We start from the raw sequence: 138,057 nt of genomic DNA on the forward strand, positions 1-138,057 counted from the left end.
TTGTGTAATCTTCTCAATGAAGATTATACATTTATAAAGTTAGCAGGAGAGAACGGCAGAAATCAACCTCAAGAAGAGAAATCTGAGGTGAAATAGGACATGGAAGAGGCCACCCGCCTTGCTCATACCTTCAGCTGTCAGCGTGGCCTCAGTCTCTGCACACCAGCATCATCGGGCTTCAGCTTCAGAATCTTGAGCTCTGCTGAATGCTTATCCCTCTTGATCTTGTACTTCTCAGAGGGCTCGATGGGTGGGTGGCACTTGAACCATTTCACAACCTTTGCAGAAGGCCTGAAGTCACAGGACAGGATGACAGAATGACGTTCCAAAACTGTCTTGTCCTCCAACTTCCTGGTGATTTGTATATGGTAATCTGCAAAGCAGGGGTGGAAGAGAAGAAAGGATGAGGACAAGTGGAAGAAGAGGAAAGTATCTTGCGTCTATTCCATTCCAATTAATTTCATGTTCACAATGGTTCTTTGAACCACTCCAAAGATAAAACAAATGATTGTCTATAGGGAATGCCATTGACTACATTTCTATAAAGTAATACTGTATATTATCTACCAAATGCATGGTCCAGCTCTTGTCCTGTGCCTATTAAATTGCTCCCAGTTGAGGCTTTTATTCAAATAAGAGTGAGCTGAACATTTAACAAGTACTTTAGGATGTGAATGAAGACTCTTACACTGGGGACAACAGCAGATAAAAAGCCTGGAATTTTCTTTCAGATGAAATCAATGACACACTGCATCAAATTTAGGTGCTACCAAACTTAAACTTGTCTAGTTCAGAAATACAATTAATTTCACCTGATTTGACTTCTTTGCTATAGCCAGGGACAAAACGTCAGCTCTGTAGATCTGAACAGTAAGCACATCACAACTATACAAACAGATCTTTTACTGAGATGCAGCTGTCTCATTTAGTGTCCAACGACTTTGAACTGGAAATGGAGCAGACCCTCCAGACACACACACAATATTTCAAAGACCCCAGTGAAGGAAGACTGTACGTTAATTAATTCTTCATCTTCATGATGTAAACCAAGCCAGGATACGCTACCTCTGACGAGCAGATTGGCTGTGGATTTGGATTTGCCAATTGAGAACTGAATGGTGCCTGTCATATCAGTGGTGGTTTTCGGTATGGTCAGCCGGTGGATGGTGCCTTCTTGCTGCATAATCAAGTTTCTTCCAGCCTGTAAGACTTCCCAAGTAGATACCACTTGGGAGGTTTCACAGAAGGAATGGATATCTCGCATTCAAATTTGGTTTCTTCAGGCTCAGTCACATCCTTGTCACACAGCTCCTTTACTAGATGAATGGATTGCTCTTAAAGAAGGAAGGAACAAAAGAAATCAGAGATTTAGAAGGAATGTAAAAAACCCTTACATTATCACCTACTTACTCACATCAGCATTACTGCACGTGAACACTACACCTATCAGCTCAAAATGCCTTAAAACATCATTGGAAAAATAACTGAAAGAAAGGAATGTTGAAAAGAAGTCCGACAATAAGACTGACAACCTGAAGAGAGCCCAGATCTTCTGATTCCCAGTCCAACATCCATATCAAACCATGACCTTCCCATCCCAATATCAAAGTCCTCACATTACGAACTGGAAAAGAGGTTCAATGAAACACGGACATTGATAATTACTTTGGTAAAATATAGTAACTTAGCTCTGAGCAAACCCACACCTACACTTGGCTTCCTCGAGCAAAGAGCTCTGAGGCACATGGCCAGGCTGAGCATCATCCATCTGGTTTCACAGCATCACTGCCTGTTCTCTCATGTCAATGAAACCATCCATTCCCCCACATCCACATCCCCACCAAAGCAGAATCTAAACATGGCTTCTACAAGGACTGACCGAATGCGGCCGCCGTCACCTTCAAAGTACCTGATACAGAAGGATCACACTCACTGTCAGACAAAACCTCTTTGGAGAGGTGAAGTGACTGACCTGTTCACCCTCACTTTGGAAAGAACTGCACTCATTTCCTACCTGCTCCTGGCAGTGTGGGATGGTGGGATAGCATCACACTTCCCACACTAAGCTTCCCACCTGTCACTTGTTCCACCCTAACCTCAGTCCCAAAACGAAAGGGGAACTCCCTTCTGAACCTTCTTCACTTCATTTCAGATGTCCTTTCTGCTTCATCTCCAACCCACACCCCCTCAGGAGAAAGATCCCCCTCTTACACCCTACCATCTTGCCGCATTCTGATGTTGTCATCAGCCTTCAGCTTGTTGTCCTCTTTGTACCACTGGCTCTGAACCTCATCGTGTGAAATCTCACAGACAAAAGATGCACTCCCATATTCATTCACTTCCACATCTTCCAGTTATTCTAAACCATCATCAATTCCTGAGTCATTTCTCTCTTAAACACAGTCAATGCATTACTGCCCTTGAACATAAAGACAGACTAGCTAAAACTGAACTCCCTGCAAACAGTTTTCATGGAAACCAGAATGTCATTTATTCTAAAACCTTTCAAGCAAAATTAAGGGTAGAAGAACAATAGAACTGAATGAATCTTTAAGGTCATTTAGTTCCAATCCCCCTGCTATCGGCAGGGACACCTCCCTCCAGACCAACTCTTCTCCTCAGGGTCAAGGCTACTCTCAAATCATTCTCCTCTAAGCCTGTGCCTGTGCTTGGCATTGCCCTGACCCAGGTGCAGAGCCTTGTACTTGGCCACACTCAAGTTCATGAGGCTGCCAAGGGCCCACCTCTCCAGCCTGTCCAGGTCCCTCTGAGTAGCATCCCTTCCCTCTAGCACATCAACAGCACCGCTCAGCTTGGTGTCATCTGCAGACTTGCTGAGGGTGCATTTGATTCCACTGTCCATGTTGCCTACAAAAATGTTAAATAACACTGGTCCCAACACCACCCTCCACCTGGACACTGAGCTATTGACTGCAACTCTCTGAGTGTGACCATCCAGACAGTTCCCTATCCTGCAACTGGTCCATCCATCAAAACCATTTTTCTCCACTTTGGTGACCAGGATGTCATGCAGGACGGGATCAAATGCTCTGCACAAGTCCAAGTAGATGATGTCAGTTGCTCTCCCATTATCCACTGATGCTGTTACTCCATCATGAAAGGCCACCAAGCTTGTCAGGCCTGGCTTGACCTTGATGAAGCCATATTGGTTACCACCAATCACCTCATCTTTATTTTCCAAACTATGCCAAGGAGAACTAGACGGAACTCTACAATGTCGTGTCACTACAAACCTGTCTGAACCATTGGCTTCTCTGCATGCTCATCACTAGTCTCTCCTTAGCTTGTGTGCCCACAATGTATGGGGAATGTCAGCCACAAATCTTACCTAGGGGACATCTGTACTTCAAAATCCCTTGAACATCACACAATCCCTTTTAACTTTCCAGGTCTGCACTTACTTATGTCAGAATCAGCTCATATTTCTGTGCTACTGTTTCCCTTTCCTTCTGAAGGGCTTGGATACAACTTGGATTAACCTCAGGAGCAGAGTTCCTGCATAAAACAGCCAGTACTGAAACAGCAACCCAACCTGGCTGCAGACTGAGAGAGAAAATGAGAGTTCACCAAAGTCATGGGACAGGACAGATGTTCATGTTCATGCTAACACTGAACCCAAGTGGCCACATGAGGACAGCATCTAGTAGGAAATCAGATAAAAGCATCCTTTCAGACGTCCCTTTGGAAGGTGGCATCTACCAGGGCACAGCAGACCCGTGTGTTCAGTAACCAGTCTGATGCTTCAGAGCCAGCTGATGAGCTACAGACTGGGGTTTAACCAGTGCAACACACGGAGGGAAAATCTGTCATAAGCATAAAGAAAAAAGAGAAAGGTATCCAAAATGACTAACCAAGAAATGCCCAAACTGCCCATGAAGCATTTCTTCCTGTGGTACAAAACACCACAAGAGGATTTATTTGCTCTTTCAGTTAAATATACCATGAACCTTTAGGGTAACTGACGTCTTGTCTTCGGCTGCTTTGCACGAGTATGTTCCCTGATCTTCATATTCACACTTGTGAAAAATGAGGCTTCTCTTATTTCCCTGGGAAGAAATGCCCACTTTTTTACTTTGACGCAGCTCCTTCCATTCCTAGAAGGGAAAATACCAAGTCAGATCTACACGAGTCCTTCCATCTCTGCACTGAGCATAGGCAGCCTTCAGATCTATGCTTAATTCACCCACTCCCCTAGAATTAATGGAATTGTGCTTACTGGAACATATGCTGAAGCTTAAGCACAGTGCAGTGTTTTCAACATGTAGGAATGGCTATAGAACATGCATAAATTCTGGCTGACCTATGACAGCTTAAAGCACTGTGGAAAACTGTTAACAAGCCCGTTTGGACATCACCTTGAATAAATGATGTTATCCCCAAGTAAGGGAAGGAACAGCTGAGCACTGCGGAGGTACACAAAGTGCCAGAGCAAATTCTCACACTGTCAGGTGCAAAGAAAACTCAGATTTCACCCTAAAAGCCAGATCACAACAAGGCTACAAAATCCTGGCTGAGAATTTCTGTGTTAGAGTTGAAGCTCAAGACTCTACACCAACCAACAATATTTTGTGCAGCAAGACCTCAGGAGTTCACAAGAAACACAAAACAAACTTTCATTTCAACTTGATAAATGAACTCAGGACATAATAACAAAGAGTGCTGATCTGGGCAAGTAAAAGAGCATAAAGAAAAGAGAGCAGTGCAAAAGCTATCAGGCAAAAGCTTAAACTCTCATCCCTTGGAAGTGAAATTAAAGGCTCTCATTCATTTCCAGACAAGTCAGAAAGGAAAACACCATTACATGCCATACCTTGAACCACTTGATGTCCACGTTGGGCCTGGACAGCTCACACTCAAATGTGACCTTGTCCTTTTGTATGATGCTAATGTCTGCCAATGGTTTGCTGATTTACAAATGCAGTTCTGAGAAGGAGAAAGAAGGATGTGGATTTAGTTGGGAATGAGGTCTCTAGGAGCATCTGGCATAAGGAATAATGAAAGGCAGTGCCTACTCTCTATGCTTACTAGAACTTGTCATTAACAACAAAAAAACCTATTGTTTTGAGCACATTATCATTACTTGTGCTAGGGACAATAATGTTACAACAATCCTCTTGATATATCAGGGATACTCTGGTGGCAATGGCCCAGTGCAAAACATTCTTATATGCATTATTGACATAATTGCCAATAGAATATTGGCATAACTGCCAATAGAAGTGATAAGTGCACATTTTGGGACACAGAGCAGAATTTTGTGACAACTCTCAGTCCGGAATATGTTGATGAAGAAGATGTCCTAACAGTGCATGCCAGTGATTTGACAAACCCTGCTCTATATGACACAGTTCGTCTTCAATTTTTGGGAACTTTGATTCCCAGTTGGCTCTTAGGAAAAAAAAAAAAAAAAAAAAAAGCCACCCAAACAACCTAGTCCTCCCTCATCTCACCCTTCTCATCCAGCTGCTGCCTCACAGAAGGGGTAAAATAAAAACTCTCCTGTACTAGCAGAGAGATTTGCAACGGAGTAACTCAAATAAGGATGGGAGACTGAAGGTGCTGGGGAAGACATCCAGGCTTTAGCTACAGGGCATGCATGCAGAATCACAATACAAAGGCCAGTCAGAGAAATCTGAACTTCATGAGAATTAATGGGGTTGTTTCTACATGCCCACCATATCTGCCAGTGTAAAACCTTCCAGTGAAAAAAAGGAAAGCTACATATAGGTGGGGAGAATTGTTGGTGAAATTATTTGTGATATTTCTGCTAAGAATATGCCCAAAATCCTGGAGCAAGACTTCAAGTTAAGCAACTCAGTCTGTGTAAGTAGACTTACAGAAAGGAACCATAAAGCATGTGGAAGGAACTGTAAAGTTAATCCACAGCTAAAACAGAGTAGAGACGAATTGCAGGAGCTTGTTTACTTTGCACAAGTGTGAGCTTTAACCACTGCTGAGCTCCTAGTACAAAAGTCTGAACCAATGCAACAAACCAACCCGTCCATGCTGTACGAAAGAATGTACTGACACCACCAGAACACAAAATTCTATGGCTGAAAATACGCGCAAAAATCATCCAGCCCTTCTCCATTGCTCCAGGACATGCTCAGCTCTTTGTGCCCCAGATATTTCACTAACCTTTTCTGAAACCCACAGTGAAGGCTTCAAAGCCCCTCCAAATAACTAATCCAGTCATCCAACCATTAAAGGCTTTTTTGTTGTATAACTCAAAACCAGCTATCATGTTATGTATGAGCACCTTCAAAGAGCCAACAGAGTCAATGATTTTATTGGAAGCTTCAGATTTTATGACTTGCAGTAAGTGATCACCATAACTCACACTCACATCCCCTGCCTGTAGAGGAGATCCTCCTTGCATCTACAAAGATGCAAGAAGAAAAGAGGCAAAGAAGGGGTAAAAAAAAATCCCATCTCACATTTGGGATTTTTAATTCCAGCCTTGAAGGCTGATTTGCCCACTTAACAGCTGTGCTCTTCAGAAGCAGTTGTTCCACAGTTATTTAGAGAGAAAGACAAGTTTTGTACTTGGTTGTTAACACAGAGAACAGCATAAACACACAAATGAACTCAACTTTGCAGTGTTGTAATGGCTGATGAGGGAAGCCAAGGATCCTTCCACACTGTCAGCCTTCATTTCCAGAGACATACCTTTGGGGGTGATGGTAATGCTGCTCTTGTCATCTCTGGACTCACAGAAGTACTCTCCCTCATCCTCAGCCCGGATCCCTGTTATTGTCAGGGTTCTTCTGACCCCTTCCTCATCAATCTGGAAACGTTTGCTGGGTTTGATCTCAACTGCATTCCTGCACTACACCACCTTCCCTTTGACATGGCTCACTTCCTCTTCCTCTAAGCCACATAAACAGCTGCTTAGTGCTCCCAAAGCGAATGCTCACCAGTTGTTTCCAACTTGAAGGTCATCTTCTGGCCAGCAGCCTCGCAGATGTATTCTCCAGCACCTTTCTTCTCCAGCTGCTCCACAACCAGACGCCGTGTTTTGCCCACAGATTCCATTCTGAACTTTCTGGAGGAGGCAAGCAGTCTTCCATCCTTGTACCATTTTACTCCAGTTGGATCCTGTGCTACTTCACAGCTGAGGGAGGCACTTGCTGCCAGGGCAGCACTCACCTCTTTCTGCACCTTCTCCTGGTTTATAAACACAGGTTTTGGCTCTGAGGGAAGAAAAGAGAAAGTATTGACTGAGGGACTGAAATGAGACCATCTTGCAGGTCTGTATGTACAGCTTGGAACAGGTTTAGGTTACCACTTGTGCCCAAACTAATAGCCTTCACTAGAGAATATCAGCTCTTCTGTTGAAACTAAGTGTCAAATCTAGGCAAGAAAGAACCTAGGAACTGAAGGAACCAAGAGGGTCCTTGAACACCAGTCCCATGGTTGCAAGTCACTATGCAAACATATTGAACCCAAAAGAACATCTGTCCTGCAGGCAGCCAAAACCTGAGTTCCTTTAACTTAAGACCCACTGTGAAACATCAAAACATATAAACATGTGATAGTCAAACCACTGGCTGCCTTTTCATGACCCAGAACAGTACTCCTGGCTTCCTGAACAGACTCCTCATGGCCTCTACCATTGCCACAACTGTGACTGTCAAAGGCACAAAGGAAATATGCTCACCAACGCAGTCCTTAGTTCTTTGTGTGTGATTTGCAGATATCTATTTTACTTTGAGCTCTGGGAATAGTCAGCTCTACCAGGTCTCTTACTGGGAGTAGCAGACTCACCTATCCAGATGCAGCCTCCAACATAAAGGCATAGTAAAAAGGCAGTGTACTACTAGGAGAAGTTCCTGCTTCTCCTGCCATGAAAGGCTGCACGTACAACATGCACTCCAGCCTCACTGCACATACTTATCTTAGTCAAATGTTTCGGTGAACAAGAATTACAGTTTGGGATCTCAGGCACAGGAGAGATTTGAATAATATCTTGAATATTGCTTCCATTGTACATAAATCAGTAATTATTATTCTACAGACAGACTGAAACAGGTCTTTGTGCCATACTAAAACCAAATACTTTCTACAAACCCAGGCAATCAAGTCTAGGGAAAAAACCTCAGAACAGACTACTGCAACTGGATCACTGTATAATAGAAACTAGATTTTACTTTACTGTTCTCTGCTGTATTTCAGACAACACCTGTCTCACCTGTGACATGAATCTTGAAGGTGAGTTTCTGGCCAGCAGCCTCGCAGCTGTACTCCCCTGCATCTTTCTTCTCCACCTGGCTCACCACCAGCCGATGCTGTTTGCCCTCTGACTCCACCCTGAACTTCTTGTTCCAGGTGATCAGTTTCCCCTCCTTGTACCACTTCACCTCCGTCTTCTCCTGGGCCACCTCACAGCTCAGCGTGGCATTTCCTGTTGGTGCAGCCTTCACCTCGTTTTGTACCTTCTGCTTGTTGATAAAGGCATCCTCTGCTTCTGGAACTGGAAAAACATTGGGTAAAACAGACATTAGATATGAACAGCTTGTGACTGGAAGACATTAAAATTTGCTTCTATGTTGTACTGTGCAATTTCCTGCAGCAACACTGCTTCACAGTGTTTATCACACATTATAATGCATCCTCAGCACAGTCCTTATGGTCATCCCATCCCTCTCGGTAGTCTTTACTATCAGCTGGGACTCCTAATTTTCAGATTTCTTCTAATGAAGACAATGACAGATCTTCATCTGTGTGTCTTTTTGATATTGCTCCACTCTATGCTGGAGATCAGCCAAATACAGCTCAATTAGGAAGACCTCAAAATCAGGAAACCATAGAAAATTAAGAGCAGAAAACCATCTTTTGACTCTACCCTATGGCAATGATATAGCCCTTAATATGGTGAATACTTGGCCTACATTAGATTTTGTAGCTCCGTTTTATGCATAAAGCATGGTTTTCCACTCTCAGCAACCTCTGATTCTTCAGAGAACTGGCTGAGGTCATCTCCTCTTAATACCTAACACATATAGAAGAAAGTGTTTAAAGCCCACCTTACCCTTTGTGACAACAAATGGAGTTAGCATCAGAAAGACATCAAGTGTAATTGGTTAGGCATACACACTTCAGTTAAGGTGGTTCAGTTAATCACCTTGCTAAGTGGTGTCGATTGATACATCGAATCTTTAATTGATTACTTTAATGACTGTTTTATCTGATTCTTTTTTTACCAACAACTGGTTGCTGAGAGCTTTCATGCTAGTTCCTATTTGAGGCGTGGGAGAACAGATAAACCCTAAATAAATGGGCTTCCACTTCTATTAAATGGTTTGCCCTACAAAAGGCTGTAGAAGTGCAGAATATTTCTGACGCACTTACATCATGGATTTCTCTAGTGCTAGCCAGCTTCTAACAGCAGCCCAATTTTGAAGAAGCTTCCTATGCTTGTTTGGGTCCCAGGAAAGATCCCAGGGTCCTGATGTTGATACCAAGACAGAGGCTCCAAGGATGAATGCAGGACTAGCAGGTGTGAGGGGGACTGACATTGTCTTTTATTTGCAGTGGAGACATGGAAGACCACTCATTCAGATCATTCGTGCAAGCATATTCAGGCATACCCAGCTCAGGTGACCGGGAAGGCTCCTGCTCCCCAGCAGTCATGGCAAACCCTTCCAGGACCTGTCCCCTATCTCCTTCCTCCCCGCTGTCACTCTGTGAAGCCTTCTGCTGCCATCCCTTTCCCTTCCTTCATGACTTTCTCCTCTGCATGCTGTCTGAATTCTGAGTGGCAGCAGCTGCCCAGGAGGGTAAGTTCAGCTCAAGTTGCTGTGCTGCTGACCGTTGCAGTACGTGCAATCCCAGGATTCACACCACAGCTCTACCACCAGCACTGCAGTCCACTGAAGGCCAGGGAGCAGGGCAGCAAGCCAATGCAAGAATGCAGTTGATACACTCTACATTTGATCTCCCTGCTTGTATTGACTGTAGAAGCATCATTCTCTCCGCCCATCTCCAACAGCCCCTGTTTTGACTGATGGTTTTCAGGGGAGCTTCAAGTTGGATGTTAAGAAAAACTTCTTCTGAAGAGGAATGGTGATGTGGTGGCACAGCTTTGCAGGGAGCTGGTGGGGTCACCATCCCTGGAAGTGTTCAATAACCATGGAGATGTGGCACTGAGGGACGTGGGCAGTGTGCATGGTGGGATGGGTTGAGGCTGGATGTGGGGATCTTTGTGGTCTTTTCCAACTACAATGATTTGATGAAGATCAGAAGGCTTGCTTATTAGCAAGACAACAAACATGGCCTAGACCAACCAGGTGATGCAAAACTTCTCACAAATGCAATGGAGCTTTGGCCCACTTCAAGTAAGGATTTCAGCGTGCACCACAAATACTGAGAGAATGAGATGGCAGAATCAGCCCTTTTTACTCTAGTTTTCTATAGGTTTCCAAGGTGTGCAGCACTTGTTTCTTTTAAGCAAGAAGGTCTAATCTGCATCCCATAATGCTCAACACTGAGCACCTAACATTCACGATGTCCTTAAAATGGGATTGTTCTGTGCTACCAGTGGAACCCTGGGGTAGAGGAACCCTGAAAATCTTTCTGAGTGCAATGGGAAGAGGATTAATTAAGACTCAGAAAGCCATTGCACTTTGGGAGAAGCTAGTAAGATGAGGATTTCTGTAGTGAAAGAGCCAGCCACTCCAAGAGTACTCATAATCCCTCCTGACTTTCACACCACATCATTTTGCAGTGAGGGCTGGACTGGCACGTCATGTTACAGTGGTACACATGAGAAATACAGCAACGGTAGCTAGGCAAGCACTCTCCACGTATGGCAGAGGAGGAGGTATTACATTACCCTGTGCAGCCATGAGGTCATCCGGTCTGAAAGAGAACAGAAAACCTTTGGTTTCTGAGGCAAACAGCTAATAATAGCCCTCAGCTAGTAAAATTCAAGTGTAAAAGCACTACATTTCTGGGTTTTCCCCCTACACCTCTGCAATAAGACGAGGGCTGGCTTTGGCTGCTGAGGATTAACTTGGTTGATTCCAGTTGTTGCCATAATCTTTCTGTCATCATTTATATTTCATTTTCTCTGACAGATACCTCCCAAATCTATCCTTTCTGTAATCCACTCTTTGCTGAAACTGCCAATTTCCTGAGCCAAAAGCATGAGCTACACAACTCACGGAACAGATCCAAAGGCCACAGAATCACATCCACGTGGTGTGGGAACAGTGAGAGCTGATAGTTTAGAGTCTACACCACAGGCAGCAGCAAAACTGTCTACTACAGGAGCAGAGATATATTGCACACCAGGGACTGAAGGAGCAGAATGCCCCAAGACGGAGAGAGCAAAGACTGCAACCTTTACAAGGGAACAGAACGCAAGCTATGCCCTGCAAGGACACCAGGTCTGTGTGAGCAGAAAGGCAGTAGACTCCCAGTACAGTTGCTCCTCCACAGAGCTGATCAAATGCCAAACCTTGACCAGGATTAAGCTCCAATGTGTTCACTGCCATAAGAAAGAAGAGGAGAAAACAGATTCCCTGTCCTGATCAGCTCAGAATACAAGACGAGAACTGTAAAGTTAACAGAGAACAAGTTGACTTATGAGCAAAAACCAGTAGAGTGCAGCTACAAATAAAACAGAAGACAAACCCTCGTCATCAGCCAGCTCACTAATGGTCACTCAGAATGCAGCTGATGTGCCCATGGCTATCTGGAGTCTAAGTTAAAATTTACCGGATCTTGTGCAAAATATACTGACACCAGAGCAATCTCTACTGCAGCTGGAGTGAAAGATCTACCTCCGTGCTAAACTCTCAGACTAATGAGAAACGTACAATTAGAAAGGTATCAATGGATTCACGACTGATCATTACATTTACAGAACATGGAACAAATGGTCGTCAACGTGGGATTCAACAAGCCAAAGGCAAGTGCAATGCCTCTGACTAAAGGTTCTTAGGACACTGACAACCAAACCTTCTCAGTGCAGCCACAGTAGAGATCTGTAAATAGTACTGTTGAAATATCAAGTGCCAGAGCAGTGTTGCACATTGTACAAATCACAGTTGGACATCCATGGACAGCTGATGATAAAAGTAGTCCTAGGGGAAGAGATAGATAAAACATTGTTAAAAACAAATAATCATTTTAGCTGCACGTTTGTAAGCATTTCTTGTCTTCCTCGCCAAAACAATTTCATGGCAGAATCAAGAGGACACGTTCACACAGACATTTCCACAGCCAGACTATGGAAATATGGAATAATCAAAGAATATCAACCAAAATGTGTTTCCTACCAGTTACATCAATATTGAAGGTGAGTCTTCTCCTGGGCCACCTCGCAGCTCAGCATGGCATTTTGAGTCAGTACAGCCTTCACCTCCTTTTGTACCTTGTCCTTGTTTGTAAACACGTCTTCTTTCTCTGCAGGGACATCACAACAGTCACACCGTTTTGCTGTAGTCTGTGGCAGAGCTTACTCCAGTTCCCTGTTTTCACTATACTTGCCCTTGACAGGGAGCATCATGATGCCTCATTAAGACAGGTAAATGCTTTCCCCTCTATTTTGCCTTGGGAAATGATAGGCATATCATATCATATCATATCATATCATATCATATCATATCATATCATATCATATCATACCATATCATACCATATCATATCATATCATATTACATCATATCGCAAAGCTAAACATTTTGCAGTCTGATAGCAGATTTGGACATGAGATTTAGAACACCTGCATGCACTGCTGAACCTCCTCCCTTCTCTTTTTTCCTTCTGATGTCTTTCTACATTTCCAGTAAATCAGAAGGGAACAGCCCTCTAGAACAGGTTGCCCAAGGAGACTGTGGATGCTCCATCCCTGCAGGCATTCAAGGCCAGGCTGGATGTGGTTCTGGGCAGCCTGGGCTGCTGCTTGGCAACCCTGCACATAGGAAGGAGAGGGTTGGAACTGGATGAGCACTGTGGGCCTTTGCAACCCAGGCCATTTATCAGTCTGATTATTGGCATTTTCCACCTCATTGTGTCATTCAAATTTTGTAACCAGATCTCTTCAAACACCTCCCCTTTTCTCACTCCTTGCATGCCCGGTGTGCTCTTGCACTGTAACCCTGCAGACACCAGCTGACTACAAGAGCTGCACAAGTTACCCTCCTTGCCTATGGTTTGTTGCAGTAGTTCATTCCTGGATGGAAAAGCACATGTAGAAAAGTGTTGCTATGACACTAGATGACAAAGAAAGTCCTATAGCCAAAATGTTTTGCACCAGAGAGGCTGTCAGTTGATCCTCCAAACGCAAGACACACCAAATGAAGCGTTCCTTTATCTCTGGGATTCCAAGCATTTTCTCACCTCTGACTTTCACTTGGAATGTTGCTTTGTCATCTTTTGTTACACAGCTGTAGCTCCCATGGTCTTTCAGGGTCACATTTTTGACCATGAGCTTGCGGTGCGTCCCCTGGGAGATGATGGTTGTCCTCTGGTCCTGCTTCACCTCTGTTTGATCTTTCTTCCATACAACAGCTCCGCTTGCAGCTGACACCTCACACACCAGCTCCAGGTCTTCAGAAGGACTGACTGATATTTCTGGAGTCGTTTTGGGCTTGTTGACAACATTAATGGCTTCATCTGAAGAAAAAAAGAGAAAGTGGTTTACATCCTGACTCAGGCTTATTCAGCACAGCATGAAGATACAGTTAGAACTGATTGTAATGTCTCTGCTCATTACATTTGGGTGATTGAGTTTCACCTCTGGAGGTACTCACATACAAACGTGTGCTTGATTCTCCTGTGTAAGGAAAGAGTAAGTTCTATGCAGACAGTTCTTATTTCTTCTAATCAATTCTGTATTCTGCACATGTTCTTCTGAAGCTAAAATGAAGGCAGCTAAGTAATGTGTTTTCAATACATGAACAAACCTATTCAACACCTTGTGTCTAAGCTAACAAGCAGCGTTTGAGGAGCACATCAGTATTTCATGCCCTTCATTCCATCCAGACACAACCTGCCTGAGGAGCAAGCTGATGGCTGTCAGCTACAGGCAGACCTAGCTTAGTATTGCATTTCTTATAGCAACAACTGTTGCTTTCAGTCACTGAATATACCAAGGCCAATTGCTATGCCAGGCACATTTATGGCATCAGTGAACAAATAATGAGTTAAAAATTGTAATAGACAGGAGTCATCTATTCTTTTAAAACTAGGTGACCTAAGAAGAACAGTCCCACTAGAGTCAAGCTGTTAAGAACTAATAGCATCAATCAATATCACATAGAAAGATTACAGCGAAAGGTTTTCAGTAGAGCTTCAGTTCATAAATGAAAACTGGGTTATGGAAAAGAGGCTCAAGATAGAAAACAGAAAACAGATCTTAACGCCAGGTTCTGTGAATGCAGCCAGCTGAATTTCACAGATATTGAATTTCAATGACAATTTCTTGTGTTATTTAACCCACCAGCTCCACCCTGAACAGGAACATGTCAGTGACAAGCATTACTCCTCCAGGCTTGACCTGACAGTGCTTTACTTGCACTATGAGCTAATGGCTGTGCTTACAGCACCTCAGGGAGACACCTCAGAGATCACAACGTCCTTCGGGTACAGCAGGAGACACTCAACTCTCCAAATGTGGAGTTTAATTTGTCAAAAGAGGAGACTGGATTCCCATGCTAAGAACCTAGGACCATTTCAGTCATAGGTTTAAAGATGATGTAAGTGCTGAGGCAATTCATGAACTAGAAGAATGAAGCCCAGATGTCAGGGCTCAAGTCGTGACTCCAGCCCCAGCTGCAGCTAAGGCTGTCTTGAATTCATCACAACACAGTTACATTATTTGCTCATACTGTGGATTTGCATAGGGACAACAGGAAGGTCAGAACTGCTTCAACAGAGCTATGCAATCTTTGTGCTAAATACTGTAAACCCACAGGGTTGGACAAATTAAATGAATTAAGTCTGAAGTGCTTTACATGGATTGTGATCCCATGTTTGCCTCACAAACTTACCTGAGACTTTCCAATCAAAAATCAGAGTGTCATCTCCAATTCTGCAGATGTATGTTCCCTCGTCTTCTTTCGTTACACCTGAAGCCACAAGCTTATGCAGTTTCCCTTTATCTTCCGTTGTGAATTTCTTACTGGTCGTGATTTCTTTGCCATTTTTGTACAACTTCACCATGACACTGGCTTCAGAGGTCTCAGAAACAAATTCAGCTTGTTTTCCAGCAACGGCCCTGATAACTCCTCCAGTTGTCTCTTTGTTTATGAAGTCTGCCAGTGCTGAAACAAAATATGGACACACAAAATATGTATGATGGTAAAGAACTGCAGGGACATTGCTGACCATGAGGCATTCATTTATCATAAAACCAAACGTACACGTTTAATCCCAGTTCTAATTGCTGGATTCTAATTCAGAAGCTGGCAAATTGGCAGCTTTTATAAACCACGTACCAGATTACCTTATATCCACAAGTTTAAGGACATACACTGTACAGGGGACGGAGGCAAAAGAAGAAGCCGAAGGCTTCAAGAAAATGTTTAAAATAGGAAAACTGAGGAAAGAATTGGAACAAGCAAACTAGAAGGAAATCAATGGAGGGGGTATCTATTACTGCATTGTAACCCCCTGGCAAACAAAATGAGCCTAAAAGATGGAGATATCACTTAGGACTGAAAAGAAAATCACAATTCCTTTATGGAAATTAATTGGAGCGCAAAAGTTAGATGAGGAAACTGGCCCCTATTAACACACAGTGGAATAATTGACTTCAAAGATTCAAAATCTCACCACTTTCTTAGCCAAAAGTTTAAGCCTAAGGCCACGGTCCTATTTTACTCTGGGCAATGGAGTTTGTTTTCCAACTTCTTGTTAACATATCATTTCAAAACAGCGCACACAACTGAGTTGGGTCTGTTGAGACAGCGCAGTCAGAGCTGCTAAAATCAAAGTCTGGATTATGCATGCATTTGTTCTGCAGTTCCAAGAACACGCATGTATAATACAAATTCAACAACATTCTACAGCACGCCTGTCTTTTAGGAGCTCGAGAGCCAGCTGATGGACACTGGGATGCCTGAGATCCTGTCAATACATTTAACTCCATCCTATCATACAGTCAAATTTCATTCATTTTTTCAGCAACTGTCTCTTATCATTGTAGTTCCCTCACCACTGCTGGATGTGAGCCCAGCCACACAAAAGCAGCTGCTGGTTTTCATTGCAGATACTGCAGGAAGGAGGAACAGCCTCCGGACTGGACCAGCTGAGCGTGGCCCTATCAGGATTTGCTCCAAAGGTCTTATTACCAGTAGTGCTTCCTGCTGAAATACATGGGGGTCCTCCTTTGATTCCAACCCCAACCCACCTCACCATGCCCCCTGATAACATCCATCAGGGCCACATCTCCACAGTTCCTGAACACCTCCAGGGATCCCACCACCTCCCTGGGTAGCCTGTGCCAGTTAATTCTGAGGGCAGACCTGCCAGTATGAAATATTATGCTAACGTGACAAAGAGGGAGAAGAAAAGCAAAATTAAGACTAGCTGACAAGCCTTGGCAGGAAGTTCTGCTCTCCATCAATTTAGTCCTGTTATTCAATTCTGTTTGGAGCTGTCTCCATGCCTCTCTGGAGTTTGTTCATTGAGAAGAAGCAATTAAGTAAGCTCTCCAATGCCAAAGTGCATACACTACTCTAGGGCTTTGTTGTTTCTCCATGGATCAACAAGGGTGACAAGCCAGCAGAATATGATGAAGAGCCTCATTCATATTCAGTGTAAAAAAAAAAAAAAAAAAGGCAATTGTTGCTGGGAAGAAGGTGCATTTGCATTTGTGTCATCTGCAGAGGGTACTGCAGAAATGGAAAGTCTTCCACTGGAGCAAACAAAGGGCTCTCATTTATTGCAATCAAGGCCCAGCGTGTGGATCTCAGAGATCAGACCTACACCCTGCAGCAAAACAGAGACCTGCGTGGGAAAGTTCAGTTTCTCTCTACATCTGTGTCAGAAAAAGCCCACCATGGAATGACAGCTAAGGAAACATCCCTGTGACTCTTCACAGGTCTCTTCTACATTTGGGATCACTGCTACAAAAGAGCTGTTGACATCATCTCTCGTGGCCACCCAGAGAGAAGAGCAGGAAGGCTGGGATGCTCTTTTTCCTATCTTTCCCTTCATTTCCTCTATATCTTAGGGACGAATCACAGGACAGAACACAGAAATCAAATGGCTCTACAAAGCAGATTGGCCAGTTCAAGTCAAAACAGCCACTGAAAACACCCCAGATGCTGTCTGACAACAGCTGGACTGTCCGGGAGTCAGGTGAATGCAGTCTGCTGGCCCTGGGCAGGAAGAGGACAGCCCAGACTGTCACATACCTTTCACTGAAAGCTGATAGAGCATTTTATCCCCCTCACAGATGCACTGACAACTTCCAGCATCATCCATTGAGACGCTGTGAATTTTCAGGGTGTGCTTCTTCCCCACAATGTGCAGTTCATATTTTTCACTGGCCTTGAGCTCCTTCCCATCCTTCATCCACTCCACAGTAGCGCCTGTGTCTGAAAGCTCAGCCTGCAATTTGGCTTCCTCACGCAGCCGAGCGGAGATCTTTTCTAGATCTTTGCTCTTATTGCTAAATCTCACTGCAGCACCTGTCAGGAGCAAAGGCCTTGTTATTTCAATTTAGATCAGGCTAACGTGGTCAATGTTTGCTGCAACATCTCTGAAAAAGTATCACCTTCTGTTCCTACACTCATCATTGTGTCACTGCTGAGCAATTCAAGATATTTCATTTGCTCTTCTTGCCGGATTTACTAAGTAAAAATCAACCAAACATCTCCTTCTACTGATCAATAATGCTCTAAACATGCTTCTGCAGAGGTTTCCACCCAATGACAAACAGCTCCTCCCATAATGAATGTTTATTTGTTCTACTTGGTCATGCAAAGCTGATTGATAGAGATATTATTGGCATGATTTCTCCCCTACTTCTAAACTATTCCAGTGCAATCAGAAAGGCTGTCTGAACCTGGAGCTGAAAGTACTGCTCTATGGTGATGCAGTGGTAAACCTGCTGACTGAATGCACTGGCCAGTAGCTGTGAACTGCAGACATTCATCAGCTGGCATGAAGCAATCTGGTTCAGATACCAAGCAGCTGGGTAGACTGGCTTACCCTACACTCAGTGCTATCATGTTTAGGTCATTACCAGGACTCATGTCAGTCCATGGGATGCAATTTCAGGTATTTGGTACAGTCAGTGAATGCCTGCAGCCCCAGTTCTAATCATCAGATCACAGCAACTATGCCTTGACTGTAAGAGGAAAGGAGAAGGATCAAAGCAAATACCTCTCACTTTCATCTTGGTGCTGACATCAACATTTTCGGCAACAAATTTCACTTCTGCTCCATCATCGTTCTTGGTGACGTTCTTTATCATTAGGCTGTGAGTAGTTTGGGTTCTCTTGATGATGCAGGTCTCGCTTTCCTGTAAGACTTTACCATTGATGTACCAACTGCCGCAACACGTTGTTGTAAGGTCAATAGTAAACATGGCATTCCTTCCAGGTACAGCTTCACCAGTTGTTAGTGGGGATTTCACAGCCAGGACTGGTTCTGAGGAAGAACAACATGGATGTCTTAATGCTCTTTAGATGCAAGTCTGGGATCTCATTTAGAGATGGAAGATTAAATCACAGGGACATTTCTACTTCTCCCTTTGCATGAGTGCTGGAAGAAGCACTTCTATGCTTCAAATCTGTTACAGAAAGTTCTGCCTCTTGCACATGTGAGATATCAAAAGATAAGGATATTCATGTCTCTGATTAAATCATAGGTACATTTCTACTTCTCCCCACAACCCCTAAATCCCTCAGAGCCCCCTAGAGCTCCTAGTCCTCCTATGGCCCACCACAGCCCCATATCCCCCCTAGATTCCCCCTCAACTCCCTTTACAGCCCCTGCACAGCTCTATAGAACAGTCTTACAGAACTACCTCTAGTAGAAGCAATCTCCACACAGAGATCCTTTCCCAGTGGCACTCAGCCCTTCAGTGGGGTCTAAGAGAGCTGCAGCCAGACTCAAACACAACTGCTCACACAGCTCAGCTGCCTTCACCTGTGCTCCTGACGCTGACACATTGCAGCCCCACATCCCCCTCTGCCCCCCCACAGCCCCACACCCCCCTGTCCTCCCCGCACTCCCCATCAGCCCATCCCACCTCAGTGCTGCCTCTGTCTCTTCTCTCCTCTCCCCGTCCCAGCGCCGGCCTCCCCCGGCCTCCCATTGGGCAGCGGCAGCTCCGCCGGCTCCGATTGGCTGAGCCGCAGTGCGCGGGAGTGGCCGTTGTGGGGGGGGCAGAGGGGGATGTGGGGCTGCAATGTGTCAGCGTCAGGAGCACAGGTGAAGGCAGCTGAGCTGTGTGAGGATATGGGCAGGTATGGGGCTTGAAGGGGTGGTGTATGGAGAGATAGAGGGTTGTGGGGGCCTTAGGGTGATATGGGGCTACTGGGGGCTGTCGGGGACTGTGGGGAGGAATATGAAGTTGTAGCAGATTGTGGGGGTGTAGGTGTGGTATATATATGTACATCTATGGGAATATACATATGAAAAAGATAGATCCATGCGTGTTCTGGGCTGCACTGAAAAAGGGGTGGCCAGCAGGAGAGGGAGGTGATTGTCCCCTCCTGCTCAGCTCTTGTGAGGCCATATTTGCAGCACTGTGTCCAGGCCTGGGAAGGATGTGGAGCTGTTGGGGTGGGTCCAAAGGAGGGCCACTGTGATGATCAGACAGAAATTTGGGTGAAGCTGCCTGATTTTATGAAGCTATTCCCATTATTTTCTTGGTGCTGTGTTTCCCAAATGAGTGGTTTCTGGCTGTGCTGCAGCACCAGTCTGCATGTGAACATCAACTCTATTCACCATCTGGGAAGATCACGACTTCCCTTCTCCCACCAGCACCACTGAATTACAGTTACTCTAAGGAATCCTTAAAGAAGGGTTTATAGCTGTCATGTTATCTGAAGTGCTTGGGGCATTCTGATGCTATTAAGCTCTATGTATTAACAAGTTCAAAAAGAAAAGGTAGGCATCTGATTGTTGTGCCAGTTTCTAAGTTATTTGGAAAGCTGTACCACCCAACCACTCCTTCTGTTTGATGGAGGTGACAAAGCTCAGTTTAATTTCTGACTGCTGTTTAAATTCTGGAGCTCAAGCTGGTTCCTGGAGCAGAAAAAGCTCGGAAGCTGTCCCTCCTACAAGCAGGCACCTCTGAGCAAAATATGACATCTCAATTTCTGATGGTAAGGTCAGGAGATCTGATTCCAGCGTCTAGCTTTTGGCTTCATGCTGTGTTAGTGGGACCTTTGGCATCCAGCACTGACTAACAGCAACTGACAGGCTGGTAACAGTGCACATCAAAGCAGTTATGTGTCAGGATGGGTCAGGAAAATTGTATGGCATTGAGATTTCCTGTCTTTGCTCTCTGCAGATCTAACTAGCTGCTGGAAGAATCCTGTACGCCATGTTCACACCATTTTCAATGAGCTGGATGAGTCTGTTGTTGGCATTTTAATGCAATTGACCAGGCAGGCAATATGTATGGAGTATTTGGCTCTCTCTACAGTAATGAATATTTCAGTGTCTTCAACGTGTGGCTCATTGCTTCCATTTCAGGCTGCCCAGAGAAGCTGTGGATGCCTGTCCTTGGTGTTGAAGGCGAGGTTGGATGGGTGATGGGCAGCCTGAGCTGGTTAGTGGGCAGCCAGCCCATGGCAGGGTGTTTAGAACTGGATGATCTTGAAGGTTTCTTCCAACCCAAGCCCTCCCGTGATCCTATGATTCTGTGATTTCATTCAGGTTTATTGAGATGAGATGAGTTCTCCTAAATGCGCTGTTCTCCATATGATTATAATTGGAGTCTTAAATTATAATTGGGTGACATAAAGCAGACACCATACCTTCTGATGGCCAAAATGAAATGAAATCAATCCTTTACTGTGTCAGTAGTCTGTAACTAGAGCCCATCAGGTAATTCCCAGCCTCCTGCCTGTATCAGTGGCTGCATACAGTGAAAAAGTCTGATGGGAATTTAACCTCTAAAATGTTCAGAAGCAACCAGAGGGTGAATATATTCCCTATGCAAATACCTGCAGGAATAAGCTTGTCATGTATGTCCTCAGGTAGCACAGTAGTTAATGGTGGGACTCAGTAGGTCATGCTGAAAGTTGAGTCTGCTGATCTTGAAGGTCTTTTCCAGCCTACATGACCTTATGCTAATATTTCTGTATTTATTTCTGTTCAGCTCCCAGAAAACCTCCCACCCAGCCCCCAGCTGACCCCGTGGTGAAAAATAAAACAGAAACCTCAGTGACGCTGGCATGGTCCCCTCCGAAGATGCACCTCCCCATTCCAATCGATGGCTACATTGTGGAACCCAATAAACTAACTGGCTTCACCTGGGTGAGGTGCCACGAGTCTCATGTCCCCGTCCCAGAGTTCACGGTGAGCAATCTGTCTGAAGAGGCTGATGATCAGTTCCGAGTGTCTGCAGTCAATGCGCATGGACAGAGCCCGTCTCTGGAATTCCCAGGGAGCGTGCACCTTGGTAAGCACAAAAGCCCCAATGGAAATGGGTCAGTGTGTGCTGAGCAGCTGTGTTGGTTCCCTAAAGTTGTTTTCTTTGACTTGAAGGATAGTAGTGCATTAACACACCAAAGACTTTCCCTTATTCCTAGTTCTCCTATCTCCTATCAACCTCCAGCTACCACTAAAGTGATACAAGTTATGTTTCTGTGACAGAGACATGAATATTATTATCTTTTGATATCTCACATGTGCAAGAGGCAGAACTTTCTGTAACAGATTTGAAGCATAGAAGTGCTTATTCCAGCACTCATGCAAAGGGAGAAGTAGAAATGTACCTATGATTTAATCTTCCATCTCTAAATGAGATCCCAGACTTGCATCTAAAGAGCATTAAGACATCCATGTTGTTCTTCCTCAGAACCAGTCCTGGCTGTGAAATCCCCACTAACAACTGGTGAAGCTGTACCTGGAAGGAATGCCATGTTTACTATTGACCTTACAACAACGTGTTGCGGCAGTTGGTACATCAATGGTAAAGTCTTACAGGAAAGCGAGACCTGTATCATCAAGAGAACCCAAACTACTCACAGCCTAATGATAAAGAACGTCACCAAGAACGATGATGGAGCAGAAGTGAAATTTGTTGCCAAAAATGTTGATGTCAGCACCAAGATGAGAGTGAGAGGTGTTGCTTTGATCCTTCTCCTTTCCTCTTCCATTCAAGGCATAGTTGCTGTGATCTGATGATTAGAACTGGGGCTGCAGGCATTCACTGCCTGTACCAAATACCTGAAATTGCATCCCATGGACTGACGTGAGTCCTGGTAATGACCTAAACATGATAGCACTGAGTGTAGGGTAAGCCAATCTACCCAGCTGCTTGGTATCTGAACCAGATTGCTTCATGCCAGCTGATGAATGTCTGCAGTTCACAGCTATCGGCCAGTGCATTCGGTCACCAGGTTTACCACTGCATCACCATAGAGCAGTACTTTCAGCTCCAGGTTCAGACAGCCTTTCTGATTGCACTGGAATAGTTTAGAAGTAGGGAAGCAATCATTCCAATAATATCAATCAGCGTTGCATGACCAAATATAACAAATAAACATTCGTGATGGGAGGAGCTGTTTGTCACTGGGTGGAAACCTCTGCAGAAAAATGTTTAGAGCATTCTTAATCAGTAGAAGGAGATGTTTGGTTGATTTTCACTTAGTAAATCTGGCAAGAAGACCAAATTAAATATCTTGAATTGCTCAGCACTGACATGTAGAAGAGACCTGTGACGAGTCACAGGGATGTTTACTTAGCTGTCATTCCATGGTGGGCTTTTTCTTACACAGATGTAGGGAGAAACTGAACTTTCCCACGCAGGTCTCTGTTTTGCTGCAGGGTGTAGGTCTGATCTCTGAGATCCACACGCTGGGCCTTGATTGCAATAAACGAGAGCCCTTTGTTTGCTCCAGTGGAAGACATTCCATTTCTGCAGTACCCTCTGCAGATGACACAAATGCAAATGCACCTTCTTCCCAGCAACATTTGCCTTGTTCTTTTTTACACTGAGTATGCATGAGGCTCTTCATCATATTCTTCTGGCTTGTCACCCTTGTTGATCCATGGAGAAACAACAAAGCCCTAGAGTAGTGTATGCACTTTGGCATTGGAGAGCTTACTTAATTGCTTCTTCTCAATGAACAAACTCCAGAGAGGCATGGAGACAGCTCCAAACAGAATTGAATAACGGGACTAAATTGATGGAGAGCAGAACTTCCTGCCAAGGCTTGTCAGCTAGTCTTAATTTTGCTTTTCTTCTCTCTCTTTGTCACGATAGCATAATATTTCATACTGGCAGGTCTGCCCACAGAATTAACTGGCACAGGCTGCCCAGGGAGGTGGTGGGATCCCTGGAGGTGTTGAGGAACTGTGGAGATGTGGCCCTGATGGATGTTATCAGGGGGCATGGTGGGGTGGGTTGGGGTTGGAATCAAAGGAGGACCCCCATGTATTTCAGCAGGAAGCACTACTGGTAATAAGACCTTTGGAGCAAATCCTGGTAGGGCCACGCTCAGCTGGTCCAGTCCGGAGGCTGTTCCTCCTTCCTGCAGTATCTGCAGTGAAAACCAGCAGCTGCGTTTGTGTGGCTGGGCTCACATCCAGCAGTGGTGAGGGGACTACAATGATAAGAGACAGTTGCTGAAAAAATGAATGAAATTTGACTGTATGATAGTATGGAGTTAAATCTATTGACAGGATCTCAGGCATCCCAGTGTCCATCAGCTGGCTCTCGAGCTCCTAAAAGACAGGCGTGCTGTAGAATGTTGTTGAATTTGTATTATCCATGCGTGTTCTTGGAACTGCAGAACAAATGCATGCATAATCCAGACTTTGATTTTAGCAGCTCTGACTGCGCTGTCTCAACAGACCCAACTCAGTTGTGTGCGCTGTTTTGAAATGATATGTTAACAAGAAGCTGGAAAGCAAACTCCATTACCCAGAGTAAAATAGGACTGTGGCCTTAGGCTTAAACTTTTGGCTAAGACAGTGGTGAGATTTTGAATCTTTGAAGTCAATTATTCCACTGTGTGTTAATAGGGGCCAGTTTCCTCATCTAACTTTTGAGCTCCAATTAATTTCCATAAAGGAATTGTGTTTTTCTTTTCAGTCCTAATTGACTCCATCTATTAGGCTTGATTTGTTTGCAATGTCATGGTGAAGCGGTACAAAAATGGCAAAGAAATCACGACCAGTAAGAAATTCAAAATGGAAGATAAAGGGAAAGTGCGTAAGCTTGTGGCTTCAGCTGTAACGAAAGAAGACAAGGGAACATGCTTCTGCAAAATTGGAGATGACACTCTGATTTTTGATTGGAAAGTCTCAGGTAAGTTTGTGAGGCAAACATGGGATCGCAATCCATGCAAAGCACTTCAGACTTAATTCATTTTATATGTCCAACCCTGTGGGTTTCCAGTATTTAGGACAAAGATTGCATAGCTCTATTGAAGCAATTCTGACCTTACTGTTGTCCCTGTGCAAATCCACAGTATGAGCAAATAATGTAACTGTGTTGTGATGAATTCAAGACAGCCTTATCTCCAGCTGGGGCTGGAGTCATGACTTGAGCCCTGACATCTGGGCTTCATTCTTCTAGTTCATGAATTGCCTCAGCACTTACATCATCTTTAAACCTATGACTGAAATGGTCCTAAGTTCTTAGCATGGGAATCCTGTCTCCTCTTTTGACAAATTAAACTCCACATTTGGAGTGTTGAGTGTTTCCTGCTGTACCCGAACGATGTTGTGATCTCCGAGGTGTCTCCCTGAGGTGCTGTAAGCACAGCCATTAGCTCATAGTGCAAGTAAAGCACTGTCCGGTCAAGCCTGGAGGAGTAATGCTTGTCACTGACCTGTTCCACTTCAGGGTGGAGCTGGAGGGTAAAATAACACAAGAAATTGTCATTGAAATTCAATATCTGTGAAATTCAGCTGGCTGCATTCACAGAACCTGGCGTTAAGATCTGTTTTCTGGTTTATTTCTTGATCCTGTTATCCATAACCCAGTCCTCATTTATGAACTGAAGCTCTACTGAAACCTTTCACTGTGTATGTTCATGCTGCAGTGCAGCGCTTGTGACCTTTAACAGCACATTCATGTTCCTCTAATCACAGGATCCTTAAGGTTGATTGAGACCCTCTAGTCCAACTGCTCACCCATCTCCACCATGATGCTCACCATCAGCTGGCTAAAAACTCAGCAGAGATGATAGATCAAGCACAATACTGGATTTGGGATGGCTAGAGATTCCTAAGATATTGAAGGATTGCTTGCAGGTGGTGTTGGCTCAGGTATTCACCCTGCATCCCACCTCCCATTCTGTTTGGTTGAGAATCATGCATTCTGCAATTTCACTTTGTAATTCAAAGACCCTGGCTTTATCTGTTGAAAAACTGATCTAAAACAAGCCGAGAAGACTCCGTTGGAACTGGTTGATGCAGAACAAAGGCATCCCCAAAGGACAAGTTGCACTGTTTGATGAACATTATTGGATGAGAGCTAAGCTAAGATTTAAAAAGTTCTGGGGCTGTCTCTGAGCATCAAATCCAGAGGAAGCCTGCATGATTCCCTGAGAATGGATACCTCCTACTTTGGTGTAGGGTGAAGGGAACACTAGCAGTAACTCCTATCACAAAATGTCACATGGCTCAGACAAAAAAGCCATCAAGAGGGCTTAATTAGGAGCACCAAATGCTCACAAGTTGGTCTTAGGGCAGGGAAGTAATCTATCTATGTGATACTGATTGATGCTATTAGTTCTAAACAGCTTGACTCTAGAGGGACCGTTCTTCTTTGGTCACCTAGTTTTAAAAGAATAGATGGCTCCTGTCTATTACAATTTTTAACTCATTATTTGTTCACTGATGCCATAAATGTGCCTGGCATAGCAATTGGCCTTGGTATATTCAGTGACTGAAAGCAACAGTTGTTGCTATAAGAAATGCAATACTAAGCTAGGTCTGCCTGTAGCTGACAGCCATCAGCTTGCTCCTCAGGCAGGTTCTGTCTGGATGGAATGAAGGGCATGAAATACTGATGTGCTCATCAAACGCTGCTTGTTAGCTTAGAGACAAGGTGTTGAATAGGTTTGTTCATGTATTGCAAACACGTTACTTAGCTGCCTTCATTTTAGCTTCAGAAGAACATGTGCAGAATACAGAATTGATTAAAAGAAATAAGAACTGTCTGCATAGAACTTACTCTTTCCTTACACAGGAGAATCAAGCAGACGTTTGTATGTGAGTACCTCCAGAGGTGAAACTCAATCACCCAAATGTAATGAGCAGAGACATTACAATCAGTTCTAACTGTATCTTAATGCTGTACTGAAGAAGCCTGAGTCAGGATGTAAACCACTTTCTCTTTTTTTCTTCAGATGAAGCCATTGATTTTGTCAACAAGCCCAAAACGACTCCAGAAATATCAGTCAGTCCTTCTGAAGACCTGGAGCTGGTGTGTGAGGTGTCAGCTGCAAGCGGAGCTGTCGTATGGAAGAAAGATCAAACAGAGGTGAAGCAGGACCAGAGGACAAGCATCATCTCCCAGGGGATACACCGCAAGCTCATGGTCAAAAATGTGACCCTGAAAGACCAAGGGAGCTACAGCTGTGAAACAAAAGATGACAAAGCAACATTCCAAGTGAAAGTCAGAGGTGAGAAAATGCTTGGAATCCCAGAGAGAAAGGAACGCTTCATTTTGTGTGTCTTGCATTTGTAGGATCAACTTGCCGCCCCTCTGGTGCAAAACATTTTGGTCAACTAGTGTCATATCAACATTTTTCTACATGTGCTTTTCCATCCAGGAATGAATTCCTGCAACAAACCATAGGCAAGGAGGGTAACTTGTGCAGCTCTTGTAGTCAGCTGGTGTCTGCAGGGTTACAGTGCAAGAGCACACCAGGCATTCAAGGAGTGAGAAAAGGGGAGGTGTTTGAAGAGATCTGGTTACAAAATTTGAATGACACAATGAGGTGGAGAATGCCAATAATCAGACTCATAAATGACCTGGGTTGCAAAGGCCCACAGTGCTCATCCAGTTCCAGCCCCCTCCTATGTGCAGAGTTGCCAAGCAGCAGCCCAGGCTGCCCAGAACCACATCCAGCCTGGCCTTGAATGCCTGCAGGGATGGAGCATCCACAGTCTCCTTGGGCAGCCTGTTCTAGAGGGCCGTTCCCTTCTGATTTACTGGAAATGTAGAGAGACATGAGCAGAAAAAAAGAGAAGGGAGGAGGTTCAGCAGTGCATGCAGGTGTTTTAAATCTCATGTCCAAATCTGCTATTAGACTGCAAAATGTTTAGTTTTATGATATGATATGGTATGATACGATATGGTATGATATGATATGGTATGATATGATATGATATGATATGATATGATATGATATGATATGATATGATATGCCTATCATTTCCCAAGGTGAGTCTACAAACAAGGACAAGGTAGACAAGGAGGTGAAGGCTGTACTGACGCTGAGCTGCGAGGAAGCCCAGGAGAAGGTGGAGGTGAAGTGGTACAAGGAGGGGAAACTGATCACCTGGAGCAAGAAGTTCAACGCTGAGTCAGAGGGCAAACAGCGTCGGCTGGTGGTGAGCCAGGTGTAGAAGAAAGATGCAGGGGAGTACAGCTGCGAGGCTGCTGGCCAGAAACTCACCTTCAAGATTCATGTAACAGGTGAGAGAGATGTTTCTCATCACAGAATGGCCCATGAGTCCCACTTGGTTTCCAGTTATACCTGAAGTTCTCTAAAGATCCCTGCTGGCGTCCAGCTGCTGTGTTAGAAAGGGAAGGCTCTCCTAAGAGTGCCGTGTAGATTTCCCAGCCTCATGAAGACATCTTGGATGCACAGAGCATGTCGAATTGCCCAAGATGCCTGAATGTGGGGAACTGGATTATGGTCAGTTGTAGTCAGTATAGTCTGAGGAGTGAGCTGCCACCATCTGCTGTAGGGTGAGGTGAGTCACCCACTGCCTTCCACTGAAGGTCACCACTCAGCACAGCACAGCTTCAAATCCCTCAGTCTCATTGGGAAACTGAAGCTTGAATGTTTTCCTATGGGAACCAAGATCAACCCTAACTCTCAGGTGGCTGAAGTTAAGTGCAGTTAACTTGTTTCATGATGTCGTATTGTTTACTACTGAGAATTAGCTGTGGCCTCTGAGTTTCAGTATCTAAACCTTATTTACAATATTGAGGATTTGGTAAAGAAGTGAGATTGGTTTGTAGGTATTCAGTGAAAGAAGTACTCCTGTTGACAGGGACAGAAATGAACACCTTATCAGGAGTCATATCAATATTGCATGAGTACATTGTTCTGTGTAAATGACATTTCAGTTTTGAATAAGAAATATGTAAATCAGCACTGCTTTTCTAGAGTGTAATTCGTAACACCTGTATGTCACTGAGCACAACATGCTTATATTTGGTGTTTGCTTTGGCTTCCAAATTTTGATGAATGTAATCATATTGACCCCCTCTAAAAATAGTTTTTTTAGGAACAATTTAAGCAAAGCTCCAAGAACCACAGAGAAATTATGTTAAAACTGATCTCAAGTGGTGCATATAATGCATCCTTCTCTGCTGCATTAGTAGATTCCCATCTGCTTATGGGGGGAGATTGCAAGGATTTAAATAAGGTTTAAATAAGGAAAATATTTACTCACAAACCTTAATTTTTTCAAACTATTGAATGTAAGAAGAATATTTAATGATATGAATGTGAAGGATATTTAAAGATATGAAGAATATATTTAGCATAGTAATGGACGATGAAGTGTTGGGTCACTGGTAATTAATAGAGAGAACGTATTTAATCTGGATCATGTTTAGTATGAATGAGACCATTCCAAAATTACAAACATACATGAAGTTGTCACAAGCAGCATTTTGTGTTTGGTTTTGAACACATTGGACAGCGTGAATGTAGCTGTGCATCCTAAATGCTCTCCCAATCTGCAGAAGCAGAAGATGCTTTCATCAACAAGCAGAAGGTGCAGAAGGAGGTGAAGGGTGCACCAACAGAAAATGCCACGCGGAGCTGCGAGGTGGCCCAGGAGAAGATGGAGGTGAAGTGGGACAAGGAGGGGAAACTGATCACCTGGAGCAAGAAGTTCAAGGCTGAGTCAGAGGGCAAACAGCGTCGGCTGGTGGTGAGCCAGGTGGAGAAGAAAGATGCAGGGGAGTACAGCTGCGAGGCTGCTGGCCAGAAACTCACCTTCAAAGTCGATGTAACAGGTGAGAAAGGGTACTTTTTGACCTTTCTATTTCTAGAATAATTTCTCGAATATTTATAAAAATGATTATTCTTTTATAAGAATATTTCCTATTGGGTGTCATATTTTTGTAAACCATGACTGGTATTGTTCAGGTCTGCTGGGAAAATGGAGAAAATAGTTCTGAATATATTTCACTTTGTATCTCCTCCATAAAGCTTTAGAAAGTCCTTAGGACAGGCAGCTCCATCCTTTAAAAACTGGCAGAGTTTCCCATTGCTGTGGGAGCAGATCCATACACAGGAAGGTTGTACTTGTGCCTGTCTATCCCCACACACTGGTACAACTGGAGAACTGTGAAGTGCAGCTGATTCTAGGAATGATTTAGAAGAGGGGCATCGTGGTGAGCATTTGGGTGTCAGCCCAATGTCTGATCACTTTTTATTCATCTTGGAAGGTCTTGTCTCATGCTATGGGGAAGATATAACTGAAAGGTTTTCTGTAGATTAATGTTTCTGGGGCATCAAGTAGTTGGCAGCAAGGGGAAGAAAGTGGTGTGGCGAGTCATCCAAGATTCATTGCCATGTTGTGGCTCCAGAGTAGGAAAAACACTTTTGTTTTCTGACCTACTCTGCCTCCCAAGTGACCTGACTAATGTGCCTCCAGGACGATGAGGATATTCCACCATTTGGATGCAGTAGAGGGTTTTTAGAGTTAGGGTACTATGGTTAGGCTGTGGTAGGAATTGATGATCTTCAAGGTCTTTTCCAACCTGGGTAATTCTATGATTCTAATAATGTGAGATAAGCTTAGCTCTTCTCAGGATGGGATGGGAAATAGTGACAAAGTCCTGAACATGGAGTCCTGGTCCGTCATTCTTTGCAGTGAACAGAATGATCCAGTGCTGACAACAGAGGCAGCTACTGGGATCGAAAGAAATGAATGCTATGTGTCTCTGATGCAGCACGGTACATTTCCTGACGCTAAAATTTGTCAGTTTGCACTCAGCTTCAACCAAAATATTTCCTCCTTTGCAGCGAAGTGACTTTAAGAACCCCTCAGGTGATCTCCTACCTTGCTGCACAGAGATAGTTGCTTTGTCACAAAGAGATTACTAAAAGCTTCTTTAGGAAACAAAGCTTCATCAAACAGACAAGCAAATGAAAATCACCCTCCATGGCACAGTTTGCATGTTATCCCAGCAGATTTAGGTGTGTTCTGCCAGGTCAAAGAGATGGTTTTCCATTGTTCCTGTAAGGTGGAAGGGCAGTGGGCACATTCCTATCTTGGACATGAATTATTTTCCCTTCTAAGAGCCAGAAGTGGTATTTACAAACAAGGAGAAGGTGCAGGAGGAGGTGAAGGCTACACCAACAGAAAATGCCACACTGAGCTGCGAGGTGGCCCAGGAGAAGATGGAGGTGAAGTGGTACAAGGAGGGGAAACTGATCACCTGGAGCAAGAAGTTCAAGGCTGAGTCAGAGGGCAAACAGCGTCGGCTGGTGGTGAGCCAGGTGGAGAAGAAAGATGCAGGGGAGTACAGCTGCGAGGCTGCTGGCCAGAAACTCACCTTCAAGATTCATGTCACAGGTGAGACAGGTGTTATCTGAAATACAGCAGAGAACAGTAAAGTAAAATCTAGTTTCTATTATACAGTGATCCAGTTGCAGTAGTCTGTGCTGAGGTTTTTTCTCTAGACTTGATTGGCTGGCTTTGTAGAAAGTATTTGGTTTTAGTATGGCACAAAGACCTGTTTCAGTCTGTCTGTAGAATAATAATTACTGATATATGTACAATGGAAGCAATATTCAAGGTATTATTCAAATCTCTCCTGTGCCTGAGATCCCAAACTGTAATTCCTGTTCACCGAAACATTTGACTGAGATAAGTATGTGCAGTGAGGCTGGAGTGCATGTTGTACGTGCAGGCTTTCATGGTAGGAGAAGCAGGAACTTCTCCTAGTAGTACACTGCCTTTTTCCTATGCCTTTATGTTGGAGGCTGCATCTGGATAGGTGAGTCTGCTACTCCCAGTAAGAGACCTGGTAGAGCTGACTATTCCCAGAGCTCAAAGTAAAATAGATATCTGCAAATCACACACAAAGAAGAAAGGACTGCGTTGGTGAGCATATTTCCTTTGTGCCTTTGACAGTCACAGTTGTGGCAATGGTAGAGGCCATGAGGAGTCTGTTCAGGAAGCCAGGAGTACTGTTCTGGGTCATGAAAAGGCAGCCAGTGGTTTGACTATCACATGTTTATATGTTTTGATGTTTCACAGTGGGTCTTAAGTTAAAGGAACTCAGGTTTTGGCTGCCTGCAGGACAGATGTTCTTTTGGGTTCAATATGTTTGCATAGTGACTTGCAACCATGGGACTGGTGTTCAAGGACCCTCTTGGTTCCTTCTTGGTTCCTAGTTTCTTTCTTGCCTAGATTTGACACTGTGTTTCAACAGAAGAGCTGATATTCTCTAGTGAAGGCTATTAGTTTGGGCACAAGTGGTAACCCAAAGCAGTTCCAAGCTGTACATACAGACCTGTAAGATGGTCTCATTTCAGTCCCTCAGTCAATACTTTTTCTTTTCTTCCCTCAGAGCCAAAACCTGTGTTTATAAACCAGGAGCAGGTGCAGAAAGAGGTGAGTGCTGCCCTGGCAGCAAGTGCCTCCCTCAGCTGTGAAGTAGCACAGGATCCAAGCGAAGTAAAATGGTACAAGGATGGAAGACTTCTTGCCTCCTCCAGAACGTTCAGAATGGAATCTGTGGGCAAAACATGGCGTCTGGTTGTGGAGCAGCTGGAGAAGAAAGATGCTGGAGAATACATCTGCGAGGCTGCTGGCCAGAAGATGACCTTCAAGTTGGAAACAACTGGTGAGCATTCGCTTTGGGAGCACTAAGCAGCTGTTTATGTGGCTTAGAGAAAGAGGAAGTGAGCCATGCCGAAGGGAAGGTGGTGTGGTGCAGGAATGCAGTTGAGATCAAACCCAGCAAACGTTTCCAGATTGACGAGGAAGGGGTCAGAAGAACTCTGGCAATAAGAGGGATCTGGACTGAGGATGAGGGAGAGTACTTCTGTGAGTCCAGAGATGACAAGAGCAGCATTACCATCACCCCCAAAGGTATGTCTCTGGAAATGAAGGCTGACAGTGTGGAAGGATCCTTGGCTTCCCTCATCAGCCATTACAACACTGCAAAGCTGAGTTTATTTGTGTGTTTATGCTGTTCTCTGTGTTAACAACCAAGTACAAAACTTGTCTTTCTCTCTAAATAACTGTTGAACAGCTGCTTCTGAAGAGCACAGCAGTTAAGTGGGCAAATCAGCCTTCAAGTCTGGAATTAAGCATCCCAAATGTGAGATGGGAGTTTTTTTATTCCTTCTTTGTCTCTTTTCTTCTTGCTTCTTTGTAGATGCAAGGAGGATCTCCTCTACAGGCAGGAGATGTGAGTGTGAGTTATGGTGATCACTTACTGCGAGTCATAAAATCTGATGCTTCCAATAAAATCATTGACTCTGTTGGCTCTTTGAAGGTGCTCATACATAAAGGAGCTCATACACTTAGGGACACATCTTTTATGTGCTCCTAAGTGGTTTCTTCTTGTCCATCATCTCACAGGGTGGTGAAATTTGTTGGTTCAGACTTTTGTACTAGGAGCTCAGCAGTGGTTAAAGCTCACACTTGTGCAAAGTAAACAAGCTCCTGCAATTCGTCTCTACTCTGTTTTAGCTGTGGATTAGCTTGACAGTTCCCTTCCATAAGCTTTATGGTTTCCTTCTGTAAGTCTACGTACACAGATTGAGTTGCTTAACTTGAAGTCTTGCTCCAGGATTTTGGGCATATTATTAGCAAAAAATATCACAAATAATTTCGCCAACAATTCTCCCCACCTATATGTAGCTTTCCTTTTTTTCACTGGAAGGATTTACACTGGCAGATAGGGTGGGCATGTAGAAACAACCCCATTAATTGTCATGAAGCTCTTATTTTTCTGACTGGCCTTTGTTTTGTGATTCTGCATGCATGCCCTGTAGCTAAAGCCTGGATGTCTTCCCCAACACCTTCAGTCTCCCATCCTTACTTCAGTTACTCCATTGCAAATCTCTCTGCTAGTACAAGAGAGTGTTTATTTTACCCCTGACTTTTAACTGAGTTAGTTCCATTAAGTGGCTGAAGCCCTAAGTGATCCAAGAATGAAAATTGCAATCAAAATTAGCGTCACTCAGAAGGACAAGGTCACATTTGAGTGTGAGCTGTCCAGGCCCAAGGTGGACGTCAAGTGGTTCAAGGTATGGCATGTAATGGTATTTTCCTTTCTGACTTCTCTGGAAATGAATGAGAGCCTTTAATTTCACTTCCAAGGGATGCAAGTCTGAGCTTTTGCTTGATAGCTTTTGCACTGCTCTCTTTTCTTTATGCTCTTTTACTTGCCCAGATCAGCACTCTTTGTTATTATGTCCTGAGTTCATTTATCAAGTTGAAATGGAAGTTTGTTTTGTGTTTCTTGTGAACTCCTGAGGTCTTGCTGCACAAAATATTGTTGGTTGGAGTACAGTCTTGAGCTTCAACTCTAACACAGAAATTCTCAGCCAGGATTTTGTAGCCTTGTTGTGATCTGGGTTTTAGGGTGAAATCTCAGTTTTCTTTGCACCTGACAGTGTGAGAATTTGCTCTGGCACTTTGTGTACCTCCCCGGTGCTCAGCTGTTCCTTCCCTTACTTGGGGATAACGTCATTTATTCAAGGTGATGTCCAAACGAGCTTGTTAACAGTCCTCCGCAGTGCTTTAAGCTGTCATAGGTCAGCCAGAATTTATGCATGTTCTATAGCCATTCCTACATGTTGAAAACACTGCACTGTGCTTAAGCTTCAGCATATGTTCCAGTAAGCACAGTTCCATTAATTCTAGGGGAGTGGGTGAATTAAGCATAGATCTAAAGGCTCCCTTTGCTCAGTGCAGAGATGGAAGGACTAATGGAGATCGGACTTGACATTTTCCCTTCTAGGATGGGAAGGAGCTCCATCAAAGTAAAAAAGTGGGCATTACTTCCCAGGGAAATAAGAGAAGTCTCATTATTCACAAGTGGTGAACTCTCATTTTCTCTCTCAGTCTGCAACCACGTTGGGTTGCTGTTTCAGTACTGGCTGTTTTATGCAGGAACTCTGCTCCTGAGGTTAATCCAACTTCTATCCAGGCCCTTCAGAAGGAAAGGGAAATAGCAGCACAGAACTATGGTCTGATCTGACATAAATAAGTGCAGACGTGGAGAGTTAAAAGGGATTGTGTGTTGTTCAAGGGATTTTGAAGCAAAAATGTCCTCTAGGTAAGATTTGAGGCTGACATTCCCCATACATTGTGGGCACACAAGCTAAGGAGAGACTAGTGATGAGCATGCAGAGAAGCCAATGGTTCAGACAGGTTTGTAGTTTGGAAAATAAAGATGAGGTGATTGGTGGTAACCAATATGGCTTCATCAAGGTCAAGCCATGGCTGACAAACTTGGTGGCCTTTCATGATTGAGTAACAGCATTGGTGGATAATGGGAGAGCAACTGACATCATCTACTTGGACTTGTGCAGAGCATTTGATCCCGTCCTGCATGACATCCTGGTCACCAAAGTGGAGAAAAATGGTTTTGATGGATGGACCAGTTGCAGGATAGGGAACTGTCTGGATGGTCACACTCAGAGAGTTGCAGTCAATAGCTCAGTGTCCAGGTGGAGGGTGGTGTTGGGACCAGTGTTCTTTAACATTTTTGTAGGCAACGTGGACAGTGGAATCAAATGCAGCTTCAGCAAGTTTGCAGATGACACCATCTGCAAGCATTTGGAGGTAACCAGCTGCAGTGAAGTGAGCAATTTCAGTGCCTATTTCTGATGGTGGCAATGAGTTGAGAAGTCACACTTAATTGACGGTGCCTGTTTCCATTCTGACAAAGGCTGTAGTTGCAGCTGACTTCCCGAGGCTGCCATACGTGGTGGTGACGCAGCCTTGGGCTTCTTGGGGATTTGCATGACTCCCACCTTTCCTTTCTGTGTCTTGCAGGTCAGCTGGTGCTGGAAGCGGCCGGTATCTGAGCAGGAATGAAGGTGAGTGCAGGAGCAGCTGCTGAGGGGAGGAAGGAAGTCCATGCTAATGAGCTCTGAAGCATCTGCGGGTACAGTACCAGAATAGGCAGCAGTGATGCAGGGAGCTCCCCAGCAGGAAGCTGTCTGATCCAAATGCTTGCTGAGAGTTTGGAAGCCCAAACCCTTATGGTCTCTGTAAGGGTGGCTAATATAAAGACGTTAACCAAGATGGTGGTAAATAGTCAAAGGTTGTTAGCAAAGGAAAACTCACCAATGTCGATGTTTTGACCAGAAAGCTGAGGCAGTCTCAACTGGGGAGCAGTCACCAAGAGATGCTGCCTCAGTGGTGGTCAGCCCTTAAATGAGGTCTCAGAGGAGGTGGAGTCGAGATCCACCCCTTCTGTGAGCACAGCTCCATTACTCTCACCTGTGCTCCCGCAGCTGACCCAACACTTGCCTCAGCTGATTAATCAGAGGTTCAAGCTGTGATTTCCCATACAGTCTCTAAGCTGAAGGCAGCATCTCCTTGATCTGATGGTGGTGTGCCTGAGTGAGGGAGTGATCCAAGCTGGATGCAGAAGAGTCATCTTAATTTCTCTGCTATTTTACTTCAGATGACACCTATTGGGTGTTGGTTTCTTAAAATTTGGATCTAGGAGGTGGCCTCTTCCTTTGCTTCTGGTGAAAGCACAGTAGTGCAGCAGGAGTAGAAGACAAAGAGGTTTTCTTTGTGACAGGAACACCGATTATTTGATTCAAATGTGGAACAGTGATGAAGATGGTTAGGAACAGATACACCTCAAAGACATGCTTGATCACATAAGGAATGAGCATGTGATCCAAGACAGTCAGTGTGGCTTTAGCAGGGGAAGGCCATGCCTAACTAATCAGGTGGTCTTCTATGATGGAGTGATGGCATTTGTGGACAAAAGGAAGGAAACTGATGTCATTGACCTGGACTTGAGTGAGATCTTTGACATGGCCCTCCACCACATCCTTATCTCTAAACTGGAGGGATGTGGATTTGACAGGTGGACCACCTGGTGGATAAGGGATTGGTTGAAAGGCCACAGACAGAGGGTGGTGATTCATGGTTCGATGTCCAGGTGAAGGCTGATAACAAGTGGTGTCATCCAGGAGTCTGTCTTGGGACCAGTGCTTTTTTACATGGTTATCAGTGACACCATCGATGCAATGGAGTGCACCCTCTGCTGTTTGCTGAGTGGTGCGGCTGATGCAGTGGAAGGAAGGGATGCCATTCAGAGGGAGCTCAACCGAGAGGTTGGCCTAGGTGAATCTAATGAGGTGGAACACAGCAAAGTGCAAGGTTTTGCACTTGGGCTGGAGGAATCCCAGGCATTTCTACAGCCTGGGAGGAGCAGTCCTTAAGAGAAGCCCCGCAGAGAAGGACCTGGGGGTCCTGGTGGATGAAAAACAGAACGTGAGCCATCAGCGTGCTCTTGCAGCTCAGAGAGCAAATGGTCCCCTGGGCTCCATCAGAAGAGGGGATGGCCAGCAGGGACAGGGAGGTGATTGATCTTCATGATCCTTGAGGTCCCTTCCAACCCGGGCCATTCTATGATTCTGTGATTACACTCGCTGTCAGAAATAACGGCAGCTGTACAGAAGCTGGATATATTTTGGGACAGTTCTTGTAACCAGCTGATTTTAAGACCTTGCCCAAGTCGTGAGTCTTAATTGCATGTCAGAAGAAAGCTGGGAAAGTGGTTATTGCTCATTCTTTCTCATTTGCTGATTCTTTCTTTAGTGTTCCTTTTCCAAAGGAGATTCTGGTGATGGAAGCAGTTGAAGAAAGAACCAAAGCAGCTCTTGCCAAGAGTGCTTGAAGTCCCTGTGGAGAGAAGCAAAGAACTTAGGCTTCCTCTGGGATGCTCCCCACCATGTCTCAGGAAGGAGACCAACTGCTGTTCCACTTTCTGCTCTGTGTGTGGAAAGGTACGTCTGTGTTTCTTCTGCTTGTTTTTTCTTTCTTTTTCTGGCTTTGAAGGAGAAGGGGTAGAGCAAGGGGAGACCCACTGGTCATTTGTCACCTCAAGAGCAGGATGGATTCTGCATTGACTGTGAAAAACCTGGGCTAGTAGCATGGGCATGTTTCAGGCTGGACTCTTCTTTTGCTGCTTGGTTTCCTTTTGGTTACAGGGAGACAGCTGTCTAAAGGTGTGTTTTCAAACCCACTCTCCAAAACCACGTTTCATTGTTGCAGGTGGTTCAGTGTGCTCTTGCAGTGCAGATGCTGTAGTTTGGTGTAGAATCTGAATGGTTTCTGTTCCTAGGGCAGGACTGGGAGGAGGTAGTGAGAAGAGAATTCAATGCCTGAGGTGTATCTTAGTGAGAAATGTTGGCATGAGGTGCTGAAAGTCTTGAGCTGTCAAAGGCCAGTGAGGCTCAGACTCCTTAACCTGCTGGAGCAGGGTGGAAGCAAGGAGTGGGCACTGCCGTCCCACAGGCTGCACTTGGTTCTGGTCTGCCAGGTCTGTGCTGGCCTGGATTTCTTCTGAGAAGTTTGTTGGAGCTGCTTGGAGTAGTGAAGGGTGGGGAAGAAGTGCTGCTCAAGAGCTAAGGCTCTGCTTGATCATTTTGGATGGATTTAACCATGGTATCTGAAGACATAGTTTCCATCAGAATGATCCCAGCATTGTGCAAGTGTCTCAGCTGAAGCCCCTGAGCAGATGTGTGAGAGCACCCTCCTACTCCAGCTGAGCCATAGGAAAGCTGACTATGCCCAGTAATTACAGCTTCTGCAGATTGAATGTGCTTCCAAGTGTTTTCCTTAGTGATCAATCATGTCCCAGCACTGTGATATTCCATCTCTGGCACAATCTGGAGCATCTCTGCAATCCTTGGTTGCCCATTCCCACCAGCATTTCTTCCTTTCTCTCTTTAGAATCAGTGTGGTGCAGTTCCCTGTGTTTGTGAGCAGCAGCCAGCAGGCTGCAAGAGATCCAATGGCAGATTTCAGCACACAGAGGGATGTGATGGGGACAGACTGTACTTACCGCCATGCAGAAGGGAGTTTTTACTGTCCTCTATCAAGAAGTATGAAAGAATAGAGTTTGAATGTTACTTGTGAGCAGGTGCTGTGCTGTAGGGGATGTCAGGTAACCATTAATTTGGGGGTGCAGGAAGGAGCAGTGAAAGTGATGTATTAGTTTGTGTTTTGACTGTTGGAGTGCAGTTCCATTTTTGGGAGCAAAACTATGGGCTAAGATGGAAAACAGAAGGGAGAAGGCTGATACCTGGATCGTGGGCTGAGCTTTGGTGACTGCAGCCATTTGCAGTCGAAGTTTTGCACAGTGGGGCTCAGAATGGGAGCTGATGATGAATGGGAGCTGCTCAAGGGACAGACTTCCACGTACAAGTTCCAGTGCCTCAATGACTTTCTTGTAGCGAGGAGCCCAAAACTGAACATAAGACTTGAGGCGCAGCCTCCCCAGTGTTGAGTCCAAAGGGATGATTACCTCTCTGCTCCTGCTGGCCACACTATTTCTGATACAGGCCAGGATGCCGTTGGCCTTCTTGGCCACCTGGGCACACTGTTGGCTCATGTTCAGCATCAACCAACAGCCCCAGGTCCATTTCCTCTGCACAGTCCTGCAGCCACTCAGCCCCAAGCCTATAGCGCTGCATTAGGTTATTGTGGCCAAAGTGCAGGACCTGGCACTTGGCCTGGGTGTACCACATCCCATTCACCTCAGCCCAGTGAGGTTGATCCAGCTTATCTAGATCCCTCTGAAGGGGCCTCCCTTCCCTCAGGCAGGTTGACACCAGCTCCCAGAAAAAAGACAAAAAGAGAAGAAAGCAGAAATGAAGAAGGCTTCTCTGAGAGCTGCCCCTGCACCTGCAGAGGTGAGTCCTTGTTATGGACAGACACAGCTCTTGTTGTCAGGGCCTCCATCTGTCAGACATGAATGAGACTGTAAAATCCTGAGGGAAGTGGCGTCCTGTTTCTGCACTTGCTTTGTTTCTTTGCAGTGTTTGAAGTGTTACACAAAATGAAGGATAAATCTCTAAAGCAGGTGGTCGGGATGCTGGCATGATGATGTTACTTATGTAATTAGTGCTATTATTTTGTAGTATGTTAATAGTTTGCTAATAAACAAAAAACAAGGGGGGGTTGGAGGGGTCGGTAACAGAGGAAGGGGTTCTGGTAACAGAGGATGCTGAGAAGGCGGAAATACTGTATGCTTTCTTTGCTTCTGTCTTTAGTGAAAAGGCATTCCCTGAGGAATCCCAGAACCTGGAGGTTAATGAGAGAGTCTGGGGAATGGGAGATTTCCCTTTAGTCAGGGAAGAGGTGGTCCGTGAGTGCCTAGGAAACATTAATGTCCATAAATCCATGGGACCTGATGGGGTGCATCCACGGGTGCTGAGAGAGCTGGTGGAGGTCATTGCTGAGCCGCTCTCTGTAGTCATTCAGAGGCCTTGGATACTGGGGAGGTGTCTGAAGACTGGAGGACGGCCAGTGTCACTCCGGTCTTTAAAAAATGGCAAGAAGGAGGACCCAGGTAACTATAGGCCAGTCAGCCTCACCTTTATCCCAGGGAAGGTGATGGAACAGCTTGTGCTGGATGCCATCTCCAGAGAACTGGGAGTAAAGCAGGTTATCAGGAGTACTCAGCATGGGTTCACCAAGGGGAGGTCGTGCTTGACCAACCTGGTGGCCTTTTATGAAGATGTCACTGGCTGGGTGGATAGGGGGAGAGTGGCAGATGTAGTCTACCTTGATTTCAGAAAGGCTTTTGATATTGTCCCCCATGACATCCTTATAACAAAGCTGAGGAAGCATGGAATAGATGAGTGTACAGTGAATTGGGTCAAGAACTGTCTGACTGGCAGAGTGCAGAGGGTTGTCGTTGGCGGTGCTGAGAGGGGATTTGATCCAGGTTTATAAATACCTGAGGTGTGGGGGCCATAGTGGCACGGCTGGTCTCTTTTCAGTAGTGTGTGGGGACAGGACTAGGGGTAATGGGGTGAAACTTGTGCATAGGAAGTTCCACATGAATGTGCACTATAACTTCTTTATGGTGAGGGTGACGGAGCACTGGAACAGGCTGCCCAGGGAGGTGGTGGAGTCTCCTTCTCTGGAGATATTCAAGACCCGCCTGAACACCTACCTGTGCAACGTGGTGTAGGGAGCCTGCATTGGCACGGGGGTTGGACTCGATGATCTCTAGAGGTCCCTTCCAACCCCTACAATTCTGTGATTCTGTTGGATTGTGGGAATTCAAGAAAGAATATTCTGAGCAAAAGCTGTGGAGTGAGATAAATGGCATGAGAAAGCAAAGCTGATAACCAAGGAGGGCTCCAGAAGAGAAAACGAAGTCCAATAGGGCATATTTAGAGACAGGTGAAGAACCCTTGATGTCACTGAGGAGTACTAGGGTGCTCTGGAATGTCTCTTGGGCTCCCTACAGCACACATACTTGCTCTGGGGCATGTCTGGATGTCTGTAGAGCTAATTGCGGGGCCCTGAGAGACCTCTGGGGCACATTAGGTGGCACTGGCTTCCATGTAAGTGTTCCCAGGTTCCCAGAAGTCAACAGGGAAGCCTTTGGAGACCCCTTGGGAAGACTCAGTGGGGCCCTAGAGTGATGTAGCAGCTTGTGTTGGTTGCATCTGCTTGGCAGGGAAGCGATTTCCCTGGTGGGAGCTGACTGAATGGGAGGTGATTTCCATGGTTTAATTAATTACCTGGATTATAATTAAATAACACTGTTCAGCGTTCAATCAAGATTATATTTTTCCAAAGTACTTCAGTCGTGCATCTGTAGCAGCTTTGCTAAAATATATCAAGTTTATTCAAAATTCCAGTGATGCTCCTAAAGCACTTGAAGTGCATTTGAGGGGGGGAGTGACAAAACAGCTCTGAGAGAATCATCATCAAATCAGAACATGGGAACGGTAACTAATAGCAGAGATTCTGAAAAGAATATTTAAATTTTCAAATTACATTTTTCTGAAGTTGTATTTCACCAAGTTTCATCAATGTGCACACTGAAAAGCTGACTTGCTATGTTTCTTTTTATAAAAAAGCATGTGTTACAATTGAGAAAAGAAGGTATAGCATGGAACATTCTCCAAGTAAAGTGCAAAAAACATTTCTTCACAGTTCCAATTAATGTCTTATGTTTTGTTCAGACTCACTAAATGATGTATTTCAGGGTACATCACATGGGAATATAAGAAGACTATTCAGAGCAGGAGCTGCAGAGCAAGATGAACGGCATGAGAAGGTAAGGCCGGGAACCAAGGACACAGCTTTTGTGTCACTCAGCCACCTGTGCCAGAGGTCAGGATTTCAGCAGGGATTTCTGCAGACGTTCCTTGAACACCCCCAGGGTGGGTGACTCCACCACCTCCCTGGGCAGTCCATTCCAGTGCCTGGCCACCCTTTATGAAGTAATATTTCCTAATGTCCAGCCTGAACCTCTCCTGCCGCAGCTTGAAACCATTCCCTCTAGTTCTATCAATAATGACACGAGAGAAGAGGCCGACCTCCAGCTCAATGCAACCTCCCTTCAGGAAGTTATAGAGAGCAATGAGGTCTCCCCTGAGCCACCTCTTCTCCAGGCTGGACATTCCCATCTCCTGCAGCCTCTCCTCATATGGCCTCATTGTGCTCCAGACCCCTCACCAGCTTTGTTGTCCTTCTTTGAACACGTTCCAATGCCTCAGTGTCTTTTTTGCAGTGAGGGGCCACAAACTGGAAACAGAATTCGAGTTGTGGCCTCACCAGTGCTGGGTACAGGGGGACAGTCACCTCTCTGCTCCTGCTGGCGTCACTGTTTCTGATGCAAAATGTAGGTAAGTGTCACATGTGTGACATCCTTTTTGATAGAGTTCTGTGACTGGAGTTCAATGGATTTGAGAGCTGACTTGAAGCCTGTGGGCATCACCCAGGAGTTGGGGTGAGAGGATGAGGCGTAGGAACAGGAACCTCTTTGGTCGTTATTAACTCCCAACTTTTTGGTCAGGAATCTCTGTGTGTTTCTTTATCATGTAAAGAACAGAGTCATTGTGCAGCCTGTGAATGAATTGATTCACGCCTGCTGATTGGTGCTGTTCTCTACAGGGAGCTGCAATGGAAATGGGCACTTGTGGTCCACTGTCCAGCCCCCTCCCGTGTTGGATTTTCTGGGCTTTGAGACACGTCTTCCAGATGCACTTTGTGTTATTTCTGATGTGTTGACCTGTTGAGCTCCAGCCCCAAATGAGGATTCAAGTACTACCACCGCAGTCCATTGGGACTGTAGTATTTCTTGCTAAACAGAATTCGTGTGCACCCTTGTCTTTCGTCTGCACAAAGGATCTTGTAATCATCTCTGTCTGTGTTTCTTTTAGACCCAGAGATGGAGCAGAGTGGAACACAGACTTGGGTGGATCTTCATTCAGGAGCAGGGACACGTCATGCTCATCTGAGGTGTCTGGCTGACAACAAGAGCAGAGAGGTAAGTTTCATAGGGTCGCGTGCACATTTTATTTTATTTTTAATTCATGATGCATAGAGGCGTTCCCCAGACAAAGTGAGCATTTCTCAACTGGACTTTCTAGAAATGAGCTAGGCAGTGAAAATGGGTTTGAAGCATTCCTAAGAGCCCCGCAAGAGAATGCTGAGGGTTAATCTGGCACCCTCCTTTGGAAACGTCCGTTGTCTGTCAGCTCTTCAGCTGTGCCCTAACACCTCCCATTGCGCTGCCACACCAGGATAGAATTCCAAGCCCACACTGAGTCCTGGAATGTTGTGGTGCCGTGTTGGAATCAGATGTGACCACGTGGTCTTGGCTCCCCGCCTTGTGGGGGGTCATGGTGGACCAGGCTGTTGGCCGTTGGTGATGTCATAAGCGGCTGGAATGAGGGGAGGAGCGGTGCGTTCTGTGTTCCTTTGTGGGTGAGCTAGTGGTCGGAGTGGTTGGTTGTCTTGTGTTCTTGTGCCTTTTGTGCCGTTAGTTAGTTAGTGTTGTTAGTTAGTTAGTGTTGTTAGTTAGTTAGTATTGTTAGTTAGTTAGTGTTGTTAGTTAGTTAGTATTGTTAGTTAGTTAGTGTTGTTAGTTAGTGTTGTTAGTTAGTGTCGTTAGTTAGTTAGAGTCGTTAGTTAGTGCCGTTAGTTAGTTAGTTAGTTAGTTAGTTAGTTAGTTAGTTAGTTAGTGACTTTATTGCCTTTTTCTTCACACCGTCGTGTGCAGCAGCTTGTAGGTAAGCTGAGCTGGTGTGGGATGGATGGGTGGGCAGTGAGGTGTTGAGAACTGCTGGCTGTCGGAGCTCACAGCACCGTATTGCTTACTCTTGACCATCAGACGTAATTTTCCCCTGGTACACACGTTCCAAAGGGGGTATCAGTAAAGTTGGCACCTGTCCCGTGCTTCTTCCATTGTCTTTGCTCAGTAGTGGAAGCATTGTAAAGTTGCTGGGCGGACAGGCATCACGTAGCCTGAGACTCAGCATGTCTTGCAGCAAGTGGGTGGGAAGGTTGTGCTGTGTGTGTTATTCCATGGCTGTCTTAGCCCTGCTCACTGACCTGCTCTTTCTCTCTCCTCTCCTCACCCTCCGCCCACTGCCTCGGTGCAGCTTTAGCTCTCATTCCATCCGAGCAAAGCGACAAGGAACTGCTGCAGATAGCTTGAGGTGATCTCACTGCCAGGTACGTGCCATGATTTGTCCCCCCACATGGTTTTCCGCAGGGTATGCGCGGGTAGCTCTGAAGAAGTCTGTCCATACTGTGCTGTGTGAATAGAGAAAACAGAAGTGTGTTTCTGCTCTGTTCCAGAGTCTTCACACTTGCTGTGATGGGCGTCGCGTGCAGTGGGATCAGCCGTGAGCCTGAGGTGGCGGCGACGGAGGTACAGTATGAAGCTCTGTCTGGTCTTTGTTCCCTGTGTTGAGCCATTAGAAGGAGCTGCAGATGTACTCTCCTGCAGGAAAGAATGGGCCAAAAAGGGCCTGGCCAGCTGTCTGCGCCAGTGCCATTGCTGATTAGTCTGGGTAGAGAGAGATGCATCTTTGCATGGCCTGGCAATGCACGCCAAAAAGGGAAATAACTGTGATGAGACGTGCAGCTCCTTCTGAAGTGCTCCTGATAAGGACGGAGCGCATTTGCTGCAGCTTTCTCTGCAGATGTGCTCCTCACCTTGAAATCCTCCTGGTTTGTCCTCAGCTCCTGACCACGGTCTGTGCTTTGTTTTGCAGGCTGATAACATGCGGAAGCCGCAGCTGGTACGTGCTATGTCATCTTTAAACGTACCAGCGATTGCGGCGGCCCATGTTATTAGGAGCCACGTCGCCCAGGGGCCAGATGAGCTCTCCCTTGAGGTAAGCAGTTCCAGGCGTTCTTTGTTGTCATACATGGGAGAGTAGTGTAGGGTGTGAACGCCTCAGGAATAGTCTCAGACACCTTCAGAATATCTCCCTTGCTGTCAAGCTTGAGGATATTCTGCAGCACAGAATTAGGCAGTTATTTGAGCTGTGATTTCCTGCCAGCTGTGCTGAAGCTGGGATTGATGTTTCAATCTCTTGCAGGTTGGAGACATGGTGAGCATTATTGCAATGCCACCAAAGGAGCTGAGCCCCTGGTGGAGAGGCAAGCGTGGCTTTGAGGTAGGCACATGTTTGTGACTAGAGAGCACAACTTGAGTAGAGTCGGGAATCTCAGGTTGGAGCTGCTCTGCCTGCACAGGATGGCTGCTGGATGCAAACAGTTGCCCTGTGTTGGTGTCAGAGGACCTTCCCTTTGGCTCTGGGCTTGCGCTAATGCCCACCTGTCTTTTTGATTTTATTACAGGTTGGGCTTTTCCCTGGTGAGTGCGTGGAACTCATCAGTGGAAAAGTTCCCGATTCCCTAATCAACTCATTGCCAGAGCCAGGTACGTATGTTACATTTGATAAGTGGGTTAGTAAAATGGGATCAAAATGTGGGTTTCAGGGGATTTGTTAATACCCAAGTACAGCAATCTCAGCAAGAGGACTGCATTAAGCTCCTTGGGCACCTCCAGGGATAGGGAAAATATGTTCTTGCGCGTCCTTGTTGGGAATGCTCTTCCCGATGTTACATGCTTTGTCGAGTGCATTATGTTTGGCCTCGTCCAACCGAGCCAAGCCTGAAATTGAAATGAACTGGTTTCTTTGATTTGTTGTGCAGTGCCAAGGAGACGGGGCAAGTTCCTCCCCTTCCTTCGCTCCCTGGTGAAGGCCCGTCCCAGGAGAGCGACGGAGCCGGAGCCGAAGAAGGAAGGGGTGTTTGGCTGTGACCTGGGGGAGCACCTTCTGCGCTCTGGCCGTGATGGTAAGGAACAGCCCATTCCTGAGATCTTGCTCCATTGGGCAAGTTGAGCTAACCGCTGGCTCTTGTTCTGTAGTCCCCCAGGTCCTGCAGAGCTGTGCTCAGTTCATAGAGCATCATGGCGTGGTGCGGGGGATATACCGCCTCTCTGGCGTCATGTCTAAGATCCAGCAACTACGGTAAGAGTGCTGCGACTGACACAACTGTCAGTAGGGGCACGTGCCATGCTGCGGGCGTTCAGAGGAACCCCTTCCTTTTCTTGACCGTATTTTCTGTGGCTTTGGACTTGTTTTCGTCTTTCTCAAAGCCCTCTACCCAATTCTGTGTCTTTCTCTGCAGCCATGAATTCGATACGGAGCAGGTGCCAGAGCTCAGCGTCCAAGACATTCACAGCGTGAGCTCCCTGTGTAAGATGTATTTCAGGGAGCTCCCAAACCCGCTGCTGACTGACCAGCTGTATGACAAGTTCTTGGTAAGCACAGGGCAATGTCTTGGAAATGATACATACCTGTTCCCTGGGAATCCTGGCCAGTGGTTGCAGCAGTGCCCCAGCTCTGAGGTCTTCTTTCTGTTAGCCCCATAAGGCATGTCTTTGCCACATCCTGCCTCTCACTGATGGCACTTGTGGTGGTGCCGAGAGGTGCTTATTTAAGCTATTCACAATGGTTGTGAGAATTCCCTTTCCTTTGCTGTTCCCCAGCTATTGGTAGAATGGGGTTAATAGCAAAGTGGACTTGGAGAGGAATGCCTGCTGCGAGGAGCTACACTGAGCAATCAGGCAGTAAAGCCCCCAGAGCTTGCACTACTTGGCCTTGATGGCACAGGCTGCGTGCTGCTGTGTTCCCCTGATGCCTCTTGGAAGGCATCGAGTCTGCCTCGGTGCTGACCACCAGCGCGCTGTCCCCATAATTCCCAAACCTGTGGCAGCTCTCCAGCCTGACTGGTGTCTGAATCCCTTCCTGCCTTTTTCCAGGACGCTGCCGGTGCTGCAGAGGAGGAGCGCGTGCAGAGAATGAAAGATGCCATCCAGCAGCTGCCCGCTCCTCACTACAGGTCAGTGCTGCCCTCGGTCTGCTGAGCTCAGCCCTGCTGCCTTTCAGAGGGCGATGATGCGATTCCAGGTGTTGTCTCACACCTGCAACATCATGCCTGTGCACGCTGCAGCGGCTGAAGGCTGCATTGGGTCAATTGATTGGGTCAGTTCCTTGGCACGGGGGCACGGTTGGTGCAGCCGATGGCTGCGGCTGTGCTTTGTGGGGCTTGGTGCTGCAGCGTGGTGGCACGGGGAACATTTTATCTACTTCATATTCAGGGTGGTAGCAATGACAACAACCAGCATGAAGTGATGTTTGTTTTGTGCACTGCAACACGGCTTGCTTTTTGGTGCTGAACATGTGCCTCTCTTGTTTTCCAGGACGCTGCAGTACTTGATGACACACCTGGAATCTCTGGCCAGGAACTGCTCCGTGACCAACATGGATGCTAAGAACTTAGCAATTGTGTGGGCTCCAAACCTCTTAAGGTAAACTTCTTTCTCCATTTCAACATGATGCTTAGTTCTGCTCTCCCCCAACCCCAGGGGACAGTTTCTACTCACTTGTTTATCTGGGATCAGCCAGGAGAATTTCGTCAGTGGCATTGCTGATTGCCCACTGTGGAAGTCTCCGGAGCTCAACTTGACAGTTTTTCTCTGCAAAAGCTCAGACATGGGGAAATGACTTTGGGGAAATGACTTATATGATCTGCCTTTTCTTCAGATCCCAGCAGAGCCCGTCTGCCTGCGCCAGTGAAGCTGCCTGTAAGGAGCTGCAGACACAGTCGACTGTAGTCGAGTTCATCATCAGCCACGCAGATGTCCTCTTCTGCTCCACACCAGCTGTGGGAGAGGGTGAGTGTCTTCCCGCATTAGCTTAATCTGACACTTTGATGTAATCCAGGCCTTCTCCAAGACCTTTGCAAATGCTTTTGCTGTCGAGGAGACAGCAGACTTCTGGGGTTAGATTAGAATATGGCGCCCCATTTCTGGATCCTGAGAGTGTCCAAACCCAAACCTTACATGGAGAAAACTGTCACTGCTGTTAAGATGTTTTGTAAGGAGGTGAAGCTTGATTGAAATGTGGCAACAAAGATTTCTGAGATTCCTGCCCCCTAGTGTTTCTAGGCATTTTTGTTTGCCTGTTATGATACAGAGAGCTGCTCTTAATTATGACTGTGTCCTCTGCCACATGCATACCTGTGAGCACAGAGTTATTTTGATCTCCTCTTCTTTGAGTCGCTTGGATATGCAAGTCTGAGAGAAATGCAGAACTGGGATGGCAGTGCTGTTGCTTTCGGATCCTCAATCTTACCTGTGGTTTTCTCTTGCAGGGCACAGTTCTCTGGATCGACCCAAGTCTGTGTGGGTGTCTCCTCCACCCACAAAGCTGCTCACACTGCAGGAGGCACAGGCTCAGAGAAGCAGCCAGAGCAGCTCTCCTGCAGTGACACAGAGCAGCAACGTCGAGGTGGAGGAGGACCCCACAGCTGCTCAAGGGAGATTCCACACCATCATTGATTTTCCATCTGAAAGGTAAAAAGGACTTCCCTTTCCAGCCCCTGTTTTGATTGGTTGGGTGGGTCTTATTGGTTTATTTTTAGTCCATTATAAGTGAGCCTGCCAGCTCCTGTCCTGTCTGGCTGTGGAGACTTTGCTCATGTGCTCCGCATCTTGCTCGACATGGTTGAGAGGAATTTAGCTAGCAGGACGTCAGGACTGAGCAGATTTCAGCAGAAAGCAGGCAGTGCCAGGAGGAGGGAACTATAGGGGCAACAAACGGGCAACAATTGGCAAGGGCTCGGAGCAGCTCTTTCTTCAACCTGCACAACAACTGACAGCATGCTCTGTTTTCTCACCAGACCGAGGGTTCCCAGCAAGACAAAGGAGTCACCAGCTGGCAGTTGGTGTTCATGCTTTTGCCTGCGCAGACCATCCACTGTGGCTGAACACCAACTGCAGAGCAGTGCCAGGGAGCCCTCCGAAGCCGAAGTCGTGGTCCTGGCAGGTAAGGGTGCAAATCCAACTTTCAAAACACTGCTTGTCAGCAACACAGGTAGAATTCATGCTTTCAGTGGGCTTGTACCTTTTTCTGGCGTTCAAGCCCATGCCTGACATCTTCAGTTGACCCCTGTCTTTCCCAAATGAGTCTCTTGTCAACACAAGAGCTGGACCTGCATGAGTATCACTTTCAAGACAGTGACACTGTTGCCAGAAGCCTATTTGCTTCTGCCCACCACCACTACATAGCCAAATGTCAAGAACCTGTTTCATGATTCATCTTGTGAACGTTCGACACTAACCGTGTGCATCTACTCCTTCCTAGGTGACTCCAGCCCTTGTGTAACCCCAAGACACAGCGCATATGATGATGCAGCATCCTGTGCTTCCATCAATATAGAGCTCATGGGAAGCACAGGATGCTGCAGTTCAAAGGACAACATTGCATGTGAGTGCAGCAATAGAGAGAAGAATGTCCTCCACGTTCAAGCCATAATTAATGCAATCCCTGATGAAGCTCCTGACCTGAGCCTGCCAGACACTACAGGCACTAGCCTAAATTGTAACCCAGTGGCCTTCGAGGACAGACTAGCACAAGCACAGCCCGAATGCCCTGACAGCAGCAATACCATGCAGGCTCAGGTCAGCATCACCGACGAGAAGCCGAGCATCTCGGAGGAGGGCGTAGAATCAGGCCACCAGTCCCAGGCTCCTGGTAACAGCACGGGCTCTGAGCAGCTCTCATGAGACATAAGAGGATGAGTCCCACTGTTCCAGCAGACCTCACACGCCCTCCTTTGTCCCATTGAATAAAGGCACACTCGTGCTCAATCAACACTTTGGCTGCATTCCTAGTCTTCATTCACAGAGATTGGGATGAGTGCAAGAAACATCAAGGCAGCTCAGCTTACAACGCTCTGGCTGTGGGGTGTGTGTGGCCGAGCTCTGGGTGTGTTCCCAATTTCCCTGACAGCACCTGTGAGCTGTCCCTGCAGATCATCTCCAGCCCTGCCATCATCGCACTGCGGCAGGAGGAGCTCACCCTGACCAACATCAGGCAGTGCTGCCTGCCTCTCTCACTCTCTAGACCAAGTGTAACTACACTGTCGTGGAGACAAATGCTTTCTGTCACATCCTCCATTCCCTGCAGACATTCACTGGTAGGCGGCTCTTGCAGAAGAAGATTCAAGCAGCAGAACCTTTTGCTCAGCTACAGCACACGAATGCTACAAAAGCAGGAACAACCCTCAAGCTCTGGGTCTGTTTGTCTTGCAAAGGCATGAACCGACTGCGTTTGATGGTACCCCCCATCCTTGATTTCCTTCCCTGCTTCTTGTCTGATGGCACTGCTGAGCCAGGAACAAGCTGCCCAGTGTGGCAGAGCATGGTGCAGAGCTGTGCTGGGACCTCCTCCCCTTCCTCTGCTGCAGATCAGTGCCCCACACGTGCCATCGGGATGCTCTGGCACGGGATGTGCCTCCAACCCAAAGCTCCTTCCCACCTCCCAAGGAAAAGCAAAGCAACCCAAGCATCTCCAGCAAAGCTGCCCAGCAGACAGCAGGGAATGCAAACAGCTTCTGGCTGCTCCCCTGCACTCCTGTCCTAAGTAAGAGACCCCACGAGGAATGGCTGGGAAATCAGTGCATGACACGAGAGTGTGCACAGCACTGCGCAAAGCAGTGAGGTTCCACAAGTTTGTGTGTGTGTGTATCTCTGCTGTTAAGAAAGAATGGGAAGACTGCTTTACTGATTCCAAGAGAATTACCTATCCTCAAATGATTTTTCCTGGCCAAAGTTAGAGCCTCTCACAGGTAATCGAGACCAACAGGCTGTTGTTGCACAATCAACAGGCACAATCTAGATGATCAGCTGAGGAAAATAAAGCATCATGTCAAGGGAACTAGATAAGTGAGCAGCTTGAGATCTGCACATTTATGGGATACTCGTGGTCTTAGACAATATTTGCTTAGTGAGGTCACACAGAATGAAAAAAAAAAATCTAATGAATGAAAACATACACAGGAGAAGAAGCCTCTGAGGCTTCTGAAGTGTTATGACCAGGAGACATAAACTCTGTTAAAGCAAACATTTCTCTCTCTTTTTCGTGTTCTTCCAGAGAGGCCTTGATTACCACCTGAACACATGCTGTGGAAGCCCAGCTTATGCAGCACCAGAGCTAATCCAGGGCAAAGCGTCTATTGGCTCAGAGGGATGTAGAGCGGTGTTTGTTTTCCCCTCTTTCCCTTCCCTCTCCACAGAGCATTTCAAGGCAGTGGAGCTCAGGTAGGCTCTCTTGGTTTCCCTTCTGAATTCTGCTAGGTTGCATTGCTTGGTAGCTCTCAGAAACTTGTCTGCAGCAAGGTTTCCATGTAGTTCTATGCATATACTATTCACAATGGTACCCTTCAAAAAGTACTCCAGGTCAGCTTTTGATTTTTTATATTTAATTATTTTTATTATTTTTAAAATCCTGATTATTTTTTTATTTGATGAGCTGAATAATGCATGTGTCCGAAGTCCTGATAATTGTTTTTGACTTCTTGGTGGCAAAGAAAATTAGTTTCTTCTCTGAGAAGCTGAACAAGTGAGGTTAACTGACAAAACCAGGGAATGTAAAGACCTCCAAGAGTAATCGTTTTCTCTATACTGGACCATAAAATAAACTCATTTTCCACCACTGGAAGAGTTGTGTGACTGTCTTGAGGCCAGAAAGGTTCCTCATCTAAAATTTACTTAATTATTACTCTTTCTGTATTAACAGAAATATTACAAAGCCTGTCAGCTGACCCGAGGACTGAAGGTTGCTATGGGCTTGTCCTCTTAGCTTACTCTCACAACATCTCCTCTTTCTCCATTCTGTGTTCATCACTTTTGGAATGCTCTTTCCAGTGCGTTGGGTATTTTACACAATCTGTTCGTGCTGATATCTTAGCTTGTTGTCTGTCAATAAACAAAATATATAGTGTTAGGAAATAGGTGTGCCGTTCCTGTAGAAGACCTTTGTCTTTGATTTGCAGGAGCTTGCTTATTTCTGAGTCCATCAAGAGTAGTTTACGTTATTCCAAGGTTACAGGGAAGTCACTGGCAGAAATGAGCCTAATCCCCTTATCGGATCAAAGAAAAACACCAACATTAGATTTAAAAAGAAAATAAAAAGGTGCAATTTTTTATGCTTTTTTTCTCAGTTATTTCTGAAAATAATTTCGTACTGCATGAATGCCTTCTACAAATTTGGTACCATATTTGTGCAGTTTGTTTCTTGTATGTAACAAATCTAATTGAGGGTTTGGGAAGCTATTGATATTTCTTTAATAACATTCATTTGCATTCAAATATATTTGGAGGGGAAAATAATTTAACCTTGTATTTTGCAATACAGTGGCCTAATAACACTAAGATATACATGCAAAAATATTTTGAGTTAGATATAATGATTCATTTATTTTTTGGCCTCTAGTAACTTTTCTATTTCAAAATCAATGGAATTTCTTTTTTCCTTATCTCTTGTGATAATACTTCCTTTTTTCTACCTCACTGGTAAAATTCTTGTACAAGTCATGGTTATTTCTTCTGAACCTGTATACTGCAGCTTCTTCCTCCGCTCTGATGAAGGTTACTCTATGCATGATAACGCAGACATAGATGCAGATTTCCAGAGTGTGAACACACATTTTTAATCTCAAAACACATTTTCATTCCAGTGGGTGGTACAAAGAATGCAGGGAAGAAAAGTGACACTCATCACTTCTTTGTTGCTTACAGAGTTCTCAAAGGTAGTCCCGAGTGGGTAAGATAGACAACCTGATTAGTTTTCTTTTCACAAAGACTGTCTAATATTCTTTTAGTGTAAGTCAAGTACTTCATCACTAGATGGCAATGTTGTATGAGACTTCGGACTGTGTTTCCAGAAGGAATTAGTGAGACCTGTGGAAGGAGGTGGTGCAATTTGTTCACAAGAAGGAGCAGCCATTTTTGACAAAATTCTTTTATCTCCTTTGAAGTACCTACAGTGGGGGGTCAGAAACGATAATTTTATTCTTTGTCAAGTACAGAGAAAGACTGGAAGAAAGTTCTTAGGAAATTCAGCACATGCAGAAAAATTAAGCACACCTTTCTTGAAGAGATGTATGTTCACACTTCTCTGTCCTTTTTGCAACTCCTTTATTATTTATTATAAAATAGTTAATGCTCAAAGACATTTGCTAAGTTAAATCAGCTGTAGGCAAGATTTTTGCCAGTTGGGATTTCTCAGTCCAAAACAAACAAACAAACAAATAAATAAATGAAAGTGAGAAAACAGATACTATTTAAGTGATCACCAAAGCTCTGAAATTATAACTTTTACTGATCTTAAGACATCAGCTGATTATATCTTTTATGGGCTTGCATAATTTAAAAAAGTTATTTTACTTTGTCTTGAAGTTTCTTGGCAATTTAATTCTACATGCATAGAATTTTTTTCCAGCTTGCATGGATTATTTTTGAACAGAAGTAGTGTCAGGAAACAATTTGCACTGAAAAATCATTTGAAATTTCTGCCACTTCAATCTACTTGTGTTATCAATTATGCATTATCAGCACAAATGACCTAAGGAGTACTAGTGTGTTCCACAGTGTGTCCATAATACTGAGTATGATGTTAAGATTACAGTAAAATAGCTTACTTCTAAATCTGAATATTAGGGATCTAAGTGGCAGAAATAGGTGAGAACATACTTCATCCAAACCAAAGGCAAAGTCTTACTGTGAAAGCAATTCTAAAGCTCAGTTTTCATGGTGAGAAACATGATTTAATACAGGTACACTTAGTTAAACAGTGCCCACAAAAACACAAAACGTTTCCTTGCATTTCTGATATCTTTTCTCCATGTGCACCCCACAGGTGAAGCTGAAGTAGTCGTAGCATCAGTAAATTGGATGTGGTCTTGTCCTAGTGAGTTCATTCTTGCCTGAGGTGCCCATGCTAGATGACTTCTTGCCTTTGGTACCTCTTTAAACTTACAGTTAATTCTGTCCAACATTTTCCTGTACTGACTCCAGAGGTGCTACCAGTTATGTGTTTGTCTGTACCTCTGAACTTCATCGTAATAATTACAGCAAACTGTAAGATAAGGTTAAATGAAAATTGTCCAGAAACCAGAGAATTACAGTCAGTTCTGAGTGGTTATCTTGCTTTGTACTTCCCAAGTATAGCTTTTCAGACGAGTGCTGTTAGTTCTGTGTTCTGGTTTCAGCTGTTGATAGCACAGTGATATTTTTGTTAATGCTAAGTGTTGGGAGAGCTCTTGGGACCAAGCCAGTCTTCTTACAGGGGAAGAGCTGCTGCCTTTACAGTACAGGGCAGGGGTTAGGGTAGAGCCAAGACAGCTGGCCTCAATTAAGCAGGGAGTTATTTGATACTACATGACAGCATGCAGAAGGCTATAAATCTGTGGAGGAGTTCACTGGGAAGTGCTTGGTGGATGGTAAGACTTTGCATCACCAATGGGGTGTTGGTCTGCAAAAAGTTATATCGTTAACTGGGTGCTGGTCAGTGGATGGTGAGTAATTGTACAGTTGGTTTGTGTGTATATATATATATATGTATGTATATATATATATTCATGTGTATATATAAATTTTAGTTTCCATTCTCCTTTTCTGACTTAGTAAATAGTTTCAGCTTTCTCTCTCAAGCCACTTGCAGGGGAGTAAGTGAATGGCTGCCTGGCTAGGCTGAGTCATGACAGTCCTTTTGGGGCTGGAGGGGTTGAGATCTGGTCAGAATGTGTTAAAAGTAAATTGCTATAAGAGTTGTATTAGTTTAATAGTTACTGGTCACAATGTTACATTTTTCATTTTCAGAGATCAGTCAGAGCTCTTTCATGGAAACCTGTTATTTGATACCTTACTCACTATATCTATGATCCCTGCTGCATTATGTATTATTTCTGAGATAAATTAAGGTTATCATTTTTCTGCATGGTATAACACTGACCATGAAGCTAGTCTGGTGTTAGTATTTAGTATTGCAGTCATCTTCAGGCTTGAGGAATCTTGTAGCAGGGTGTGGGAGTGATGAACAGGAGTGTTCAAGCCAGTACACTAATGTTTCTATGCCTACTAAATGTGTTTCAGAATTTGCATAAGATTAAACAACTATTAACAAATCTCTTCTAGGAATCTGCCCTGTAGCTAGATATTTATGAGTGGCAAGGAGTTTGAGATGGTATAGGCAGGCACCTAGAACAAAATCCTGAGAAACTAGTAAAATATTTGGAAAATGTATGCTGCCACTCTGGCATTTCTAGAGAGACACGAATCATTGCAACATGCCTATGCCTACAGAGCCATGTTCAACAGTTCAACACTAGTCAGCACCCTGAAGGGAAAACTGAGTGGTGTGGTTGACTTACAAGAGCAAAGGGATCCCATCCAGTAGGACACAGGCAGGCTTAAAAGGTGAGCCATGCCAACCTCGTGAGATTCAGGTGTGGAGCCCTCAGTACAAAAAAGATATGGAGATTTTGGAAAGGGTCCAGAGGAGGGCCACGAAGATGATCAGGGGGCTGGAGCACCTCCCCTATGAGGACAGGCTGAGGGAGTTGGGTTTGCTCAGCCTGGAGAAGAGAAGGTTGCGGGGTGACCTCATTGCAGCCTTTCAGTACCTGAAGGGAACTTACTCCCAGGAGGGGAGTAAACTCTTCGAAAGGGCTGACAATAGCAGGACTAGGGGAAATGGTTTTAAGTTGAAGGAGGGAAGATTTAGGTTGGATGTTAGGGGAAAGTTCTTTACTAGAAGAGTGGTTAGGTCCTGGAACAGGCTGCCCAGTGAGGTTGTGGATGCCCCGTCCTTGGAGGTGTTAAAGACCAGGTTGGACAGGGCCCTGGGCAATCTGATCTAGTAAATGTGTATGTTTGGTGGCCCTGCTAGGCAGGGGGGTTGGAACTACATGATCCTTGAGGTCCCTTCCAACCTGGATAATTCTGTGATTCTGTGATTCTGTGATTCAACAAGACCAATTAGGAAGTCCTGCACATGAGCTGGGGGCAATCCCAAAGATGTAGGTTGGATGGTGAATGGCTTGAAATCAGCCCTGAGAAGGAGGATTTAGGAATGCTGGTGGATAAAAGACTCAACACGACCATCAGTGTGTACTTGCAGCCCAGAAGATCAATGATATGCCATACCTGGCTTGCATCAAAGAAGTGTGGCCAGCAGGTCAAGGGAGGTGATTCTGCCCCTCTGCTCTGCTCTTGTGAGACACCACCTGGGATACTTGCGGGTTCTCAACAAAAGGACACTAAGGTGTTGGAGCAGGTGCTGAGGAGGGCTGCAGAGAGGGTAAGAGGGCTGGAACACCATCCCTAAGAGGATAGGCTTAGATAGTTGGGGATCTTGAGCCTGGGGAAGAGATATCTCAGGGGGAATCTTCCAGCACCTGATGGGGATCTAAAGGAAAGATGGGAAGGGACTTTTTTAAATGGAACTCTTCCATTCAAGGGACTTCCTTACAAGATGGATATGGTCTCAGCTGAAAGATCTTTCCTTCCTTTGCCCCCCAAATTCTGTAGAGTACATGCCATTCTCTCTTAGTTCTGTTTGTATGTCTCTGGCAGAAGACAATTTGAGAGTGTGTTTAATAAGAAATTGTGGAATGAGGAAAGAATATTTGCACCTACTTAATTTGATAAATAATTACGGGGGGAGAAAGAGTAATACTTTAAGACTGAGTTATAATGACTTCATGTTTATTTTAATACCAATGCAGTCAACTTCTGTCATGAACCTTGCTGTTTTGTAATTTTTCAAAATAGATAAGACCAATTTTGTTCTGTACTTTGTGTAAGGTCCAGAAGAACATCAAAATTCAGTTTTGGTACATGTCATCACTCTGTGCATTACAAGAGATGCCTCCTACACCTTTTTATGCTTTGTCAATGACACAACTGATTATTCTTTTTTGCTCCATGCAGATAGTCTTGCCAATGCCAGTCATGAATCATAGAATCACTATGTTGGAAAGGACCTACAAGATCTTCTAAGTCCAACCATCCTGCCGTTACTGATGCTACCACAAAGAATGAAGGCGAGCAACATCCAGATTCTTTCAGTAGAGAAACAAGTAAACAGATTAACTAGTAATCCAGAAGAACAAAATGCTTTTGTTTTTAAAAAATAACAGATCTTTTATATGTTCAGGTAATATTTTGCTCTGGGGAGAAGGAATATGGTACAAAGGATAAAATGTATAATAACTCACCAGGCTTCTAAAAATGCCCTTTTAAAACTAGAACACAGGTTTGATAATACACATATGAGCTGAATTTTGCCTCAGAAGTCCTCCTGTACAGCCTTGGAAAAATGTTTACTTTCCTACCATCTGTAACACCTGTTAATGCTTGTTTTTGAGGCTGAGCTGACTTCAAGAATTTTTTATTTTTATTTATTTATTTATTTATTTATTTATTTATTTATTGAGAAAAGCAAGCCTATCGGCTTTAGAAAGAAAGAAACTGGTGTAGGTAGAAGCACACCATGAGAATCTAAAAATAGGTAAACAGAGTTGAAAATAGCCAAACACAAGATCTAGCTGAACAGTGCAGTGTGCTATGTGATCCTGCTCTAGGGTAGGAAACAACAAACATAAACACTGATTATCAGCACTAGTAACATTATCTGTATGGACACATATAATTAAGACCACATTGTGCAAGGTGCTGCACAATAAAATGTCATGAAAATGATAACAGTATGAAACATATGAAACAGTATGAAAGAGAGCGTATAAACAGGAGGGGGAATGACTGTGTATGAGGGTGGATAGTGATAGGACAAGGGGGAATGGTTTTAAACTGAGACAGGGGAGGTTTAGGTTGGATCTTAGGAAGATGTTTTTCGCTCAGAGGGTGGTGACGCACTGGAACAGGTTGCCCAAGGAGGCTGTGGATGCCCCATCCCTGCAGGCATTCAAGGCCAGGCTGGATGTGGCTCTGGGCAGCCTGGTCTGGTGGCTGGCGACCCTGCACATAGCAGGGGGTTGGAACTGGATGATCTTTGAGATCCTTTTCAACCCAGGCCATTCTATGGCTGTACAGTTCCATACTGGAACAAATATAAAATGCTAACTATGTAAAACATGGAGTCAAACCTGTGTGATTTGTCCAGACCAGGAGGTGATATGGCAGGCAATATGTATGGAGTATTTGGCTCTCTTTACAGTCATGAATATTTGAGTATCTTCAACATGTGGCTCATTGCTTCCATTCCAGGCTGCCCAGAGAAGCTGTGGATGCCTGTCCTTGGTGTTGAAGGCAAGGTTGGATGGGTGATGGGCAGCCTGAGCTGGTTAGTGGGCAGCCAGCCCATGGCAGGGTGTTTAGAACTGGATGATCTTGAAGGTTTCATCCAACCCAAGCCCTCCCGTGATCCTATGATTCTGTGATTTCATTCAGGTTTATTAAGATGAGATGAGTTCTCCTGAATGTGCTGTTCTCAATATGATTGTAATTGGAGTCTTAAATTATAATTGGGTGACTTAAACCAGACATCAATCTTTCTGATGGCCAAAATGAAATGAACTCAATCCTTTACTGTGTCAGTAGTCTGTAACTAGAGCCCATCAGGTAATTCCCAGCCTCCAGCCTGTATCAGTGGCTGCACACAGTGAAAAGGTCTGATGGGATTTTAACCTCTAAAATGTTCCAAAGCAACCAGAGGGTGAATATATTCACTATGCAAATACCTGCAGGAATAAGCTTGTCATGTATGTCCTCAGGTACCACAGTAGTTAATGGTGGGACTCAGTAGGTCATGCTGAAAGTTGAGTCTGCTGATCGTGAAGGTCTTTTCCAGTCCAAATGACCTTATGCTAATATTTCTGTATTTCTTTCTGTTCAGCTGCCAGAAAACCTCCCACCCAGCCCCCAGCTGACCCCGTGGTGAAAAATAAAACAGAAACCTCAGTGACGCTGGCATGGTCCCCTCCGAAGATGCACTGCCCCATTCCAATCGATGGCTACATTGTGGAATGCAAGAAACTAACTGGCTTCACCTGGGTGAGGTGCCACGAGTCTCATGTCCCCGTCCCAGAGTTCACGGTGAGCAATCTGTCTGAAGAGGCTGATGATCAGTTCCGAGTGTCTGCAGTCAATGCGCATGGACAGAGCCCGTCTCTGGAATTCCCAGGGAGCGTGCACCTTGGTAAGCACAAAAACCCCAATGGAAATGGGTCAGTGAGTGCTGAGCAGCTGTGTTGGTTCCCTCAAGATGTTTTCTTTGACTTTAAGGATAGTAGTGCATTAACACACCAAAGGCTTTCCTTTATTCCTAGTTCTCCTATCTCCTATCAGCCTCCAGCTACCACGAATGTGATACAAGTTCTGTTTCTGTGACAGAGACATGAATATTATTATCTTTTGATATCTCACGTGTACCAGAGGCAGAAGTTTCTGTAACAGATTTGAAGCATAGAAGTGCTTCTTCCAGCACTCATGCAAAGGGAGAAGTAAAAATGTCCCTATGATTTAATCTTCCATCTCTAAATGAGATACCAGACTTGCATCTCAAGAGCATTAAGACATACATGTTGTTCTTCCTCAGAACCAGTCCTGGCTGTGAAATCCCCCCTAACAACTGGTGAAGCTGTTCCTGGAGGGGATGCCATGTTTACTATTGACCTTACAACAATGTGTTGCGGCACTTGGTACCTCAGTGGTAAAGTCTTACAGGAAAGCGAGACCTGCATCATCAAGAGAACCCAAACTACTCACAGCCTAATCATAAAGAACGTCACCAAGAACGATGATGGAGCAGAAGTGAAATTTGTTGCCAAAAATGTTGATGTCAGCAGCAAGATGAGAGTGAGAGGTATTTGCTTTGATCCTTCTCCTTTCCTCTTACAGTCAAGGCATAGTTGCTGTGATCTGATGATTAGAACTGGGGCTGCAGGCATTCACTGACTGTACCAAATACCTGAAATTGCATCCCATGGACTGACGTGAGTCCTGGTAATGACCTAAACATGATAGCACTGAGTGTAGGGTAAGCCAGTCTACCCAGCTGCTTGGTATCTGAACCAGATTGCTTCATGCCAGCTGATGAATGTCTGCAGTTCACAGCTATTGGCCAGTGCATTCAGTCACCAGGTTTACCACTGCATCACCATAGAGCAGTACTTTCAGCTCCAGGTTCAGACAGCCTTTCTGATTGCATTGAAATAGTTTAGAAGTAGGTGAGCAATCATGCCAATAATATCTCTATCAATCAGCTTTGCATGACAAAATAGAACAAATAAACATTCATTATGGGAGGAGCTGTTTGTCATTGGGTGGAAACCTCTGCAGAAGCATGTTTAGAGCATTCTTAATCAGTAGAAGGAGATGTTTGGTTGAATTTTACTTAGTAAATCCGGCAAGAAGACCAAATGAAATATCTTGAATTGCTCAGCACTGACACAATGATGAGTGCAGGAACAGAAGGTGATACTTTTTCAGAGATGTTGCAGCAAACATTGACCACGTTAGCCTGATATCAATTGAAATAACGAGGCCTTTGCTCCTGACAGGTGCTGCAGTGAGATTTACCAATAAGAGCAAAGATGTAGAAAAGATCTCCGCTCGGCTGCGTGAGGAAGCCAAACTGCAGGCTGAGCTTTCAGACACAGGCGCTACTGTGGAGTGGATGAAGGATGGGAAGGAGCTCAAGGCCAGTGAAAAATATGAATTGCAAAATGTGGGGAAGAAGCACACCCTGAAAATTCACAGCGTCTCAATGGATGATGCTGGAAGTTGTCAGTGCATCTGTGAGGGGGATAAAATGCTCTATCAGCTTTCAGTGAAAGGTATGTGACAGTCTGGGCTGTCCTCTTCCTGCCCAGGGCCAGCAGACTGCATTCACCTGACTCCCCGACAGTCCAGCTGTTGTCAGACAGCATCTGGGGTGTTTTCAGTGGCTGTTTTGACTTGAACTGGCCAATCTGCTTTGTAGAGCCATTTGATTTCTGTGTTCTGTCCTGTGATTCGTCCATAAGATATAGAGGAAATCAAGGGAAAGATAGGAAAAAGAGCATCCCAGCCTTCCTGCTCTTCTCTCAGGGTGGCCACGAGACATGATGTAAACAGCTCTTTTGTAGCAGTGATCCCAAATGTAGAAGAGACCTGTGAAGAGTCACAGGGATGTTCACTTAGCTGTCATTCCATGGTGGGCTTTTTCTGACACAGATGTAGAGAGAAACTGAACTTTCCCACGCAGGGAAAGTCTGTTTTGCTGCAGGGTGTAGGTCTGATCTCTGAGATCCACACGCTGGGCCTTGATTGCAATAAATGAGAGCCCTTTGTTTGCTCCAGTGGAAGACTTTCCATTTCTGCAGTACCCTCTGCAGATGACACAAATGCAAATGCACCTTCTTCCCAGCAACAGTTGCCTTTTTTTCTTTTACACTGAGTATGCATGAGGCTCTTCATCATATTCTGCTGGCTTGTCTCCCTTGTTGATCCATGGAGAAACAACAAAGCCCTAGAGTAGTGTATGCACTTTGGCATTGGAGAGCTTACTTAATTGCTTCTTCTCAAAGAACAAACTCCAGAGAGGCATGGAGACAGCTCCAAAGAGAACTGAATAATGGGACTAAATTGATGGAGAGCAGAACTTCCTGCCAAGGCTTGTCAGCTAGTCTGAATTTTGCTTTTCTTCTCTCTGTTTGTCATGTTAGCATAATATTTCATACTGGCAGGTCTGCCCCCAGAATTAACTGGCACAGGCTGCCCAGGGAGGTGGTGGGATCCCTGAAGATGTTCAGGAACTGTGGAGATGTGGCCCTGATGGATTTTACCAGGGGGCATGTTGCACTGTTTGATGAACATTATTGCATGAGAGCTAAGCTAAGATTTTAAAAGTTCTGGGGCTGTCTCTGAGCATCAAATCCAGAGGAAGCCTGCATGATTCCCTGAGAATGGATACCTCCTACTTTGGTGTAGGGTGAAGGGAACACTAGCAGTAACTCCTATCACAAAATGTCACATGGCTCAGACAAAAAAGCCATCAAGAGGGCTTAATTAGGAGCACCTAATGGTCACAGGCAGCACCTGTCTTAGGGCAGGGAAGTTATCTATCTATGTGTTATTGATTGATGCTATTAGTTCTTAACAGCTTGACTCTAGAGGGACTGTTCTTCTTTGGTCACCTAGTTTTAAAAGAATAGATGGCTCCTGTCTATTACAATTTTTAATGCATTATTTGTTCACTGATGCCATAAATGTGCCTGGCATAGCAATTGGCCTTGGTATATTCAGTGACTGAAAGCAACAGTTGTTGCTCTAAGAAATGCAATACTAAGCTAGGTCTGCCTGTAGCTGACAGCCATCAGCTTGCTCCTCAGGCAGGTTGTGTCTGGATGGAATGAAGGGCATGAAATACTGATGTGCTCATCAAACGCTGCTTGTTAGCTTAGAGACAAGGTGTTGAATAGGTTTGTTCATGCATTGCAAACACGTTACTTAGCTGCCTTCATTTTAGCTTCAGAAGAACATGTGCAGAATACTGAATTGATTAGAAGAAATAAGAACTGTCTGCATAGAACTTACTCTTTCCTTACACAGGAGAATCAAACAGACGTTTGTATGTGAGTACCTCCAGAGGTGAAACTCAATCACCCAAATGTAATGAGCATAGACATTACAATCAGTTCTAACTGTATCTTCATGCTGTGCTGAATAAGCCTGAGTCAGGATGTAAACCACTTTCTCTTTTTCTCTTCAGATGAATCCATTAATTTTGTCAACAAGCCCAAAACGACTCCAGAAATATCCATCAGTCCTTCTGAAGACCTGGAGCTGGTGTGTGAGGTGTCAGCTGCAAGTGAAGCTGTCGTATGGAAGAAAGATCAAACAGAGGTGAAGCAGGACCAGAGGACAACCATCATCTCCCAGGGGACGCAGCGCAAGCTCATGGTCAAAAATGTGACCCTGAAAGACCAAGGGAGCTACAGCTGTGAAACAAAAGATGACAAAGCAACATTCCAAGTGAAAGTCAGAGGTGAGAAAATGCTTGGAATCCCAGAGATAAAGGAACGATTCATTTGGTATGTCTTGCATTTGGAGGATCAACTGACAGCCTCTCTGGTGCAAAACATTTTGGCTATAGGACTTTCTTTGTCATCTAGTGTCATAGCAACACTTTTCTACATGTGCTTTTCCATCCAGGAATGAATTACTGCAACAAACCATAGGCAAGGAGGGTAACTTGTGCAGCTCTTGTAGTCAGCTGGTGTCTGCAGGGTTACAGTGCAAGCGCACACCGGGCATGCAAGGAGTGAGAAAAGGGGAGGTGTTTGAAGAGATCTGGTTACAAAATTTGAAGGACACAATGAGGTGGAAAATGCCAATAATCAGACTCATAAATGGCCTGGGTTGCAAAGGCCCACAGTGCTCATCCAGTTCCAACCCCCTTCTTCCCATGTGCAGGGTTGCCAAGCAGCAGCCCAGGCTGCCCAGAACCACATCCAGCCTGGCCTTGAATGCCTGCAGGGATGGAGCATCCACAGTCTCCTTGGGCAACCTGTTCTAGAGGGCCGTTCCCTTCTGATTTACTGGAAATGTAGAGAGATATGAGAAGAAAAAAAGAGAAGGGAGGAGGTTCAGCAGTGCATGCAGGTGTTCTAAATCTCATGTCCAAATCTGCTATCAGACTGCGAAATGTTTAGCTTTGTGATATGATGTAATATGATATGAAATGATATGATATGATATGATATGATATGATATGCCTATCATTTCCCAAGGCAAAATAGAAGGGAAGGTATTTTCCTTTCTTAATGAGGCATCACGATGCTCCCTGTGAAGGGCAAGTATAGTGAAAACAGGGAACTGGAGTAAGCTCTGCCACAGACTACAGCAAAACGGTGTGACTGTTGTGATGTCCCTGCAGAGAAAGAAGACGTGTTTACAAACAAGGACAAGGTAGACAAGGAGGTGAAGGCTGCACCAACAGAAAATGCCACGCTGAGCTGCGAGGTGGCCCAGAAGAAGACGGAGGTGAAGTGGTACAAGGAGGGGAAACTGATCACCTGGAGCAAGAAGTTCAAGGTGGAGTCAGAGGGCAAACAGCGTTGGCTGGTGGTGAGCCAGGTGGAGAAGAAAGATGCAGGGGAGTACAGCTGCGAGGCTGCTGGCCAGAAACTCACCTTCAAGATTCATGTCACAGGTAAGACAGGTGTTGTCTGAAATACAGCAGAGAACAGTCAAGTAAAATCTAGTTTCTATTATACAGTGATCCAGTTGCAGTAGTCTGTGCTGAGGATTTTTCCGTATACTTGATTGCCTGGGTTTGTAGAAAGTATTTGGTTTTAGTATGGCACAAAGACCTGTTTCAGTCTGTCTGTAGAATAATAATTACTGATATATGTACAATGGAAGCAATATTCAAGATATTATTCAAATCTCTCCTGTGCCTGAGATCCCAAACTGTAATTCTTGTTCACGGAAACATTTGACTAAGATAAGTATGTGCAGTGAGGCTGGAGTGCATGTTGTAGGTGCAGCCTTTCATGGCAGGAGAAGCAGGAACTTCTCCTAGTAGTACACTGCCTTTTTACTATGCCTTTATGTTGGAGGCTGCATCTGGATAGGTGAGTCTGCTACTCACAGTAAGAGACCTGGTAGAGCTGATTATTCCCAGAGCTCAAAGTAAAATAGATATCTGCAAATCACACACAAAGAAGAAAGGACTGCTTTGGTGAGCATATTTCCTTTGTGCCTTTCACAGTCACAGTTGTGGCAATGGTAGATGCCATGAGGAGTCTGTTCAGGAAGCCAGGAGTACTGTTCTGGGTCATGAAAAGGCAGCCAGTGGTTTGACTATCACATGTTTATGTGTTTTGATGTTTCACAGTGGGTCTTAAGTAAAAGGAACTCAGGTTTTGGTTGCCTGCAGGACAGATGTTCTTTTGGGTTCAATATGTTTGCATAGTGACTTGCAACCATGGGACTGGTGTTCAAGGACCCTCTTGGTTCCTTCAGTTCCTAGGTTCTTTCTTGCCTAGATTTGACACTTTGTTTCAACAGAAGAGCTGATATTCTCTGGTGAAGGCTATTAGTTTGGGCACAAGTGGTAACCTAAACCTGTTCCAACCTGTATATAAAGACCTGCAAGATGCTCACATGTCAGTCCCTCAGTCAATACTTTTTCTTTTCTTCCTTCAGAGCCAAAACCTGTGTTTATAAACCAGGAGCAGGTGCAGAAAGAGGTGAGTGCTGCCCTGACAGCAAGTGCCTGCCTCAGCTGTGAAGTAGCACAGGATCCAACTGGAGTAAAATGGTACAAGGATGGAAGACTGCTTGCCTCCTCCAGAAAGTTCAGAATGGAATCTGTGGGCAAAACACGGCGTCTGGTTGTGGAGCAGCTGGAGAAGAATGATGCTGGAGAATACATCTGCGAGGCTGCTGGCCAGAAGATGACCTTCAAGTTGGAAACAACTGGTGAGATGGGAATTTTTTTATTCCTTCTTTGCATCTTTGTAGATGCAAGGAGGATCTCCTCTACAGGCAGGAGATGTGAGTGTGAGTTATGGTGATCACTTACTGCGAGTCATAAAATCTGATGCTTCCAATAAAATCATGGACTCTGTTGGCTCTTTGAAGGTGCTCAAACTTAAAGGAGCTCATACACTTAGGGACACATCTTTTATGTGCTGCTAAGTGTTTTCTTCTTCTCCATCATCTCACAGGGTGGTGAAATTTGTTACGCGTCTCAACCACGTGGCTTCTGAAGAAGGCAAAGAGGCTGTGTTCAAGTGCACTGTTTCTCCTAGTGATGCTGTGGTCCCCTGGTTCAGGAATGGCGTCAAGATTGAAGCCAGTAAGAAACTCGTGATCTCACAGTAGGACACCAACCACAGCCTCACCATCACCGATCTGACACTGGAAGATGCAGCTGAAATCTCTGCCAGTGCTGAGGGCGTAGAAAGCACAGCCAATCTCAGAGTCCGAGGTAAGGGGCTGTAATGCCCCATTGATAGGCTGTCACTGGTGCTGTGGTTTGTGGGTTTCACATGTTGCCTTTCCTCTGATTATGGTGACGATATGGAATTTTGCTTCCTTAAATAGGGTTCCCCTGAATGCACTGGGACTGGAACCACTGTTTATATTCTTTCTAAAAAAACTGTTTGGTGGATTCACTGTGTTCTTACTGTTATTTTTTCTCACTGATCAGAGGCCTCAGTCTCATTCAAGAAGAAACTGGAGCCTAAAACTGTTGAAGAGAGAGAGACACAGTGACCCTGGAGGTAGAGCTGACCAAGCCTGCAGAAGTCAAGTGGATGAGGAACAGCATTGTATTGAAGGCCAGTGAAAAAACAGAGATCAAAGCTGAGGGAACAAAGTATATCTTGATAGTTAAGGACATCTCCTTTGCAGACAGGGACTTTTACTGCTGCGAGAGTCCTGACGACAAGAGCCAAGCCAAGATCAATATGGAAAGCAAGTGGAATGATTGCAAGGTCTGTAAAGACACTGGATGTGATTTGAACTTGGTTTCAGGTCTTCTCTATGATCACAGTGGCTACTGCCAGCCCTACTTGCCATGGGGGCAGGGAGACACAGCCCTGGGCTTGGACACCATTGTAATGCTTGAAAGAAGGTGAAAGAGAGGGCAGTCTTACCACTAACCCTCTTTATAATCTTTATAAGCAGTCAGAGCTAAAAGAAAAAATAAAAATAAAAACACAAGAGTGCATCTATCTATGGATGCTTTCCTTTCAAGTAAGCTAACGGTGTCTCAGCTGTAGCCCTGTACTTCTGTCCTATTTCCTGCATCCTTTTGTCATGTTTGCTACGGAATGGACAAGGACAGAATTGAAGGTCTATCTGATTTTTGTCTACAAAGCCCCTGCCACCAATTGCTGCTGTGTAGGTCATCAACAGGTACTGAAAGGCTTGATAGCAGGCTTTGAGTACATAAAAGGCTCTTAGAAAGTGGAAGCAAACAATCTGTTCTCTGTGCAGAAATAATAGACCTAAATTGCAATGATAAAGATGCAAGTTATACAACAAAAAAGCTTTTTAATGGTTGGATGACTGGATAAGTCATTTGGAGGGGCTTTGAAGCCTTCACTGTGGGTTTCAGGAAAGGTTAGTGAAATATCTGGGGCACAAAGAGCTGAGCATGTCCTGGAGCAATGGAGAAGGGCTGGATGATTTTTGCGGGTATTTTCAGCCATAGAATTTTGTGTTCTGGTGGTGTCAGTACATTCTTTTGTGCAACATGGACGGGTTGGTTTGTTGCATTGGTTCAGACTTTTGTACTAGGAGCTCAGCAGTGGTTAAAGCTCACACTTCTGCAAAGTAAACAAGCTCCTGCAATTCGTCTCTACTCTGTTTTAGCTGTGGATTAGCTTGACAGTTCCCTTCCATAAGCTTTATGGTTCCCTTCTGTAAGTCTACTTACACAGACTGAGTTGCTTAACTTGAAGTCTTGCTCCAGGATTTTGAGCATATTATTAGCAAAAATATCACAAATAATTTCACCAACATTTCTCCCCACCTATATGTAGCTTTCTTTTTTTTCACTGGAAGGGTTTACACTGGCAGATAGGGTGGGCATGTAGAAACAACCCCATTAATTCTGACAAAGCTCTGATTTCTCTGACTGGCCTTTGTTTTGTGATTCAGCGTGCATGCCCTGTAGCTAAAGCCTGGATGTCTTCCCCAACACCTTCAGTCTCCCATCCTTACTTAAGTTACTTCATTGCAAATCTCTCTGCTAGTCCAAGAGAGTTTTTATTTTACCCCTTTTGTGAGGCAGCAGCTGGATGGGAAGGGTGAGATGAGTGAAGACTAGGTTGGTTGGGTGGCTTTTTTTTTCTCAAACGTCCCTTCCAACCTAAACCTTTGTCTGATTCCTTTGATGATTCTATTTCTCAGCTGCTTGTGTGAGATCTCCAACCTGTCCCCGTTGTCTTTCAGTGCGGCAGATGAAGCTGGTGAAAGGTCTGCAGCCCCTGGAATTCCCTGAGAAGGGAACTGTCACCTTTTCGGTGGAGGTGTCCCATGAGGATGTGGAAGGGACTTGGCAGAAGGACGGCGTGCGGCTGAAGCCTGCACCAAATATCACGATGGGTGTCCAGGGGAAGAAACATTCCTTGACACTTTCTTCTCTGAGCCTTGAAGGTGCAGGACTCATTTCCTTTAAAGCAGAAGGCATGAATTCATCGGGGAGGCTCACTGTGACAGGTATTGGTTGGTGCAAGGTGTGCTTATCTGCTCCTGTCCCAGATTACTTGAACAGCAGAACCAGCTTTCCTTCCAGCTGCAAAGAATGTTTTGCACTGGGCCATTGCCACCAGAGTATCCCTGAAATATCAAGAGGATTGTTGTAACATTGTTGTCCCTAGCACAAGTAATGATAATGTGCTCAAAACAATAGGTTTTTTTGTTGTTAATGACAAGTTCTAGTAAGCATGGAGAGTAGGCACTGCCTTTCATTATTCCTTATGCCAGATGCCCCTAGAGACCTCATTCCCAACTAAATCCACATCCTTCTTTCTCCTTCTCAGAACTGCCTGTGAAAATCAGCAAACCATTGGCAGACATTAGCGTCACTCAGAAGGACAAGGTCACATTTGAGTGTGAGCTGTCCAGGCCCAACGTGGACATCAAGTGGTTCAAGGTATGGCATGTAATGGTATTTTCCTTTCTGACTTCTCTGGAAATGAATGAGAGCCTTTAATTTCACTTCCAAGGGATGCGAGTCTGAGCTTTTGCTTGATAGCTTTTGCACTGCTCCCTTTTCTTTATGCTCTTTTGCTTGCCCAGATCAGCACTCTTTGTTATTATGTCCTGAGTTCATTTATCAAGTTGAAATGAAAGTTTGTTTTGTGTTTCTTGTGAACTCCTGAGGTCTTGCTGCACAAAATATTGTTGGTTGGAGTACAGTACATTGCTGAGCTTCAACTCTAACACAGAAATTCTCAGCCAGGATTTTGTAGCCTTGTTGTGAACTGGGTTTTAGGGTGAAATCTGAGTTTTCTTTGCACCTGACAGTGTGAGAATTTGCTCTGGCACTTTGTGTACCTCCCCGGTGCTCAGCTGTTCCTTCCCTTACTTGGGGATAACGTCATTTATTCAAGGTGATGTCCAAACGGGCTTGTTGACAGTTTTCCACAGTGCTTTAAGCTGTCATAGGTCAGCCAGAATTTATGCATGTTCTATAGCCATTCCTACATGTTGAAAACACTGCACTGTGCTTAAGCTTCAGCATATGTTCCAGTAAGCACAGTTCCATTAATTCTAGGGAAGCGGGTGAATTAAGCATAGATCTGAAGGCTGCCTATGCTCAGTGCAGAGATGGAAGGACTAATGGAGATCTGACTTGGTATTTTCCCTTCTAGGAATGGAAGGCGCTGCGTCAAAGTAAAAAAGTGGGCATTTCTTCCCAGGGAAATAAGAGAAGCCTCATTTTTCACAAGTGTGAATATGAAGATCAGGGAACATACTCGTGCAAAGCAGACGAAGACAAGACGTCAGTTACCCTAAAGATTCATGGTATATTTAACTGAAAGAGCAAATAAATCCTCTTGTGGTGTTTTGTACCACAGGAAGAAATGCTTCATGGGCAGTTTGGGCATTTCTTGGTTAGTCATTTTGGATACCTTTCTCTTTTTTCTTTATGCTTATGACAGATTTTCCCTCCGTGTGTTGCACTAGTTAAACCCCAGTTTGTAGCTCATCACGGGGCTCTGATGTATCAGACTGGTTACTGAACACACGGGTCTGCTGTGCCCTGGTAGATGCCACCTTCCAAAGGGACGTCTGAAAGGATGCTTTTTTCTGATTTCCTACTAGATGCTGTCCTCATGTGGCCACTTGGGTTCAGTGTTAGCATGAACATGAACATCTGTCCTGTCCCATGAGTTTGGTGAACTCTCATTTTCTCTCTCAGACTGCAGCCAGGTTGGGTTGCTGTTTCAGTACTGGCTGTTTTATGCAGGAACTCTGCTCCTGAGGTTAATCCAAGTTGTATCCAAGCCCTTCAGAAGGAAAGGGAAACAGTAGCACAGAAATATGGTCTGATTCTGACATAAGTAAGTGCAGACCTGGAGAGTTAAAAGGGATTGTGTGATGTTCAAGGGATTTTGAAGAAAAGATGTCCCCTAAGTAAGATTTGTTGCTGACATTCCCCATACATTGTGGGCACACAAGCTAAGGAGAGACTAGTGATGAGCATGCAGAGAAGCCAATGGTTCAGACAGGTTTGTAGTGACACGACATTGTAGAGTTCTGTCTAGTTCTCCTTGGCATAGTTTGGAAAATAAAGATGAGGTGATTGGTGGTAACCAATATGGCTTCATCAAGGTCAAGCCATGCCTGACAAACTTGGTGGCCTTTCATGATGGAGTAACAGCATCAGTGGATAATGGGAGAGCAACTGACATCATCTACTTGGACTTGTGCAGAGCATTTGATCCCGTCCTGCATGACATCCTGGTCACCAAAGTGGAGAAAAATGGTTTTGATGGATGGACCAGTTGCAGGATAGGGAACTGTCTGGATGGTCACACTCAGAGAGTTGCAGTCAATAGCTGAGTGTCCAGGTGGAGGGTGGTGTTGTTACCAGTGTTCTTTAACATTTTTGTAGGCAACATGGCCAGTGGAATCAAATGCAGCCTCAGCAAGTTTGCAGATGACGCCAAGCTGAGCGGTGCTGTTGATGTGCTAGAGGGAAGGGATGCTACCCAGAGGGACCTGGACAGGCTGGAGAGGTGGGCCCTTGGCAGCCTCATGAACTTGAGTGTGGCCAAGTACAAGGCCCTGCACCTGGGTCAGGGCAATGCCAAGCACAGGTACAGGCTTAGAGGAGAATGATTTGAGAGAAGCCTTGACCCTGAGGAGAAGAGTTTGTCTGGAGGGAGGTGTCCCTGCCTATAGCAGTGGGATTGGAACTAAATGACCTTAAAGATTCATTCAATTCTATTGTTTTTCTACCCTTAATTTTGCTTGAAAGGTTTTAGAATAAATGAGATTCTGGTTTCCATGAAAACTGTTTGCAGGGAGCTCCATTGTAGCTAGTAAGTCTATGTTTAAGTTCAAGGGCAATAATGCATTTACTGTGTTGAAGACAGAAATGACGCAGGAATGGATGATGGTTTAGAATAAAACAAAATCCTACTTATTTTCTATGCAAATATGTGTAAGGAAAAGATGCTTGACTCATTTCTGGAAATACCCTGACAAATATATCTCTACTGTTTCACAGCTGGAGATATCAAGATTGTTAAACCACTGGAAGATGTGGAAGTGAATGAATATGGGAGTGCATCTTTTGTCTGTGAGATTTCACACGATGAGGTTCAGAGCCAGTGGTACAAAGAGGACAACAAGCTGAAGGCTGATGACAACATCAGAATGCAACAAGATGGTAGGGTGTAAGAGGGGGATCTTTCTCCTGAGTGGGTGGTGGGTTGGAGATCAAGCAGAAAGGACATCTGAAATGAAGTGAAGAGGGTTCAGAAGGGAGTTCCCCTTTTGTTTTGGGACTGAGGTTAGGGTGGAACAAGTGACATGGTGGGAAGCTTAGTGTGGGAAGTGTGATGCTATCCCACCATCCCACACTGCCAGGAGCAGGTAGGAAATGAATGCAGTTCTTTCCAAAGTGGGGGTGAACAGGGCAGTCAGTTCACCTCTCCAAAGAGGTTTTGTCTGACAGTGAGTGTGATCCTTCTGTATCAGGTACTTTGAAGGTGACGGTGGCCGCATTTGTTTAGTCCTTGTAGAAGCCATGTTTAGATTCCGCTTTGGTGGGGATGTGGATGTAAGGGAATGGGTGGTTTAATTGACATGAGAGAACAGGTACTGATGCTGTGAAACCAGATGGATGATGCTCAGCCTGGCCATGTGCCTCAGAGCTCTTTGCTCAAGGAAGCCAAGTGTAGTTGTGGGTTTGCTCTCAAGAGCACAGTTTGGTAGGAATGAGTTGGCAGTTGGACTAGATGACCTTATTGGTCTTTTCCAGCCTTAGTGACTCTGTGGTTCTCTGCTTCAGGAAAGACCTGCTCTCTGACTTACACACGTGTCCAAGTCAAGGATGCAGCAGAATTAAAATCTGTATCAGAAAAGGCAGAATCTCGTGCCCATCTTACAGTTAAAGGTAATTGTGCTTCTGATGACGATTTTGCTTAAATTACCTTATGTTATAAACCAGCTAACATCCTTTGCTCGAATGTCAAGGAAGTTAAACACCACCAGGACCTTTCACAGAAATAAAAACTCCTACCTACCTGCCTTTCTGCCCACAAAATATCCAGCTTGTCTTTTGGGATTTACTTTTGCTAAGTAAAACAGATTATTTTCCTAGGAAGTTGATTTTCTACCTTTAGACTTCAGATTTGTGTTTGAACGTTGAGGGATAAAAAATATAGCTTGACTTCTTCTTCACTTTCTCTTGCTGTTCGAAAAGAGCACAGTTTTTTTTTTTTGTTTGTTTGTTTTTTTAAAATACAATGTTAGGGTATATATATGATGTTAAGTGTGATAAAGAAAAGGGAGACATTTGAGTTAGCACAGTGCTCAAGAGTTCAGTCCCCAGCTTTGCCACTGTTATAATTATAAGGGCAAGAACATCCTAGAAGATGAATTTCTACTAAGTTGAGTCATTACATTTGAGCTACAGAGACCTTTACTAGGTGAAAACTTGTTTTTACGAGCTAAGTTGCTGTATTTAATCAAAGTAATTATGAATGTCCGTGTTTCACTGATGCTCTATTCCATCTTGTAATGTGAGGAGTTTGATATCGGGATGGGAAGGTCATGGTTTGATTTGGATGTTGGACTGGGAATCAGAAGATCTGGGCTCTCTTCAGGTTGTCAGTCTTACTGTCTGACTTCATAACAACATTCCTTTCTATTCTTTGTTTAATGATGTTTTAAGGCATTTTGAGCTGATAGGTGTAGTGTTCATGTGCAGTAATGCTGACGTGAGTAAGTAGGGTGATAATGTAAGGGTTTTTTACATTCCTTCTAAATCTCTGCTTTCTCTTGTTCCATCCTTCTTAAAGAGCAATCCATTAGTCTAGTAAAGGAGCTGTGTGATGAAGATGTGACTGAGCTTGAAGAAGCCAAATTTGAATGCGAGATATCCATTCCTTCTGTGAAACCTCCCAAGTGGTGTCTACGTGGGGAAGTCTTACAGGCTGGCAGAAACTTGATTATGCAGCAAGAAGGCACCATCCACCGGCTGACCATACCGAAAACCACCACTGATATGACAGGCACCATTCAGTTCTCAATTGGCAAATCCAAATCCACAGCCAATCTGCTCGTCAGAGGTAACATATCCTGGCTTGGTTTACATCATGAAGATGGAGAATTAATTAATGTCCAGTCTTCCTTCACTGGGGTCTTTGAAATATTGTGTGTGTGTCTGGAGGGTCTGCTCCATTTCCAGTTCAAAGTCGTTGGACACTAAATGAGACAGCTGCATCTCAGTAAAAGATCTGCTTGTATATTTGTGCTTACTATTCAGATCTACAGAGCTGAGGTTTTGTCCTTAGCTATAGCAAAGAAGTCAAATCAGGTGGAATTAATTGTATTTCTGAACTAGACAAGTTGAAGTTTGGTAGCACCTAAATTTGATGCAGTTTGTCATTGTCATTGATTTCATCTGAAAGAAACTTCCAGGCTTTTTATCTGCTGTTGTCCCCAGCGTAAGAGTCTCCATTCACATCCTAAAGTACTTGTTATATTTTCAACTCACTCTTACTTGAATAAAAGCCTCAACTGGGAGCAATTTAATAAGCACAGAACAAGAGCTGGACCTTGCATTTGGTAGATAATATACAGTATTACTTTATAGAAATGTAGTCAATGGCATTCCCTATAGACAATCATTTGTTTTATCTTTAGAGTGGTTCAAAGAACCATTGTGAACATGACATTAATTGGAATGGAATAGACGCAAGACACTTTCCTCTTCTTCCAATTGTCCTCATCCTTTCTTCTGAATGGTTCCTGAATGGCAACCTCCTTTACACCAACAATTACAATGACATCAAGAATGTTGGCAATTGCTGCACACTGACAATGAAGCAGGTTAAGCCTGAGGATGCTGGCACAGTGACAGTGAAGTCAGACAAGGTGTCAGAAAGCGCGTGCCTGAAGGTGATAGGTGGGTCTGATCACAGCCCTCCTGGATGTAAGAGATGCTAAGGAGCTCCAGTTCATTCTATTGTGCAGCAATCCTGCTTCTAAAGCTCACCTCTCTGGGGTGACAAATCATCAGGGGCTTTCTTCCAGTGGAAGGTTCCATTGCAGCAGATATCAACGAAGGAGGATGGTTTTGGTGTCCTGCCAAAGCATTCCATTGCTTTTTATCATCATTTTACTTAACACAAGGAGAGTTACAAGAGCAATTTCTTTTACTGCTTCAGTAACATGCAGTGTCAGTTCTGTTGTCTCCAAGGATTTATGACTGCAGGGAGAGATCATTCAGAGTGTGTGTTTTGCCTCTGGAATGACTAATGACCAGGCTGTGAGCAACCCAATCTAGCTGTGAATGTCCCTGTTTATTGCAGGGGAGCTGGGCTAGATGGCCTTTAAGGGTCTGTTCCAATTCTAAGGATACTTTGATTCTAATCTGCTCTCCCCAGCAATTAAGCTCTTTTACTCTATGCACTCAGAGTTTGAAGTTTTTCCTCTTTCTCCTTTCTTTTGCATTTGGTGGATGTTTTTTTTCCCAGTATAAACACCTGATGTGTGAAATAGAAGATAGATAAAGGGAGTCAATAAAACAGGAAAATCAAAAGTGTTTAGCAGCTTATCCTCTTAATACTGAGCTCTGCTGTATGAGCTCTGCTCCATGTGAGGGCGATGCCAGCTCTCCAGCTTTAGAAGAGCTGCATCCCAATTACTTCATATGCTATCAGTCCCACCCATGGCAATGCAGGCTGTCCCTCCTGTTCCCTGTATTCTCTTACTGATTAGTTCAGAATTCCATAAAGCATATTCAGTCAACAGACATGAAACCGCTTTAGGTTCTACATTGGTGTCGTCAGTACTGGTAAAGATTTATTGATCCCTCTTTAAAAATCTGAAAGCAACTGGAAATGTCTCAACTTTTGTATCACGTTGTTCTGTTTTGCCTGTTTAATTGCAGAGAAGCCTGCTGTCTTCATGAAGTGTTTGAATGATGTTTTTTATGAGGAGCGGGGTGCGACTAAATTGGAATGCGAAGTCTCTAAAGAGAAGGTCAAACCAATGTGGAAAAAGGACGGTGTTGTGCTCACTTCTGGCAACAAGTATGAGCTGGTACAGTCTGGGAAGACCCTATGTCCCCTTATCCATGACCTCGAGAAGTCAGATGCAGGATTCTATACCCGTGATATTGGCACAGATGTTGCCAAGTCAAAGGTCGGCGTTCAGGGTAAGTACTGTGGAAAGTAAAGGAGTGCTGAAAGCACATTCAGTGTGGTCACTATGTCTTACACCTATTCCCCGATGAGCTTTAATAGTTTCTACAATAGAACTGTATTTCTGCAATTTAGCACAGTGATGTCTGCAGAATTCCCATTGCTTTTGATGTAAATGTATCTCCTTTTGCCATGAAAATCACCAAACACATCAAGAATGTCCTGGAAATGTTTCCTTTCTAAACATCCCTAAAATGGAGAAATGGTTTGAACACCAGTAGGGGTAGGATGGTAACAAATGAGCTAATAGAAACATTTAATTTCTTGTCATAGGCAAAACCCTTTTTCTCACGCAGCATCCTAGAGTTGTCCTCTCTGTTAGGTTTTTCCCTCTGTAGCTCATTGAATCTTCATTGTGCTCCATGGACTGAGCTGCTCGCCTTGTAGTTCTTCCAGAGCAAAGCCAAGAGATTCACGTCTCTTTTTTTTTATAGCTTTCTGGTAATTCTGAGTGGAGAATGTCTTAGAGAATACATCAGTGAGGAACGCAGCCATGATCTGCAAATCCTGAGTTAAAACACCAGTACTGCTACTCACATCAATCACAAATGCCTTTTCTCCATATAAACCTCATACTAACCCATCTCTTATCTTCCAGAGCTGAATATTGGCATTACCAAATGGCTGAAAAACACTGAAATCCCGGAGGGAGAAGATTGCACTTTTGAATGCATTCTGTCCCATGAAAGCATTGATGAGTTCATGTGGACACTGAATGGAAGCAGAGTGGAAAGTGGTGGACGATTTAAAGCTTTTAACGTGGGTTGGTAAGAGACTCTCCTTATCAAAAGTGTGACTCCTACTGACGCTGGGGAAGTCGATTTTACTGCCCGTGGTCTAACCTCCAAAGCCTCTCTGTCTGTGAAAGGTAATGAGATGGGAGAGATTCTTAGATCTGATTCCTTCAGCTGTCTTCTGATAAGATTGTCGTGAGAGCTAACTCATAATATGGTTAAAGTGAATAGCAACCTTCTACTTGAACCTTGAAGCACTGAGAATTTCTCTTAAAAATAAGTAAGAGGAGGAACCATTTTACACAAATGTGAGAACTACCCAAAGCACTGGGGTAGTGTTGGAAATGGGCATCTCACTACACCTTGTTCCATTACCAGTAAATCAGGAATGATCTGTTGAGGGAACGGTGGGAGCAAATATCCTCTAAGTATAAGCTGAAGGGATGGCCTTCACATCATCTAGCTGTACAACAAATTCCTATCTAGAACATGTGCATCTGAGAGCATCATCTGAGGCTCCCAGGGTGATCAGTGGAGAGAAGGAAGAGGCAGTTTTCAGACATGGTTCATCATCCTCAATGGGGTAGATTTAAGAGAGAATTAATGGTGCCTGGAATTCTATTGTCTGTACTTTGCAGATTACTGCTGGCTGTAGGATGGCCTCTGTTGCAAGTGCCTCTCTAACTTATCTCCAGCATGTAGATGCGTGTATTTTGAGAGAGGCATCCTACCCTAAGTGTATGTTACTCAAAAAGCATGTTTTCTTTCAGAAAAACCTACTGAGGTAACAAAACAGCTGGAGGATAAGACAGCAGTAGCAGCTGTGAGCTGTCGAAACCTGATGTGAACATGATGTGGTACAAGGATGGCAAAGCAATCAGAAATAGCCAGAAGTACGACTTGCAGCAGGAGGGAACTGGGGCCATTCTGATCATCCATGACTCTACTGCCAAGGATAGCTGGGAGTACACCTGTGAGACAGAGGACTCTGAAACAAAAGCCAGGGTCACTGTGCAAGGTGAGTTGAAAAGCACACTGGGGATGGCATGTAGAGAAGTCGAGGTAAATATCTGCAGCCTGTGGGTGGTGTTTTTCTCTTCTGTTTCCTTGAGCGGGATCAATTCTTAGTTTTCAGAAAATATGATGGATTAAAATCTTTTCCTTAAAATAATCTGGAAACTGAATGATTCTCCAGTGTGATGTGGATCTGGGCAGCCTGGTCTGGTGGTTGGTGGCCCCTTGGCAGGGGGTTTGAAACTAGATGATCTTTGAGGTCCTTTTCAACCCAGGTCACTCTATGATTCTGTGATCATTCTATGAATCTATGATCTTGGGTCTAATTGAGCCAAGAAAAGATGGCAATCTGAATTAGTCTGTATTGAATATGTGTAATCAAAACTATATGCAGTTGATCAGATGAGATCCTACCAGCGCATGTATAATGGTATGAAACTTTCCAGATATCTTCTGGAATGATCAAGCCTATGTAAATGGGTGGACTCTGTGGTCTTCTTGGACTCTTTTCATCTCTATGTGATGTTCTAGAAGTGAGGGCAAAGGAGATTCAGGACACCTCTGTATGCTTGGGACTTGTTGTGGTAACAAATCCCTTTGTCCTACACCCTCATTCCCCTTTTTTCCTTCCAGAAAATGCTAATTATTAAGGAACTTTCAGATCTGCAAATTGAAGAACGTGGAACTGCAGTTTTTACATGTCAGAGCGAGAAAGGCTCATCCTCTGTCATATGGAGGAAAGGCATTGCTGAGCTCAGGCCTGGCAGGAAATACGAGATGGCACAGAAAGGACGAGACCTGCAGCTGACCATAAGAAATCTGGAGAAAAGTGACAGTGACGTGTACACCTGTGACATTGGTGATGCCCAGTCCAGAGCCAAGCTGGTTGTACAAGGTATGTGTGAGAGCCATGTGACTGCGCATCCTGTTTCTCCACTACCAAGACATTATCCTGGTAGAATTTGTACATTTATGGCAGGTCTTTGGGGCTGCAGCTGTCTGGCCTGAATAGCGGTTCACGAGCCATGCACAGAGCGAGCTGCATGGAAAGGGAAAGAACTACCAGCTAGAGCAGTGCCATTGAGAAGTTTATGTATCATTTAAAAACCAAAAATGCTGATGTACGGTGAGGCTGGTGACCCAGAAATCAGTGTGAACTTTCTATCTCTGACCTTTCTGAGTTAAAAATAGTTCTCTAAAGTTCTAGGCAAAAATTCCCTGATGCTGCATTCTGGGTAGTTGTCACGGTTTAAACAAAAATCTACCTGTGTCCGTGACAGGGGGGGCTGCAGGCAAGCGAGGTGCTAGAAGGAGCTGAACCTCTGTCCCAACTACTTCAGAAGCAGCCCGAACCCCCTCATACACGGCTAAGATCTCCTTCTCAGTTGGAGTGTAGCGCTCCTCAGACCCTTTATATGCTCGACTCCAAAATCCCAGGGGTCGGCCTTGGGTCTCTCCTGAGGCTCTTTGCCACAAACTCCAAGTGGGACCTTTCTCTCCAGCAGCAGTGTAGAGCATGTTCTTTACATCCTGTCCCATCCGTACTGGCCCCAAGGCCACGGTACGGGCTATCTCTTGTTTTATCTGCTCAAAAGCCTGCTGCTGCTCAGGACCCCATGAGAAATTATTCTTCTTCCGTGTTACCTGATAGAGGGGGCTCACTATGTGGCTGTAGTTTGGGACATGCATTCTCCAAAAGCCCACTACTCCCAGAAAAGATTGGGTCTCTGTCTTGTTGGTGGGTGGAGACATAGCAGTGATTTTGTCAATCACATCTGCTGGGATGTGTCGATGCCCATCTTGCCGTTTTACACCTAAGAACTGGATTTCCTGGGCAGGCCCCTTCACCTTGCTGCGCTTAATGGCAAAACCAGCTTGCAAAAGAATTTGGATTACCTGTTTTACTTTCTTGAGAACCTCTGCTGCTGTATGGCTCCACACGACAATATCATCAATATACTGCAAGTGTTCAGGAACATTACCCTGTTCCAAGACAGCTTGGATCAACCAATGGAAATGGTTGGGCTGCGCTTCCACCCTTGAGGTAAACGGTTCTAGGTATACTGAACAGCTCTCCAGGTAAAAGCAAACTGTGGCCTACATTTTGCAGCCAATGGGATGGAAAATTAGGCATTAGCAATGTCAATGGTGGCATACCACCTAGCTTCTTTTGACTCCAGTTCATACTGGAGTTCTATCATATCTGGTACAGCAGCACTCAGTGGAGGTGTGACTTCATTCAGGCCACGGTAATCCAGTGTCAGCCTCCATTCTTCACTGGCTTTACGCACTGGCCATATGGGGCTGTTAAAAGGTGAGTGAGTTTTGCTAATCATTCCCTGATTCTCTAATTGGCCATAGCTTGTGAATGGGGAGCAATGAGTCCCTATTGGTGCAGTACTGCCATCTGTGAACCACTTTGGTGGCAATTGGTACCACTTGGTCTTTTACCTGGAGCAACCCCACAGCAGAAGAATCATCTGACAGACCAGGTAAAGCTGACAGCTGCTTAACACCGTTTGTGTAAACAGGATCTATCCCAAAGACCCATTGATACCCCTTGGGATCCTTAAAATATCCCCATCCTAAGGTAATCGATACCCAAAATACATGGAGCCTCTGGACCAGTCACAATAGGGTATTTTTGCCAGTTTTTACCAGTGAGGCTTATTTTGGCCTCCAACATAGTCAATTCTTGGGAACCCCCAGTCACTCCATGGATATCTATTGGTTGTGTCCCTTGGTGACTTGAGGGCATTAAGGTGCATTGTGCAGCAGTGTCCACAAGGCTTTATATTTCTGTGATTGTGATGTGCCAGGCCACCTAATCCGCACAGTCCAGTATACTCTATTGTCCCTTTCCCTGCCCTGGCTGGGGTCAGGGCCACTCTATTTCACTCGTGCCTGAAGTGCAGAAGTGGATGAATTACACCACTTCTTCATATCCTCCCCATGATTACACAGGAAATACAACAAAACAACACGCATGGTCTTATTAGTAGTCATAGTCATTTGCTTGAATACAAGGACGTCTCTTTTTTATGGTTGAGATTTTCGATGATATGGGTCGGGAGGAACTCAGGTTGTTTAGCTTTCTCAATTGGCGATCGTGGGAATCCTGGTCTCCATCATCTGGTACCACCGTGGAATCATCTACATCAGGCACAAGTGAAAGAATTACAATGCAAAACAGCCACCAAGGTGAACACTTCCAAAAGGGGGAAAGTTCCAGTTGCTGCAAGCCACCGAGATAACCAGTAAAGGGGCTGGGAACCAAGGACAGATCTTTTGTGTCACTCACCCACCTGTGCCACCTACAATGAAGTAGATGTCATTTTGCTGGAGTCCATCAATACCATGTCCATCATTTCCCAAAAGCGAAAGAATATGGAAGTAACCACCTGCAGAAAAATGAGCAATTTCATTGCCTATTTCTGATGGTGTCAATGAGTTCAGAGGTCACACTTAATTGCCGGTGCCTGTTTCCATTCTGACAAAGGCTGTAGTTGCAGCTGACTTCCCGAGGCTGCCATACGTGGTGGTGACGCAGCCTTGAGGTGTGCGTTTGCATGACTCCCACCTTTCCTTTCTGTGTCTTGCAGGTCAGCTGGTGCTGGAAGCGGCTGGTATCTGAGTAGGAATGAAGGTGAGTGCAGGAGCAGCTGCTGAGGGGAGGAAGGAAGTCCATGCTAATGAGCTCTGAAGCATCTGCGGGTCCAGTACCAGAGGAGGCAGCAGTGATGCTGGAGGGCACGTGGTGAGTGCGTGGATATGGTGGCACAAACGTGTGCGTGTGCTGAGGAGTTGGGTTGCACACAGGTGCACACAAAGGGGTGTTTGTGGAAGATGTAGGCATGTACGTGTAACCAGGAATGGTTTGCACATGTCTGTGAATGGAATGGAGGGCACACAATGGGGTGCGTGCATGGGGGTGTGCAAAGCAGGCAGGGTGGCACACGGGTGTGCGTGTGCACATGGATAGGGGATGGCTGGGGTTGCAGGTTGACCTGTGCTGAGGTGAGTGGGGGCTCACGGTGTTGCTCAGTGGTAAATTTGTTCACACTGAGTGCTAACAGGAAACTCGCACACCCTTTTTGTTTCAGCTGTGCCAGCGCTGTGATCCCTTGCTGCTGGGATGGGGTGTTGGAAGGATGGTGTGCGTGCTGAGCTCCCATCTCTTGCTGGAATCAAGTGTAGAGCAAAAGGGATGTTTGGGCCAGGTGACTGCAAGAAGGCTGGCTGCTTTGGATGGTGGCAGCTGATGGAAACAGGTGCTCTGGGGACCGTTCAGCTTTTAACAGAAGTCAGGGGTCATGCAGCAAGAGCGACTAGGTTCTCAAATGGCTTCAGACGTGCACACCGAGTACGTCTGCCCTGCCGTGCCATCTCTGCTTCCTTTATGCAGGCATTGTTATGACCACGTGTTGGGCCTGTTTGCTTGTAGAAGGAGGAATGTTAGGTGCAGTTCTCACTGAGAACTTCTGCTAGGATTTCTGTGTAATTTGAATCATGAGTGTTAGCAGAGTGAGTTGAAGGAGGGCCCCGGAAGCAAATTTGGTGCTCTTGAAGCACTGTGAGATGAGAAGGTGGGAGGTAACACGTGCTGGCAGGTGTGGAAACAACTTTGGGATTGAGGTGTGGAGGAAAGGGAAGGGAAGGGAAAACGGAAAGGGAAAGGGAAAGGAAAAGGAAAAGGAAAAGTGATGACAAAGCAGATGGCAAAGAGCTTCCTGGGGAGGCTTGGTGCTTGCTTGGGGTTGGATCTGATCAACTTCTTGTTTGCTGGTGTCCATCTGGTGTTTGTGGAGTAGTTTTCATCCCAGGGTCTGTCTGGTAGGACTGGGGCTTGGGCCAGGCCAGGGCGAATCCAGTGTGCTTTGCTCTCGTTCTTAGTGCTTGTTTTTGCTCAGGAGGGCAGGTGGCAATCCTCACGGAGCAAGGCCTGCAAATGGGGTTTCTGGAGGAAGGTCCTGCAGGCCTGTGTGTTTCTTTATCATGTAAGGAACAGAGTCATTGTGCAGCTTGTGAATGAATTGAGTCACGCCTGCTGATTGGTGCTGTTCTCTACAGGGTGCTGCAATGGAAATGGACACTTGTGGTCCGCTGTCCAGCCCCCTCCCGTGTTGGATTTTCTGGGCTTTGGGACACGTCTTCCAGATGCACTTTGTGTTATTTCTGATGTGTTGACCTGTTGAGCTCCAGCCCCAAATGAGGATTCAAGTACTACCACAGCAGTCCATTGGGACTGTAGTATTTCTTTCTAAACAGAATTCGTGTGCACCCTTGTCTTTCGTCTGCACAAAGGATCTTGTAATCATCTCTGTCTGTGTTTCTTTTAGACCCAGAGATGGAGCAGAGAGGAACACAGACTTGGGTGGATCTTCATTCAGGAGCAGGGACACGTCATGCTCATCTGAGGTGTCTGGCTGACAGCAAGAGCAGAGAGGTAAGTTTCATAGGGTCGCGTGCCCATTTTATTTTATTTTTCATTCATGATGCATAGAGGCGTTCCCCAGACAAAGTGAGCATTTCTCAACTGGACTTTCTAGAAATGAGCTAGGCAGTGAAAATGGGTTTGAAGCATTCCTAAGAGCCCCGCAAGAGAATGCTGAGAGTTAATCTGGCACCCTCCTTTGGAAACGTCCGTTGTCTGTCAGCTCTTCAGCTGTGCCCTAACACCTCCCATTGCGCTGCCACACCAGGATAGAATTCCAAGCCCACACTGAGTCCTGGAATGTTGTGGTGCCGTGTTGGAATCAGATGTGACCACGTGGTCTTGGCTCCCCGCCTTGTGGGGGGTCATGGTGGACCAGGCTGTTGGCCGTTGGTGATGTCATAAGCGTCTGGAATGAGGGGAGGAGCGGTGCGTTCTGTGTTCCTTTGTGGGTGAGCTAGTGGTCGGAGTGGTTGGTTGTCTTGTTGTTCGTGTGCCTTTAGTGCTGTTAGTTAGTTAGTTCTGTTTGTTAGTTAGTTCTGTTTGTTAGTTAGTTCTGTTTGTTTGTTAGTTAGTGACTTTAGTTAGTTAGTGACTTTAGTTAGTTAGTGACTTTAGTTAGTTAGTTCCGTTAGTTAGTTAGTGCCTTTAGTTAGTCCCTTTAGTGTTTTTTTCTTCACACCATCGTGCGCAGCAGCTTGTAGGTAAGCTGAGCTGGTGTGGGATGGATGGGTGGGCAGTGAGGTGTTGAGAACTGCTGGCTGTCGGAGCTCACAGCACCGTATTGCTTCCTCTTGACCATCAGACGTAATTTTCCCCTGGTACACACGCTCCAAAGGGGGTATCAGTAAAGTTGGCACCTGTCCCGTGCTTCTTCCATTGTCTTTGCTCAGTAGTGGAAGCATTGTAAAGTTGCTGGGTGGACAGGCATCACGTAGCCTGAGACTCAGCATGTCTTGCAGCAAGTGGATGGGACGGTTGTGCTGTTTGTTTTATTCCATGACTGTCTTAGCCCTGCTCACTGACCTGCTCTTTCTCTCTCCTCTCCTCACCCTCCGCCCACTGCCTTGGTGCAGCTTTTGCTCTCATTCCATCTCAGCAAAGCGACAAGGAACTGCTGCAGATAGCTTGAGGTGATCTCATTGCCAGGTACGTGCCACATTTTGTCCCCGCACATCGTTTTGCTGCAGGGTATGCGAGGGTAGTTCTGACGAATTGTACCCATACTGTGCTGTGTGAATAGAGAAAACAGAAATGTGTTTCCGTTCTGTTCCAGCACGTCACAGCTGCTGTGATGGACGTCGCGTGCATGGCCGGGGAGGAGAGTGGGGCTCCCCAGGACAGAAGATCTCCAGCGGAGCCCTACCAAGTGACCGAGGTCATCCCTCTGCATGCTGGTGAGTGAGGGTCTAAAGCGGGGTGGGCAGGGCTGGGGCAGCGAGTGCCCCCTGCTCCACACCAGGACCCCTTGTCACGGGCAGACTTTGCCATGGGAGCGAGCCCAGGGCCGGAGAGGGCAGAGCTCCTTCTGCTCCTGCCTGCCTTTGGCCCCTCTATAGCACTGCTCTCTCTCCTTGCTCAGATGCTGAATTGCTGCCTCTATCTGATGTGGAACAGGAGGCAGCGGATTTCATCCAAGCCAACAGCATCAGCAAGGAAATGGTAAGAGCAGCCATCTCCATCGTGGCTATACCTGCATCTCCAGTCGGTCCCTCTGGCTCTGCCTTCAGGCTGCAGGAGGGCTGATGGCTGGGCAGAGCTGCTGCTGTCCTGCAGCTGTCCTGCGCTGCTCCACACCCTGCAACGCCTGGTCCCCCTGGCCATGGTTGTCCCCACTCACTCTCCTCGGTCTCTGTGTGCTTGCCAGGATCTGGTGCAGAAGCTGCGGTTCCTCAACAGCATTTGCATACTGTGCAGCACCGCTGGACAGGAGGGCCTCACACTGAGCCATGATATCTTCTGCTTGCTGAAAAATCAGTGCAAGAAGATTGAGGTGAGGGGACATGGCACCCAGGTAGCTGCACCCTGTGAGAAGGACAGGACAGGGGGAGAGGGAGGCAGGGAAATGATGCACAGACACCCAAGTGCCCCAGATGGGACTCCAGGTGCTGCTGAGAGCTCAGCAGTGGAGGTGGACAGCAGCACCAGTGTGCCAGTGTTTGTCAAGGGCCACTGGGGCGACTCAGGCCCTAGCGGCCGGTGGCAGGTTTGCTGTTGCTGGGTGCTGGCAGCTGCCAGGTGCCATCCTGATTGTGCTTTGCAGGTTCTGTTGTGTGAGGAGCCCATGGAGCAGCTGAGCACCGGCCTGAGATACTGCTGCATGAACACCATTGCTGCCTTGAGGTACCTGCCCAGCCCCTGCTTTTGCCAGCACAACACCGGGCACCATCCTGGTGGCCCTGACGCAGCTCCCCGCTAAGTCTTGGCCCTCGCCCCAAAGCTGGTGACATCAGGACTGTCCTCTGACCCAGAGCAGCCCCGTGGGGGAGGAGGCACCTCCTGGCAGGGCTCCCCATCCCTCTCAGGGAGCCTTGCCCAGGGGAGGACCTGTTCCACCCCTGCCTCAGCACCCAGGCACCTCTCCTAGCATCAGTGTCTCTCTAATTGCAGCACTGTGAATGCAGTTACGGAGGAAGAAATACTCCATCTCTTCAAGGTGTGCTGCAGCGTCGTCTTCTATCTTCCTCCAGCCAGGGCCTTGAACATTTCCCTCTACAGTCAGGTATGTACTGGGCAATCTACTGTTGACCCCATGCCTCTGGCCTGCCGCTTGCATTACTTGTATCCAGAGATCTATCAAGATGTTTGTGGGATGAATTGGCAGCCTTGCTTGCCCTCACCCCTCTCACTCTTGCCTTGGGCTTGGCAAACAGCCTGTGTTGTAGCCTGCTCTGAGTGCAGCAGCCTTGCAGGGTGCCCCTGTGCACAGATCTGTGGGAATCCTTCCTTGGCAGCCAGAGCGGTTCACAGCAGTCTCCTTGGTATGAAAGGGAACCCTGAAAGACTTCCACAACCCACTGTTCTCTTTACAGACCCTGGAAGCTATGGACGACATGCTGCAGACTGTACTAGATGTTTGTCCCATTGCTACTGTCAAGAGTCGGCTGCAGGGAATCTTGGAGGTCTGTCTATTGTGAAGTTCTGCCCCCACAGCTCCCTTCTAGTAGTTTATCCCACTCCATGGAAACGGCACTGGCAGCAGCTGGAGCCGGCAAGGGACCCTGGCGGCAGTAGCCCCATGATGGGCTTGGCTTAAGCTCAGGGGAAGCCTGGATGGATGCTGTGATTCCAGCCAGGAGCTCAGCAGACCTGCTTCTCCTGCAGTGGGCATCAGCAGCTCCCAGGCTAACCAGCAGCTCCTCTCCTCACAGGTGCTGCTGCCTTTCAGCATCTCCAAGACACAGGCTGTGTGTGAGAGGGCTTTGGGACGCATCTGGAAGCTTAGTGGCTTCATGACCAGCAGTTTCTGGCAGCAGGTAAGGAGACATGAAAATTGTGTACCTGTGAGAAAAGCTGCGGCTCAGGTGTGAACCCTCAGAATGCTTTTGACATGAAGGGAGGGTCTTTATCCTTCCTTTGGCCTGTGGTCATCCTGCTCCAGATGCTATTCTCTCATTCTGTTTAACATGCCTTCCCTCCTTTTTTCCTTCTTACTGCAGCCCCTTGGAAAAAATCTTGCCCCTTCTCAGAGGACAGACATTGCCCTTGTAACCCTGGAGAAGATCATTGGGGACTATGGTTTTGATGAGAAGAAGTGGGCTGAGACTATGCTGGATGTGCTTCGGAGAGACCCTGGCACCTGGCTGATGGATGTAAGCAGAGTGAGGCGACCCTGCCTGCCACAGCTCTTGGGAACTGAAGCCATTTGAAGGCAGCAAAGAGCTGTGGGAAGGGCAGTAATAACACAGCCTGGGAGGCAAATGGCTGCAGTCCAGTGGCAGCAGCAGTCTCCCTGTGTTCTCACAACAGGTGCCAGAGATTCTGGGATTCATCCACGCCAACCTGAAGATCCAGAGCACATCAGTCCAGCAGATCCTGCTCTCAGTGCTCGATGTGCTGACCGTCCAGTTTCCCAGGGATGTGCTGAGGAGTGTGTTGACCGACCTCCCACAGAATGACAGGTATCAGCCCAGACAGCCCCACACGTTTGTTCCATGTGAAGAACAGGGCTCAGAAATGGTCTGGGTGCCAGAGCCAAGGAAAGCTGCAGGACATCCCGAGGAGCAGGCCCTCCATCCCACTGTGCTTTCCAGTGCTGGTGGGCTGCTCAGGGCTGCAGCAGCCAGTACCAACCATGGCAGCCCAGAGTCCCCCATCAGGCTCCTGCCTGAGCCATGGTGCTGTGGCTAAGGCAGCCCTGCTGACACAGCATTGCTCTCTGTTTATAGCACTACCCTGGACATACTGAAGAGTGTGCTGACCCTGCTGGAAGCATCCAAGCGGATCTGGGATGAGCTCAGCAGTGTTCTACAGGACCAACAGCTGTGTGAGATATTGAGCATCAGCACAGAGGAGTTGGGCCTCCTTCGCTTGACTGTGAGTTACTGGACAATGCACCGTGCTCTCCTACAGAGCACTGGTAGCTCAGGCTGGGCTGTGTCTCCCTAGTGCCCTGCCTTGAGCTGCCAAAGCAGCCAGGAGCTGCAGGGTGCAGGATGTCCTGCTGCCTCTGCCTGCCTCTCACCACTGTGTTCGTTTCAGGCGATGCCTCCCACTGAAGAGCTGTTGAAGGAGCTGTGTAAGCCAGCACTGCTCCAGAAGCTTCTGAATGTGGAAAGCCTGCCAGTGCTCTGGCTGGTGCTCAGACGCCTCGTGCTGCTGTCGGATAGACCTGAGATGGTGAGCAGGACCTTGTCAAACGAAGGCCTCATGTTGACAGCCTGGCGCTGGGTCAATAGGCTACACTGTGCCTTGGCATCTGTCCTCCTGATGGAAAGGAAATTGTGTGTTTTGTACAGGCAATTGAAATCCGGGCCCTGCTTCCAGGCGTCATGGAGAACCTGCTGTTTGCCAACACAGCCATTACTGTGAAGGTGCTGAATATCTTCAGGAATGCAATGCACCATCTGGGGAAGAGGCACGCCAGTCCGTTTGCTCTGGAGCTGGCTAAGAAGATCCTGCCTCTTTTTAATCACGTAAGTCTGTTGTGGGAGGCTGAGCTCTGCGGGTGGGTGCTTGACAGGAGCGTCTTCTCCTTTCTTTCCTTCTCTGGGCTCTCAGGAATGAGATGTCCTGTGGGCTCTGTAGCACTGCTGGCCGTGTCCCTGCTGGTGCAGCTTGGTTGTTCTTGGTGATGTCAGGCCCCTGTGCTGGGGCTCAGCCTACACTCATGCTCACCATGGGCAGTGAGAGTGTGCTACTGAGGTCTGACGTCCTCCTGTTCTCCCTCAGGCATCATCTGAAGTGCGAGAAGGTTCCATCCGCCTCTTCAGGGATGTGATGGATGCTGTGCTGTGGTCTCAGAAGGGAAGCATGAAGAAGATCGTGTGCAGGGCCCTGCTCCCTCTGCTCTTTCACATGAGTGACGAGACCCCGAGCGTAGCACAGGTACGAATTTCAGAGCTGAGCAGTGTGCAGGCAGTGGTGTGCTGACAGCTGAGCAGTGATGTGCAATTGAGAGCAAGTTGAACAAGCATTCAGTCACTGGGAAGTGTGTCTGTGTGTGTGGTGCCATGTCCCTGCATCTGTTGTTCTGCAGGCATCTGGGGAAGCCCTTGTGTCCTGTGCAAAGTTCCTGAAGTGGAAGGAGCTCAAGCAGCAGGTCCGGCAGAAGAACACAGTGGGGATCATGAAGTGTTTGGTGAGGACAATCTCACAGCCCCCACCTTTTTGCTGGGGGAAAAGGGATGCTGGAGGAGGGGTTGCAGCAGCAGCTGTGGCTGCTCTGCAAGCCCCATGCTCTTGTGCTCTTCTTCAGCTGCAGCAGGACAGAAAGGGAGTGGAAGGCCACCTGCAGCAGAGCCTGCCATACCTGGAGGATTCTCAGGCCTCCTTGCGATGCGAGGCTGTCAGATTCATTGGTGAGCCCAACCCCTGCGTCCCTCTTTGGGCCCTGCCCTGGCAGGAAGGCACAGCCCTGAAGCCCCCAGGTACAGCCTGCCCATGCCGGTAGCCACAGTGGGTGCCTTGCTCAGGTCCCCCCTCGGGTGCCGTCCCTGCCTGCAGCATGGAAGGGGAAGCAGCTGGGCTGGCGGGTTTGGGGTCTGAGCTTCTGGCAGCATGTTGGGGAGTGGGTGTCTGACAGAGCTCTTTCCCTAGGGCTGATTGGGAAGCACGCCAGGGAGCAGAGTGAGGAGATGCTGAATGAACTCTGCAGTGGTGAGTGAGGGCAGTGCTGTGTGTGTTGGGGCTGGGGGCAGAGCTGGGCAGCATGCAGCTGTGCTTTGCCCTGCTGCAAGGAAATGCTGCAGGGGCAGAGGATCATTCATGGCAGTCCTGAGCAGTGTCTTCCACTGACCCGTCAGTCTCCCGTACTCCTCCTGGCCAGGAAAAGCAAGGAGTGGGGCTGGCAAGGCCCAGAGGGGAAGCTGGTGGCTCTCTGTAGACTGGGGGTCCCATCTCTGCTCTGTTTCCTTCTGTTGCAGCCCTTCAGCCTTCGGAAGATGACCCCCATCTGACAGTCCGTTCTGTGGCATCTGAGACCATCCAGAAGCTGAGACACCAAAGGCAGAAGGCGGCACCAGCACGGAGAAGGCTCCCAGCACTTTTCCGCTGGTCCTGCATAGCCTTCTGAGGGATAATTCTTGTTCATTAACGTTGGATCCTTCAGTTTTCATGTCTCTTACCATCTCTCTTCCAGAAGATCTTGCGAAGAAAGGCTTTTCCTGTGAGGATGAAACACGGATAGGAAATGTTACATCTAGTTTTGCTGTGGGAATTTACCTCTGTGTGTGACACATTCATTCTTCTGACAGCTGCTAACACTCAGTTTATTAATAAAAATCATTCCTTTATTACTTTGTGCCTTGCAGATTAATCTGAATGTAAGAAAATCGGGCTGACTTTGTTTGCTTCGCTCAACACTGGCCACATCAAGATAACAAAGGACATTGTTTTCAAGAATAATTGCAGCTATCTTCTTGTTGACTTGTGCTTCTGTGCTTCTGAGAAACACCATCTAGCAATTTCTTTTTCTTCTTTTTTTGCACGAGTCCTGGATGCTGGTGTGTGTTGTGCTCTGTTGTTTGCTGACCAGCAGGTGAGAGGACTGTGTTTTGTGTTAGGTGGTGAGTTTTGTCTATCTCAGGGACCATCCAATTGGATCCATCCTCTTTTTGCAGTGTTTAGGGACAGTTAATTTGCTGTTGCCTGGAGCTATGTGTGAAGTGCAGGACTAGAAGCTGTGATCGCTGAATCTCCTTGGATGAGCCCCAGCTCAGGTTCTCTCACACCAACCAAGAACATTTTTGCCAGCCCTGTTGTATTGCTGCAGCTCAGTGACCCCGACAATCTTCCCATGGAGTGCCGAAGACGGAGGTGGGAGCCTCCTTGCTGAGATCTGCTAGCAAAGCCCTGAGCGGCTCTAAGGTCGGAGCCTGTTGGGTCGGTAACACTGTGTCATGGTTTTGTGCTGTTGCTGTCCATATTCCACATCATAACATCACAAGCAGTATGAATCATTGATTGAGGGTATAAATAGTGGAATCATGTACAAAGGAAAAAGGGTTAAAGAGAAAGTAACTTTATAACTGAACAATACGGATTGCTAAGGGAACATTATATGGTATTAAAGGTGTTTGAATGGGACAAACTGTTCTGATGGTATAAGAAAGTGTAACTGAGGGTATGTGGAAGTGTAATAGAGGGTATGTGGAATTGTGATCGAGGGTATGTGGAAGTGTGGAAGGAGGAAGGCTGAGGGACCTGGTCTAGGTCCTGCTATCCTGGAAAGGCAGCCTGGGGATCTGGCAGTGTGTGTGCCAAGTGGCTCTGTGTGCCTATGGGTGTGTACTGAAGGGCACCCAGAACTGCCACTTCCCCTTGGGACATAGGCTTGGAGCATCAGTTGCTGTGTTACTCTCTGAGAAGAGGATTCAGGCCCCAAGTCTTGAGTCCAGCTTGGTGATTTGGATTGACTCTGGGGCAGCAGTGGATGATCTGCAGCCCTGCAGCTGAGTGCATGAGGCTGATTGTGATCTCTGCTCTGCCATGTACCTACAGCAAATCCCAAGAGCACACAAAGATTGGGTCTGTACCCTGGCCTTCATCCCTGGCTGCCCCATGTTGCTGAGTGCGTACCAAGGAGGCGTGATCAAAGTCTGGAACATGGATAACTTCGGCCCAGTTGGGGAGATCAAAGGGCAGCCCCATCAACGCCATCTGCACCAACTCCAAGCACATCTTCACTGCCTCCAGGTGAGCCTCGGGCTTGGTGCTCCCCAGATCCTGCAGGAGGTGAGAGTGCCCTGTGTTGACTTGTCATCCCTGGGCCTGGGTGGGTTTGCACTGAGTGGGGCCAGGAGCCTGGAGGGCGAAGAGGGCAGAGGGGATCTTGCAGCTTTCTGGTCCCTCAGTGCCTTCCTCTCACCTTGCTGTCTTAGTCTGTCCCCTGCCCGCTCTCTGGGATATCCCCATGCAGGGTCCCCTCTTCCCTGGCGCTGGGCATCCCCTGCTGTTCTTGGGGAGCATTTTGGCAGCAAGACTCTGAAATCCACTCTCTTTTGTTTGTGCAGCAGCCGGAGCTGCGCATCTGACCTGGCTCACCCTGAGCTTCCCTGCAGAGATCTCTGAATCCCAACTGCAACGTCTGCTGACCCTCTGCTCTTCCCTGGGTACCCACTTTGCTCTGCAGTGGGGTGGGGAAGGGCTGCAGATGGGTGAGGATGGAGATGGTTGTGCCAGGAGCGGAGTGTGGACGGGTTGGACCCTGATCCTGCACGACTCCCCCACGGCTGCACACCTGAAGGACAATCCTACAGAGAACGATGGTGCATGGCTGGAGCCCTTCAGAAGGCTGAAGGCTCAGCCCAGGAGTGTCAATGAGGACGCAGCCTCTCCAGCTGCCCTGCTCATGTTTCTCTGCTCAGGGGGCCGACGAGGCCCTGGTCTCACACTGGAGCTTTCTTCTACCTCTCCTGTGGTCCCTTGGAGCATCCCCTGCTCCATCCTGCCCTGCCCCGCGCTGGGCTTGTGGGGGAATGTGGGAATACAAGAAAAGCTGTTCAGAGCAGCAGCTGTGGAGCCAGATCAACAGCCTGAGAACCAAGGACACCTCTGGAAGGAGAAGAAGGGACTCATGGCTCTGATTGGATATGTTAGAAAAAAAAAAACTTGTGAAGGTTTATAATGGATGTGAGAACTTGTAATAAAGGATTTGGATCATTCACATCTGAGTCCGTGCTTCAAATGCTGCAGGGGAATGGCTGCGTTGAGCCCTGGGAGTGGTATTCTCTCCTCATGCGCTCTCACTTCCCTTTGGTCACTGAAGAAACGACTTTTGAACTCGGACTTAAGGATTTCTCTGCATGATCCCATTGGTGCTGAACTCGGATCTCAGAGGAGCTCCAGGATGTGCCCCATAAAGCACAGACCAATTTCTTTCTGCTTTCTGCAGCCCCGTTTGTTTCGTGTCACCAGTCCTTGTTCAAACCGCTGCAGGGTGGGAATTTCTGCACACCTTGAAACAGGAGCATCTCTATTGACTTGATGGAGTCTGTCTTTTATCATTCTGGGGATGGGGGAGGGAAGAAGAAAATGCAGTTTCCATGGCCTGGTGGAGGGCACGATGGCATGCGCAGGGTCACCCTGCCATGGACAGGATGGTGGCTGCTCCTGGGTCACAGCTGAGCCCCGTGCTGTGGGGCTGGGCAGGATGGATCACAGGACCCATGGTTGCCCTGTGACGCACAGCACTTTTACAAAGTAAAAGAATCAATTTCCTTAAATATTGAGCATCCATACGTAAATTGCAGCCTAGTGGAATCTTTTCCTATCCAAACAGAATTCTTTATCTATTTCTGTTACATAAGAAAAGCAAATAATTTTTTATCGGTCGACTTTGAAATTCAGGCAAGTGTTCACTTGAAGTGTTATGAAGTGTCAGCTTTTCTAGAGCATTTACTTTTCATGCTCTTAATTTCTCATTATCTCGCCTTATTCTCTTGCCATGTCAGTGTTTTCATTCGATGGCTTCCATGTGACAAGAGCTCTTGCTGTGTGAGCGATACAAATGTAGCTTTAAAAGTGGTACAACTTGCTATTAAGGCAGCTCCCCTCGGGAATTCCTTAAAGCTGCAGTGAGACAAGGGACACAAGAGAAACTTTGCTATGCACAGCAGGCTGAGCCCTCCTGCAGTCCCAGCTATGGAGTGCTCTGCAAAATCTGTCTCTTTTTGCTCCTGATGTGCAGAGGTTTGATCTGCTTTTGCACCAGCAAGAGAGAAGTGGCACCTCACACTTATATTTCTGAATATTCTTGCTGCATTCAGTGGGATGTAAGCAATAAATAAATAAACAAAATAAAAATATTATTGCTTTGGTTCTCAAAAAAAAAAAAAAAAAAGAACTGCCCAGCTGAATTTTGCTCCAGATCCTTCACTGCTTTGTTGCCTTTCACTGGACAAGATTTAGGGCCTCAATATCTTTCTTATAGTGAGGGGTCCAAAACAGAAAGCTGATAAACAGACCGGTATTGTGATCAATAGAACTTGAGGAAGAAATTCATCTTTCATGAGGAGCTCCTCTTTGCACAGCACCAGGAACTAAGACAGGTGTTTGATTATTTCCTGCTATGAGGCAAAGATGGATCAGCAGATACAGCTGGAATCTATCTCTCTCCTCCCCACTTTATTCCCCACCTTCAGTTCTTTTTGGAAAGGAAATGCTGCAAATCTGGACTTATTTGGGAAATCACCGTGCACACAATGAAGTGAGAAAGCACCGTGCACATGAACAAGGCAAGATCCTGGATCAAGCTTTCAGTGGAAGGAAAATGCCTGAAAGGATTGAGCAAAGTCCTGGCGAAAAATACCTGGGGTTCCTGTTGGTGGGAAGCTGAACATGAGCCAGCAGTGTGCTCTCACAGCACAGAAAGTTAACCATATCCTGGGCTGCATCAAAAGAAGCACGGCCAGCAGGGCAAAGGAGGCGATCCTGCCCCTCTACTCTGTGCTGATGAGGCCTCATCTGGAGTACTGCATCCAGATGCAGAGTCCTCAGTACAGGAGAGACATGGACCTGTTGGAGCATGGACAGGTCACTGATACATGCCATAGAACTGATTCAAGGGCTGGAACACCTCTCCTATGAGGACAGGCTGAAAGAGCTGGGGCTGTTCAGCCTGGAGTACAAAAGGCTCCAAGGTGACCTGAGAGCAGCCATGAAATCCTTAACAGGGGAAAGGAGAAAGTAATACAAATAAAAGAGATTTCCATTAGGATATTTAGCAACACAGTCAGTAAGGGAACTTCTTAAAGGCACAGATGATTTGCAGTTGCCCATCCCTCAGTGAGCTTCTTCTTCTAACTAGCCAAGAATGCCTTCAGCAAAGGAGTCATTGTATGAACTGGGCATCCTGGGATCCCACCTTTACTCAATAGGAGCAAGTCAAGTGCATTAGTAAACAACCCAGAAAACATTTACTTTTAGCTGGGGGAAATGCCATGAGCCCCGAAGCCAGTCCAGTTCTCATAAGGTCTTCCATAAATTAAAGTCACACCTACTGCAAGATGAAAAGTATTCAACCAAGATGAACCACACAAAAGCAGAGCAGGATGGAGCAGGTTTGCACAGGGCCACACATTCTTTCTCTGCTCTCGGTTCCACCTCCACGATTAGTCAGTTCTGCTCTGATGGATAGAAACGTGATTTCTTGATTATTTTTCTTCCAGAAAGTTATATTTTAATGAAATATGGTAATAGGAAAGTTTCTTTGTTTCATAGGTTTGTCTTCTGGAAAGGAAGCCTAGGGAGATACACAGACTGATCATTGGTTTAATGGTATGGGCACTGGCTGAAATGAGAACCTGTCCTTCCCTATCTTCAAATCTTAACAGGAGGCAGGAACTGGCATTTTCTTATGAACTCTCCTTTTCCTCCAGGATATCAAATGGTGTTTTACTTTTAATATGGAAAAGAATCAATATTTGATGTCTTCCACTTTTGATAGAAGGGATTTCTGCATTTCAGGACAGCACCTTGGCTTGTAGAGAATGCAGGAGACAAGTTCCGTGTAGCCTTCATGAAATGTCCTTGCACAACCAATCTAATGGCCAACTTTGATAACTCTGTGAATCCTGCTCTTCTCCAAGTGGATTGTACTGGAAATAAAAATAAAAAGAGTAAGAACTACACTGCTGACTGGACAAGCTTGTGAGACCTTCTGACACCCACAGATCTGATCCACATCCCTTCACTACAGAGTCACCCTCAGTCTCACAGTGGTTGATCCTCAGCTTCAGGAAATCTCTCCCTCCTTCCACAGGTCTACTTTTCTTTATAGACAGAAACAGCTGAAGTCAAGATGTCATTGCTCTCGTTACCCCTGAAGGCAGTGTCTCGCTCCAATTTACAGGAGGGAGGCAAGGTTCTTTTGTGTATATACCCGGCGTGAGATTAAGAAGCAACGGTTCAAATGTTGGTCCAACCAGTTTATTAAAGTCCTAGCCGTTTTTAGGGAGATGGGGAAGGGAAGGTAGGCGATAGGGAAAGTAGGAAATATAAGCAAGGAGTCTTTGCAGATAGCAAAAGAGATATAGTCACCACCGTGGGTCCAGCGAGGTACACAATAGGTCCGTTGATCTCAGGAACTCGTCTGATCACCGCGGGGGATGGGAGACAGCCAGGGAGCTCCGCAGCAAGCCGGTCCCGGGGGTTCTTCCGACAAAGTTTTCCCCTCAGGGAATTCTCCGTCAAAGGTGTCTTTGGGAGTTTGTCTCCAAAGTCCCCAGTTTAGCGAGGGCCTTTTATCCCCCATTTCGGTGAGGTTGTTTTTCTCCTTAGTTTGGTGTGACACACCTGGCCCAACAGATAAGCCAGAAGGGAGTGGTGCCTTTGTTGCATTATCACCTTTCGCAGTGGTCAGCTCCTCCAAGCCGCACCCCTGAGAAAGGCTGCCTGTCCTGCTTGCAATCATGAGCAGAGGTGCTGTGGCACAACAACACCCACCATTCACCCTCCTAGATAGTTAGCAGTCGCCAGTCAGAGTCTTATCATCAGAAAGGCCTCACGAAGCAAGCTTTGAGACAATAAAAGAAAACCAGTTCCGTCCTTTACACCACCCCGTGGCTCAAAGGTTGCTTGAAATTGATGCACAAATGACCATTCACGGTGGTGAGGAAAGAAAAAAAAAGTAAGCATAAGGGAAAAGAGGGATGGGTGATATGGGGGAATTAAATGTTAAACAGTTAACAATCACAAAGACAGTGACAATAACCAATAGAATCAAATAAAATAAATAAATAGGGCTATTTGTGTCAGCTGTTTTCCACTTGAGCATTTCCAAAGCAGTTCAGTTGCTGAGAGATATAAATGCTAGTTTGGCAAGTTAGAGTACTGTTATAGTTTACCGAACTTTTCACAGGACAGTGTGTGGGATACCCCACAGTATAAACCATAAAAGGGATAATCCCAGAAACATACACATCTCTTATCAAAACTTAGACATTTTTCAACAACTATGTTTTGTATGGAACTCCTGAACTTATGTGACACTGCAAAATATCAGTGCAAAGGTTTTATGATAGATTTCATTTGTGACCACATCTAACAGATATTAGATGGGTTCCTTGGCTCATTTCCCAATTTGTTAGGAATTTGGAAACACTATGGAGGAGTTACATGCAAACCACAATCAGTTTGACAAAAAGGGGTAAAAGAAGGGATCAGAAGGAATGGTTATCACTGTGCAGAAAGTACCAGAAAGCCAGGATAACCTGAAAAAACTCTGAACCAAATTGTGAAGTTTTAACAGATCCAAGGACTGATATCAATCACAATCCACAACAACAAACAAAAACATAATACTATTGCAACCAAAATATGTAACAACGAGTTATATTCAGAATTCTAGCACGATCACATCTTCAATTTTTCTGTCACAAAGCACAAATGGTTAAAGTCAGCTATCAGTCATTCTGTGTTCAGTGAAGGTCCCACGGGGATCTTCTGTAAAATAAAACAAGACAACAACTTGCCCTTTTGGGGCTTTGTTAATACAATTAAAAATGAGAGAACAATCCATCGAGGAGTATATTTTACATTCCTTTTTTGGGGTGTCCTTAGCCTTCTAAGGATATTTGTTAAGGGATTTCATTAAGGTTAGGGAAACGCCTCATGTTAGCTGAGTCAGTCCACACAAGCTGGCCAGAGAGATAAGTGTTTCCCTAGCTTATCAGCAACTGGATCGTGACTCACAGGGGCAATTGGCAGGAGTGGGGAGGCCTTGGGACAGAAGGTGTTAAATCGAGGATCTCCTTTTGTTGTGAGCTTTCTAATAAACATCCACCCTTCACTGCCTTCCCCCCCCCCCACCTCCCACTCATCTGGGGGAGGGGGCGAAAGCATCAGCTTTCCTTGAGCTTTTGTTCTGGCCACAAGTTAACTAATTTCTCTAACCTGACTGTGGGTAATCCATTCATCAAGTCTCGTGGAACACCCTTTTGCCAGCCCAGTGTCCAGAATTGATTACGTTTATGATCAATATTTCGCCTACCTGTTCTTACTGGCAGTGAGACCCTTCCAGTTCCACTGAGCTTTGGACTAGGTGACCTAGGAGCAAGGGTGGTTGCTGCGAGCCTTACTTCCTCTGGTTCAGATATACTGGAAGAAGCCACAGGCCCATATTTCCTTTCATAATTAATCAACTCTTGGGCAACCTCCCCCCATGTCCATACTTTATATCCTGACTGCAAATGACCGGAGGTGCCAGTTCCTTCTAATGCTGCCAGGGTTCTTTCTCCCTGAGGCATAGCTTGTATCTTTCCTTGTAGTTGTATACCTATAGGTTTCAGTGATTCTGGAAGCCCCCTGATTAAAGGAGTCATCTTTTCAGGATCAACAGGCATCATCATAGGTGATTCATGATGTGGCTGCAGTTTTCTATCATACATCATTTGCAGACAAGCAGCTTTTTTAACACTTTCCACTAATTGATCAGCTGTCCCATTAATAGCAAGAGGGTCTCCCCTTTCTAAAGGGTTAAGACCACCTGCCCAATAGGCAGCCCTCTGCGTTAGGGACCAAGGAGCACGGTTGTTACCAGTAGTTAAAAATACTCCAGGCCCCCAATAACCTTCAGCTTCCTTTTCAGTTAACATTATTTGGTCTCCACCAGTGAGACTAACCCTCCAAACATACTCCGTCTCTGATTCCTTTGGAGAGCGGCTAAAATCCTTTTTCAGTTTTGCTAATTCAGTGGCAGAGAAGGGAATTTCTTTAACATTCATTTGAGGGTCCAGATCCTCACTGTTATCAAATGTATATTCAGTTTTTATCAAAGGACGCAATTGGGTTGGCGAGTCCTCTAATTTGCCAAGCCCTTCCTTTATTCCTTGTAGTTCCTTCTGAGGAAAAGTTTTTTCTTGAGGAAAATTATGGACAACAGTATTGCTAGTATTCTTATATGTTAATAGTTCCTTAAAAGCCATTTGCAACAAAACTGTATTATGTTGCTCTCTTTGTAATTGTTCCTCAAGGTTCACTATTTGATTCTGCAGAGTTTTTACCAATTCTTGCATTACTTTAACTGATTCCTGTAATGCTTGTATGGTTTGGGTTTCTGCCGAATGCTTTTCATCTCGGAACTCCACGGCAGCTTTTAAAGCAGCACTGAGTACCGCACAAATAAACGATTTCCCTTTCCCGGCTCGAGTATGAGCCTCATATTGTAAAACACGAATGCGGTCGGAAACACTCTGCAAGTTATGCCAGTTTTGTCGTGCCCAATCCACCCCTGATAAAGAGGGCCGAGCACCATGCTTTTCTAAAAGGTCAAATAGCACATTTTCACTTTTCATAGTGGCAATAATTTCACTCATTTCTCAATACCCTAAAGGATACACACTAAGGGAAGAGAAGGTACGCTTAACTCCTTACCCCTCCCAAGGGAGACACGCACCTATCAAACAAATGCAAATGCTACAATCATTCCTCCTTTTCACAACAGACCAAGAAGCCCAATCAACACTTACAAAGAAAGTGTAAACACCAAAATCGCTCCTGGCTACCCTGTCAGGCCAGAAAAACTTCAAGCTTAAAGCCACACAAGTTACAAAACACTTCTAGGTTTCTCAGAAAGGAATAAACTTCTTGGAGAGGCAAAACGTCAAAAAATTACCTCCTCACTTCCCCAAGAGGTGCACACACAAAACTTTCAAATTCCAAAATACGTTACAAGTTACTTAAACCACAAAATGCGAAATAGTCTTCCCGAGGAGGCACACACGTATAAAACAAGAGCAAATAGTCAAAATTAATTCATACGTCCTCGAGAGGTAAACACATAAGCAGTAAAGTTTCAGAATATGGAGCGGTCTTCCTGGAGAGGTGCCCACATCTAAGTTACCAAAATTATCGGTCCTTGCAACTCCAGGAGGTACATACAGAAAAATTTTGGAGTTTTTGGAAGGACAACACTCTCACGGCGGGCATCCTGCTGACTACGCCAATAAAAAAATGTCTCGCTCCAATTTACAGGAGGGAGGCAAGGTTCTTTTGTGTATATACCCGGTGTGAGATTAAGAAGCAACGGTTCAAATGTTGGTCCAACCAGTTTATTAAAGACCTAGGTGTTTTTTTTAGGGAGATGGGGAAGGGAAGGTAGGCGATAGGGAAAGTAGGAAATATAAGCAAGGAGTCTTTGCAGATAGCAAAAGAGATATAGTCACCACCGTGGGTCCAGCGAGGTACACAGTAGGTCCGATGATCTCAGGAACTCGTCTGATCACCGCGGGGGATGGGAGACAGCCAGGGAGCTCCGCAGCAAGCCGGTCCCGGGGGTTCTTCCGACAAAGTTTTCCCCTCAGGGAATTCTCCGTCAAAGGTGTCTTTGGGAGTTTGTCTCCAAAGTCCCCAGTTTAGCGAGGGCCTTTTATCCTCCATTTCAGTGGGGGTTCTTCTTCTTTGAAGTTTGACTCAGCATTTTTGGGAACGTATCTCGGGCAAACACTGGACTTCCAAACAAGCAGGTAAACACGCTTTGTAATAGGGTTTAAAACCAGCTTTTGTGACATTCCTGGCCCACAGATAAGCCAGCAAGGAAGGGGGGGGGCTCTGTTGCCAGACACAAGCATTATCGCCTTCTGCAGTGGTCAGCTCCTTCGAGCAGCACCCCTGAAGAAGACTGCTAGTCCTGCTTCTGCTTATCTTTGCAATCATAAGCAGAGGTACTGTGGCACAACAACACCCACCATTCACCCTCCTAGATAGTTAGCAGTCGCCAGTCAGAGTCTTATCATCAGAAAGGCCTCACGAAGCAAGCTTTGAGACAATAAAAGAAAAACAGTTCAGTCCTTTACAAGAGGCTGTGGAGGTTAGACCACGGGCAATAAAAACAACTTCCCCAGAGTCAGTAGGAGTCACACTTTTGATAAGGAGAGTCTCTTACCAACCCACGTTAGAAGCTTTAAATCGCCCACCACTTTCCACTCTGCTTCCATACAGTGACCACTTGAACTCATCAATGCTTTCATGGGACAGAATGCATTCAAAAGTGCAATCTTCTCCCTCCTGGATTTCAGTATTTTTCAGCCGTTTGGTAATGCCAATATTCAGCTCTGGAAGATAAGAGATAGGTTAGTATGAGGTTTATGTGGAGAAAAGGCATTTGTGACCGATGTGAGTAGCAGTACTGGTGTTTTAACTCAGGATTTGCAGATCATGGATGCGTTCCTCACTGATGTATTCTCTAAGACATTCTCCTCTCAGAATCACCAGAAAGCTATAAAAAAAAAGAGACGTGAATCTCTTGGCTTTGCTCTGGAAGAACTACAAGGAGAGCAGCTCAGTCCATGGAGCACAATGAAGATTCAATGAGCTGCAGAGGGAAAAACCTAACAGAGAGGACAAATCTAGGATGCTGCGTGAGAAAAAGGGTTTTGCCTATGACAAGAAATTAACTGTTTCTATTAGCTAATTTGTTACCATCCTACCCCTACTGGTGTTCAAACCATTTCTCCATTTTAGGGATGTTTAGAAAGGAAACATTTCCAGGACATTCTTGATGTGTTTGGTGATTTTCATGGCAAAAGGAGATACATTTACATCAAAAGCAATGGGAATTTTCCAGACATCACTGCGCTAAATTGCAGTAATACAGTTCTATTGTAGAAACTATTAAGGCTCGTGGGGGAATAGGTGTAAGACATAGTGACCACACTGAATGTGCTTTCAGCACTCCTTTACTTTCCACAGTACTTACCCTGAACGCCGACCTTTGACTTGGCAACATCAGTGCCAATATCACAGGTATAGAAACCTGCATCTGACTTCTCGAGGTCATGGAGAAGGAGACATAGGGTCTTCCCAGACTGTAGCAGCTCATACTTGTTGCCAGAAGTGAGCACAACACCGTCCTTTTTCCACACTGGTTTGACCTTCTCTTTAGAGACTTTGCATTCCAATTTAATCACACCCCGCTCCTCATCAAAAACATCATCCAAGGACTTCATGAAGACAGCAGGCTTCTCTGCTATTAAACAGGCAAAATACAACAATGTGATACAGAAGTTGAGACATTTCCAGTTGCTTTCATATTTTAAAGAGGAATCAATAAATCTTTACCAATACTGACAACACCAATATAGAACCTAAAGCGGTTTCATGTCTGTTGACTGAATGCACTTTATGGAATTCTGAACTAATCAGTAGGAGAATACAGGGAACAGGAGGGACAGCCTGCATTGCCATGGGTGGGACTGATAATCATATGAAGTAATTGGGATGCAGCTCTTCTAAAGCTGGAGAGCTGGCATTGACCTCACGTGCTGCAGAGCTCATACAGCAGGCCACAGTATTAAGAGGATAAGCTGCTGAACACTTTTGATTTTCCCCTTTTATTGACTCATTTTATCTCTATTATATTTCACACATCAGATGTTTATACTGGGGAAAAAACATCCACCAAATGCAGAAGAAAGGAGAAAGAGGAAATCCTTCAAACTCTGAGCGCATAGAGTAAAAGAGCTTAATTGCTGGGGAGAGCAGATTAGAATCACAGTATCCTTAGAATTGGAAGAGACCCTTAAAGGCCATCTAGCCCAGCTTCCCTGCAATAAACAGGGACATTCACAGCTAGATCGGGTTGCTCACAGCCTGGTCATTAGTCATTCCAAAGGCAAAACACACACTGAATGATCTCTCCCTGCAGTCATAAATCCTTGGAGACAACAGCATTGACACTGCATGGCACTGAAGCAGTAAAAGAAATTGCTCTTGTAACTCTCCTTGTGTTAAGTAAAATGATGATAAAAAGCAATGGAATGCTTTGGCAGGACACCAAAACCATCCTCCTTCGTTGATATCTGCTGCAATGGAACCTTCCACTGGAAGAAAGCCCCTGATGACTTGTCACCCCAGAGAGGTGAGCTTTAGAAGCAGGATTGCTGCACAATAGAATGAACTGTCGCTCCTTAGCATCTCTTACATCCAGGAGGTCTGTGATCAGACCCACCTATCACCTTCAGGCACGCGCTTTCTGACACCTTGTCTGACTTCACTGTCACTGTGCCAGCATCCTCAGGCTTAACCTGCTTCACTGTCAGTGTGCAGCAATTGCCAACGTTCTTGATGTCATTGTAATTGTTGGTGTAAAGGAGGTTGCCATTCAGGAACCATTCCACGTCCTCGTCATCATGGGACAGCTCGCAGGAGAAGACAGCAGAGCTCTCTTCTTCAATTTCCACATCCTGCAGGTGCTTTGTTACTTCTACATTGCGGGCTGTGGGGAAAAAAGTGAACTGTTGCCACTGTTACTATAAATCATAGTGGGATGTGGTAGAATGGTTGGACTAGATGATCTCTGTGTAATCTTCTCAGTGAAGTTTATACATTTATAAAGTTAGCAGGAGAGAATGTCAGAAATCAACCTCAAGAAGAGAAATCTGAGGTGAAATAGGACATGGAAGAGGCCACCCTCCCTGCTCATACCTTCAGCTGTCAGCGTGGCCTCAGTCTCTGCAATTCCTGCCTTGCACTTGTACACACCAGCATCATTGGGCTTCAGCTTCAGAATCTGGAGCTCTGCTGAATGCTTATCCCTCTTGATCTTGTACTTCTCAGAGGGTTCGATGGGTGTGTGGCCCTTGAACTGATTCACAACCTTTGCAGAAGGCCTGAAGTCACAGGACAGGATGACAGAATGACATTCCAAAGCTGTCTTGTCCTCCAACTTCCTGGTGATTTGTATATGGTAATCTGCAAAGCAGGGGTGGAAGAGAAGAAAGGATGAGGACAATTGGAAGAAGAGGAAAGTCTCTTGCGTCTATTCCATTCCATTTCATTTCATGTTCACAATGGTTCTGTGAACCACTCCAAAGATAAAACAAACGACTGCCTATAGGGAATGCCATTGACTACATTTCTATAAAGTAATACTGTATATTATCTACCAAATGCAAGGTCTAGCTCTTGTTCTGTGCTTATTAAATTGAGGCTTTTATTCAAATAAGAGTGAGTTGAAAATATAACAACTACTTTAGGATGCTAACGGAGACTCTTACACTGGGGACAACAGCAGATAAAAAGCCTGGAAGTTTCTTTCAGATGAAATCAATGACAAACTGCATCAAATTTAGGTGGTACCAAACTTAAACTTGTCTACTTCACAAATACAATTAATTTCACCTGATTAGACTTCTTGGGTATAGCCAAGGACAAAACCTCAGCTCTGTAGATCTGAATAGTAAGCACATCACAACTATTCAAACAGATCTTTTACTGAGATGTAGCTGTCTCATTTAGTGTCCAACGACTTTGAACTGGAAATGGAGCAGACCCTCCAGATACACACACAATATTTCAAAGACCTCAGTGAAGGAAGACTGTACGTTAATTAATTCTTCATCTTCAAGATGTAAACCAAGCCAGGATATGTTACCTCTGATGAGCAGATTGGCTGTGGATTTGGATTTGCCAATTGAGAACTGAATGGTGCCTGTCATATCAGTGGTGGTTTTCGATATATTCATGCGGTGGATGTTGCCTTCATGCTGCAGAATCAAGTTTCTGCCAGCCTGTAAGACTTCCCCACGTAGATACCACTTGGGAGGTTTCACAGAAGGAATGGATATCTTTTCCTTACACATATTTGCACAGAAAATAAGTAGGATTATGTTTTATTCTAAACCATTATCCATTTCTGAGTCATTTCTCTCTTCAACACAGTCAATGCTTTATTGCCCTTGAACTTAAAGATAGACTTACTAGCTACAATGGAGCTCCCTGCAAACAGTTTTCATGGAAACCAGAATCTCATTTATTCTAAAACCTTTTAAGCAAAATTAAGGGTAGAAAAACAATAGAACTGAATGAATCTTTAAGGTCATTTAGTTCCAATCCTCTTGCTATCGGCAGGGACACCTCCCTCCAGACCAACACTTCTCCTCAGGGTCAAGGCTTCTCTCAAATCATTCTCCTCTAAACCTGTACCTGTGCTTGGGATTGCCCTGACCCAGGTGCAGGGCCTTGTAATTGGCCAAACTGAAATTCATGAGGCTGCCAAGGGCCCACCTCTCCAGCCTGTCCAGGTCCCTCTGGGTAGCATCCTTTCCCTCTAGCACATAAACAGCACCGCTCAGCTTGGTGTCATCTGCAGACTTGCTGAGGGTGCATTTGATTCCACTGTCCATGTTGCCTACAAAAATGTTAAATAACACTGGTCCCAACACCACCCTCCACCTGGACACTGAGCTATTGACTGCAACTCTCTGAGTGTTCCCATCCAGCCAGTTCCCTATCCTGCAACTGGTCCATCCATCAAAACCATTTTTCTCCACTTTGGTGACCAGGATGTCATGCAGGATGGGATCAAATGCTCTGCACAAGTCCAAGTAGATGATGTCAGTAGCTCTCCCATTATCCACTGATGCTGTTACTCCATCATGAAAGGCCACCAAGTTTGTCAGGCATGGCTTGACCTTGATGAAGCCATATTGGTTACCACCAATCACCTCATCTTTTTTTTCCAAACTATACCAAGGAGAACTAGACAGAACTCTACAATGTCATGTCACTACAAACCTGTCTGAACCATTGGCTTCTCTGCATGCTCATCACTAGTCTCTCCTTAGCTTGTGTGCCCACAATGTATGGGGAATGTCAGCCACAAATCTTACCTAGGGGACATCTTTGCTTCAAAATCCCTTGAACATCACACAATCCCTTTTAACTCTCCAGCTCTGCACTAATTTATGTCAGAATCAGACCATAGTTCTGTGCTGCCATTTCCCTTTCCTTCTGAAGGGCCTGGATATAATTGGATTAACCTCAGGAGCAGAGTTCCTGCATAAAACAGCCAGTACTGAAACAGCAACCCAACCTGGTTGCAGACTGAGAGAGAAAATGAGAGTTCACCACTTGTGAATAATGAGACTTCTCTTATTTCCCTGGGAAGTAATGCCCACTTTTTTACTTTGACGGAGCTCCTTCCCATCCTAGAAGGGAAAATGTCAAGTCAGATCTCCATGAGTCCTTCCATCTCTGCACTGAGCAAAGGGAGCCTTCAGATCTATGCTTAATTCACCCACTCCCCTAGAATTAATGGAACTGTGCTTACTGGAACATATGCTGAAGCTTAAGCACAGTGCAGTGTTTTCAACATGTAGGAATGGCTATAGAACATGCAGAAATTCTGGCTGACCTATGACAGCTTAAAGCACTGTGGAGGACTGTTAACAAGCCCGTTTGGACATCACCTTGAATAAATGACATTATCCCCAAGTAAGGGAAGGAACAGCTGAGCACCGGGGAGGTACACAAAGTGCCAGAGCAAATTCTCACATTGCCAGGTGCAAAGAAAACTGAGATTTCACCCTAAAACCCAGTTCACAACAAGGCTACAAAATCCTGGCTGAGAATTTCTGTGTTAGAGTTGAAGCTCAAGACTGTACTCCAACCAACAATATTTTGTGCAGCAAGACCTCAGGAGTTCACAAGAAACCCAAAACAAACTTCCATTTCAACTTGATAAATGAACTCAGGACATCATAACAAAGAGTGCTGATCTGGGCAAGTAAAAGAGCATAAAGAAAAGAGAGCAGTGCAAAAGCTATCAAGCAAAAGCTCAGACTCGCATCCCTTGGAAGTGAAATTAAAGGCTCTCATTCATTTCAAGACAAGTCAGAAAGGAAAATACCATTACATGCCATACCTTGAACCACTTGACGTCCACGTTGAGCTTGGACAGCTGAGACTCAATTCTTTCAGCACCTGCTCCTGGTTTATAAACACAGGTTTTGGCTCTGAGGGAAGAAAAGAGAAAGTATTGACTGAGGGACTGAAATGAGACCATCTTGCAGGTTTGTATCTACAGGTTCGAACAGGTTTAGGTTACCACTTGTGCCCAAACTAATAGCCTTCACTAGAGAATATCAGCTCTTCTGTTGAAACTAAGTGTCAAATCTAGGCAAGAAAGAACAGAGGAACTGAAGGAACCAAGAGGGTCCTTGAACACCAGTCCCATGGTTGCAAGTCACTATGCAAACATATTGAACCCAAAAGAACATCTGTCCTGCAGGCAACCAAAACCTGAGTTCCTTTTACTTAAGACCCACTGTGAAACATCAAAACACATAAACATGTGATAGTTACCCCTGGGTAGCCTGTGCCAGTTAATTCTGGGGGCAGACCTGCCAGTATGAAATATTATGCTAACATGACAAAGAGAGAGAAGAAAAGCAAAATTAAGACTAGCTGACAAGCCTTGGCAGGAAGTTCTGCTCTCCATCAATTTAGTCCCATTATTCAATTCTCTTTGGAGCTGTCTCCATGCCTCTCTGGAGTTTGTTCTTTGAGAAGAAGCAATTAAGTAAGCTCTCCAATGCCAAAGTGCATACACTACTCTAGGGCTTTGTTGTTTCTCCATGGATCAACAAGGGTGACAAGCCAGCAGAATATAATGAAGAGCCTCATTCATATTCAGTGTAAAAAAAAAAAAAAAAGGCAATTGTTGCTGGGAAGAAGGTGCATTTGCATTTGTGTCATCTGCAGAGGGTACTGCAGAAATGGAAAGTCTTCCACTGGAGCAAACAAAGGGCTCTCATTTATTGCAATCAAGGCCCAGCGTGTGGATCTCAGAGATCGGACCTACACCCTGCAGCAAAACAGAGACCTGCGTGGGAAAGTTCAGTTTCTCTCTACATCTGTGTAAGAAAAAGCCCACCATGGAATGACAGCTAAGGAAACATCCCTGTGACTCTTCACAGGTCTCTTCTACATTTGGGATCACTGCTACAAAAAGAGCTGTTGACTTCATCTCTCGTGGCCACCCTGAGAGAAGAGCAGGAAGGCTGGGATGCTCTTTTTCCTATCTTTCCCTTGACTTCCTCTATATCTTAGGGACAAATCACAGGATAGAACACAGAAATCAAATGGCTCTACAAAGCAGATTGGCCAGTTCAAGTCAAAACAGCCACTGAAAACACCCCAGATGCTGTCTGACAACAGCTGGACTGTCGGGGAGTCAGGTGAATGCAGTCTGCTGGCCCTGGGCAGGAAGAGGACAGCCCAGACTGTCACATACCTTTCACTGAAAGCTGATAGAGCATTTTATCCCCCTCACAGATGCACTGACAACTTCCAGCATCATCCATTGAGACGCTGTGAATTTTCAGGGTGTGTTTCTTCCCCACAATGTGCAGTTCATATTTTTCACTGGCCTTGAGCTCCTTCTCATCCTTCATCCACTCCACAGTAGTGCCTGTGTCTGAAAGCTCAGCCTGCAGTTTGGCTTCCTCACGCAGCCGAGCGGAGATCTTTTCTACATCTTTGCTCTTATTGGTAAATCTCACTGCAGCACCTGTCAGGAGCAAAGGCCTCGTTATTTCAATTGATATCAGGCTAACGTGGTCAATGTTTGCTGCAACATCTCTGAAAAAGTATCACCTTCTGTTCCTGCACTCATCATTGTGTCAGTGCTGAGCAATTCAAGATATTTCATTTGGTCTTCTTGCCTGATTTACTAAGTAAAAATCAACCAAACATCTCCTTCTACTGATTAAGAATGCTCTAAACATGCTTCTGCAGAGGTTTCCACCCAGTGACAAACAGCTCCTCCCATCATGAATGTTTATTTGTTCTATTTGGTCATGCAAAGCTGATTCATAGAGATATTATTGGAATGATTGCTCCCCTACTTCTAAACTATTCCAGTGCAATCAGAAAGGCTGTCTGAACCTGGAGCTGAAAGTACTGCTCTATGGTGATGCAGTGGTAAACCTGCTGACTGAATGCACTGGCCAAGAGCAGTGAACTGCTGACATACATCAGCTGGCATGAAGCAATCTGGTTCACATACCAAGCAGCTGGGTAGATTGGCTTACCCAACACTCAGTGCTATCATGTTTAGGTCATTACCAGGACTCACGTCAGTCCATGGGATGCAATTTCTGCCTCTTGCACATGTGAGATATCAAAAGATAAGGATATTCATGTCTCTGTCACAGAAACATAACTCGTATCACTTTAGTGGTAGCTGGAGGTTGATAGGAGGTACGATAACTAGGAATAAAGGAAAGCCTTTGGTGTGTTAATGCACTACTATCCTTAAAGTCAGAGGAAACATCTTTAGGGAGCCAACACAGCTGCTCAGCACACACTGACCCATTTCCATTGGGGTTTTTGTGCTTACCAAGGTGCACGCTCCCTGGGAATTCCAGAGACGGGCTCTGTCCATGTGCATTGACTGCAGACACTCGGCACTGATCATCAGCCTCTTCAGACAGATTGCTCACCGTGAACTCTGTTACGGGGACATGAGACTCGTGGCACCTCACCCAGGTGAAGCCAGTTAGTTCCTTACATTCCACAATGTAGCCATCGATTGGAATGGGGCGGTGCATCTTCGGAGGGGACCATGGCAGCGTCACTGAGGTTTCTGTTTTATTTTTTACCACGGGGTCAGCTGGGGGCTGGGTGGGAGGTTTTCTGGGAGCTGAACAGAAAGAAATACAGAAATATTAGCATAAGGTCATTTGGACTGGAAAAGACCTTCAAAATCAGCAGACTCAACTTTCAGCATGACCTACTGAGTCCCACCATTAACTACTGTGGTACCTGAGGACATATATGACAAGCTTATTCCTGCAGGTATTTGCATAGTGAATATATTCACCCTCTGGTTGCTTTGTAACATTTTAGAGGTTAAAATCCCATCCGACTTTTTCACTGTGTGCAGCCACTGATACAGGCAGGAGGCTGGGAATTACCTGATGGGCTCTAGTTACAGACTACTGACAAAGTAAAGGATTGAGTTCATTTCGTTTTGGCCATCAGAAAGTTTGGTGTCTGGTTTAAGTCACCCAATTATAATTTAAGACTCCAATTACAATCATATTGAGAACAGCACATTCAGGAGAACTCATCTCATCTTAATAAACCTGAATGAAATCACAGAATCATAGATCACTGGAGGGCTTGGGTTGGAAGAAACCTTCAAGATCATCCAGTTCTAAACACCCTGCCATGGGCTGGCTGCCCACTAACCAGCTCAGGCTGCCCATCACCCATCCAACCTCGCCTTCAACACCAAGGACAGGCATCCACAGCTTCTCTGGGCAGCCTGAAATGGAAGCAATGAGCCACATGTTGAAGATACTCAAATATTCATGACTGTAAAGAGAGCCAAATACTCCATACATATTGCCTGCCATATCACCTCCTGGTCTGGACAAATCACACAGGTTTGACTCCACGTTTTACATAGTTAGCATTTTATATTTGTTCCAGTATGGAACTGTACAGCCATAGAATGGCCTGGGTTGAAAAGGATCTCAAAGATCATCCAGTTCCAACCCCCTGCAATGTGCAGGGTCGCCAGCCACCAGACCAGGCTGCCCAGAGCCACATCCAGCCTGGCCTTGAATGCCTGCAGGGATGGGGCATCCACAGCCTCCTTGGGCAACCTGTTCCAGTGCGTCAACACCCTCTGAGCGAAAAACATTTTCCTAAGATCCAACCTAAACCTCCCCTGTCTCAGTTTAAAACCATTCCCCCTTGTCCTATCACTATCCACCCTCATACACAGTCATTCCCCCTCCTGTTTATACGCTCTCTTTCATACTGCATACTGTTATCATTTTCATGACATTTTATTGTGCAGCACCTTGCACAATGTGGTCTTAATTATATGTGTCCATACAGATAATGTTACTAGTGTTGATAATCAGTGTTTATGTTTGTTGTTTCCTACCCTAGAGCAGGATCACATAGCACACTGCACTGTTCAGCTAGATCTTGTGTTGGGCTATTTTCAACTCTGTTTACCTATTTTTAGATTCTCATGGTGTGCTTCTACCTACACCAGTTTCTTTCTTTCTAAAGCCGATAGGCTTGCTTTTCTCAATAAATAAATAAATAAATAAAAATAAAAAATTCTTGAAGTCAGCTCAGCCTCAAAAACAAGCATTAACAGGTGTTACAGATGGTAGGAAAGTAAACATTTTTCCAAGGCTGTACAGGAGGACTTCTGAGGCAAAATTCAGCTCATACGTGTATTATCAAACCTATGTGTTCTAGTTTTAAAAGGGCATGTTTAGAAGCCTGGTGAGTTATTATACATTTTATCCTTTGTACCATATTCCTTCTCCCCAGAGCAAAATATTACCTGAACATATAAAAGATCTGTTATTTTTTAAAAACAAAAGCATTTTGTTCTTCTGGATTACTAGTTAATCTGTTTACTTGTTTCTCTACTGAAAGAATCTGGATGTTGCTCGCCTTCATTCTTTGTGGTAGCATCGGTAACGGCAGGATGGTTGGACTTAGAAGATCTTGTAGGTCCTTTCCAACATAGTGATTCTATGATTCATGACTGGCATTGGCAAGACTATCTGCATGGAGCAAAAAAGAATAATCAGTTGTGTCATTGACAAAGCATAAAAAGGTGTAGGAGGCATCTCTTGTAATGCACAGAGTGATGACATGTACCAAAACTGAATTTTGAGGTTCTTCTGGACCTTACACAAAGTACAGAACTAAACTGGTCTTACCTATTTTGAAAAATTACAAAACAGCAAGGTTCATGACAGAAGTTGACTGCATTGGTATTAAAATAAACATGAAGTCATTATAACTCAGTCTTAAAGTATTACTCTTTCTCCCCCCGTAATTATTTATCAAATTAAGTAGGTGCAAATATTCTTTCCTCATTCCACAATTTCTTATTAAACACACTCTCAAATTGTCTTCTGCCAGAGACATACAAACAGAACTAAGAGAGAATGGCATGTACTCTACAGAATTTGGGGGGCAAAGGAAGGAAAGATCTTTCAGCTGAGACCATATCCATCTTGTAAGGAAGTCCCTTGAATGGAAGAGTTCCATTTAAAAAAGTCCCTTCCCATCTTTCCTTTAGATCCCCATCAGGTGCTGGAAGATTCCCCCTGAGATATCTCTTCCCCAGGCTTAAGATCCCCAACTATCTAAGCCTATCCTCTTAGGGATGGTGTTCCAGCCCTCTTACCCTCTCTGCAGCCCTCCTCAGCACCTGCTCCAACACCTTAGTGTCCTTTTGTTGAGAACCCGCAAGTATCCCAGGTGGTGTCTCACAAGAGCAGAGCAGAGGGGCAGAATCACCTCCCTTGACTTGCTGGCCACACTTCTTTGATGCAAGCCAGGTATGGCATATCATTGATCTTCTGGGCTGCAAGTACACACTGATGGTCGTGTTGAGTCTTTTATCCACCAGCATTCCTAAATCCTCCTTCTCAGGGCTGATTTCAAGCCATTCACCATCCAACCTACATCTTTGGGATTGCCCCCAGCTCATGTGCAGGACTTCCTAATTGGTCTTGTTGAATCTCACGAGGTTGGCATGGCTCACCTTTTAAGCCTGCCTGTGTCCTACTGGATGGGATCCCTTTGCTCTTGTAAGTCAACCACACCACTCAGTTTTCCCTTCAGGGTGCTGACTAGTGTTGAACTGTTGAACATGGCTCTGTAGGCATAGGCATGTTGCAATGATTCGTGTCTCTCTAGAAATGCCATAGTGGCAGTATACATTTTCCAAATATTTTACTAGTTTCTCAGGATTTTGTTCTAGGTGCCTGCCTATACCATCTCAAACTCCTTGCCACTCATAAATATCTAGCTACAGGGCAGATTCCTAGAAGAGATTTGTTAATAGTTGTTTAATCTTATGCAAATTCTGAAACACATTTAGTAGGCATAGAAACATTAGTGTACTGGCTTGAACACTCCTGTTCATCACTCCCACACCCTGCTACAAGATTCCTCAAGCCTGAAGATGACTGCAATACTAAATACTAACACCAGACTAGCTTCATGGTCAGTGTTATACCATGCAGAAAAATGATAACCTTAATTTATCTCTCAGAAATAATACATAATGCAGCAGGGATCATATATATAGTAAGTAAGGTATCAAATAACAGGTTTCCATGAAAGAGCTCTGACTGATCTCTGAAAATGAAAAATGTAACATTGTGACCAGTAACTATTAAACTAATACAACTCTTATAGCAATTTACTTTTAACACATTCTGACCAGATCTCAACCCCTCCAGCCCCAAAAGGACTGTCATGACTCAGCCTAGCCAGGCAGCCATTCACTTACTTCCCTGCAAGTGGCTTGAGAGAGAAAGCTGAAACTATTCACTAAGTCAGAAAAGGAGAATAGAAACTAAAATTTATATATACACATGAATATATATATATACATACATATATATATATACACACACAAACCAACTGTACAATTACTCACCATCCTCTGACCAGCACCCAGTTAATGATATAACTTTTTGCAGACCAACACCCCATTGGTGATGCAAAGTCTTACCATCCACCAAGCACTTCCCAGTGAACTCCTCCACAGATTTATAGCCTTCTGCATGCTGTCATGTAGTATCAAATAACTCCCTGCTTAATTGAGGCCAGCTGTCTTGGCTCTACCCTAACCCCTGCCCTGTACTGTAAAGGCAGCAGCTCTTCCCCTGTAAGAAGACTGGCTTGGTCCCAAGAGCTCTCCCAACACTTAGCATTAACAAAAACATCACTGTGCTATCAACAGCTGAAACCAGAACACAGAACTAACAGCACTCGTCTGAAAAGCTATACTTGGGAAGTACAAAGCAAGATAGCCACTCAGAACTGACTGTAATTCTCTGGTTTCTGGACAATTTTCATTTAACCTTATCTTACAGTTTGCTGTAATTATAACGATGAAGTTCAGAGGTACAGACAAACACATAACTGGTAGCACCTCTGGAGTCCATACAGGAAAATGTTGGGCAGAATTAACTGTAAGTTTAAAGAGGTACCAAAGGCAAGAAGTCATCTAGCATGGGCACCTCAGGCAAGAATGAACTCACTAGGACAAAACCACATCCAATTTACTGATGCTACGACTACTTCAGCTTCAACTGTGGGGTGCACATGGAGAAAAGATATCAGAAATGCAAGGAAACATTTTGTGTTTTTGTGGGCACTGTTTAACTAAGTGTACCTGTATTAAATCATGTTTCTCAACATGAAAACTGAGCTTTAGAATTGCTTTCACAGTAAGACTTTGCCTTTGGTTTGGATGAAATATGTTCTCACCTATTTCTGCAACTTAGATTCCTAATATTCAGATTTTAAAAGTAAGCTATTTTACTGTAATCTTAACATCATACTCAGTATTATGGACACACTGTGGAACACACTAGTACTCCTTAGGTCATTTGTGCTGATAATGCATAATTGATAACACAAGTAGATTGAAGTGGCAGAAATTTCAAATGATTTTTCAGTGCAAAATGTTTCCTGACACTACTTCTGTTCAAAAATAATCCATGCAAGCTGGAAAAAAATTCTATGCATGTAGAATTAAATTGCCAAGAAACTTCAAGACAAAGTAAAATAACTTTTTTAAATTATGCAAGCCCATAAAAGATATAATCAGCTGATGTCTTAAGATCAGTAAAAGTTATAATTTCAGAGCTTTGGTGATCACTTAAATAGTATCTGTTTTCTCACTTTCATTTATTTATTTGTTTGTTTGTTTGTTTTGGACTGGGAAATCCCAACTGGCAAAAATCTTGCCTACAGCTGATTTAACTTAGCAAATGTCTTTGAGCATTAACTATTTTATAATAAATAATAAAGGAGTTGCAAAAAGGACAGAGAAGTGTGAACATACATCTCTTCAAGAAAGGTGTGCTTAATTTTTCTGCATGTGCTGAATTTCCTAAGAACTTTCTTCCAGTCTTTCTCTGTACTTGACAAAGAATAAAATTATCATTTCTGACCCCCCACTGTAGGTACTTCAAAGGAGATAAAAGAATTTTGTCAAAAATGGCTGCTCCTTCTTGTGAACAAATTGCACCACCTCCTTCCACAGGTCTCACTAAATCCTTCTGGAAACACAGTCCGAAGTCTCATACAACATTGCCATCTAGTGATGAAGTACTTGACTTACACTAAAAGAAGATTAGACAGTCTTTGTGAAAAGAAAACTAATCAGGTTGTCTATCTTACCCACTCGGGACTACCTTTGAGAACTCTGTAAGCAACAAAGAAGTGATGAGTGTCACTTTTCTTCCCTGCATTCTTTGTACCACCCACTGCAATGAAAATGTGTTTTCAGATTAAAAATGTGTGTTCGCACTCTGGAAATCTGCATCTATGTCTGCGTTATCATGCATAGAGTAACCTTCATCAGAGCGGAGGAAGAAGCTGCAGTATACAGGTTCAGAAGAAATAACCATGACTTGTACAAGTATTTTACCAGGGAGGTAGAAAAAAGGAAGTATTATCTTAAGAGATAAGGAAAAAGAAATTCCATTGATCTTGAAATAGAAGAGTTACTAGAGGCCAAAAAATAAATGAATCATTATATCTAACTCAAAATATTTTTGCATGTATATCTTAATGTTATTAGGCCACTATATTGCAAAATACGAAGTGAAATTATATTCCCCTCCAAATATATTTGAATGCAATTGAATGTTATTAAAGAAATATCAATAGCTTCCCAAACCCTCAATTAGACTTGTTACACACATGAAACAAACTGCACAAATATGGTACCAAATTTGTAGAAGGCATTCATGCAGTACGAAATTATTTTCAGAAATAACTGAGAAAAAAAGCATAAAAAATTGCACCTTTTTATTTTCTTTTTAAATCTAATGTTGGTGTTTTTCTTTGATCCGATAAGGGGATTAGGCTCATTTCTGCCAGTGACTTCCCTGTAACCTTGGAATAACGTAAACTACTCTTGATGGACTCAGAAATAAGCAAGCTCCTGCAAATCAAAGACAAAGGTCTTCTACAGGAACGGCACACCTATTTCCTAACACTATATATTTTGTTTATTGACAGACAACAAGCTAAGATATCAGCACGAACAGATTGTGTAAAATACCCAACGCACTGGAAAGAGCATTCCAAAAGTGATGAACACAGAATGGAGAAAGAGGAGATGTTGTGAGAGTAAGCTAAGAGGACAAGCCCATAGCAACCTTCAGTCCTCGGGTCAGCTGACAGGCTTTGTAATATTTCTGTTAATACAGAAAGAGTAATAATTAAGTAAATTTTAGATGAGGAACCTTTCTGGCCTTAAGACAGTCACACAACTCTTCCAGTGGTGGAAAATGAGTTTATTTTATGGTTCAGTATAGAGAAAACGATTACTCTTGGAGGTCTTTACATTCCCTGGTTTTGTCAGTTAACCTCACTTGTTCAGCTTCTCACAGAAGAAACTTACTAATTTTCTTTGCCACCAAGAAGTAAAAAACAATTATCAGGACTTGGGACACATGCATTATTCAGCTCATCAAATAAAAAAATAATCAGGATTTTAAAAATAATAAAAATAATTACATATAAAAAATCAAAAGCTGACCTGGAGTACTTTTTGAAGGGTACCATTGTGAATAGTATATGCATAGAACTACATGGAAACCTTGCAGCAGGCAAGCTTCTGAGAGCTACCAAGCAATGCAACCTAGCAGAATTCAGAAGGGAAACCAAGAGAGCCTACCTGAGCTCCACTGCCTTTAAATGCTCTGTGCAGAGGGAAGGGAAAGAGGGGAAAACAAACACCGCTCTACATCCCTCTGAGCCAATAGACGCTTTGCCCTGGATTAGCTCTGGTGCTGCATAAGCTGGGCTTCCACAGCATGTGTTCAGGCGGTAATCAAGGCCTCCCTGGAAGAACACAAATAAGAGAGAGAAACGTTTGCTTTAACAGAGTTTATGTCTTCTGGTCATAACACTTCAGAAGCCTCAGAGGCTTCTTCTCCTGTGTATATTTTCATTCATCTTAGATTTTGCTTTCATTCAATGTGACCTCACTAAGCAAATATTGTTTAAGACCACGAGTATCACATGTATGTGCAGATCTCAAGCTGCTCACTTATCTAGTACCCTTGGCATGATGCTTTATTTTCCTCAGCTGATCATCTAGATTGTGCCTGTTGATTGTGCAACAACAGCCTGTGAGAGGCTCTAACTTTGGCCAGGAATAATCATTTGAGGATAAGTAATTCTCTTGGAATCAGTAAGGCAGTCTTCCCATTCTTTCTTACCATCACCCATCTAACATGTTAATAAAGGCTTCTGGAAATCAGTTTTAAGATCAAGGAACAATTCAGTTCAAGCATATGCAATCATAGGATCCGTACGTCACCTGCAAAAGTCATTTTATTCTATCCAAAGGAAACATATTTTCTCTTCTCTTATTTCTTGCTGTGGACAGTGGTTCCCAGTCTACTCAAAGCTCGCTCACTCTCGCTGTCTCAGAGATCTTCACTGACTGCTGGCAAGTTCCCATCTTCCAATATCCCAGGTGGGAAATACTAGCTTGTATCTGTTGGAAAGGACCTGGGGACTAGGAGGACAAGTGGTGAGAGACCACAGGCTGAATGCAAGCCAGCAGTGTGCTCTGACAGAAAAGAAGTACAACAAGATCATCAGCTGCATTAAAAAGCAGCACAACCAGACCAGGACAAGTCATTCCTGCTTCAACACTCATTGCACCACATCTACAATACTGTATCTGGTTTTTGGCCAGGAAGGATAACAACCTGAAACAAACTCTGTGGATGACCTCCAGCCTGTGCAGGGGGCTGAAGCTCCCACTCAGAGAAGAGAAGCTGGGGAGAAAGATGTTTGTTCAGAGTGCAGAGGAACCTCATGGCAGCTTCTCAATGCCTACGGGGTGGGGAGAGGGGGTGCGTATGAAGATTGACTGAGGCTCTGGCCAGCAGGTCACAATGGGATAGTGACAGGAAACAGTCATACACCAAAACAGCAGACTAGATAGAAGGAAATAGCTTTCCAAGCACTGAACATATTACCCAGAGAGAACATGCAGCCTCATCCCTCGCAGAAGGCGATGATGAGAGTGGGAAAAGCTCTTGAGAAACTTGGTCTCACGATTCCCAGAGCAGCAGGTTCAGGCACAAATCTCTACAAGTCACCTCCACACCCAGTTCCTGTCCAAGCCTATAAATCCATCAGCTTCTCAGCTGGAAGCCAGTTGCTTCTAAAAGGTACAGACAAAGCTTTATTTTTCAGTGGGGAAAGGTTCCTTAGATAGAGGGATTTCATAAGATGCCTAGGAAAATGCTCGTGCTGTAATGATTTGCTTCCTTTGCATTCCTATGTACCATCCCACCTGCCCCCTTGTTCTTGAGAACTCCACAACTCCAACAGAAGATATTATCGTATTTAAGTGCCTTTTGGCTTACCCCTAAAGTAACTTGCTCCATGATTTTTAGTGCAACTTTTTCACACGTAAGAAGATGCCGCCCGAGGTTTACCTTTGCAAAACCACCTACAACTCAAAACACAGATGCTTAAAGTTGAGTGTGAATTCTTCTCTAATATAATATTACAGGTAAAGCAGAGTACCTAGCATACACTGTGTGTAATGCTTCAGTTAGAGGAAGAGGTAATCAGCACCATCAATTTCCAACTGGTTTCAAAAATCCAATTTCAAGTTTATACAAATGAAACCTGACTTAGAGAACTGACAAGAGCTGTCAATCTATTCTCAGATTAATTCTAGAGTGGTGAGACAGACTGTTAGGCGTGCTGTTTCTGTACAAAGATGACACTTACCCGTTCCAACTGTTTCTTGGAATTCCTAGTACTTGAGAATTTCCTCGTAGTCACTGACAGACATCCTGAATGTGCAAGAACTGAAGATCCTCCAAGCACGTGCAATGAGGAAGTGCCAGCAGTGTTCACATCCTACTTAGGACATATTCTTAGAGGCAGAAGGGACACTCGTGGCAGATCCAGCAATGCTCATCTTCTCACCAAGGCGCATCCCCCTCTCACCCAGCAACAACAAAACACAGTGCATGAAGCTGTCTTCACTTAGGTTAACAATATGGAACATCCCTCAAGGCTTTGTGCCACAGAGCAGTAGCAGGGCTGGACTACAGCTTGAGGAAGCAGTGGAAGCCTTTCCCTGTATGGTTACAGTGTCCCTGCACGCACCCCACAGCCAGAGCGTTGCAAGCTGAGCTGCCTTGATGTTTCTTGCACTCACCCCAATCTCTGCGAATGAAGACTCGGAATGCAGCCAAAGTATTGATTGAGCACGAGCGTGCCTTTATTCAATGAGACAAAGGAGGGCGTGAGAGGTCCAGGCTTTCAGATGGAACCAATCCTACGTTGTTATGGAGAGAGTGGCTCAGAGACGATGCTGCTGCCTGTAGTCTGGGACTCGTGGCCTGATTCTACACCCTCCTGTGTGATGCTCGGCTTCTCCTCAGTGACGCTGACCTGAGCCTGCCTGGTGGTGCTGCTGTTGAGGGACTCGGGCTGTGCTTGTGCTGGTGTGTCCTCAAATGGCAGTGGGTCACAATCCATGCTGGTGTCTGAGGTGTCTGGCAGGCTCAGGTCAGCAGCTTCATCAGGGATAGCATGAATTATGGCTTGAAGCTGGATGATATTCTCCTCTCCATTGATGCATTCACATAGAATGTTGTCCTTTGAACTGCAGCATCCTGTGCTTCCTAACAGCTCTATATTGATGGAAGCACAGGATGCTGCATCATCATATGTCCTGCGTCTTTGGCTTACACAAGGGCTGGAGTCACCTAGGAAGAAGTAGATGCAGAGTGGTTAGTGTCGAACGTTCACAGGATGAATCATGAAGGAGGTTCTTGACATGTGGCTATGTATTGGTGGTGGGCAGAAGCAAATAGGCTTCTAGCAACAGTGTCACTGTCTTGAAAGTGATCCTCTTGCAGGTCCAGCTCTTGTGTTGACAAGAGACTCATTTGGGAAAGACAGGGGTCAACTGAAGATGTCAGGCACAGGCTTGAAAGCTAGGAGGAGGTACAAGCCCACTGAAAGCATGAATTCTACCTGTGTTGCTGACAAGCAGTGTTTTTGCTGGATTTGTTTTTGCTGGATTTGCTCGCTTACCTGCCAGGAGCACGACTTCTGTTTCTGATGGCTCCCTGGCATTGCTCTGCAGTTGGTGTTCATCCACTGCTGATGGTCTGCACAGGCACAAGCAAGAACACCAACTGCATGCTGGTGACTCCATCCTTCTTCTTGGACAGCTTGGTCTGGAGAGAGAAAACAGAGCATGCTGTCAGTCGTGGTGCAGGGTGAGGGAAGAGCTGCACCGAGCCCCTGCCAACAGTTCCCTATTCCTGGCACTGCCTGCTTTCAGCTGAAACACAGCTTAGAAACGTTCTCTGTTTCAAACAGCAGAGGATGCTTCCATTCCTACAGATTAGCCCTCAAGTCCTGCTGGCTACATTCCTCTCCACCATTTCGAGCAACATGAAGAGCATGTAAGCAAAGGCTCCACAGCCAGACAGGACAGGAGTTGGCAGGCTACATTATATATAATGGACAAAAAATAAACCAATAAGACAAACCAAACAAATGATGTTAGCAGCTGGAAAGCGAAGTCCTCTTTACCTTTCAGATGGAAAATTAATGACTGTGTGGAATCCGCTCGGTACAGCTGTGGAGTCATCCTCCATCTCGATGTCCCTGCTCCGTGTCAGAGTGGGAGAGCTGCTCTGGCCACGTCTCTGGGCCTGAGCCTCCTGCACTGTGAGCAGCTTCATGGCAGGAGGAGACACAAACACAGACATGGACCCGCCCAGAGAACTGTGCCCTGCAAGGGAAAACCACAGGTAAGACAGAGGATCAGAAAGCAGCAGCACAGCCATCCCAGTTCAGCATTTCTCTCAGACTTGCTTATCCGAGACACAGGAAGAAGAGGAGCTCAAACTAACCGTGTGCTCAGAGGTATGCTCATGGCAAAGGAAACAGCCACAATTAAGAGCAACTCACTATACTGAAACAGGCAAACAAAAACCCTAGAAAAACTCAGGGGCTGGGATTTCAGAAAGATTTGCTGCCACAATTCAATCAAGCTTCACCTGCTTGCAAAACATCTTAACAGCAGTGACAGTTCTCTACATGGAAGGTTTGGTTTTAGACACACTACGGATCCAAACAGAGGGCCATATTCAAATTTAAACCCTGAAGCCTGTTGTCTCCTTGACAGCAAAAGCATTTTTAAAGGTTTTGGAGAAGGCCTGGATTGGATCAAGGTGTCAGATCAAGCTAATGGAGGAAGACACTCACCCTCTCCCACGGCTGGTGTGGATTCGGAGCAGAAAAGGACATCTGCGTGGCTAATTATTAACTCGACCACATCTGTCTGCGTCTGCAGCTCCATGCAGGCAGCTTCATTGCTGGAGCAGGCAGAAGGGCTCTGCTGGGATCTGAAGAAAAGGCAGATCTTACAAGTCATTTCCCCAAGATCATTTCCCCAAGTCTGAATTTCTGTAGCCAAAAACTGTCAAGCTGGGCTCTGGAGACTTCCGCAGTGGGCAATCAGCGATGCCACTAACGAAATTCTCCTGGATGATCAGGGACACAGCAGTCCCAGCTAAACAAGTGAGTAGAAACTGTCATCTCGAAATTGTGTCCCTGGGGATGGAGGAGAGCAGAACTAAGCATCGTGTAGAAACGGAAAAAGAAGTTTACCTTAAGAGGTTTGGAGCCCACACAATCGCTAAGTTCTTAGCGTCCATGCTGGTGTCGGAGCAGTTCCCGGCCAGAGTCGCCAGGTGTCTCATCAGGTACTCGAGGGTCCTGGAAAACAAGAGGGGCAGATGTTAACCACCAAATAGCAAGCCGTGCTGCAGTGCACAAAACAAACATAACTTCATCCAGCTCAGCAGACCGAGTGCAGCACTGACCTGTAGTGAGGAGCGGGCAGCTGCTGGATGGTGTCTTTCATTCTGTGCACCCGCTCCTCCTCTGTAGCAGCACCAGCAGCGTCCTGGAAAAAGGCAGGAAGGGATTCAGACACCAGTCAGGCTGGAGAGCTGCCACAGGTTTGGGAACCATGGGGACAGCGCGCTGGTGGTCAGCACCGAGGCAGACTCGATGCCTTCCAAGAGGCATCAGGGGAACACAGCAGCACGCAGCCTGTGCCATCAAGGCCAAGCAGTGCAAGCTCTGGGGGGCTTAACAGCCTGCCAGCGCAGCGCAGCTCCTTGCAGCAGGCATTTGTCTCCAAGATGCTATTAACCCCATTCTACCAATAGTTGGGGAACAGCAAAGGAAAGGGAATTCTCACAAGCAAGGTGAATACCTTAAATAAGCACCTCCTGGCACCACCACAAGTGCCATCAGTGAGAGGCAGGATGTGGCAAAGACATGCCTCATGGGGCTAACAGAAAGAAGACCTCAGAGCTGGGGCAATGCTGCAACCACTAGCCAGGATGCACAGGGAACAGGTACGTGTCATTTCCAAGACATTGCCCTGAGCTTACCAAGAACTTGTCATACAGCTCCTCGGTCAGCAGCGGGTTTGGGAGCTCCCTGAAATACATTTTGCACAGGGAGCTCACGCTGTGAATGTCTTGGACGCTGAGCTCGGGAATCTGCTCTGTATCGAATTCATGGCTGCACAGAAAGACACAGAATTGGGCAGAGGGCTTTGAGAAAGATGAAAACAAGTCCAAAGCCACACAAAATACAGTCAAGAAAAGGAAGGGGTTCCTCTGAACACCCGCAGCATGGCACGTGCCCCTACTGACAGCTGTGTCAGTCGCAGCACTCTTACCGTAGTCGCTGGATCTTGGACTTGACACCAGACAGGCGGTATATCCCCCGCACCACGCCATGAAGCTCAATGAATTGAGCACAGCTCTGCAGGACCTGGGGGACTACAGAACAAGAGCCAGCAGTTAGCTCATCTTGCCCAAAGGAGCAAGATCTCAGGAATGGGCTGTTCCTTACCATCACGCCCAGAGCGCAGAAGGTGCTCCCCCAGGTCACACCCAAACACCCCTTCCTTCTTCAGCTCCGGCTCCGTCGCTCTCCTGGGGCGGGCCTTCACCAGGGAGCGAAGGAAGGGGATGAGCTTGCCCCGTCTCCTTGGCACTGCACAACAAAACAAAGAAACCAGTTCATTTCAGGCTTGGATCGGTTGGACGAGGCCAAACATAATGCATTTGACAGAGCATGTAACAACGGGAAGAGCATTCCCAGCAAGGGCACTCAAGAAGAGATTTTCCCTATTTCTGGAGGTGCCCAAGGAGCTTAATGCAGTCCTCTTGCTAAGCTTGCTGTACTTGGGTATTAATGAACCCCCTTAAAGCCACATTCTGACCCCAGTTTACTAACCCGCATTGTGAAATGTAAAATACGTACCAGGCTTTGGCAATGAATTGAGGAGGGACTCAGGAACTTTTCCACTGATGAGTTCCGCGCACTCACCAGGGAAAAGCCCAACCTGTAATAAGAACAAAAGACAGGTGGGCATTAGCGCAAGCCCAAAGCCAAAGGGAAGGTCCTCTGACACCGACACAGGGCAACCGTTTGCATCCAGCAGCCATCCTGTGCAGGCAGAGCAGCTCCAACCTGAGACTCCCGACTCTACTCAAGTTGTGCTCTCTAGTCAAAAACGTGTGCCTACCTCAAAGCCACGCTTGCCTCTCCAAAAGGGGCTCAGCTCCTTTGGTGGCATATCAATAATGCTCACCAAATCTCCAACCTGCAAGAGATTGAAACATAAATCCCACATTCAGCAAATCTGGTAGGAAAACACAGCTCAAACAACTGCCTTCTTCTATGCATGACAACAAGGAACACCGGTAACTGCTTACCTCCACGGAGAGCTCACCCGGCCCCTGGGCGACGTAGGTCTTAATAACATGGGCTGCCGCAATCGCTGGAACGTTAATCGATGACACTACACGCTCCAGCTGCGGCTTCCGCATGTTATCAGCCTGCAAAACAGAGCACAGGCCATGGTCAGGAGATGAGGACAAACCAGGAGGATTTCAAGGTGAGGAGCACATCTGCAGAGAAAGCTGCAGCAAATGCGCTCTATCCTTATCAGGAGCACTTCAGAAGGAGCTGCACGTCTCATCACAGTTATTTCCCTTCCTGGCATGCATTGCCAGGCCATGCAAAGATGCATCTCTCTCAACCCAGACTAATCAGCAATGGCACTGGCGCAGACAGGTGGCCTTTTTGGCCCATTCTTTCCTGCAGGAGAGTACATCTGCAGCTCCTTCTAATGGCTCAACACTGGGAACAAAGTCCAGCCAGAGCTTCATACTGTACCTCCGTCGCCGCCACCTCAGGTTCCCGGCTGATCCCACTGCACGCGACGCCCATCACAGCAAGTGTGAAGACTCTGGAACAGAGCAGAAAGACACTTCTGTTTTCTCTATTCACACAGCACAGTATGGACAGACTTCTTCAGAACTACCCGTGCATACCCTGCGGCAAAACCATGCGGGGGGACAAAACATGGCAGGTACCTGGCAGTGAGATCACCTCAAGCTATCTGCAGCAGTTCCTTGTCGCTTTGCTCTGATGGAATGAGAGCAAAAGCTGCACCGAGGCAGTGGGCGGAGGGTGAGGAGAGGAGAGAGAAAGAGCAGGTCAGTGAGCAGGGCTAAGACAGTCATGGAATAACACACACAGCACAACCGTCCCATCCACTTGCTGCAAGACATGCTGAGTCTCAGGCTACGTGATGCCTGTCCGCCCAGCAACTTTACAATGCTTCCACTACTGAGCAAAGACAATGGAAGAAGCACGGGACAGGTGCCAACTTTACTGATACCCCCTTTGGAACGTGTGTACCAGGGGAAAATTACGTCTGATGGTCCAGAGTAAGCAATACGGTGCTGTGAGCTCCAACAGCCAGCAGTTCTCAACACCTCACTGCCACCCATCCATCCCACGCTAGCTCAACTTACCTACAAGCTGCTGCACACGATGGTGTGAAGAAAAAAAAAATAAAGGAACTAACTAACTAACTAACTAACAACACTAACTAACTAACAACACTAACTAACTAACGGCACTAACTAACAACAGTAACTAACAAACAGAACTAACTAACAAACAGAACTAACTAACTAACGGCACTAAAGGCACAAGAACAACAACACAACCAACCACTCCGACCACTAGCTCACCCACAAAGGAACACAGAACGCACCGCTCCTCCCCTCATTCCAGCCGCTTATGACATCACCAACGGCCAACAGCCTGGTCCACCATGACCCCCCACAAGGCGGGGAGCCAAGACCACGTGGTCACATCTGATTCCAACACGGCACCACAACATTCCAGGACTCAGTGTGGGCTTGGAATTCTATCCTGGTGTGGCAGCGCAATGGGAGGTGTTACGGCACAGCTGAAGAGCTGACAGACAACGGACGTTTCCAAAGGAGGGTGCCAGATTAACTCTCAGCATTCTCTTGCGGGGCTCTTAGGGATGCTTCAAACCCATTTTCACTGCCTAGCTCATTTCTAGAAAGTCCAGTTGAGAAATGCTCACTTTGTCTGGGGAACGCCTCTATGCATCATGAATGAAAAATAAAATAAAATGGGCACGCGACCCTATGAAACTTACCTCTCTGCTCTTGCTGTCAGCCAGACACCTCAGATGAGTATGACGTGTCCCTGCTCCTGAATGAAGATCCACCCCAGTCTGTGTTCCTCTCTGCTCCATCTCTGGCTCTAAAAGAAACACAGACAGAGATGATTACAAGATCCTTTGTGCAGACGAAAGACAAGGGTGCACACGAATTCTGTTTAGCAAGAAATACTACAGTCCCAATGGACTGCGGTGGTAGTACTTGAATCCTCATATGGGACTGGAGCTCAACAGGTCAACACATCAGAAATAAAACAAAGTGCATCTGGAAGACGTGTCTCAAAGCCCAGAAAAATCCAACACGGGAGGGGGCTGGACAGTGGACCACAAGTGTCCATTTCCATTGCAGCTCCCTGTAGAGAACAGCACCAATCAGCAGGCGCGAATCAATTCATTCACAAGCTGCACAATGACTCTGTTCTTTACATGATAAAGAAACACACAGAGATTCCTGACCAAAAAGTTGGGAGTTAATAACGACCAAAGAGGTTCCTGTTCCTACGCCTAATCCTCTCACCCCAACTCCTGGATGATGCCCACAGGCTTCAAGTCAGCTCTCAAATCCATTGAACTCCAGTCACAGAACTCCATCAAAAAGGATGTCACACATGTGACACTTACATACATTTTGCATCAGAAACAGTGACGCCAGCAGGAGCAGAGAGGTGACTATCCCCCTGTACTCAGCACTGGTGAGGCCACAACTCGAATTCTGTTTCCAGTTTGTGGCCCCTCACTGCAAAAAAGACACTGAGGCATTGGAATGTGTTCAAAGAAGGGCAACAAAGCTGGTGAGGGGTCTGGAGCACAATGGGGCCATATGAGGAGAGGCTGCAGGAGATGGGAATGTCCAGCCTACAGAAGAGGTGGCTCAGGGGAGACCTCATTGCTCTCTATAACTTCCTGAAGGGAGGTTGCATTGAGCTGGAGGTCGGCCTCTTCTCTCGTGTCATTATTGATAGAACTAGAGGGAATGGTTTCAAGCTGCGGCAGGAGAGGTTCAGGCTGGACATTAGGAAATATTAGTTCTCAGAAAGGGTGTCCAGGCACTGGAATGGACTGCCCAGGGAGGTGGTGGAGTTTCCCACCCTGGGGGTGTTCAAGGAACGTCTGCAGAAATCCCTGCTGAAATCCTGACCTCTGCCACAGGTGGCTGAGTGACACAAAAGCTGTGTCCTTGGTTCCCGGCCTTACCTTCCCATGCCGTTCATCTTGCTCTGCAGCTCCTGCTCTGAATACTCTTCTTCTATTCCCATGTGATGTACCCTGAAATACATCATTTAGTGAGTCTGAACAAAACATAAGACATTAATTGGAACTGTGAAGAAATGTTTTTTGCACTTTACTTGGAGAATGTTCCATGCTATACCTTCTTTTCTCAATTGTAACACGTGATTTTTTATAAAAAGAAACACAGCAAGTCAGCTTTTCAGTGTGCACATTGATGAAACTTGGTGAAATACAACTTCAGAAAAAGGTAATTTGAAAATTTAAATATTCTTATCAGAATCTCTGCTATTAGTTACCGTTCCCATGTTCTGATTTGATGATGATTCTCTCAGAGCTGTTTTGTCACTCCCCCCCTCAAATGCACTTCAAGTGCTTTAGGAGCATCACTGGAATTTTGAATAAACTTGATATATTTTAGCAAAGCTGCTACAGATGCATGACTGAAGTACTTTGGAAAAATATAATCTTGATTAAACGCTGAACAGTGTTATTTAATTATAATCCAGGTAATTAAATTAATTAAACCAAGGGAATCACCTCCCAGTCAGTCAGCTCCCACCAGGGAAATCGCTTCCCTGCCAAGCAGATGCAACCAACACAAGCTGCTACATCACTCTAGGGCCCCACTGAGTCTTCCCAAGGGGTCTCCAAAGGTTTCCCTGTTGACTTCTGGGAACCTGGGAACACTCACATGGAAGCCAGTGCCCCCTAATGTGCCCCAGAGGTCTCTCAGGGCCCCGCAATTAGTTCTACAGACATCCAGACATGCCCCAGAGCAAGTATGTGTGCAGTAGAGACTCTGTCATTTAACTCAAGGATCTGGGATACCTGAGGGAGAGCTTTTTCACTAAAGACAGAAGCAGAGAAAGCGTTCAGTATTTCCGCCTTCTCAGCATCCTCTGTTACCAGAACCCCTTCCTCTGTTACCGACCCCTCCCAACACCCCTTGTTTTTTGTTTATTATCAAACTATTAACATACTACAAAATAACAGCACTCATTACATAAGTAACATCATCATGCCAGCATCCCGACCACCTGCTTTAGAGATTTATCATTCATTTTGTGTAACACTTCAAACACTGCAAAGAAACAAAGCAAGTGCAGAAACAGGACGACACTTCCCTCAGGATTTTACAGTCTCATTCATGTCTGACAGATGGAGGCCCTGACAACAAGAGCTGTGTCTGTCCATAACAAGGACTCACCTCTGCAGGTGCAGGGGCAGCTCTCAGAGAAGCCTTCTTCATTTCTGCTTTCTTCTCTTTTTGTCTTTTGTCTGGGAGCTGGTGTCAATCTGCCTGAGGGAAGGGTGGCCCCTTCAGAGGGATCTAGATAAGCTGGATCAACCTCACTGGGCTGAGGTGAATGGGATGAGGTTCAGTGAGGCCAAATGCCAGGTCCTGCACTTTGGCCACAGTAACCCCATGCAGCGCTATAGGCTTGGGGCTGAGTGGCTGCAGGACTGTGCAGAGGAAATGGACCTGGGGCTGTTGGTCGATGCTCAGCTGAACATGAGCCAACAGTGTGCCCAGGTGGCCAAGAAGGCCAATGGCATCCTGGCCTGTATAACAAATAGTGTGGCCAGCAGGAGCAGAGAGGTAATCATCCCTTTGGACTCAACACTGGGGAGGCTGCGCCTCAAGTCTTATGTTCAGTTTTGGGCTCCTCGCTACAAGAAAGTCATTGAGGCACTGGAACTTGTATGTGGAAGTCTGTCCCTTGAGCAGCTCCCATTCATCATCAGCTCCCATTCTGAACCCCACTGTGCAAAACTTCTAACTTCTACTGCAGATGGCTGCAGTCACCAAAGCTCAGCCCACTATCCAGGTATCAGCCTTCTCCCTTCTGTTTTCCATCTTAGCCCATAGTTTTGCTCCCAAAAATGGAACTGCACTCCAACAGTCAAAACACAAACTAATACATCACTTTCACTGCTCCTTCCTGCACCCCCAAATTAATGGTTACCTGACATCCCCTACAGCACAGCACCTGCTCACAAGTAACATTCAAACTCTATTCTTTCATACTTCTTGATAGAGGACAGTAAAAACTCCCTTCTGCATGGCGGTAAGGACAGTCTGTCCCAATCACATCCCTCTGTGTGCTGAAAGCTGCCATTGGATCTCTTGCAGCCTGCTGGCTGCTGCTCACAAACACAGGGAACTGCACCACACTGATTCTAAAGAGAGAAAGGAAGAAACTCTGGTGGGAATGGGCACCCAAGGATTGCAGAGATGCTCCAGATTGTGCCAGAGATGGAATCTCAGAGTGCTGGGACATGATTGATCACTAAGGAAAACACTTGGAAGCACATTCAATCTGCAGAAGCTGTAATTACTGGGCACAGTCAGCTTTCCTATGGCTCAGCTGGAGTAGGAGGGTGCTCTCACACATCTGCTCAGGGGCTTCAGCTGAGACACTTGCAAAATGCTGGGATCATTCTGATGGAAACTATGTCTTCAGATACCATGGTTAAATCCATCCAAAATGATCAAGCGGAGCCTTAGCTCTTGAGCAGCACTTCTTCCCCACCCTTCACTACTCCAAGCAGCTCCAACAAACTTCTCAGAAGAAATCCAGGCCAGCACAGACCTGGCAGACCAGAACCAAGTGCAGCTGGTGGGACGGCAGTGCCCACTCCTTGCTTCCACCCTGCTCCAGCAGGTTAAAGAGTCTGAGCATCACTGGCCTTTGACAGCTCAAGACTTTCAGCACCTCATGCCAACATTTCCCACTAAGATACACCTCAGGCATTGAATTCTCTTCTCACTACCTCCTCCCAGTCCCTCCCTAGGAACAGAAACCATTCAGATTCTACAGCAAACTACAGCATCTGCACTGCAAGAGCACACTGAACCACCTGCAACAATGAAACGTGGTTTTGGAGAGTGGGTTTGAAAACACACCTTTAGACAGCTGTCTCCCTGTAGCCAAAAGGAAACCAAGCAGCAAAAGAAGAGTCCAGCCTGAAACATGCCCATGCTACTAGCCCAGGTTTTTCACAGTCAATGCAGAATCCATCCTGCTCTTGAGGTGACAAATGACCAGTGGGTCTCCCCTTGCTCCACCCCTTCTCCTTCAAAGCCAGAAAAAGAAAGAAAAAACAAGCAGAAGAAACCCAGACGTACCTTTCCACACACAGAGCAGAAAGTGGAACAGCAGTTGTCTCCTTCCTGAGACATGGTGGGGAGCATCCCAGAGGAAGCCCAAGTTCTTTGCTTCTCTCCACAGGGACTTCAAGCACTCTTGGCAAGAGCTGCTTTGGTTCTTTCTTCAACTGCTTCCATCACCAGAATCTCCTTTGGAAAAGGAACCCGAAAGAAAGAATCAGCAAATGAAAAAGAATGAGCAATAACCACTTTCCCAGCTTTCTTCTGACATGCAATTTAGACTCTCAACTCTGGCAAGGTCTTAAAATCAGCTGGTTACAAGAACTGTCCCCAAATATATCCAGCTTCTGTATAGCTGCCGTTATTTCTGTCAGTGAGTGTAATCACAGAATCATAGAATGGCCTGGGTTGGAAGCGACCTCAAGGATCATGAAGATCAATCACCTCCCTGTCCCTGCTGGCCATCCCCTCTTCTGATGGAGCCCAGGGGACCATTTGCTCTCTGAGCTGCAAGAGCACGCTGATGGCTCACGTTCTGTTTTTCATCCACCAGGACCCCCAGGTCCTTCTCTGCGGGGCTTCTCTTAAGGACTGCTCCTCCCAGGCTGTAGAAATGCCTGGGATTCCTCCAGCCCAAGTGCAAAACCTTGCACTTTGCTGTCTTGAACCTCATTAGATTCACCTAGGCCAACCTCTCGGTTGAGCTCCCTCTGAATGGCATCCCTTCCTTCCACTGCATCAGCCGCACCACTCAGCAAACAGCAGAGGGTGCACTCCATTGCATCATTGGTGTCACTGATAACCATGTAAAAAAGCACTGGTCCCAAGACAAACTCCTGGATGACACCACTTGTTATTGGCCTCCACCTGGACACAGAACCATGAATCACCACCCTCTGTCTGTGGCCTTTCAACCAATCCCTTATCCACCAGGTGGTCCACCTGTCAAATCCACATCCCTCCAGTTCAGAGATAAGGATGTGGTGGAGGGCCATGTCAAAGATCTTGCTCATGTCCAGGTCAATGACATCAGTTTCCTTCCTTTTGTCCACAAATGCCATCACTCCATCATAGAAGGCCACCAGATTGGTTAGGCATGGCCTTCCCCTGCTAAAGCCACGCTGTCTGTCTTTGATCACATGCTCATTCCTTATGTGATCAAGCATATCATTGAGGCGGATCTGTTCTTCACCATCTTCATCACAGTTCTACATTTGAATCAAATAATTGGTTTTCCTGTCACGAAGAAAACCTCTTTGTCTTCTACTCCTGCTGCACTTCTGTGCTTTCACCAGCAGCAAAGGGAGAGGCCACCTCCTAGATCCAAATTTTAAGAAACCAACACCCAATAGGTGTCATCTGAAGTAAAATAGCAGAGAAATTAAGATGACTCTTCTGCATCCAGCTTGGATCACTCCCTCACTCAGGCACACCACCATCAGATCAAGGAGATGCTGCCTTCAGCTTAGAGACTGTATGGGAAATCACAGCTTGAACCTCTGATTAATCAGCTGAGGCAAGTGTTGGGTCAGCTGCGGGAGCACAGGTGAGAGTAATCTAGCTGTGCTCACAGAAGGGGTGGACCTCGACTCCACCTCCTCTGAGACCTCATTTAAAGGCTGACCACCACTGAGGCAGCATCTCTTGGAGACTGCCTCAGCTTTCTGGTCAAGGCATTGACATTGGTGAGTTTTCCTTTGCTAACAACCTTTAACTATTTACCACCATCTTGGTTAACATCTTTATATTAGCCACCCTTACAGAGACCAAAAGGGTTTGGGCTTCCAAACTCTCAGCAAGCATTTGGATCAGCCAGCTTCCTGCTGGTGAGCCCCCTGCATCACTGCTGCCTCCTTTGGTACTGTACCCGCAGATGCTTCAGAGCTCATTAGCATGGACTTCCTTCTTCCCCTCAGCAGCTGCTCCTGCTCTCACCTTCATTCCTACTCAGATACCGGCCGCTTCCAGCACCAGCTGACCTGCAAGACACAGAAAGGAAAGGTGGGAGTCATGCAAACGCACAAGCCCAAGGCTGCGTCACCACCACGTATGGCAGCCTCGGGAAGTCAGCTGCAACTACAGCCTTTGTCAGAATGGAAACAGGCACCGTCAATTAAGTGTGACCTCTGAAGTCATTGCCACCATCAGAAACAGGCACTGAAATCGCTCACTTCACTGCAGCTGGTTACCTCCAAATTCTTTTACTTTTAGGAAAATGCGGACACGTAATTGAAGGACACCAGAAAATTGACATCAACTTCATTGTAGGTGGTTAAGCTTGGAAGCAGGACTTGAGCAAGAAAAGCTTCTCAGCTCAGAATCACAGAATTATCAAGGTTGGAAAAGACCTAGAAGATCATCTGGTCCAGCCATTACCAATAATTCCTGGATAAATCATATTCCAAACGTTTCTTGAACACTCCCATGGTTGGTGACTCCACCACCTCCCTGGGCAGTGCATTCCAATGCCTGACTACCCTTTCTGAGAAGTAATATTTCCTAATGTCCAGCCTGAATCTTCCCTGGCACAGCTTAAAACCATTCCCTCTAGTTCTATCACTGATTACTCGAGAGAAGAGGCCAAACCCCAGCTCACTACAACCTAACTTCAGGAAGTTACAGAGAGTTATAAGGTCTCTTCTGAGCCTCCTCTTCTACAGGCTGAACAATCCCAACACCTTCAGCTGCTCCTTGTAAGGTTTTGCTCCAGACCCCTTACTACCTTTGTAGCTGAAGATGTTCCAGAACCGTAAGGTTTTCTTGCATGGAGGGGCCAAAAACTGAGTAGGTCAGACCTCCTTCTCTCCATCATTGCTGTCATGTGGAAGGGTGTCCTTGGAACTGCAGTGACTCATGCATCCTAAGTGCACTCCATTGATGGAAGGACACCGTGCATCATTGCAACTTGCCGGTGGGTTCCTGAGTTGGCAAGGGCTCGATTCGCCTGGAAGAAGTAGACACACAGCAGTTAGTGTAAACTTTCACTATCCAAGAGGGCAAAGGCTTGGTGCTGCCGGTCAAGCAGGTTTTAAGCAGCTTGTGAGACTCATTTGAGAAAGACAGGAGTCAACCAAAGATGTCAGGCACGGGCTTGAACGCAGGAATACAGAAGGAGGTACAAGCCCACTGAAAGCATGAATTCTACCTGTGTAGCTGACAAGCAGTGTTTTGAAAGCTGGGTTTGCACCCTTACCTGCAGGACCATGACTTCTGCTTCAGAGGGCTCCCTGGCACTGCTCTGCAGTTGGCGTTTGGCCACAGGGGATGGTCTGTGCAGGCAGAAGCAGGAACGCCAACTGCCAGCTGGTGACTCTGCCCTCTTACTGGGAGAACTCAGTCTGGAGAGAGAAAACAGAGCATGCTGTCAGTCATGGTGCAGGGTGAGTGATGAGCTGCACCGAGCCCTTGCCTATATTTGCCTGTTCCCGGCACTGCCTGCTTTCTGCTGAAACACAGCTTAGAAACACGCTCTGTTTCAAACAGCAGAGGATGCTTCCATTCCTACAGCTCAGCCCTCATGTCCTGCTGGCTACATTCCTCTCAACCATGTCAAGCAAGATGCGGAGCATGTATGTGAGCAAAGGCTCAGCAGCAGGAAAGGACAGGAGCCGGCAGGTGTAACTGCTTTCTGAGGAAACGGTGCTCACAAGTCATCACTGAATGCTCTCTTGTGGGTCAGCTTCGGAGAAGGTAAAAAGTCCTTCACAGAGCGCTCCATGGACAGACTGCTGTGTCTGCTGGGGGACCTGGTTAGGTCTCTGATTCTTACGTTAAAACCTCCTCGGCCTCAGCTCACTGCCATCTTTAATTTCTAGTGCCAGCAAGTCCAACCAACAGCTCTGCTTACAGGAGAAGCACAATTGGTTTCATGTGCGTGGCCCTGAAATCTGGAAAACCCCAATGTTTCCAGGTACAGCCAGCACAGACCAGGATAGACACCAGCGTGGCTCTCTGCATCTCATGAGTGCCTGCCAATCAGGAAGGAAATGCACCTTGTGTGGCTCCACTGAGCCCGTAGGACAACTGTTTTTTAGTTGAGTGCTCGGAGATATAATGGACAAAAAATAAACCAATAGAAATCACCTGAACAATGATGATAGTGGCTGGAAAGGGAATTCCTCTTTCTTTATCTTTCAGATGGAAAATCAATGATTGCGTTGAAGTTCCTCAGTACAGCTGCAGGCCCTTCCTCCGCTTGTATCTTGCTGCTCCGTGTTGCAACAGGAGAGCTGCTCTGGCCTCTCCTCTCAGCCTGTGCCTCCTGCAGTGTGAGCAGCTTTGTGGATGGAGGAGACACCAACACAGACTTGGGCCCAGGCAGAGAACTGTGCCTTGCAAGGGAAAACCACAGGTAAGACAGAGGATCAGAAAGCAGCAGCACAGCCATCCCAGTTCTGCATTTCTCTCAGACTTGCTTATCTGAGACACTGGAAGAAGAGGAGCTCAAAATAACCATGTGCTCAGAGGTATGCTCGTGGCAAAGGACACAGCCACAATTAAGAGCAACTCACTATACTGAAACAGGCAAACAAAAACCCTAGAAAAACTAGGGGGCAGGGATCTCAGAAAGCTTTGCTGCAACACTTCAATCAAGCTTCACCTGCTTGCAATAATTCTTAACAGCAGTGACCGTTTTCTCCATGTAAGGTTTGGGTTTGGACACACTAAGGATCCAGGAATGGGGCACCATATTCTAATCTAAGCCCAGAAGCCTGCTGTCTCCTCGAGAGTAATAGAATTTTCAAAGGTCTTGGCGAAGCCCTGGATTGGATGAAGCTGTCAGATCAAGATCAAGCTAATGGAGGAAGACACTCACCTGCTCACTCTCCCACGGCTGGTGTGGATTTGGAGCAGAAGATGACATCTGTGTGGCTGATGAGGTATTCCACAACATATGACTGTGTCTGCAGCTCCATGCAGGCAGCTTCACCACTGGCGCAGGAAGATTGGCTCTGCTGGGATCTGAAGAAAAGGCAGATCTTACAAGTCATTTCCCCAAGGTCATTTCCCCAAGTCTGAATTTCTGTAGCCAAAAACTGGGCTCTGGAGACTTCCGCAGTGGGCAAACAGCGATGCCACTGACGAAATTCTCCTGGATGATCAGGGACACAGCAGTCCCAGATAAACAAGTGAGTAGAAACTGCCATCTAGAAATTGTGCACCTGGGTTTGGAAGAGAGCAGAACTAAGCATCGTGTTGAAACGGAAAAAGAAGTTTACCTTAAGAGGTTTGGAGCCCACACTATCACTAAGTTCTTCGCATGCATGTTTATCACCGAGCAGATCCCAGCCAGAGACACCAAGTGTCTTATTAAGTCCCATGGGGACAGTGCACTGGGCTTTGAGAAAGATGAAAACAAGTCCAAAGCCACACAAAATACAGAAAAGGAAGGACTTCTGCAGAGCCTTCCATACGGTCTCACATCACAGCTAGAAGCAGGAGAGCTCTTGTGGCACAAAGCTTGGGGCTGGAGAAATCAAGGCTGCCTCTAAGATAGTGCTTGCAAAGAGACTTGTGCTCTAGACACCTCACAGCTTCAATGTTTTTCTTTGGACATATCCCAGGATTTCAGTGTCCTTCCTGCAGTGAGGGGCCAAGAACTGAACACAGAACTCAAGGTGAGGACTCACCAGTGCCAAGTACAGGGGGATGATCGATTCCCTGCTCCTGCTGGCTCCAACCTTCTGCATTCCAACTCCAATCTAAACCATTCCTGCAGTGGTAGTACTTGAATCCTCATTTGGGGCTGGACCTCAACAGGTCAACACATCAGAAATAACACAACGTGCATCTGGAAGACGTGTCTCAAAGCCCAGAAAATCCAACTCTCTGACCTTGGCACAATTCACCAACCAAGAGCCAGGCCTTGATAACTTGGCTGATCTGAGCTCACGGGAGCGGGCCAGACACTGGACCACAAGTGCCCATTTCCATTGCAGCTCCCTGTAGAGAACAGCACCAATCAGCAGGCGTGAATCAATTCATTCATAGGCTTCGCAATGTGTCTATTTCTTTATTAAAAAAAACCCACATCGATTCCTAATCAAAAAAGGGAGGAGTTAATATGGACCAAAGAAGTTTCATCCCCAGCTCCTGGATGATGCCCACAAGCTTAATGGCAGGTCTCAAACCCATAGGACTCCGTTCACAATTCTCCATCAGAATGGATGTTACACTTGTTCTATACACTCAAGCAGACTGAGCAGTGGTATCTCAGTCACTTAAAACACACAGAAGCATACAAACCCAGAGCACACACATCCCTTCCTGTGGTACTGCAGCCCACAGCTCACCCTCACACCTCTGTTGATTCCTGGTGTTTTACACCCATGCAGCCTCGCTACGGTTCCATGGGTGTCACACAAGACCTGCAGGACCTCTTTCTCTGCAAACCCCACTTGCAGGCACTGGCTCATGAGGTTCACCACCTGCCCTCCTGCGCAAGAACAAGCACTAAGAACGAGAGCAAAGTGCACCGGATTCAACCTGGCCTGCTCCCACCCTCAGTCCCGCCAGGGATGCAGACTCATCCTCAAAGCCAGGCTGGACATCAACACATGTATCATTCTTCAAGCACCCCATCCCAGCAGCAAGGGATCAAAGTGCTGGGACAGCAGAAACAAAAATGCTGTGAGAGTTTCCTGTTGGCACTGAACATGAACAAATCTACCGCTGAGCAACAGGATGTGAGACAAACAGCAGAAAACAACCAACCTGCAGAACTAACTCGTTTGGGGTTGGCCCAGATGTTTGCATGCTCCCTTTCCATGGCCCAGGCCAAGCTTGATGCTTGAAGCTCCTCATTTGCACAGGGGGAGAACGCTGCAGATGGGATGCGGTGGCTATGCACACCATGCCTTTCTCTTGCTTTTCCTCTCTCCATCTTCCATTAGCAAACAGCATCTCAAAGTTTTCCTTCCTGAAAAAATCACTGGTTAAATAAGAACTGGCAAGCTTGCTTTTAAAACTGCCTTGTTTATACAGCTTGATGCTTTAAAGCAGAAGCTCACCTAGCACTGTTGGTCAAGTACAATTTGCTCTTGGTCAATCCATGCTGACTATTCCTGAAGATTCTTCCTCTTCTCCAGTTGCCTTGAGATGCCATCTAGAACAAGCTGTTCCAGCACCTTTCTGCGCTTCTTTATACCACAAAAGCTAGGAAAGAAGAAAATATTTCCACATTAGGCATATACTTCAAGGAGGCTCCAGACAAATGGAGACAGAGGAAAGCACTGGCAAGCCAAAGCAGGTCAAAATGTCCCACACAGCGTTAGCTACGGAGACGATAAATCATGCCCCCCAGATTGCTTGCACTACAACACCCATTCTGAAATAATAGAAGCTACCGAGATACCAGTTTATTACAACCCAGAAGTCCTTTAGATCGTGCACTCCCTGGTGTAGTGACACTGGGGGATGAGAATCCATTGAGAAAAGAACCAGGCCTGCTAAGCTCCTTCCCACACTCCCAAGGAAAACAAACCAACTGCACCGCTGCCAGCACAACCCCACAGCACACAGCAGGGAACACAAACAGCTACCCAGTGCTCCCCTTCACTCCCAGCCTAACTACAAGTCCACAGGAGGATTCAGCAGGAAATCAATACAAAACACGTGAGTGCACACAGGACTGCATAAAGCGAGGATGGAACTGCACACGCGTGTGTGTGTGCACAGGGCTGCACGAGTGTCTGCGAGCACATCCCCCTATTGTCCACCCTATAGACTCATATCCCCCCGTATCAGAGAATCATAGAATGGCCCGGGTTGCAAAGAACCGCAGCCATCACCTAGTTTCAACACCCCTGCTATGTGCAGGGATGCCAACCACCAGCCCAGGTTGCCCAGAGCCACATCCAGCCTGGCCTTGAATGCCTGCAGGGATGGGGCATCCACAGCCTCCTTGGGCAACCTGTTCCAGTGCAACACCACCCTCTGAGCGAAAAACATCTTCCTAAGATCCAACCTAAACGTCCCCTGTCTCAGTTTAAAACCATTCCCCTTGTCCTATCACTATCCACACTCATAAACAGCTATCCCTGTGGGTGTGCACCCACCTGTCAGCTTGCTCTCTTCCCTTCTAAGTCATTCATTCGACTCCTGTCCTCCTTAGAATATTTTACAGGTTTTGACTTGGGGTCAGAGATTTTAAGTGGACCGTCTGGAATTGAAGACTTCTTCACCTGCCTGTTCTGCCAACTGATCTATCTATTTTTCTTCAGTCAGGACTTCTCATGATTAGCAATTAACTTTTTAAAGCCAGCCTCCTACCTATCTCTAGTCTGCATCTTCAGAGTGATAAAATAGGTTTCAACTACAATGAGAAGACTGAAAAAGAAACTTAAGACTGATTTCCCCAGAGCTCTGTAAGTCAAGTCTTTGAGGGAGCGGTGCAGTTCAGTATTACAGGTTTGGAAGGGATGAGAATTAGACAGAACTGCTTCCTTGCTCTGGCACTGGTCTCAAAATAAACACTGAGGAATTTACTGTCTCATAAAGTTCCATTCCACATCAAGTACTTTCCTTCATATGAAAGGTGTGAATTACATACCCACAGTTAATACTGTGTGTTAAGTAGCAGCCTAAGAAGTTCTGTGGATACATGTTGGAAAAGAGTTACGTGGAACAGTTTTGAGTTTGTGGAGACAACTCAGTCTAAAAGCTCAAAGATTCAGCTTTGCATAGCTGCAGTTGTCCCCAGACAATGATGTTCTCAACATCACCAAGCGATACTTCCACCATTCATTATCTCTAAGGAATGCTTCAACCTGCCCTGAATGTCAGAATTTCCAACTGGACAACAAAAATATTTTAATTATTTAACTCTCGGGAATATCTAACAAAAAGGAGCAGAAATCACACTACTGCACTTCTCCTTTAAGAAATACCTACTTTTACTTATTAAACTTACCATAAGACAAACATCACACGTTACCACATGCAGTCTTAAGACAAAAATGAAACCTATATGAACAACTAGCCCTCGTACTACACTTTGTTGAACACTTAACAAAGGTGAAGTGATATGATCAGTAACCCCTAATAACACATTAGCCTGCAAAGATACAGCCTTTCTGAAGAAAATTCCTGAGCAATTGGAATAGAAGAATCTCAAATTGTAAGAAATGCTTAGTATCTTAAAGGGCAGACTTAATATGCACAGTATCAACACTAAAAGAGGCTGAGGACAAACTTCTTTTTTATTTTTTAACTTGGAAGTGCTGATACTACAGACACATTTCCGTGGTACATCACATAAATGTAGGTGTCTGTATTGCTAGTCAAACTATTTCCATTG

General features: G+C 45.6%; 8 protein-coding genes and 4 long non-coding RNA genes across 22 annotated transcripts in view; 5 read left to right on the forward strand and 7 right to left on the reverse strand.

Moving 5' to 3' along the window:
• Positions 1–757: 757 nt before the first annotated feature.
• Positions 758–7,202, reverse strand: LOC146753350 (uncharacterized). 3 transcript variants are annotated; one of them, XR_014939947.1, is made up of 4 exons: positions 6,939–7,202; positions 4,832–4,944; positions 3,969–4,115; positions 758–1,334 (listed from the first exon to the last, which is right to left on the reverse strand). It is a non-coding gene; the product is annotated as an uncharacterized LOC146753350 (long non-coding RNA). The 3 variants fall into 3 exon arrangements; XR_014939945.1 differs by having other exon boundaries at positions 3,962–4,115; XR_014939946.1 differs by lacking the exon at positions 758–1,334 and having other exon boundaries at positions 3,148–4,115.
• A 1,016-nt stretch (positions 7,203–8,218) lies between these two features.
• On the reverse strand, positions 8,219–12,491 carry LOC146753351 (uncharacterized). Its single transcript, XR_014939951.1, has 3 exons — positions 12,306–12,491; positions 11,986–12,110; positions 8,219–8,494 (listed from the first exon to the last, which is right to left on the reverse strand). It is a non-coding gene; the product is annotated as an uncharacterized LOC146753351 (long non-coding RNA).
• Positions 12,492–19,375: 6,884 nt separating this feature from the next.
• Positions 19,376–32,895, forward strand: LOC146753352 (obscurin-like protein 1). The gene is made up of 9 exons (XM_085529344.1): positions 19,376–19,451; positions 21,317–22,285; positions 24,260–24,475; positions 25,264–25,440; positions 26,526–26,801; positions 27,566–27,820; positions 29,105–29,380; positions 30,673–30,948; positions 32,882–32,895. Exons 7-9 carry the CDS (start codon positions 29,206–29,208, stop codon positions 32,893–32,895), a joined length of 465 nt encoding a protein of 154 aa, XP_085385470.1. The 5' UTR covers positions 19,376–19,451; positions 21,317–22,285; positions 24,260–24,475; positions 25,264–25,440; positions 26,526–26,801; positions 27,566–27,820; positions 29,105–29,205.
• An 8,584-nt stretch (positions 32,896–41,479) lies between these two features.
• On the forward strand, positions 41,480–49,582 carry LOC146753353 (rho GTPase-activating protein 32-like). Of its 3 annotated transcripts, none has more exons than XM_085530458.1 (16): positions 41,480–41,671; positions 42,780–42,886; positions 44,004–44,076; positions 44,203–44,275; positions 44,622–44,744; positions 44,952–45,029; positions 45,214–45,295; positions 45,571–45,714; positions 45,788–45,890; positions 46,051–46,183; positions 46,685–46,764; positions 47,126–47,233; positions 47,469–47,599; positions 48,079–48,280; positions 48,607–48,752; positions 49,071–49,582. In XM_085530458.1, the coding sequence occupies exons 4-16, from the start codon at positions 44,222–44,224 to the stop codon at positions 49,490–49,492; spliced, it is 1,806 nt and encodes a 601-aa protein (XP_085386584.1). In that variant the 5' UTR covers positions 41,480–41,671; positions 42,780–42,886; positions 44,004–44,076; positions 44,203–44,221; the 3' UTR covers positions 49,493–49,582. The 3 variants fall into 3 exon arrangements, with proteins under 3 accessions (XP_085386584.1, XP_085386583.1, XP_085386582.1); XM_085530457.1 differs by lacking the exon at positions 41,480–41,671 and adding an exon at positions 41,779–42,242; XM_085530456.1 differs by lacking the exon at positions 41,480–41,671 and having other exon boundaries at positions 42,428–42,886.
• Positions 49,583–55,007: 5,425 nt separating this feature from the next.
• LOC146753354 (obscurin-like protein 1) lies at positions 55,008–66,650 on the forward strand. Its single transcript, XM_085529345.1, has 8 exons — positions 55,008–55,125; positions 60,292–60,567; positions 62,484–62,759; positions 63,651–63,926; positions 64,866–64,884; positions 65,449–65,601; positions 65,982–66,219; positions 66,633–66,650. The coding sequence occupies exons 1-8, from the start codon at positions 55,008–55,010 to the stop codon at positions 66,648–66,650; spliced, it is 1,374 nt and encodes a 457-aa protein (XP_085385471.1).
• On the forward strand, positions 64,894–76,048 carry LOC146753355 (obscurin-like). Its single transcript, XM_085530464.1, has 11 exons — positions 64,894–65,200; positions 65,449–65,711; positions 65,934–66,219; positions 67,685–67,951; positions 68,275–68,387; positions 69,109–69,262; positions 70,974–71,135; positions 71,760–71,864; positions 72,772–73,041; positions 74,868–75,134; positions 75,779–76,048. Exons 4-11 carry the CDS (start codon positions 67,693–67,695, stop codon positions 75,949–75,951), a joined length of 1,503 nt encoding a protein of 500 aa, XP_085386590.1. The 5' UTR covers positions 64,894–65,200; positions 65,449–65,711; positions 65,934–66,219; positions 67,685–67,692; the 3' UTR covers positions 75,952–76,048.
• LOC146753356 (uncharacterized) lies at positions 75,959–92,124 on the forward strand. Of its 6 annotated transcripts, none has more exons than XR_014939926.1 (27): positions 75,959–76,048; positions 76,685–76,932; positions 77,562–77,823; positions 80,531–80,685; positions 82,268–82,374; positions 83,439–83,511; positions 83,639–83,759; positions 83,945–84,024; positions 84,230–84,355; positions 84,626–84,705; positions 84,973–85,084; positions 85,395–85,484; positions 85,734–85,838; positions 86,022–86,174; positions 86,332–86,483; positions 86,751–86,898; positions 87,064–87,201; positions 87,321–87,497; positions 87,754–87,909; positions 88,061–88,162; positions 88,280–88,382; positions 88,621–88,680; positions 88,947–89,188; positions 89,334–89,560; positions 89,643–89,889; positions 90,523–90,717; positions 91,035–92,124. XR_014939926.1 is itself a non-coding variant. In XM_085530450.1 (23 exons), exons 7-23 carry the CDS (start codon positions 83,657–83,659, stop codon positions 89,093–89,095), a joined length of 2,034 nt encoding a protein of 677 aa, XP_085386576.1. In that variant the 5' UTR covers positions 75,959–76,048; positions 76,685–76,932; positions 77,562–77,823; positions 80,531–80,685; positions 82,268–82,374; positions 83,439–83,511; positions 83,639–83,656; the 3' UTR covers positions 89,096–89,315. The 6 variants fall into 6 exon arrangements, 1 of the variants encoding a protein (XP_085386576.1); XR_014939928.1 differs by having other exon boundaries at positions 91,038–92,124; XR_014939927.1 differs by lacking the exon at positions 80,531–80,685.
• A 2,804-nt stretch (positions 92,125–94,928) lies between these two features.
• On the reverse strand, positions 94,929–99,362 carry LOC146753357 (uncharacterized). Its single transcript, XM_085530466.1, has one exon. It carries the CDS (start codon positions 98,334–98,336, stop codon positions 96,864–96,866), a length of 1,473 nt encoding a protein of 490 aa, XP_085386592.1. The 5' UTR covers positions 98,337–99,362; the 3' UTR covers positions 94,929–96,863.
• Positions 99,363–99,500: 138 nt separating this feature from the next.
• LOC146753358 (obscurin-like protein 1) lies at positions 99,501–105,831 on the reverse strand. Of its 2 annotated transcripts, XM_085530482.1 has the most exons (4): positions 105,665–105,831; positions 102,445–102,711; positions 100,718–100,987; positions 99,501–100,073 (listed from the first exon to the last, which is right to left on the reverse strand). In XM_085530482.1, the coding sequence occupies exons 3-4, from the start codon at positions 100,965–100,967 to the stop codon at positions 99,901–99,903; spliced, it is 423 nt and encodes a 140-aa protein (XP_085386608.1). In that variant the 5' UTR covers positions 100,968–100,987; positions 102,445–102,711; positions 105,665–105,831; the 3' UTR covers positions 99,501–99,900. The 2 variants fall into 2 exon arrangements, with proteins under 2 accessions (XP_085386608.1, XP_085386609.1); XM_085530483.1 differs by lacking the exons at positions 102,445–102,711; positions 105,665–105,831 and having other exon boundaries at positions 100,718–101,910.
• Positions 105,832–118,057: 12,226 nt separating this feature from the next.
• On the reverse strand, positions 118,058–129,162 carry LOC146753359 (rho GTPase-activating protein 32-like). The gene is made up of 17 exons (XM_085530452.1): positions 128,778–129,162; positions 125,612–125,683; positions 124,394–124,500; positions 123,288–123,360; positions 123,088–123,160; positions 122,625–122,747; positions 122,435–122,512; positions 122,170–122,251; positions 121,756–121,899; positions 121,580–121,682; positions 121,287–121,419; positions 120,708–120,790; positions 120,493–120,600; positions 120,088–120,227; positions 119,410–119,611; positions 118,903–119,048; positions 118,058–118,571 (listed from the first exon to the last, which is right to left on the reverse strand). The coding sequence occupies exons 5-17, from the start codon at positions 123,139–123,141 to the stop codon at positions 118,147–118,149; spliced, it is 1,821 nt and encodes a 606-aa protein (XP_085386578.1). The 5' UTR covers positions 123,142–123,160; positions 123,288–123,360; positions 124,394–124,500; positions 125,612–125,683; positions 128,778–129,162; the 3' UTR covers positions 118,058–118,146.
• A 1,425-nt stretch (positions 129,163–130,587) lies between these two features.
• On the reverse strand, positions 130,588–134,692 carry LOC146753360 (uncharacterized). Its single transcript, XR_014939937.1, has 6 exons — positions 134,390–134,692; positions 133,576–133,721; positions 132,843–133,090; positions 131,953–132,097; positions 131,482–131,703; positions 130,588–130,738 (listed from the first exon to the last, which is right to left on the reverse strand). It is a non-coding gene; the product is annotated as an uncharacterized LOC146753360 (long non-coding RNA).
• Positions 134,693–135,049: 357 nt separating this feature from the next.
• LOC146753361 (uncharacterized) overlaps positions 135,050–138,057 on the reverse strand; it is a 4,398-nt gene continuing 1,390 nt past the window's right edge. The window contains exons 2-4 of the long non-coding RNA XR_014939936.1: positions 135,770–135,914; positions 135,474–135,678; positions 135,050–135,195 (exon numbers count right to left, since the gene is read on the reverse strand). This is a non-coding gene — a long non-coding RNA (uncharacterized LOC146753361). The remainder of the gene's footprint in view (positions 135,196–135,473; positions 135,679–135,769; positions 135,915–138,057) is intronic.

The sequence above is a fragment of the Coturnix japonica genome, chromosome Z (genome assembly GCF_054131305.1).
Source record: "Coturnix japonica strain WE chromosome Z, WE-NBRP24, whole genome shotgun sequence".
Classification (NCBI taxonomy): domain Eukaryota; kingdom Metazoa; phylum Chordata; class Aves; order Galliformes; family Phasianidae; genus Coturnix; species Coturnix japonica.

What these genes read in the sequence shown, in the direction of transcription:
- LOC146753357 (XM_085530466.1), bottom strand. Translation starts at nt 98,336, where the DNA reads ATGAGTGAAATTATTGCCACTATGAAAAGTGAAAATGTGCTATTTGAC.
- LOC146753356 (XM_085530450.1), top strand. Translation starts at nt 83,657, where the DNA reads ATGGACGTCGCGTGCATGGCCGGGGAGGAGAGTGGGGCTCCCCAGGAC. An exon ending in ACAGCATCAGCAAGGAAATG is followed by an intron (nt 84,025 to 84,229) that starts GTAAGAGCAGCC and finishes TGTGCTTGCCAG; the next exon opens with GATCTGGTGCAGAAGCTGCG. An exon ending in TGGGCCTCCTTCGCTTGACT is followed by an intron (nt 86,899 to 87,063) that starts GTGAGTTACTGG and finishes TGTTCGTTTCAG; the next exon opens with GCGATGCCTCCCACTGAAGA.
- LOC146753358 (XM_085530482.1), bottom strand. Translation starts at nt 100,967, where the DNA reads ATGAAGTCCTTGGATGATGTTTTTGATGAGGAGCGGGGTGTGATTAAA. An exon ending in GTCAAAGGTCGGCGTTCAGG is followed by an intron (nt 100,074 to 100,717) that starts GTAAGTACTGTG and finishes CTTATCTTCCAG; the next exon opens with AGCTGAATATTGGCATTACC.
- LOC146753354 (XM_085529345.1), top strand. Translation starts at nt 55,008, where the DNA reads ATGTATGCTGCCACTCTGGCATTTCTAGAGAGACACGAATCATTGCAA. An exon ending in CTATCAGCTTTCAGTGAAAG is followed by an intron (nt 60,568 to 62,483) that starts GTATGTGACAGT and finishes TTTTCTCTTCAG; the next exon opens with ATGAATCCATTAATTTTGTC. An exon ending in AAGAAACTCGTGATCTCACA is followed by an intron (nt 65,602 to 65,981) that starts GTAGGACACCAA and finishes AAACTGTTGAAG; the next exon opens with AGAGAGAGACACAGTGACCC.
- LOC146753355 (XM_085530464.1), top strand. Translation starts at nt 67,693, where the DNA reads ATGAAGCTGGTGAAAGGTCTGCAGCCCCTGGAATTCCCTGAGAAGGGA. An exon ending in GGGGAGGCTCACTGTGACAG is followed by an intron (nt 67,952 to 68,274) that starts GTATTGGTTGGT and finishes TCTCCTTCTCAG; the next exon opens with AACTGCCTGTGAAAATCAGC. An exon ending in CATCAGAATGCAACAAGATG is followed by an intron (nt 71,136 to 71,759) that starts GTAGGGTGTAAG and finishes TCTCTGCTTCAG; the next exon opens with GAAAGACCTGCTCTCTGACT.
- LOC146753353 (XM_085530458.1), top strand. Translation starts at nt 44,222, where the DNA reads ATGGGCGTCGCGTGCAGTGGGATCAGCCGTGAGCCTGAGGTGGCGGCG. An exon ending in GAGGCAAGCGTGGCTTTGAG is followed by an intron (nt 45,030 to 45,213) that starts GTAGGCACATGT and finishes ATTTTATTACAG; the next exon opens with GTTGGGCTTTTCCCTGGTGA. An exon ending in CTGCCCGCTCCTCACTACAG is followed by an intron (nt 46,765 to 47,125) that starts GTCAGTGCTGCC and finishes CTTGTTTTCCAG; the next exon opens with GACGCTGCAGTACTTGATGA.
- LOC146753352 (XM_085529344.1), top strand. Translation starts at nt 29,206, where the DNA reads ATGGAGGTGAAGTGGGACAAGGAGGGGAAACTGATCACCTGGAGCAAG. An exon ending in CTTCAAAGTCGATGTAACAG is followed by an intron (nt 29,381 to 30,672) that starts GTGAGAAAGGGT and finishes TTCCCTTCTAAG; the next exon opens with AGCCAGAAGTGGTATTTACA.
- LOC146753359 (XM_085530452.1), bottom strand. Translation starts at nt 123,141, where the DNA reads ATGGGCGTCGCGTGCAGTGGGATCAGCCGGGAACCTGAGGTGGCGGCG. An exon ending in TCCAAGATCCAGCGACTACG is followed by an intron (nt 121,420 to 121,579) that starts GTAAGAGTGCTG and finishes CTTTCTGTGCAG; the next exon opens with CCATGAATTCGATACAGAGC. An exon ending in ATTAATTTTCCATCTGAAAG is followed by an intron (nt 119,049 to 119,409) that starts GTAAAGAGGACT and finishes TTCTCTCTCCAG; the next exon opens with ACCAAGCTGTCCAAGAAGAA.